This window comes from Dipteris shenzhenensis, chromosome 3 (assembly GCF_047967505.1).
Source record: "Dipteris shenzhenensis isolate YYH24624 ecotype China chromosome 3, Dip_SZ_1.0, whole genome shotgun sequence".
NCBI classification, from domain to species: Eukaryota; Viridiplantae; Streptophyta; class Polypodiopsida; order Gleicheniales; family Dipteridaceae; genus Dipteris; species Dipteris shenzhenensis.
Window position 1 is genome coordinate 15992975 of NC_141598.1, and position 144179 is coordinate 16137153.

At 44.4% G+C, this 144179-nt stretch overlaps 2 protein-coding genes and 1 pseudogene across 4 annotated transcripts in view; 2 read left to right on the forward strand and 1 right to left on the reverse strand.

Annotated features, from left to right (window-relative positions):
* The first annotated feature begins 7713 nt into the window (after positions 1 to 7713).
* On the forward strand, positions 7714 to 115284 carry VAD1 (GRAM domain family protein). 3 transcript variants are annotated; one of them, XM_087398907.1, is made up of 19 exons: positions 7714 to 7859; positions 7957 to 8438; positions 8834 to 8899; positions 27582 to 27632; positions 27742 to 27807; positions 52828 to 52923; positions 54329 to 54430; positions 54640 to 54734; positions 54969 to 55204; positions 68620 to 68660; positions 68831 to 68918; positions 69543 to 69629; positions 69800 to 69854; positions 69965 to 70031; positions 89903 to 90002; positions 98699 to 98760; positions 98940 to 99033; positions 99154 to 99449; positions 114901 to 115284. In XM_087398907.1, the coding sequence occupies exons 2-19, from the start codon at positions 8211 to 8213 to the stop codon at positions 115162 to 115164; spliced, it is 2094 nt and encodes a 697-aa protein (XP_087255033.1). In that variant the 5' UTR covers positions 7714 to 7859; positions 7957 to 8210; the 3' UTR covers positions 115165 to 115284. The 3 variants fall into 3 exon arrangements, with proteins under 3 accessions (XP_087255033.1, XP_087255040.1, XP_087255047.1); XM_087398914.1 differs by having other exon boundaries at positions 8007 to 8438; XM_087398921.1 differs by having other exon boundaries at positions 114905 to 115047.
* LOC147903429 (uncharacterized) lies at positions 106048 to 108103 on the reverse strand (annotated as a pseudogene).
* Positions 115285 to 143840: 28556 nt separating the features above from the next.
* Positions 143841 to 144179, forward strand: part of LOC147903430 (large ribosomal subunit protein eL24-like) — a 1413-nt gene continuing 1074 nt past the window's right edge. Inside the window, exons 1-2 of the mRNA XM_087398931.1 lie at positions 143841 to 143992; positions 144117 to 144179. The exon at positions 144117 to 144179 is cut by the window's right edge and continues 13 nt beyond it. Of these exons, the coding sequence (XP_087255057.1) occupies positions 143982 to 143992; positions 144117 to 144179 (74 nt within the window). The 5' untranslated portion in view covers positions 143841 to 143981. The remainder of the gene's footprint in view (positions 143993 to 144116) is intronic.

Genomic DNA, 144179 nt, shown 5'->3' on the forward strand with positions numbered 1-144179 from the left:
CTGCACCCCCTTCAGCTTAGCCTTTAGGGTGGAGGCAGTTATGCCAATGGAGTATGTAGTACCTAGCCTTCACATCACGATCAAGGAAAGGCTTACTAAAAATGCCTTGGTGGAGCGCTTAATTGACCTTGAATGATTAGATGAAACCAGATTATAATCAAACTATTGCCTTCGAGCGAAGAAAGCAAGGCTAAAAAAACGGTTCAACTGGAACCTCAAGAACAAAGACCTTGAGGATGGAGACATAGCACTCCTCTATAGAATCTGTAACACCAAGCACAAACTGAAATATAGGGGCGTGGGACCCTAACGCATAGTGGAGATTACTCCACAAGGCGCATGCAGAATAGCTACCCTAGATGGAGTGGCGACGGGTGGCTACCTTAATGGTAGAAAATTGAAAAGATACTATGGCCCCCTCACTCTACAAACCCTCCAGCCATACATAGGGAAAAGGAGCTCAAAGTTGAGGTAGCTCAGATGAAACGCCAGGTCATCAAAGAAGCCAAGGCTTGTAATTCCAAAATCAGACAATGAAAGTAAATGACCTTGTTTAAGGCAATAGTAGAACACCTAGGGCCAACCACGAGGAACTAACACTAGATCCGACTAGGTTGAGTGTCCAATTACAAGGTCCAAGTACACGCATTGAGGCCCTCGTGGATCCGAGAGCGACGAGCCATAATTTCATCTCTAGCAAAGTATGGGAAGTGCTACAAGTACCACTAACCCTTACTATTGCTTTAGTTCAGGCAATCAACAGTCAACTCTTAAGCATATTGGGGTATTAGACTTGAAACTAATTGTTGTCCTCCGCCAGGAGGTAGAGATTCATTTTTATGTTCTCCCCACAGAGGTACTCAATGAACAAATGATATTGGGAAGGACCTAGTGCTATGTTGTGGACTGCTAAATCGACTGGAGAGCTAAAACTACAACTCTTAGGAATGAGGGGAGAATTGTAGTAATTCTGCTATGTAAAGCTCATTGCACTTCCCCCACAATACAACCACCCACAAGGGACAAGGAAATTGTAAATGAAGGCAACCACAAAGCTCCAGAAGCCTCCATGCCCCCTAGTCCAATCATCAGAAGGAAATCCATACGAATGCATCTTGAAGTCCTAATCTCAATAACGGCAAACACTTGCTCTCCCACCCCTACTTTCCACACCCAAGACTAGGCCCTCAGCCCAGAAATCTCGTGAACATCAAGTGCACGAAGCCATCCTTTGTGCACAATGCCATAGCTATGGAAGGCTTTTCAACCCCTTCATGTCCTGCGCTAGCACGAGCAATCCGATTAAGGAGCAAAGCTTGACATCACCAATTGCCTTGCCAGCAAGGTCAAATTTCAACACCCCTTGAATAGAATTTTGACAAGCATTCGGTTGCGACAAAGCTCTTGGAAGCCTAGGGCTACTATCAAGGCGAGCGATATGTTTGGGTCCCAAAGCTTCCAACAACACCAAATATGCAACCTCAACTTGCTAAGATTCATAAGGTAGTAACACAAGAACCTACGTTAACTCCTAATGAAGTCCCACAAGAACCTACCCTCGAGCCCAGCACAATGAACAATTTTGTGAGCCCAAGGAGTGTCATGATTCCACATATAGAGCAACTCCATGAGAAGGCCACCAAGGTCCCCAAGGAAGCAATACAAGAACTGACTCCTAAAAGCGGGGTAGTTACACAAGAACCTTCCTCCAGTCCTGTGCGCATGCCATTAAAGGACACTTTACTCAATGGAGCACCCACAGCATTACTTGGGCATAACCCTCCTACCACATCAAGGGCCACGGTACAAGAACCTAATTTTGCTTCAATTATAGCCACACAAGAATCTACGTGCCTTACCCCAAGAGAGTTCTATCAAAGTGAATGTTGTAGTGCCGATACACACCTAGCAACTAGGAGGATGCACAAACTCAACATGTGCTCTACTTGGCTGATGATGCAGTATGCTACTATTTGGAATTCATATCCATTGCATTCCATATAATCATCAAGTCCAAGTCTAGGTGAGTTTGTACAGTAGGCATATCACGCACATGCATCAGCATCTCACAAGTCCTTGGTAATCCAATGCACCCACTCATATTCACGGTGAACATTAGGTGAATACGGCAATATAATTTTTTTGTTCATTTTCTTCATGATTTACATCTTGGCATGCTGACAGCACGAGTCTATGCATCACCAAGTCCGTCCACCCCATTTTCCCTCTGGGGAACACCCTCAGCATCAACAACCCCCCTTCCTTTCTTTTTTCCCCTTCCACCTCTCAGCAATTCTCACATCTGTCAACCCGACGACCAGTCACCTTATAGCTATCCCCATGGATCATCACCTTACAACTATCCCCACCACGGATCAACGCCTTACAGCTATCCCCACAGATTATCGCCTTATCGCTATTCTGATGGATCGTCGCCTTCCTCCCATCCCGCTGACTCGTCGCCTTCCTCCCAACCCACCAACCCATTGCCTTCATTCCATCCCACTGACCCGTTGAATTACGCTATCCCCCCGGCCATTGGGATGCCAAAAACTATAAAAAGGCACCCTATCCGCAAATTGTCGCCTTAGCAAAAACATAAAAACGCTACCAAAAATTTGCCAGACTTCCCACAACCCCCTACCTCTTCCATACTACCTTCCAGCCACCCTTTGGATGTCCTCAACATCATCCTCCTCCACTGACTATTTATCAACCACTTGCCTTCTTTCTTCCCCATGGATCCCCGATAACGAGATCTTTGAATTTGAATAGGACCTCGGCCTCCACCCCCCAAATCCACTTCCCACCCCGTTTGAATCCCAAGGCACACCCTCTTGGACTATCATAATGCCATCAAACATTTCGGTAGAGGAGCTCCAAACCGAGAGGAGATCTTTACCCAACAGGCCTCCCAAGCACAGCCAACAGCAACAGCTGCGACCCCCCCCCCCCCCAAAAACCATCTAGGAAATGCATGCTAGCTCCAACACAGGGGGAGTGAGGTGCATGATACTCACCACTAGGAGAAACATGGCTCCAACAACTCAACGGCTGTGCCATCCACTCAAAGTATATGTATGAGGGGCATGATTACACCCTCTAGTACCACAACACGGCCGTGTACCAATCTCTCAAGGAGCCAGAGGTACAAGCTTCCCTAGTTATGACTGGCTTCAAGCCCATTGCGAACTGTTTTCCATGTCATCTCGACATGAAGCTGCTCGGGGAATTCATCAACACCTACAACTCAAACTCCAATGTCGGCATTCTCCGCGACACCACAAGCATCCCCCACTTCTAACACCTCAATGTGGACATGGTGCATGAGTCATCCCGCTCAGCAACCACTTGACAGCCAACTGTGCGAACAATATGAAGACCGTCAAGTGTAAAAATTCATGAGGAGACAACGATGCCTTAAGGCCTCCACCCGACACCCTAAAGGCAAGGCTACCATTCCAGACCCCATTGAGGTGAAGGAGTTTCATGGAGATGACAATGTAAATATTGGTCTCCACCCTGAAACAACAAGCATTCCTCCCACCCCCTCTGCCCCCAAGATGACAACCCCTACCCTTGTGCAACCCCAAGAGCCCAATTCATTCATCACAGGCTCTTCCTCTTCTCCCTGGGCCAGGCTCACAGAAGCCCTACAATTTTGCAGTGCACCGCAATACCAAACCCCTGGAAGCTATAGTAGCATGTTGGCCCAACAGCTCTCATAAGCGAGCTCCAATTGCTGCTGGATGCAATGTCCCAACTCCATAGTCCAGCTCCCTCAAGTTGCACGAACGATTTTATAGTGGAGGCAAGAGCAAGCCTCCCAACTGTCCTCCTCCCTCCTCCACACACAACTTGGTGCATGCAATAGCCACACTTGCATGGTCGCTGCACAAGCTACCGAGCAAGCCACCCTCGACAGAGCAGAGGAGTATCGAGCAAGGGTTAAAGAGCTGGAAGTTATGTCATAAAGCTCAAATATCAGCTCTCTGCCACTGAATCCCTGGTTCAAACCATAATGGACCAGTTGGACAACAAGGCAGAATCCAGCCTTCGTACCATAAAAGAACGAAGGGCACAAGTCGAGGACAAAAACACTAGGCTCAAGGAGGGATCTGATCAACAAATCCAAACCCTTTAGGATCTCCTTGCAAGGAGCAGTGACCTCAAAATTTGAGAGGAAACTAAAGCCTTTGTTGATGCCTCGTTGTTAAGGACTTTCATAGAGCCTATAGGAAATAAATTATATCTTGAAATTTTGATATTCTCAACTCTCGTTAGTTGAGAATTATCTGCAACATAAATGGTTAAACATCTTCCAGTAAGCAAATGTAGTATAAGTTGCCAAGAGCTCAGCAAGGAGCTAAAGAAGGCCTAGTAACTTTAATTACATAGAATGAACTAAAGATGAGTCCATCATTGTATGCCTATCATGATCAGAGGGCACAAAATATTAGAGAAGCATGTGAATTGCAAATGCTGAAATTGCAATGAGACGCATTATCTTAACAAAAGCAAGTCCATTTGGACACATATTATGGCAATTGTGGCCATTTCTTAACACATCTTGTGTATTAATATATATAAATGACACATAACTTGTAATCTACCCATAGCATAACTCTAAAGTACACACAACTTATAGAAATGTCTTCATATCTCAACTTTAAGATGAGTTAAATGCTCTATGGCATGGATGTTGTGCACAAGGGTGGAAATCATATTGCATGAATTGTGTTGAAGACTCAAAAAATTGTATGGACTAAGAATATTGTCCTTGTCCAAAAGCTATACTTTAAGAAGATGGAATGCATTCAGCTAGACTGTGCCACCATAGTCTTCAACGGTATGAAGAGACTATGTTGGAGATCATTGCCTCACATGTGAGCCCCTAAACGAGGAGGACAAATTGGCGAGTGATGATTCATATTCGCTATGTAAAGAAAAGCCAAAGTATGAATGTGTAATTTGATCTTCAAATTGAAGATGGATTACAAAGCTCGGACTGGGATTTGAAAGGCAAGAGTCTTGGATTAGATTTGGGTGAATGACAAGTAAACCTATAGATATCCTAGGGACCATGATATGAAAGGCAAGATTCTCAAGCAAGACCTAGAAGAAAGGTGATCTTGCCAACAATCTATATGATGTAATTTGATTTGAGCATTAGATCAAACAACAAGAAATTAGTAGGAATCTCTAGGTGGTTGCCACTCAAGATTCGAGGCATTAGTCATGATTTTACACAAGTGACATTTGCAAGATGGCAGTGATGAAGGGAGCTTATCTCCATAAAAGTCCATTTACTCTTGTACACAATCAGTGATGATGCTAAAGCTAGTGAGGCTATTGCAAGCTCATGTTGTTACAAGTAACATAGTTGTTGTAGTTGGAGGCTAGTGCACATTGTTGTTTGGAGTAACATAATCCTTGGTGCTATGAGGAGCTACTATTTAGAGAGGAAGATTCATGTCATAACATAGCCATAAGTTTGGCATCCAGAAGCTTAGCAGCATTGCAATGTAAGGTCCAAAACAAAGTTTCATAACATAGCCACAATGCAAGGTTAGCATCCAAAGTGCTAAGCTAGGATTATTACATGCACAAGGAAGTTGGTACAACTCTAGAATTCGCAAAGTTTAGCAAGCACACAAGATGCCCTCCTAGGATGCATGTATGATCTATAGCACCCCTTCATCATTGCTAACAAAGAGTTTTTGTGAATTGTAATAAAGATCTTGATGGTTTTGTGTAGCCAAGATCATCTTGACAGCTATTTGTAATCAAGAAAGAAAGTGGTGTAATACAATGAATTTGGCATTTGTCTTGTTGAGCATCGTTCTATCATATTTGGTTATTATGGGTCAACTGTAGGACCAAAAAAAGGCTTTCGTTTTGGGTATCACTCCACAAGTTTTGTTGTGCTTGATTCGGGGATGTTGATTTAGCATTCATTTCTAAGAAAACATTAGGAGCAAGATGTGTGATGAATTGATTTCCCATTATCATATCAAAGAATTGGTTGTGCTTGAAAATTTCAGCACATCATTAGAGTTGCATATATCATGTCATTCTCCAACATGGTATCAAAGCATACACCTTTTTTGCACCTACATTCAATTTTCCCAACATGTTATCAGAGGCTTATTCTTGAAATCTCTTATAGTATACATTGATTCTAAATGAAGGAGTTCCTCCTGAATTGAGGAAGCTCAGTGATTTGGGTAAACACCAAATCCACATTGACTCAGAAGGTTCTTGCCAATCCCCAACTTCGGGGAAATAAAAAGTCTTGATGTGTCTCGCTATCCTCTTTGGAAGATGGTTGTTAGAGGAGTTTGGCAAATCATCACCAAAACAAAATTACATCAAGAACACCATTGGAGTGGTGATCATTGCAATAAATTTAGTTGCATTGTAAGATCAAGTCGTGCAAGGTGTAGAGGCCTTGGCAATCATCATCCATACTACTATGGACAATGTATTTCCTCACATTTAACTATCCCAAATGCCAATTGAATCATGGAATGTGCTCAATGAGATGTTTGAGGTGTACAATGAAGCATGAATACTTGACTTCAAGACCAATCTTTACAACATGAAGATGGACAAGAAATACTCAACTTCAAGACCAATCTTTACAACAAAGAAAAGCATTATGGCCAAAAGTCACCAACCCCAAACCTCCCTAATTTTAGGGGACCTCTAGACAATCAAATTTCAAGAAGTTCTCATGCTCATTAAATGAAGGCGCCCTCTGCATGATGAACAAGTACACAAACCTCCTTGCTAGTTTTTCCAACTCAGGCTAACTTTTTATTGTAGGAGCCTCGTAGGGAATGAAAGCTTCCATTGGGTTTCCCTCTAACCCTTTCGAGCAACTTCTTGAGCCCTACGCAAAATGTATGCATGCTACAAAATGTGAGCCTCTTCATTTGAGATTTCTGAAAAATCTCCACAAAAGCGAGGAACAACTGTATTAGTGTAGGAATGAAGGTGCACCTTATGTCTCATTCTCTTTAGACTCAATATCGAGTTTCAAGCTGCCTAACCCCTAACCTCCCCTCTCCTTCTCATCAACACCTCAAACATTGAACCTATCACTTGGCATCGGCTCAACCGTGGTGTCACCAAGCGTCTCACCCACTCCTCATGTCTTGTAACCAGTGTAATACTCTGAAGTAAAAACAACTCTCTCTCTCTTTCTCTCTCACGTGTGCACACACACACATTTTAGAGCGCGCACACACACACACACACACACACACACACACACATCTTTGATGAAATTATATTACAAAGAACAGTCTTGAAAAATGGGACAATGAGTTATAAACATGAGAAGATATCATTCTATGACTAGAAGGCAAGGTTGTTGCAGAGATGCTTGGAAGAACTGATATTTAGCGAGAGAGGGATCATCAGAGACCCGATGATTGCGGTCTTGTCATTGGGTCCATAGTGCCCAATAACGAAACCAATACAAAAGAAGATCAAATCCCTGCCTTATTGGATCAAAACCAAAGAGCCAAAAACAAGCACCAGGGAAACGAGTGTAAAGCTACCGAGCATGCGCACGCATGCACGCACACACATGCACGCGTGCACGCACGCACAAGAGGCCATCAACTTCACGAGTTTGTGCAAGTTTAAAATGGACAACATGCGCACACCCCACTCACACGCGTCTCTCCGCCCGGCCCTGTTGTGTGTGATGAGCTGGCTTAAGCCTGAAGACACTAACGCGTTTCATACGCTGTAATTGGAGCTGCTCGAATGACGAGTCCGCATTGGAGCTCCTTCATTACCCCTTGTTTGATCGCTGCACCTCAACATTTCCTGTCGGAAATTACAAGGTATTGCATTCTGCAGGTTTAGCATCGTAACCTCGGAAGAGATCCTGTCATCCTGCTCGGAAATTGAGCAGCTTTCGCTTTGATTTGCTCTTGGCAGGAATTCTGTAGTTAAATCAAAAGGGATGTTGTTTGCCTTGCCTTGAACAGAGGCGGACATTTTGTAGATTCGGTAGCTTTTGTGTGTCTTTGCACATGAGCAACTTGGAAATGTCTGTGGGAAATTATTGGAGTCGCTTCATGTCAACCGGGAGCGGTTCTTGCGCGTATCGATCCGCCTAAGGAGGAGCGAGGCACTCGTTATGAAGATTCTAGTCTCGAAACTGACGTAGATTTGTCTCATCGGTTTTGGCAATGGATCGCCCGGCCAATGGGAAGCCGGCACTAGCCTCTCAATTGGAACGATCGAGTAGCGGCAAAACCCCCCGATCTCCCCGAGCCTTGGGAACTCCCGAGGGCCAGGACCATGTCTCCCACGCAGCTAGTGCTGGATTGGACAATCATTCCGACGACGACGACGACGACGACGACGATTTTGATTTCAACTTCAACATGGAGCAGCAAAGAGGATCGGATTCTCCTGTATGTTTCAAAAATGTTGCTTGCAAGTCGGGTTGTTTTCAGAATGTATATGGTGTCGCATTGAAGAATGTCTTGACATGTAGTGGCTGACACTCTTCTATTGTCGAAACCTGGACTGGAAATTTATCTTTGATAAAAGCGATCATGGAAGCGAATCAGATAGTATTCTTAATGAGCTTGATCAGTCTTTCTTTGGCAGTCTGTGTTTGCTTTCCACCACGGAACGTGACACTTTACTGTCTGTAAAAAGCATCTAAGTTCCATTTTTCTGTGGCAGCTTTCTGAAAAGTGTACGCTAGGCTCTATCTCGACGAGGTTGCTGTGGAAGTCATATTTCATGCCCTTAGATATCACCTGAAAGTTATCGTTTGTCCTTTTTGTTTGTCTTCGTACAGGGACAGTCACGTCAGGTGTTTAGGAGCGAGGAGTACCGGCAGCTTTTCCATCTACCGCCTGAAGAGGTACACTATGGAATATTATAAGTCTGAATTCAAGTGTAATTACTGCACTGCTAATTCGAAAGCTCTACCAGATCAGCTCATGGAAGTGCTAATGAACCTGTGTCATCAGTTTGTAGGCATCAACATAACTGACAAACCGACTTTGCTTGACACAATCCTCTAGCTGCCGTTACCTTTCAGTATGCATGTCCCTCTGATTGGCAGAAGTACCTTCCAATCGTGAAATTTGCCTTCACATATTGCTAGTGGCTACAGTCCGTTCATGCTTATGTTTGGATATTAACCCAGATCTGCTGTGACAGTTGGATTGAAGGGTATTCAGCCAGATACAGCTAAGGATTTCTTGCTGGATATGCAAGAGATGTTAGTGATTGCACGAGAGTGCTCAGGATGGAGCATGGTTTTGTTGACCGAGGCATTCACCAATGCATGTGTATTTGCGAATACCAAAGGATTCAATTGGTAGAAAAAGATCATGTCAGTAGACTGAAGGAGGTGCTGGGAAGATAGTGTCGTTTCGTCCCAAGAACTTGTGATTTGGGCTATAAGTTATCGATTTCAGGGAAAGGAAACTTAGGAATAAGTTAATTTCGGAGTTCAAAGTTAAGAGGAAGACTCAACTTGATAGTCAATTGCTGTTTGCCTAAGAGACCCCGCGGGTCTTTAGAAACCTAGTATAGCTGCTTATGCTTGGGCTGATGACGACATAAGTGTTGCTTTGCTTGCTAAGTATGTCTTCCTTTTGTTTTTCATAAAAGTTTTTGTTTACCTCTTTTTTCTTCTCTTTCATTTTCTCTTTAATTTTCTGTGTAGATTTTTGATCTTTAGAACAACAAAAAATCTAAATTTGTATGATTGGACTTATTCTAGTCTTACAAAGGTGTATTAATTTCAGTAGGGAAAGAATGTTATGTACTTAGACGCTAATCCTTGGATTGTGAAGTTTTATCCAGCAGGTTAGAGGACTTTGGGATTAAGTGAAGTAGGCTTATGTGGGGCTAGATGAACACTAGCAAAGGGCCAATTGGCTAATTTTAGCCAGGATGCTTTCCATAAAGCAGGATGCTCTTGTATATAAGAGTGGCCAAGGCTATTGTGATGGCATTTCGCACACATCACTGGATGGTCTAGTCTGTACTGGAAGGGAGGTAGTCTATCCATGTGGAGCCCCAATCACTCAAACCATCTCTTTGTACGATACCAGCACCTCTGGTCTCCTCCTGCTGCAAGTGCCACAGAAGAGGATAGAGCTATCCATGGTAGCCTGCTACGCCCCGAGGTATAATCCCCATATTCCCTAACTCAGTACAGATACGTGATGACCTGAAATGCAGCATCTAGTTGTAAAGGGGGTGACCCAAACTCAGACTGAATGATCTGGTGAGGAACGGATGACTTACCACGAATATCCATGATAACATGAGAACCTGTAGCCGCTCCACAGGGGCCCACTCTGTATCCGACAAGTCTGGCTCCCAACAAGGGCTGCTGTACATCCCTGCTGGGCGAACCAAGGAGTCAAAAGCAACCCCTTGGTGCGTGGATCCTGAAAGTGCCAGCGGAAGCATTGCCTCTCTAGTTTGGCCCAAGAACCCTTCTAGTGTGACCCCTTCTCGACAGAGCGTTCCTTTGTTAGCTGTTGCACGTCCGACACCTGTTGCCCCTCGTTGGGTTGCGGTTAGAGTTTGCCTCCTCTCACTAGTATTTGCAGATTAGGAGGCCTCGTTAGAGTTTGCATCCTCTCACTAGTATTTGCATTAGGAGGCCCCTTCTCTTATTCCTAACCCTCTACCTCACTTTTTTTGTTTGTGGCCAGAGATGGTAACCCTTCAGCTCCTTCTCTCGCTGATCAGGAGGCCCCTCCCCTCAGATCTTGGCCTCCTCGTCCTTTCCAGAATCCCTCTGCCCCTTCAGCACTGCAAGTTGTTCTTGATCGAGGGCCTAGTGTGACCCTTGCGTCTGCAACATTCTTGCAGGTAGGGATCTTACGGACTCTGGTGCCCTTTTTAGTTTATAGGAACTCTTTTTTCCCCTTACAGACTTGCCAAGGTTTGTGCCCTCCATAAATATTGATGCTGTTCTTGTCCACTTCCATAGGTGTGGGGGTCCTTTCCCGTGTGGACCTCCTCTCCTCCACTACTCTAGGAGATCTACTTCATAGGAGGGCGGTGCTTTCGCCTCCAGTCTGGGTAAGGTTTTCTAGTTTACTGTGTCCTATCGATGAGGATGGCTAGCTTGAATATTCAGGGCCTTGACAGTGTTCCTCATTGTTACCGAAGGCAGCTGATTTGTCATCCAGGTGTCATTGGTGGTCTCATTGATACTCTTTTTATTAAAGAACACAAGCTAGATCGTAAACACTGTGCAAAGCCAGGTAAATTGCTTTCTGGTCACACTTTTGGTCTGCTTCCTTGGGCACCATGGGAGGAACATGCATTTCAGTTTTAGATTCATTTCGCCCCCTTGTGTTTGGACATGGCATCATCACACCCTCTAGAGCACAATGGGATTGTACTTCATATTGGTGGACGCAAGTGTTATGCTCTAGCCGAGATAGCATGACCTCGAAAAGATCGGTGGGCATTTTCTCTTAGATGACCGACTTTTGTAATATTTTATGTGCATAAATAAAATGGTCAAGGGAAGTAACTGCCAAGGTCCTAGGTGAGGGTGTATTGGCATCGACTAGGTGGTTCTGAGTGCTCAGGCCTAGGTGCACCTAAATGTGTAAGAATGCCAAGGGGCAAATGTTTTAATTGTGCCCCAAGAGAGGGGTAAATGGTGTACCAAGCTAAAGGTCTAAATTGTTGACATGTGGCAGGAGGGAACCATCTAGGGAATTGTGGGCTTGTGGATAAGCATGAAGGAATGAAATTACGTATGTTTGTTTCATGTGATCCATGAGAGAGGCTGGGAGGAAAAACGGATGTCATCGCCTGTGATTACCCGTGAATCGACGTGAAGAAGCTAGAGAATAGAATTTGAGTGTATCACTTGGTATCAGAGCGTTGGTTATCGGAAAGGAGGAATGAAGGTGGACGAATGTTGCGCAAAAGCCAGCGACGTTAAATTCTAATAGCGAGGCTGTCACTCGGCTTTTATTGTCTGACCTTGGAGAGCTATGACTGTGAGTCCGTTAAGGAAGCAGGTCGAGATTTATTACAGGCCTTTCAATTACGTGCCCGTCACCTGCCTACGGGAACCTTACGCTCCTGCGACAATTTATAAGCCACGCATTTTTGGTTCAGTTGACGAGATTAGAAGGGAACGTTTGTGGTCATGTAGATAGCCGTGGGCTCGGGCAGATTCCGAAACAGAGAGCAGGCTGGAGAAGACCAGACTGATTCCGAAAGAGTGGGACTACGTCTGAGAGAGAAGCGAATAGCTTGGATTTTCGAGACTTGCAAAGACTTAGGCAGAAGAAGGAAGTTCGGGACATCTGCGCTATGTGGAGCTTCCAGGGAGTAGTTCTTTTCCCTTCTATACAACTTTTCAGTTGCAATCTATTATTCCTGTACAGCAAAAGGGGAATTCGAAGTGTGATATACTTTTGGGGTTTTGACGTACAGAATGAAGTTTAAAAAATAAAAATAAAAATCTATTTTCGCTTTTGAAAGAATGGAGGTAGAGGGACAAGATTCCAGGGTAAATCCTGGTGAATCTAGAGCACAATCTACGCAACAAGTGTCCCATCACACCACACCTACTCTGGTGGGTAGGATTTCTGTATTAGAAGATGCCTTACAACAGATCATGAAGCAGTAGCTTCAAGTGAATGCTGGTCAAAATGAAATTAGAGAAATGGTGCAAGCCTTGTCGGCTAGACCATCTAGAAATGAAAAAGGCAAAGCTCTAGCAGAGCCAGAGCCCAGTATACACTCGTCGGAACGTGCGAAGGTCAAGGTACCTAATATTGCCAACTATAGACCGGAAAAGTACGCTGGTCGGATGACTGAGAGCAGTTCTAATGTGATCGAGGTTTGGTTACACAAGTGGGAAGAAGCCTTCGCCATTTGTGAAATCAGATCTGATCTAAAGAAAATCCGTGAGACCACTCACCTGTTTATTGAGGCAGTGGATAGGTGGTGGATAAAGCAATAGAAAGATCAGGTTGCCCCTACCACCTGGGAAGGGTTTAAGGCTGAATTTAAGAAACACTTTCTTCCACCTGACGAAGAGTCCCGAGCTTGGGATGCTTACAGAAACCTTCGCCAGAGGAATTTATCGGTGGCAGAGTACACTGACAAGTTCAGGGAATGTGTTATGAAAATAACAGACCCTCTCCCTATGTCGGTTCAGTTGAAAGACTATATCTATGGACTGAACGACAAGATTAAAATGGAAGTTCGGGCTAAATATGTGACTACATTAGATGAATCTATTGCAGTAGCCCTGAACTATGAGGATGCCAGAGGCAGACCTAGTGGGTTTGTGCAGGCAGGGACTCAGCATGAGTACCCGAGAAAAGGGGGATTTAAGAGGAAATAGACTTCAAAGACAAGTGTCTCGCATCCAAGTGGCCAAACCAAGCAGGTGAAGCCGGTTGAGGGACAAGCAAAGACAAGTACCACCGTTGGGGTGAAAAGAAAAGTAACTCCAATGGCAGCCCGGGCTTGGTCAAAGTCCTTGTTGACCCCTAAGCAAAAAGAAAAAGCTAGAAAAGAAGGATTGTGCTTCGGTTGCCTTCAGCGACATCAGTGGAAAGATTGTCCACTAAACAAAGACCATCGCACGGCCAATATGATAATATTTGAATGCGACGCGGGGTAGAATATGTTTTGCGAGGTGAAAAGGATTTACCTTGAGGGTCATTGATTTCAGCCATGGAAATTCAGAAGACTTCAAAAGAGTTTCTGTGTCTGTGTATAGCATCGGTAGAGTCGATTGATGATGCATTGGCTAGCACTGAGGCTACCCAAGGTGGGGAAATGGCCGAGTTGGCTAAAGAGATATCGGAGAAGTACTCTGATTGTTTTAGGGATGAGTTACCTTATGGGTTACCTCCAGAGCGGAATGTTCAGCATAAAATTGAGCTTATCCCGGGGACAGAACCTGTAAATAGACCTCCCTATAGATTAAGCTTTACAGAAGAAGCTGAGGTGCGAAGACAACTGGAAGAATACCTCAAGCTTGGGCAGATTCAACCCAATTTTTCACCTTTTGCTTCGCCAGTGATATTAAAGAAGAAGAAAGATGATACTTTCCGTCCCTGTATAGATTACAGAGCATTGAATAATAGCACGTATTAGAGCCGAGGATGTGCATAAAACCGCTTTTAGAAGCAGGTTTGGTCATTATGAGTTTTTGGTAATGCCCTTTGGACTTACCAATGCTCCAGCTACATTCATCATGCTTATGAACGATTTACTACGTCCGTATATCGAAAAGTTTGTAGTACATTTTATTGATGATATTTTGGTATTCAGTAAAAGTATTACTGAGCATCACGCGAGAACTGGCTCGTGACTGAATCTTTATTTGGCTCTAGAACATCTGAACACTAAAGAAAAGGAATTTCAAACAGAACAGCGAGAGAAGGCGAGAGTAGCGAGGGATTTTGTAACTTAAGAATAGTGTTCAGTACTTTGAGGAAAGCCAGTATTTATGTAAATAAGAAGAAAACTATACTGTGTATGGTTAGACTTGAATATTTCAGATTCATAATTACTCCTGAGGGGATAGAAATGGATCCAAAGAAAGTGGTTTTGATACTGACTTGGCCAATCCCTCAGAGTCTGACCGCTTTGCGATCATTCTTCGGATTTGTCCAATTTTATCGAAGGCATATCAAAGGATATTCCGAAATAGTATCGGCATTGACTGATCTGACCTCAGTTAAAGTACCTTTTATATGGGGACAGAATCAACAAGAAAATTTTAATACCATAAAATAAGCTGTGGTCATAGGACCGGTGTTAAAAATAGTTGATCCCCAGAAACCGTTGTTCCTTGAAACCGATGCAAGTGGCATTGCGGTAGGAGCGGTTCTCCTTCAAGAGGAAAGGCCAGTAGCCTTTGAAAGCAAGAAGCTTTCTCCCTCTCAACGAAATTGGCCAACTCATGAATTGGAGTTGTATGATGTTGTCCATGCTTTGAAAACATGGAGACATTATTTGTATGGATCAGAGTTTTGTGTGGATGTTGATCATGATACTCTGAAACATTTTTGTAAACAACCTGACTTGAGAGGCCGCCAAGCTAGGTGGGCAGAAGTCATGCAGGAGTTTAACTTGACGATTCGGTACCGAAGAGGAAAAGATAATAAAGTTGCTGATGCGTTCACGCATTATGCATAACATGAGTTTCATCGTATTAGAGAGTGCTCTAATGGCCGAGATTAGAGAAACTCAAAAGATGGACGAGTTTGTCCAGAGTCTATGGCCTAAGGCTCATGTGTTAATCGGGGGAAAAGAATGACCTGGCATCCAGAAAAGGCCAAACATATGCAAGATATGCCATAGAGATGGTATGCTGAAAAGAAATGGCAAGGTAGTAGTACCTAATCAGAATGATCTCAGGCAGAGAGTCATTCAACAATGCCATGATAGCCCATGTGCGGGACATCTAGGAGTCGAGAAGACATGTGATCTTGTGAAGCGAGATTTCTTTTTGCCAAAGATGAAAAAGCATATTCATGAATATGTGACACGACGTTTTTCGTGTCAGGTAAGCAAGGCAGAGCGGGTGAAGTCACCCGGACTTTTACAGCCCTTGGAGATACCACTAAGTAAGTGGGAGAGCATTTCCATGGACTTTATTGTAGGGCTGCCTACGACACAAAGTGGATATGATTCTATCCTTGTGGTGGTTGATCGTCTTACCAAGATGGCTCACTTCATTTCAGCTAGAGAATCTGTTAGTGTCCCGCAAGTGGCGGATTTGTTTATTAGACATATATTTCGTTTGCATGGATTACCCAAATCCATAGTGTCAGACAAAGATGTCAAATTTACCGGTCATTTTTGGACTGCGGTATTTGAAACACCAAGGACTGAGTTGGGAATGAGTAGTGGGGATCATCAAGAAACGGATGGTCAGACAGAAGGAATCAACCAAATTTTAGAGGATATGCTTAGAGCATATGTGTCATTGAGAAAACATACATGGGACAAGTGGTTGCCATTGTTAGAGTTTGCCTACAATGATAGAAAACATTCCTCTACGGGGTTCAGTCCGTTTGAGCTGAACTATGGTTATAGGCCAGCGAATCCAACTATAGTTGGACTACCTCAGAAAGTGCCTAGTGCCGCGAACTTTGTGGTTCAGATGCGGGAGATGCTAGCACTTGCGAGAGCTAACATTCGCCAAGCTATGGATAGAGCTAAGGCGTATGCGGATGAAAACCGATCCGCTAGAGAATTTAAGGAAGGAGAAAAAAGTTTTCCTTCGCACTCTAAGTCTTTGACTGCAGGAGAGTGTGCTAAGTTATCACCTCGATATTGTGGGTCTTGGTTAATTTTAAAAAGAATAGGCAAGGTAGCCTATAAATTAGAATTACCACCGGGGTGTAAGGTGCACCCAGTGTTTCATGTTTCTCACTCACTAGCCGAAGGTGTTGTTTTTTTCAGGAGATAGAGGATAATGCAAGACGCAAACCAACAAGAATCCTGGACCGAGGAACAATGCAAGTGCGCAATCGGAAGATACCCACGGTGTTGGTTGCATGGCATGGTCTACCTCTATCCGAAGCTACCTGGGAATCCGTATACCAGTTACGGAGAGTGTTCCCAGATTTCATCATCGAGGACGCTGATGCTTGAAGAGGGAAGGAATGTTATGCTCTAGCCGAGATAGCATGACCTCGGAAAGATCGGTGGGCATTTTCTCTTAGATGACCGACTTTTGTAATATTTTATGTGCGTAAATAAAATGGTCAAGGGAAGTAACTGCCAAGGTCCTAGGTGAGGGTGTATTGGCATCGACTAGGTGGTTCTGAGTGCTCAGGCCTAGGTGCACCTAAATATGTAAGAATGCCAAGGGGCAAATGTTTTAATTGTGCCCCAAGAGAGGGGTGAATGGTGTACCAAGCTAAAGGTCTAAATTGTTGACATGTGGCAGGAGGGAACCATCTAGGGAATTGTGGGCTTGTGGATAAGCATGAAGGAATGAAATTACGTATGTGTGTGTGCATGCGATCAATGAGACAGGCTGGGAGGAAAAACGGATGCCATCGCTTGTGATACCCGTGAATCGATTCGAGGAAAGTGAGAAAAGAAAAAGGAGCGTATCAGCAAGGTTGGTGTTCTCAACCTTTACGTCCCCAATAATAGAGGGAATATGTCGTTTGGTGGAAGGGACTGCTTTCGTGGGTCCCAATTGCAGATTCACGGATTATTAGAGGTGACTTCAACATGGTGGAGTTGCCTCTAGACAAAAAATGGGGAAGGGAAGGTGGCGCCCATTCTCTTTAGAGAGCAACTTGGGATGCTTTTCTTTTTCAGTTCTGCAGTAGAGATGCTTGGATAGAAGATGCCTTCACACTCTGCCTTACTTGCTCCTATTTTCATGGTCAAGTAGGAGACGTCACATGCCCATCCATGCGTGGACTGATAAATATTATGTGGATGATTGGGCATTAGATAGAGGTGGCTCTGTTTGCATTTCTCAGGTGTTTCCACCCAAGATCAGTTTCTTGTGGTTTTGATGGTCTTTGAGTCTGCTTGAGAGCCCATTCTGCCAGTATTATGATTTTGGATGCTTTGTATGCAAAGGAGGGCCATACAGAGGTAGTGTTACAGATTTGGGTTTCTCATATGCAGGACGGGTTGCCTTCTCCTTCACTTGTGGCAGCAGCCCTCTCTGGTATTAGTGATTCTTATACCTCTATTGCTACTACCAATAGACATGAGATTTTACCGATGGGAGGTTACTAGGGTGCATTGTGACACACACAGCTCATCATCAAGTGCATTATGTATGGTAATAGTTTCCTATTTAGGTGATTTTGTCGTTTGCCATGGCCCCATTGTGAGCCTTAGTCCACGGACAAGTCAGGCACGAGCTACGCCCCTAGGGTTAGTCCAAGTCACTGGTACCCATTGGAGAATTGTATAGGCTAGTTAGGTTCAGGTCTAGGCTAGATACGTCTAGGCAGGCAGGTCAAATAGCCAGCCTGGCTGACCCAACCAGGCTAGACCAGGTTGGCCCAGTTGGGCTGATCAGGTCGGTCTGTCGGCTGGTCGTTTGGCCAACCAGTTCGGCTGGTCTTTTGACTAGGTGAGCCAGTCATATGACCCATTCGGCTGACCAGGCCCTATAAAAGGGGCCTCAGCCCCCCCATTCTCGCACTCAGTTCCTGGCTTTGCCCTCCTGCTGTTCCAGCCCTACTCCTTGCCCCAAAATCAGCTCCAAACTTTCTCCAATCCAGACAGTCATCCACACAGTAGAGGCACATCTTGGACAGCGGCAAGTGGAGGCATTTTCCGGACTGTTTCAGCAGCCTTTTCTTAGTTCTCTCATTCTCTCTCAGTTCATTTACATTCTTGGCTCATCTCATTCTCATTCTCTCTCTCATGTAGACACCTGCATGCCCGTGGACAGCACAAGCCTGATGCTCAGCCTTGTAGAGTGGTCTACATTGATGGTGTGGTCAACATTGAGGCCTGGATCATTGGCTAAAGCTATTTTTCAGGTTTTTGGGCTTGGTCTAGTATTCCAAAGTCTCTCTTCCGGGCTGCAAATCCCTTTCTCCCTTGAAGAGTGTGTTTGAGCATTGTATTTTCACTTCTCCAAGTTAAGCAAATTCTCCTACACGTTGTAGGAGGGGGGCCGTCAATGGATACAGGGATCCAATCGGTTGTCGGCTCCTTTCTCTCTCTACTATTCTCTCTCTTCCCCCTACTGCACTCTCTGTTGTGTACATTGAAGATGACTCGCTAAAGGTTTAAAGAAGTTCTTGTTGTGTGTTTTCCACGATTCATGTTGCAGGCTGATTTCAGTTCACTCTTATTTAGAGAGGTGTCTTGGTCAGATATTTGAACTGGTAGGTTGGGGTGGGTATCTCTTCTTCGCCGCAGTTTACTCTTGTGTTGGAGAGTATCAGGAGAAAACTCCTTTTTAGGTAGGCAACATCGTGCGATGAATTGAAAATTCAAGCTCTCGTTGAGCTACATGTCGCTCCAATTTTATATCTCAATGCTAAAACCGTCGTGCTTGCTTTTCGATTGTCTATTACCAACATAAGATCTCTTGTGCTTTACTAAAGATTCTCATCTATCGCCAGCCTCATGTGCACTAGGATCTCTTATGCTTTGCTAGTACACGGCCAAAAATTTGCTCCCCCACAATTGTATGCTGCAGGCTGGAAACTACCTCTTACTGTGATTAGTTTTTCTTGTTCTGATGATTACATGAATCGTCTGCAAGGCAGGATGGTTTTTCTTGCTCCGTCATCCTCTTCCTCTGCTTTCCTCTTGCCTCCTCTCGATTTGCTTGCTTTGGAGTTCAGCTACACTTGGCCTAGCATCCAGAGTGGTAGTTGTTAACTAGGTACTACCGACCACAGCCTAGTTTATTCGCTCCTGTTGGTGCCACTTTAGGGAACGTATTATTCAGCTCAAAAGGCCGATAAGGAATTCCTTTTGGAGTGGACTTGATGGTTTTGCAGATACCAGAGCCAACATGGCTTGGGAGACCTCGATTCTCCTCACACAAGAAGGGTCCTCAATATCATTGATTGAGCTTTGCAGTGCAGGGCCCTGCTTTGCAAGGTTGTGGTCAAGTCTCCCTCTTAAATTGCACTTCATATCTTAAAGTGCAGGGCCTTGCTTTGCAAGGTTGTTGCATACAGTCCGAGTATTTGGACCGACAGTGTACACACTATGATGGCCATTTGGTTGAGCATGCGGGGGTCTTCCTGGGCGGCCTCTTTTAGGAGGTCTATCTTCCTCAGGGAGTGGAGTGGCTCCTCTTGGAGTCCATCACAAGTTTGAGGTGGCATCTAAGGTTCTTTCCGAATTGGTACATAGTCTACCAATCAATGAACTACCATCATCATGAGCAATCATACTCTTTGATCTAGGAAGATTTGCAACTTAGCCACACTACCACTCCTGCAGCCATTTGACTAAAGCTTGTACAAGCCAGCTGCCACATTTTATACAAGCCTTCCATACAAGATTTTTTAGAAAGGAGAAGATAAACATGTTGCCTCATGTGCCATCACCCCTACGTACCCGTTTGCAACTTAAGAGGGGGAAATCTTCAACATGTACAGAGAAGTTGTTCACAGACGATACATATTTCCCCCTCGGGCAGAAAATTGGATATCTTCCGAAGATACATCTTCTTACGGATGAAATTTTGCCAAATTTTCTTCCTTTTGCCAAATTCTACTCGTTTATAGAAAATAAAAAACAAAAATAATGTAGCTTCACCCTCTGCTTATGAAGTGCAATCTAAGAGGGGGTGTTGAGGTGGTAAATTGCACTATGTGCGTGTAGTGTACAAAGAGTGGTGAAAAGGGAATGTTCTAAAAGTATAGGTGGAGTGTAAATAGACTAAGAGATCATTAGGGTTTGTCTATATAACAATGTAACCTTCTTCATGTTCAATAAGAGAGTGTCCATATTATATAGAGATCTTGGTGTTGTGCAGGCTATACCTATTTCTCTCTTCCTCTCTCACCCCCTCCACCCTCTTGAACACGGTAGCTGTAGCAACCTGTCAAATCATTATGCAATTTTGCTTCATACACCAACTTTCTCAAAAAGTGCTGCTATTCTAAAGGATCATTATGCAATTTTGCTTTATACACCAACTTTCTCAAAAAGTGCTGCTATTCTAAAGGATCGCTGAGTTTAAAGCAAATTATTTCCCTCTATGTTCAACTCCTCTTCTTAATCAACATCCCACTCTTTTCCCTTCTTTGCACCTTGTTGCTTGTTAAACATCACCAAAATTGACATGACACTTGGATGATCATGCTACATGTCCTCCTCATAGCCAACGGATGTCATCACGCTAGAAATTGTGTTTCCCTATTGTGTCGACCTTCTTCCCCTATGTTGGAGAAAGTTTTTGGAACTTTGGTGGTAGGGGTCAGTTGGCATCTCCCATGTTCGATGAGGTGGCACACTGGACCCATCTTCTTTGCGTTATTGTGCTTTTGGGTCCGCTCTCATTACCTCTCAAGGCCCTCGAACCTAGGGTGGCGCCAATTGATCAATTCCTTAGCATAAGTCACGAATTTTCACCTCAGCTCTCCTGTTGCAAGTGTCTCTCTTGTGAGTTAACTTAAATTGGGTTAGGCTGCCGACATTTTCCATGTGTGGTGGATCTCAATTTGTAGTATCAGTACGAGTTTTGGCATTCGATTTGGTTTCGATGGTAGAGGATCAGTGGAGTGGATGTGTTGGTGAGATTTGGGCCATTAATACGTGAAGGAGGCTTTGTGGTTTGTGCATTCTCAATTCCTTTTGGGATCACCGTAAAGCTGCACTATTTGTTGTGTTTTTAGAGGATGAGTTTGGACACTTTCTTGGATTCACACACACACACACACACACACTTTTTTTTTTTAGTAAATCCAGTGCTATATATTTATAATATCAAAACTTTACAAGAGGGAAAGTCTCCAAGATGGAGAGTATTCCACAGATCAGAAGCATAAAAAGAAAAGCTCAATGCAAGATGCATGTATATCACCCTCATGGCAGGCATCATATAAAGATTGCCGCAATGAGGCTCTAAAGGATTCATATGACTTTTGAAACTGACGGCCCAAATATGCCAAATTATGTTCTTCCCAAATTGTCCAAAGAGCCCAATATCTCACCCATGAGAAAAAGAGTGAGTATTGAGATAAAGATGTCTTAAATCTGCCAAATAACCAAAAAAGTTTCCCAAATATGTGACTCGGGAAACGGAGGCGAAGATGATCTGAAATTTTCCCCAGGAGGTTCCGAGTAGACTGACATTGCCAAAGTAGATGAAGGACAGTCTCTGAAGGAGCATGACACCGTAGGCAAGTGGGTGAAGCAATGTGACGTTTAGCAAGTGTGATTCCCACCGACAATGTGCCAGTCAAACATCTCCAAAGAAAGAGTCTTTGTTTCAAAGGCATTTTACACCTCCATATTAGTCGGAGATTCTTCCGCCACCATGAAAGAGGCCGCCTGATATGCCACAGAGTATTAGCATATTGATGAATCCAAGGGGCAGGTTGAAGAAGCTTGTAGACTTTGATGGAGGTCAAAACAGACAGAGGAATGGGACGAGAGCATGTAGCAGTGGGGTACAATTTCCAATCCATAAGCCTGTCTATGTCAGCCACAGGGCGAATAGGAAAAGGAAAGGATGCAAGAGATCAGCAATTCTCTTCCAAACCTGTGGTGCATTCCCAATGCATAAATGGCAGAGGCCTGAGGAAAAGATAAAATATGGCCATTATCATCTACCACGTCATTGATGTATCTGATTCCCAATTTCATGAGATTATATGCCCTAACCGGTTCCTGTAAAGCAAGTGGAGTGTCAAAGATGGCACTCCAATGAATACTTTCTTTCCGCATTGAGTTTGTCCCCGAAAGATTATCAGGAGTCCATTTGACTTTTGAAAGCACTTGTTTCCAGTCCAGTATCAGAGCAGTAGAGAAAGGGCATCTAGGAATCTTCCCTACAAATCTCCCAATGACAACCTACCAATGATCAGTAGTCCAATGGCCATAAGCATTTGTCCTCATGTTGACACACATGGATGCTATCATACAAGTCCATGGCTGTTTTTGACAGAAAAAGGTATTGAGCATAGTCGCCTTCCTTGCAAGTACATGATATCTGATATTTAGAACATTAAGTCCTCCATGCATCTTAGGGGAGCACACCATTTCCATCTTCAGTAGTCTCAATGCTTTCACAGCAGTTTTTGTCTTCCATAACAGCTCCATCGCTTGAGACATAAAAGCTGAGATATCTGTAGAGGACCAATGTAGTAAAGGCAAGAAGAACTGAACATAAGACATTACAATAGACTGGACTATTCTGAGCCTAACATGAAGTGGCCAAGTAGAAATTTTCCAATAGTCCAATTTATTTTGAAGTCGTTGGAAGATCCATTTTAGCTGCTGCTTCCTGGTGATATGCCATCCTATAGGATATCCCAAATGCCTGACAATCTCTTTGGAATGCACTATCTGACCAGGCCAGAGAATAGAATGCCAGTCACATTGTTTCAGTGAAGCAATTTGGATTTGTCAAAATTGATATGCAATCCCGCTGCTAATCCATACAATGATAATGTGGCCATAAGCATGCGGACTTCCCGAGGAGAGTTCTGTGGCATAAAAAAGGAATCATCAGCATATGCTTGCGCCAAGAAGGATGCAGCCCCAGGGATTTTAAGACCAGTCATCTGTCCTGTGCTTGTAAGGTGATCAAGATACATCAGGAGGGGATGAGTCGCAATGGCATAGAAAAGAGCACTAAGGGGGCAGCCCTGTCTGACTGATCTACCCAATGTCCATGACCGGGATAGATGGCTTCCGAGAATGCACTGAGAAGTAGAGCCAGAATAAAGCCAATAAATTGCATTTGCTATCTTGGGACCAAATCCCAGCTTTGTCATGGTTTGAGAGATAAAATCCCATTGTACAGTATCAAATGCCTTAGAGATATCTACCTGCAATATGAGCACATCTTGATTCGAGTACTTAGCATATTCAATTGCAGTCAATGCATTGGAGATATTGTCATGAATTTGTCTTCGCGGCACAAATCCATACTGATGAGGATGAAGGCCCGCATTCAGAGTGCCTTGAAGCCTATATACAATCATTTTGGCAATGAGTTTGTAAACTACAGGCATCAAAGTAATAGGCCTCCAATCTGACATATGATCACAAAGATTTTTTTTTGGCACAAGTTTGATGATGCCATGCTTCCAGAAGTGCGGCAATTGATTTTGTTGCCAGGCAACATTGATCATTTGTAAGAGAACATCTTTCAAATCATCCCAAAAAGAAATATAAAATTCCACCGTAAGACCGTCCCAGCCAGGGGACTTGTATTTGCCGAGATGGGACAAAGCATTTTCAAGTTCCGTGTCAGTAAAAGGTCTGTCAAGTAATAGAGCATCATCCATTTTCACTATCCCAGAAACATATTGAAGAATTTCAGTCCTTGCATCAGTCATTTGATTTGATGGGGATCCAGGGGTAGAGAACAGTGTCTGGAAGTAATTCTGGCATTCATCTTGGAGATCAGAGAAAGAGTGCGTCCAAGATCCATCTAGTTTCCTGACCCTTAGACATGAGTTTTTCTTTCGAGTGGCATGCAGGCCCTTGAAGAAGGCTTTTGATGAGCAGCCCTTATCCATGAGGGGTTTCATTCGTGCTCTAATCTGCCATTTGTGCAATTTCCGCTGATCATTGTCAGTCAGTTTAATCCGGGCTTGTGAGAGGGAATCATTTTCTGATTCAGAAAGAGGCCTTAAATGTGAAAATTCAGTCAGCTGTTGTACTGTCCTTTTTGCCCATTTGACCTCATTCCTCCATGTAGCCATGTGCCATTTTCCATAGTCCCTAATAACATTCTGTATATGAGAGACAAAGCTGTCCCAGGCATAAATCATGTCCTCCTGAGCATGCAAAAGCAAGGGATGAATTGCAACTCTGATCATTTGCTGGAAATATTGATGTCGAAAATAAGCCTGATTAACATGCAGTAATCTGCTGGAGAGAATCGGCAAATCATCCAGTGGCATACCAAATTGCAGATTTAACCATAATGGGGCATGATCTGACAATCCCAATGAGAAATCAATGAGGAGATGAAGGCTGAAATCTGCATATTGTTGTGGAAAGAACAGATACCATCTGTCAAGCCTTGCCCAGTATGTGGTAAATGCATTATGATGGAAAGTATATCCGGGCACTGACCCTTGTAGAAGAAGCCATAAATCTTCAGCCTGCACGGAGAGAAGCATGCTATCCCATTTCTGTCTTTCCGATGAAAGCATATGAGATCGTGAAGTGGTATTATCTCTCAGCAGAGGAGAATTGTTAAAATCTCCACAGATAAATGCATTAGATCTCCATGGATATTTGCTTAAAGATTCCCATAGAGAGGCCCTCATGGCAGAAGTCTGGGAGGCATAGACTGATGCAAACTCAATAATGTCTCCATTGACATTACATTGTATGACTATCCATCGGCCATTGCTGTCATTGAATGCTAACTGAGGGTCCAGCTCATGTCTGGCCATTATGCATACCCCTGAGTAGGTTGTGGTACCGGCATAATATATATCATAGCCACCAAAGTGATCATGATGACCAGCCTTAGAGTGTTGATTATGCTCTTGCAAACAAACAATATCTGGCTGCATTTTATGTACATAATTCCAGAAAAGCCTCCACTTTGAGACATTGCAGAGGCTCTGTACATTGTATGTAAAACATTTGAGTGTTTGATGCATGAAAGAGATATATACAATGAAGTATAAGTATGAAACAAGATCTTCAAAGAGGCAATGCCTCTGCCTGCATGGGTTGCAGGCTTTCATGATCCATGAAAGATATGGCATTTTCCCCTTCTTCAGAATCACATATGGGGATACCCTTCTTCAAAACCCCCACCCAATTTTGAAGGACAGGAGCTGAAGTAGAAGCCTGTCCTGGTAAGGGAGAAGAAGCATCCCATTGCCGAGATTGAAGGGGGCGTGGCTTCAATACAATCACCTTCTTTGGCTGTTGAAAACCATCCCGATCTGTCCCCACAGATTCCTTCATCTTCTCCTTTTCTTTTTCTTTCCCTTTTCCAACAAGTGATTGCACCTGATTAACCGGTTTAGCATTCTTTGCTCCATTTCGGGTTGCTGGCTTGACTTGCAAATTCTCATTCTTTTCCCTTGTCTGAGGTGGCAAGGCATTAGGAGGGGGTTGATGCAAAACTATTGGGCATTCAGAGGCTAGATGCCCAAACTTATGGCAGGCAAAGCAAGCGCCTGCAAATACACCCCATTTCAAGTCAAAAAACTTTTTCCCCAATTGCACACCCTCAACTTCCACTGCAATGGAAGGAGGAGTGGGTATGTCAGTGTCCCAGAGGATGCAGAATCTGTTACGATTTCCCATGGGGTGTGGAGGGCAAATGACCTGTCCCAAAGAAGCAGCCAGACCAGGCAATTCTTCATGCATATAGTCCGGGAAGTTAACAACCTCCACCCATACAGGACAATGATGGCGTATAAGACTTTGGTAATCCTTATTTGGGGACCAAGGCATAGCATGTACCATCTGCTTCCCATAAAAGAGGGGAGAAAGCTCAAGGAGCTTTTGCTTGCACAAAGCATCAGATAAATGCACCTCATAAAAGCCTCTGGAGGCAAAATATACACCCTCTACAAAGCATCCTCCAAGAATAGACTTGATCCATTGCGCAACATCACTGGCAGCTGGAATTCTTCCTGGAAAGAAAATAATGACCGCAGTTTGAGATAGCTTCCTGAGAGGATTCACAAGGGAGGGCAATTTCAATTTGTAAGTGACCTCAGGAACTGGTTTGCCCCATTCTTGTCGTGACTGCTGAAAGTCATCCTTGAGTGTATCAAACACATATTGAGCTTGCAAAGTGAGCTCATCATCCTGAGATGCAGGTAGAGAAGGACGACGCTTTGCATCTGCAGGTCTATCTTTTCTAGCATATGTACAGACATCAGAACCTGAAGCCATGGTTGAGGGATGGCAAAGCAAACAAGAAATGGAGAAAAGACAAAGCACCAGGAGAAGGTGCAGAAAAGTACGGGGAAGCTGTACGGAAGGCCTATGCAGGTAGGCTGTACAAAAAACTGTACGGAGAACACTGTACGGAAAAACCCCACGAAGAGCAACGTACGGAAAGAAACTGTACGGAAAAGTTGTACGGGATTCTGTACGGAGGATCGTACAACTGCGAAAAGAAAGGCTGACAAAGATGTACAAGATTGTACGAAAGGAGGCGGGGAGGTACAGAAAAGCTGGAAACCCTGACGATGTCACGTCGTACGGAAAGGCGGATGGAGAAGGTAGCAACGTAACGGAGGGACGACGAGGCTTACAGTCCTGCACAGCAGGAGCGTCCGTACGGCGATCGTACGGACGTACGGACGGGAGGAGAAGACCTAAGGGGGTCGGGTGCCTGCACTCTCCGTCGCTCTCTCACCGTCGACCTGCCTGTCTCTCTCCGTCGACCTCACACCTCACACACACTCGATCCCACCTCACACACACACACTGGACACACACACACACACACACACACACACACACACACACACACACAGTAATTGCAACTTACACAAACACACCACACACACACACACACACACACACAAAACACACCCACACACACATAAATAACTCTGTAAATGTGCATCTCTGTCTTAAACTAGCAGAGAAACTGTGTCTTATTCACCTTGCTCTTGTTCATTATTGCTATACTAATCAATTGATATAATTATAAGACGGATTCTTGCCTGAAGCTTTGTGGCAAGCCCATGGCCACAAGGAGGTAATCATCTACCTGATGGATGATGAGACTGCCCCCCCCATGTTTTCACAGAACTTTCTTTTGATTGTCTTTTTTCTGCAGTTTTTAAAATGTACGTCTGTAGAGATGAAGTGTTTAAATGAAGCCAAGTCTTCATTGATCTTTAAAGCACAAGCCAGTAAGCCTAATTTTAAAAGTAATCAATGCCCATTGACAGGTACTTATTCAGGATTTCAATTGTGCACTACAAAAGAAAATCCTCCTCCAGGTATGGTTTGATATGTTAGAGCTTGTTCTGCTTATGTGGTATCAAAATCTGGAATTTGTGGAGTGGTGATAAAGATGAATGTTTTAATTTCAGTAGTTGCAACATGCAGGGTCACATGTATTTGTTTGAGCATTATGTATGTTTCTACTCGAACATCTTTGGCTACGAAAAGAAGGTTAGTACTAAACATGAAAAGCCTTAATTGGATTGATTGAGTATCAGTAGCTTGTGGACAACAATTTTTCCTGATGTGGTTATGGCATGAAGAGCATGGTGCATGTAGTTTTTATCTACTTTTAACTATAAGGAAGAGGCTGTCAAGCTCAACGTTTAATATCTCTTATTGTACAATAGGTAAAGTCTAGGTCCTATAACTTAGAGTTTCTTACACATGAATATCATGATTTTTAAAAATAGATGCAACAATGTATATGAATCGGTGAGAAGTGTTGTGAAAACCCTTCAGGTAACAATGAAGTTATACTACTGCTTTACCTGAACTATCGGAAAGCATTTTGCCTATGATTTAATAACCAGAGGTCTCTTGAGAATTGTAAATTTTATAAAATAGTTGCCAAAACCCGAGGTTAAGTAATTTTCACTATGACATCTGTAAAATCCGTTCTGATTTTGAGTGATACATTATCACTTTTATGACAGTACTGATAACAATAGACATAAAGGGGAGGGAACGATTACTCAGTTAGGTTTAGCCTTTCCCGAATCAGGGACACGTTTATAATATATGAATTCAGTGTAGTGCTTCATGGGCCCTACTGTTGTTGAGCTTACAGCCTAATTAGGTAGGTATACTGAGAATAATTTAGGAGCCTATTAGTACTGTGTAGTAGCCCCACTGCATGCTCTAAATACTTGAATGCGAAGAACAATATGAACTTCCAAAGCCTGATTTATGGTAGTTTTGGGGCTGTGGCTAGATTTGTACAGCTCTTATTTCTTACATCATGGGCCCTACTGTTGTTGAGCTTACAGCCTAATTAGGTAGGTATACTGAGAATAATTTAGGAGCCTATTAGTACTGTGTAGTAGCCCCACTGCATGCTCTAAATACTTGAATGCGAAGAACAATATGAACTTCCAAAGCCTGATTTGATGGTAGTTTTGGGGCTGTGGCTAGATTTGTACAGCTCTTATTTCTTACATCTTGCCCTTTTCTTCTGAAAAATTTTAAATCAGAAAATGTTGATCCCAAAATTGCAACAATTTGGAGTGCATGCCTTTCTTGGAATATGTTTAGGCTGGAAAAAGCATGTTTAGTCAAAAGGAAAGAGAGGAGAATACCTTTTTTTGTCAATGATAAGACTTCTATTAAGTATGAAATATACCCCAAGAGCAAAGCTTATGCCGAAAATACATCATGGAGGCATGAGAACAAAACACCCTAAGTGGGCAAATATGAGAACAATACACCCTAAGTGGACAAATAATATGCTTATTTGAGACAGATAGAAAAGCACGAAAGTTGAGTCTGAAAGTGTCACCTCAACCTTGCTGTGGACTCCGAGAAAAACATGGAGCTACTGCACTCCTTGAGAAAAATAGTCCTCTTGGCGGAAGCTGCCTGGGAAGACTGCTGCATGCTCACCCAAATGGCCATGAAAGCGTGTACGATACCTGTCCAAATACTAGCCGATGTGTGTGAAGGGTGGATCTGAGAGCCATACAAAGCCTCTGTCCATGTGGATGTTCAAATATGCCATGCTGAAATGCTTGCCAGAATCTCCCAAAAAGTATCCATCGAGGCATGTGTGGCCCTGTAATGAAAGTGGGGAACGACTCAACTACATGTCATCGAACCGAAAGACCCCAAGAAGAGTCATGCCTCTCATAAAAGACCTGCAGCCCCAAAAGAGAGAGCCAAGCCATTGAACCCCAGGTCATGAAGAAGGGTTTCGAAAGGAACAAAAGTGCTTAAAAGACTAGCAATCCCCTTCCAGATAAATCTCGTCTGTCTACAATCTTGCAGACAATGCTGAATGGACTCCTTAGTACAAAGGCAACGAGGGCAAGTACAAACTTGGACCTCCACTGGTTCATCGCAATCGCTCTGTGAATAGAAAGCCAAAAGAAAAGAGTGAATTTTTATTCCAAAGGGATTTCGAGAGTCTCATCCAAAAGGTTTTCTGCAAGTGAGTAGAAATCTGAAAATTCTCCCAGTGAGGAGCTTTGGTGGGCTTCTAGCTCTTGAGACTGATTGGAAATCTCCGAGCATTACTAATTGTGTAGCAGACGGAGAGGCTCTTCTCTTGGTTCCCTGCATCAGTCCACTCCTACTCCCGTGGGTTTCATTGCAAATACTTTGTGGACACACCTCCATAGAGCCAAATGTGATTCGTGTTAGGATCTAGATACCAACCTGAAGTCAAGAAACACTGCTCTACATGACCTAGAACCTTGATAGGATCAAAAGCAATGTCCATAAGGATATCCTCATCCCTAGACTTGGACAACCTGCCCTCAGAGTGAGTTTCAAAACCAAGGCATCTTCGTCTGAACCTTGTTGCAATCCTATGACCAGACATGAAATACAGGATCTCGTAAAAGGCCCAAGCTTTTACGAGGGATTTCAAGAGTCTCATCCAAAAGGTTTTTGCAAGTGAGTAGAAATCTGAAAAATCTCCCAGTGAGGAGCTTTGGTGGGCTTCCAGCTCTTGAGACTGAGTGGAAATCTCCGACCATTACTAATTGTGTTGCAAATGGAGAGGCTCTTCTCTCGGTTCCCTACGTTTGTCCACTCCCACTCTCGTGGGTTCCACTGCAAATACTTTATGGGGACACTCCATAGAGCCAAATGTGATTCGTGTTAGGATCTAGATACCAACGTGAGGTGAAGAAACATTGCGCTACATGACCCAGAACCTTGATAGGATCAAAAGCAATGTCCATAAGGATATCCTCATCCCTAGACTTGGACAACCTGCTCTGAGAGTGATTTCAAAACGAAGGTATCTCCATCCGAACCTTGTTTCAATCCTATGACCTGATGTGGAATACTGGACCTCGTAAAAGCCCCAAGCTAGGTAGAGCAATGGTGAGGCCTGTCATTTGCAACAACCCAATTCAAGGGTATGGTGTATCAATCTGCTGACTTCTCCTTTCACTTTCTCTGAGGTGACTCAGTAGTTGAAATTTGCGAGCCTTCGAAAGGTTTTTGAAATCATTCTAAGAACCCACAGAGGAAGTGGGACCCTTCTTTTGTTTAGACCACTGCATATAAAAAGAAGTACCAAGAGGTCTGCCATGCTCATCAACTATGCTGTCTTTGCACATGATAGGCTGCCTATCAATTTCTTCCATAGAAGAGGGGGGGACTCTTTGAAGAGGACTAGCTGTCCCAAGCTTTTAGGATGGCAGCCATAAGAGGGGAGGAAGGAACCCTAAGATGAGCTGAAGTAAAAATCCATGTGCTACTATCCATCCAATTCCCACTCGTGGAAGGAGAGCAGGACTATATGCAATGAATGAAGATATGTTTCCAAGGTTCCTATCCTAGCAAAAGCCCCCTGAGCCCCCTGACCACAACCTTGCAAAGCAAGCCTGCATTGCAAGTCTGGATCAATGATATCGAGGCCCCCCTCCCGTGTGGTGAGAACCAAAGTTCCCAAGCCACCTTGGCTGTGGTGCCTAACAAACCATCTAGCCCACTCCATAAGAAGGTCCTTATAGGCCTTTTGAGCCGAGTGATGCTTTCCCTAGAGCGGCACCAATAAGAGCAAATAAACCAAGCCATGGCTAGCAGTAGGTGGTTAACAACAACCACTCTAAAAGCGAGGTCAAGTATGGCACAACTCCAAAAGAAGAGTTTCTCCTAGTACTCTTCAACACAGGAGCAAACTGCTACGACGGAGATATACCCATGCCAATTGGGAGCCTAAGTATGTAACAAAGACACCCCTCTGAATCCAAGTAAAACTGAAATCAGACCCTCAATCTGGAGTTCCTCATCGCGATTCAAAAGCTGTTGGATATAATCCAATTGATATGTGCACTTGCTGCAGAACAAAATAAATCCAAGGCTGCTCTGAAAGAAGTGGCATCCAAAAGAACAGCATTGTCATTGGCAAGCTCTCTCCTCATCATATCTCAAGGGAAGTCTCAGCCAATAATGTCTCAAGGGAAGTCTCAGCCCAATAATGTCAGTGTGGGATCTCAAAAAGATGCTTATTGCTTCAACCACAAACAAATATAGGAAAGGGGCAAGAGGGCATCGCTGTCGGATTGATCTAGAAATCCAAAATCTCTCTCTCCTGTCCCCTTTGATAAGCACCTCGCTGTGGGCCAATCTGTGCAAAGAAGAGACCACTCTGATCCAAGTATCTGAAAATCCAAAACGTGGAAGAGTACCCTCCAAGAAACCCCAATCTGCTCTATTAGAAGCTTTGTCGAAATCCAAGTTCTGAATGGTTAACCTCGGGCCACTCTGCATAGCCCAATCTTGAAGCCTCCCAAAATGAAAAGATATATAAAAAAATGCTTTGGCCATGCTCAAAGCCCGCTTGCGTATCATAAATAAGATTTAGAAGAATGGAATTCCAACACAAATTGATAGCTTTGGCCAAGATGTTATAAAAGGTGCCCAAAAATAGTGACTAGCCTCATTGGGAAACCAAATTTTTGCAACTTCCCTTTGGGGTACGATGAATGAGACCCCTTGTAAGCATAGCACAAGAGTCCAAATGTCCTGCAAGGCTGAGGTAGCAGGGTCCCCAATCATGTCTCCAAAAGCAATGATAAAGGAGGCTGTTAACTCATCTGAGCTCAGTTGTGAAGGGCAAGAAATGCAGTCCTAAATTTGAGATTGGCATCATCTCTGAAAGATTGCGAAAACAAGGGAGGCTTAAAATCAGTAGCTATGCGTAGGACGGCATTAGTATCTGTTTGTAAAACCCCGTCAGAGTCAATAAGCTGAGAAACACTCTCTCTACCATGGGCCAAGAGTAGAGAAGAAGTCTTTATTTACTCTTCCTCCCATTGGAGTCCAAAATGACTCTTGTGCATGAAAGGCTTACTCTGCTGTCTGATCCAAAAGAACCTCCTAATGAGCCCTTGCTCTGCAAGGTGCTTTTGAATCCAAGCATCTGTGGCCCCTTCTACTCTTCCATCTGTAGGGCTGTTAACTATTGTCGGAGGCCAACCTCATGTCTGATGTAGAAAAGGGGTAGGGGCAGATTAGAGAAAGGAGTACAGAAGAGTGGAAGGGAGAGGGAATGAGGGCGAAGAAGGAAGCAGAAGGGGTCGGAGAGAGAGAGGAACAGGTGGAAAGGGAAGAGAGAGAGAGAGAGAGAGAGAGAGAGAGAGAGAGTAGGCTGCAAGTAGGAGGAAGGAGGAGGGAGAGTAGATAGGATTAGATATCACATCAAAAGTGTACAATGAGTGGTGGATGGGGACTTATATAGTTCCTCCACATTTGCCACTAGCTGTAGCTAGAGCACTACTAAAGTAGCAGTTTCCCCTCCTTCATTACAGCCATCCCTTGTCATAGAATTTTGCGCTAAAAAATTACATGTTCCGGCTGTCACACCAATGAGACGACAAAGTGATGCTGATCAGCCTGGCAAAAGATAGAGGGGACTTATATAGTCCCTCCACATTTGCCATTAGCTCTAGCTAGAGGACTACTAAAGTAGCACTTTCCCCTCCTTCATTACAGCCATCCCTTCCCATAGAAAATTTCCCTCAAGATTACATGTTCCTGCTGTCACACCAAGGTGCTGAGACAACAAAGTGATGCTGATCAGCCTGGCAACAGATAAGGTTACTCTTGGACATGCTCTTTGGCTGCCATGATTGTTTGTCCTCTGGAAGTCCTTTCCAGGCTGATGAGGTACTCAATGTATACCCTGTTGCGGAGTACTCTATCTATGAAACCCACAATGCACTTGGGGACATAAAGGATATGACCCTTCTCATCCATAGGCAGCTCTTGGAGTATGTGGACATGCTGGCCTACATGTGGTTTCAGCAAGGATACATGAAACACATTGTGAATCTTGGAGGTGCTTGGTAGCTCTAGTTGATATGCTACCTCCCCAATCTTGCGGATGATCCTGTAAGGGCCATAATACCGATGAGCCAGCTTTGTGTTGATATTAACCTTCAATGAAGCATAACGATTTTTGTGGAGATGTAAATGCACATAATCCCCTTTCTTGAAAACCATCTCCTACATTCATCCACATATTTTTTCTGCTTGGCTTGGGCATCTTGCATATTCTTTTTAGCCAACTATAGAAGAGCTTCCATCCTCTCCAAGTCATTTTGTGCTTGTTGATTTCTTACAACCAAGTCTACAACTGAGGAATTCGTTTCCACTGTGCACTCATACATTGCCTCAAATGGGCTCATGCCAATAAAGAGATGCTTAGTGTTATTGTAGCAAAATTCAGCAAATGCACGCCACTTATATCCCTGACTTGCAGTAGAATGTCTTGCATTTCTTGAACCAGTTGATCAGCTAGGGCCACTCGATGTTGAAGTACAAAATTCGTTGGTACAAGCGGAGTGTGTCCATAAGCTGCTGGGAATGGAGTCATGCTGATGGCGCTATGGAAAGAGTTATTATAAGCAAATTCAAGGAGTGGTAGATACTCTTCCCAAGCTGCTAGGCGTGACTGAACATAATGTCGAAGCATTTCTTCCAGAACTTGGTTGACTCTTTCAGTCTGGTCATCTGATTCTGGGTGGTAAGATGAACTGAACAATAGAGTTGTACCCAAAGATTCGAATAGTGAAATCCAAAAGTGACTGGTAAACTTAGGATCTCTGTCGGATATGATATTCTTGGGCAATCCATGGTGTCGGAAGATGTGTTGTATGAAGAGTTTGGCTATGTCCGAAGCCTGTGCACTGCTTTTGCAAGCAACAAAGTGTGCCATTTTGGACAAGCGATCAACAATTACCATAATCTGAGTGTTACCATGCGAAAAGCGCAAGAGCGGTATCAATAGTCTGCCAACAATTATAGACGTCACCTGGAATTTAACACTGGTGACATGGTGCTCTTATTTGTAGCCCCACATCGCTATAAGACGGTTAAGTCTGTGTTTCCTAAGTTGCGACCCAGATACTATGGACCTTTCCGGATCGTCAAGAAAAATTCACCTTTAAGTTACAAATTGGAATTACCACCATCATGGGGTAAAATCCATCCAACATTTCATATTTCTTGGCTAAAGACATACATTCCAGGCGATGAAGCAGTTCCTCCTGTAGGTGATTATGTTCCAGAAATCGAAGACGATTATGTTCTCCTTATTCCTGAGCGTATTCTGGACCATCGACATCGTGAGACTCGACATCGACTTATCACAGAATTCCTTGTTCTATGGCGAGATCTGGACGACTCCGACGCTACTTGGTAGTCTGATGAAGACTTACAGCAGTACCCTGACCTTTTACAGCAGTATTTTCAGAATCGGGGACGAGCATTTTCTGAGCGAAATCTTCCGAGCGTCCGAGCGAAGGAAAAAAAAAGCTTCCAACTATGCATAAATATGGCAAAAATCGATCAGAAGAAAACATAGTTTCACTTAGAAATATGCAAAGTATTATAGCAATGCCTATTTTATACAAAAATCTTTAGGTGAATCTGTAGGAATGGTGAGAGCATAATGGGATGGCTTTTGAAGAAACCCACATGTAGAGTAGACTTCTCTATGAAAATTCCCTTATGATCCTTCTTACAACTTTTACTTAATAGGGGGTGACATTGAAAACCCTCTCTCAACCTATCTTCATGAAAGAGTTTCTTCAAAGAAAACTCATTGAAGCAAGCCATCCAGGTAGTTTCGCCAGCGAAACCCCTTTGAAGCAAGTCTCCCAAGGTAGTTTCGCTGGCGAAACTACCTTGGACAGCACTTTTAAAAGTGACATAACTTTCATATCCAATGTCCAAATATAGTCATTCAACCACTCAAATTGATCGGAACACCCCATTTGAGCACATCTATGAAGTTATATTTTGGAAAATCTTTCATATATAGTATTAAATATTACATGTATTTTATGAGAGTGATATATAAGCCTAAGTTAATACTTATTTATAGTAATTTAAACTTCTTTAGAAACATGTCCATAAATATGCTATAAAAACACTAAAAAGATATTGCCATATGATATAAATGTGTTAATAAGTAATTATATATGCATAGTATTATTACATTGAGAGTGATTATGAGGAATGTTTCTTAAAGGAATCAACACTTTTTTAAGGTAATAACAGGGGTACAAAGGGATGTCTCTAAATAAGAAAATTATGTTGTGTAAAAATGAATGAGTGACTAGTCTGTATATTTTTATGATAAAGGGATCTAGTTCTAGTGAAAATAAAAGTGTAAAAACCATGTTTCCTAAAGAAAAACATTTTTAAAAATCTCTTGAAAAACACGCTCGGATAAACCTGCTCATAGGTTTTTGCTCGTAAAATTGACGCATCCTTCAGAATCTACCATGATATTTTCTACATCAGTTCATTATCTCCACCAGGGTCTTCTTTTGAGTGGGAGGGGATGTCACGATCTGTGACGTATTCCTTTCTCTATTTCTAGACTTATGGATGGTTTGATGAATGGACACTTGTGGAAGGGTATGCCCTTTCGATGGGACACTTGCCCTTTCGACGAGACACTTCCTAATGAGGCACAACCCTTCACAAGAGACATCCTATTGAAGAGACATTCCTATTGTAATGTACCCTCTCATCAAGGGTTACACCCTTCACAAGGGGTACACACCTCTTCATGCACATACCCTTTGGAGTACACACCTTTTCATGTGTGACTCTTCACTTTCTATATAAGAGAGGCCCAATTGTATGGATGACACAACATCTACCCTACAGATATTCAAGCAATACAATTATTCCTTGTTCTCTGGTATCTCAGTCTCCTTTCTGTTCCTTAGCACATTTCTAAATATAGTAAATCTAGGATTTCTTACATCCAGGCCCACCTGGAATCCCAGGTAACGTGTCGTCTGTCCTCTAGGAATCCAGCGAAACCCTAGGAAAATACCCCACTGTGAGCTGGCTCCCGGATCCATAAGAAAACCAACTGACTTATGCCAGTTGATTTTCGCCCCAGCGGCTAGTCAGAAAACCTCTAAGGACAGTCGCACTTGCTCCAGTGACTCGATATCATCCTGCACATACAGGGCTGTGTCGTCTGCATACTCGGAGTCCAGAAGTTCTGCATCGTCCGGAATAGGGAGGCGCATCCCTCGAAGACCAGTGGTACGGGCTCGTAGGAAGTGAGTCATGGCCTCCACAAAAAATAGAAAGAGGTAGGACGCAAGCGGGCAGCCCTGACGCACCGAGCGCTCGAGGGTGAATCTCTCCCCCATCCTGCTGCTGGTGATAACACGGCTGGAGGCCGACCTGTAGAGGCTAGCAATACCTCTGATCCACTCGTTCGGGAAACCGAACCGAGAGAGTGTACCTTCCAAGAAGGACGAGTCTACCCTGTCGTACGCCTTCTCAAAGTCAAGGAGGAGTATGACAAGGTGCTGGCCACTGTGCTGGGCCCACTCTGTCGCCTCTGAGAATGTGAAAATGTTTTGGACAAAACCAGTCCGGGTGTCATGGATCAAGTCATGTAGCAGGGGGCGGATGCGGCTACTGATCATCTTGGCGAGGATTTTGTAGGCAGTCGGGAGGAGGGTGATAGGGCGCCACTGCTTGATCTCCTGACGGTCCCCCCCTTTGGGGATGAGGCAAATCAAGCGTGTCGCAAGGCTCTCTGGCATGTGTCCGCTGGAGAAGATATGTTGGAAGGCTACGAGCAAGGGCTGGTGGACCTGCTCCCAGAAGGTGGTGAAGAAAGCTCTAGAGAGCCCATCCTCACCTGGACATTTCTGCCCATCAATAGCGCTCACCGCATCCTGCATCTCTGCCACGGTTAAAGGGGCGGGAAGGGAATCACTCATGCTAGGCTGCACGAGCGACGGTGTATACCTCCACACCTCCTCCCTGCAACGGCGGGCACGAGGGTTTGGGGGCTCCTGCTGGAACAGGGATCTGTAGAAATCTGTCGCCAAGTCTCGGACCTCGTCTGGATCTGTCCTGACACTACCATCCTGCGCTCTAAGAGATCGAAGCTGTCCCTTGCTGACCTCTGGCCATGAGTCCTGAAGAACTCTCTGCACATCCTGTCGCCTTTCCTAGCCCAGAAGGACTTGGAAGCATGAAACAAGAACTCTGAGCATCGCTGGGTGATCTCCTCTAGCATGGCTCGGGCTCTAACCTCCTGCCGTTTGAGCTCCTAAGAGCCTGGAGAAGACTGCTGCATCCGCTGTATCAAGGCGAGATCTCGTATGAGACCCCTCTCCTTCACCCACCACTGCTGCCTGACCTGAATCGCCTCCTGTTGACAGATGAGACTAGACTCGGCAAGAGCCTGAGCTACCTGTGTTGCAATATCCCCCATGGGGTCCCAATCTTGCTCCCACAGGTCCACTATCCTGCTGCGAACCGCTGCTCTGGAGTAGATGGAGTTTGGGATCCGGCATGAGTGTGGAGGTAAGGAGTGAGAGGCTGAGTCCAGGACTAGGATGACTGGGGCATGGTCAGAGAGGGTCGTCCTTGGAACCACTCCTGACTCTCCACCTCTGCCTAGCGCCCAATCGCTGACATAGAAACGGTCCAACCGCTCCAGAAGTCTGCCTCCCTCCCTCCTGTAACCCCAAGAGAAGTCCAGACCCGCTGTCCATCTGCAAAAGGAAGGCTCCCTCCAGCTGTCCTGACCTCCCACAGCGAACAAGAAGGAGTCCCAATCTGCCTGCTCCGCCTGAGCTATACCGAGGAACTCTGGGCCCTGTCCTTGCTGATCCTCTAAGGTCTCAAGGTTATTGAAGTCCCCTCCTACAATCCAAGAATCCATCTCTGGCAATAAGTCTGTCAAAGAGCTCCAAAAAGCGGCTCTCTGTTTGAGGTCGGTCGGGGCATAGATATTGAGGATGCCGATGCGGGATCCCTCAATATTCAAGCCCACCCAAAGCGCTTGTCCTGGGATCAGGGTGCCAAAACCACACACATGCTGAACTAGAGAAGTGTCGATGGAGGTACAGACACCCCTGCTCCTCCCCTGCTCGCTAATCGAAGGTTCCCAGTAGGTGTGGGAGCGTCCTGTGAGGACCTTCCCACAATTACTGGTCTGAGGAGCCGAAAGCTTGTGTTCCTGCAATAGGAGCACATCTACCCTTCCCACCAAGGTTGGCTGGAGCTCCTGTCTGAGCACCATTTTCCTGGGGCCATGGGTTCCTGATGAGTGGAACCCATTGACGTTCCAAGAGATAATGCGTATACTCATGAAGAGGGGAGATGGGCCACAAACAGCTGTCTGCTTGCGGTCGATGTCGAGGTGGTCGGAGGGTGTCCAGTGTGCAGACGAAGGCGCTTCTGTGAGGGTTTCGAAGGAGAGGCCGGATCATCGGAGCCATCCTCTAAAGCCTTCAACAGAGGGGAGAAGCTGCCCTTCGTCCCATGGTGGTAAGCTCTCTCTAACCAACTCGACGCCTCTGCCCGGGAAATACTGTAGAAGCCCGCTACCTCTGAGGTCCTCCACGGGCGGAGCCCTTCCGCGTAGACCCACTCCAGAGGCGGTCGAATAATGACCAAAAGGCGGAACCGTTTGGCTCTGTGGCGCCAGCGCAGACGAATGTCACCCTCCTTCCACTACTGCTGAAGAAGCTCCGCTGCTTTGCTACCGATCCAGTCCTGCACCTGCTCCTGGGACTGATCTCGAATCGTCTCCCAAACATTTTCATTCGTCCATTGCTCATTCCCGTCACTGGTGATAGTGAAGGAATAGCTAGGACCATCGTGGGGGGCAAGGACGGGCACCTTACCCTCCGCCCCCTTTCGGAGGAAGAAGATGCTGATGTCAAGGCATGCAGGGAAGGAGCCAATACCCGCTGCATCCAAATAATCCCAAGGTCCTGCTCGGTAAAACTCCAAAGGTAGAGCTCTAGGAGCAGCCCTTGGGTGAGGGGACGAGGATGAGGAGTCTGAACCAGAGAGAGGGGTGCTGGCTGTGGAACAAGCTGGAGTGGTGCTGGCCATCTGCGGGGAAGGGCCTCTCCCCTCCGTCGAGCCAGGAGGGATAGAGGCGGGGGAGGTCTGTGCTGGCTTCGGGGCCGCAGGTGGCGCAGGCGGAGGGGGGGTTCCCTCGGGATCATGCTCAAGGGAGAGAGGGGGGCTGAAACCAACGGTGCTGGGGGGGATCCTGGAGGGGGGGGAGGTGGGGGGACCGAGGAGGAGGGGGGAGGGGAGGGGGGGCGGGATGAAGGATGAGGGGGAGGCTGGCTGATCTTCTCCTTCCCCTTCTCCTTCCCCTTACCGGGCTGCTGCTGCTGATTGGTGACCACAGGGGGCTCTTGCTGTAGATGGGAAGGCTTTTTTGGTCCTGTTTTGTTTCCTTTCCGTTTTCTTTTGACCTCAGTCCAGCCTTCCCCTTCGGGAGGGGGTGTTGATGCTTGGCGGGGGGGATCCTGAGTTGCCTGAATGGGGGCTTTTTGAGGTTCTGTCCTCGTGAAGCGAGGGCAGGAGCGTGCCTGGTGCCCGAAGCCGTGGCATCTCAGACATTGATCTGGGCGTCCAGTGACCATAATGCGCTGCGTCACCACACCTGAGTCCGTCTCAATCTCGAACTCCGAGGGGATACTCTACGGATCTAGGACTGTCACTTTGACACGTGGCACCCCTTGGGCTGCCGCCACATCAACGAAGGTGTCCTGCATGAGTCAGCCAAAGTGCGCCCCCAAGTCCTTGATGATCAGGCGAAGCTCGGTTGCGAGGCCTGGGAAAATGAGGGTAACTGGATGGCGAGGAATGCGGAAGCGGGCATCGAAGTCCGCTCACTGAAACCCCTATACCATGGGACCATAAGGATGATCTTCCCACCCACAGAAGTAGGGGATCGTCTGACCATATCGCTCGCAGCCTGTGCTGAGGAGAGCTTGAGCCAGAAGATACCACGTCCCATGAGTGCAACCTCCTCAATGTGGCTGTCCTCAAGGTAGAGGGTGGACTGCAACCAGTCCCTGATGTCTGCTCGTGAAGGGGCGTAGCCAATGACTCTCCCATAAACGGATGTCTGGGAGAAGTCCGTGGCGGCCTGCTTCACCAAGGAGACCTGATGCTCTGTTAGTGTTATGCGGTAGGCTGATGGAAGGGGGGGGTCCGTCTGGGCCACCGGTTCCGGGCTCATGGCCGCCATACCGCACCGACAAACTACGAACGCTCCAAAAGGCGGGGGAATGAAAAGGAAAAGGCAGAGACGAAGGAGGGGGAAGTGGTACGGAGGCGGGGGAGGAAAGAGGGAGGGATGGAGAGGTACGGGGAAGCGGGGGGGGGGGAGAGGTGGTGGAGAGGGAGTGAGTGGCGGAGGGGGAAGGAAGGAGGAGGGAGGGGGGGGGGCAGCACAGCGCAGGGCGGGGAAGAAGAGGAGGGAAAGGGAGGGGGTGTGGCAGCGCAGCCCGAGAGGGGGCGGGGAGGAGATGCGAGGAAGGAGGGGAAGGGGGAGGGGGCAGCATTGCGCAGCAGCGGGGAGGGGGAGGAGGGGGCGGGGGGTGGTAGCGCAATGCGAGGGGGGGGAGGCGGGGAGAGGACGGAGGGGCAGAGAAGGGAGGAGAGGGGGGGGGGATGGCGGGCGGAGAGGGAAGAGAGGGGGACGGAGGGGCACGGCGGGAGGCGACAGAGAAAGAGGAGGGGGAGGGGATAGGGGGCCGCGCAGCGCGAGGGGGGGGTAGACGGGAGCGGGAGGGGAGGGGGCATTCGCAGGAGCTGCTGCACTGCGTTGCATTAGGTGTCATGACTTACATTCCTCAGGTAGTCCTCTACCCATTTGTTCACCCTTTCAGACTGACGATCTGTCTCAGGATGGTATGCAGAGCTATGTGTGAGTTAAGCTCCCATTGTTGTAAATTATTATTGCCCAAAAGCGATAATGAATGTTGCATCCCTTTCACTGACAATTTCTTGGGGAAAGCCATGGTGCTTATACACATGATCAATGAATTGTCAAGAAACCTGTGATGCTGAATACAGGGTCTTAGTAGGGGTATGAAATGGGCCTATTTTGTTAATCTGTCCACCACGACATCAATGCTGTCCCATCCCCTCTTTGTAGAAGGCAAGCTTGTGATGAAATCCATTGCTATGTGGAATGGATAATTGTTGCAATAGATCAGCTGGTAGTTTGTTGTCCACTTTATTTTGTTGGCAAGACAAACATTCAGGAACGTATTTGACTACATCTTGCTTCATGCCGTCCCAAAAGTCTGACTCTCTCATAAGTCTTGGTGACACCTGTATGTCCAGCCATAGGATAGGAATGCATTTGTTGCAAGACCAGCTGCTTATATTGTGAGTCTAGCACTAGGTGAATTCAGTCCTTGCACCACAATAACCCATTATGCAATTTACAGTCAGGGTGACTTTGGCATGAGGGATCTTGCAAATCTGAAAATATGGCTAGCAACACAGGTGCATGAGTCAAGGCAAATTTTTGGTATTAAAAACTGAATTGTGCTTCCTTTGATCACAAAAAGGCATCCTTCTTCAAAAGGTCAGTAAGAGGATCTGGCTTTGCACCCGGGTGCCTATAGGGATTGGCATACGACAATTTGCTGCCCAATGTTGTGGGAAACCTTGGAAATGGTGCTGTTGCAGCTTTCTTGTGATGCCAGTCAAGCATCTTGGGTTTCTTCTCACTCAGTAGGCTGCTTGTAGCACTCTTGTACCTATTGGAATACTTGGGCCCGAAGACTTCCGCAAGATGGGCAGCTTGAATCAATGGTTTGAGGGTTGTGAGCCCTCACATTGGAGGCCAGAGCCGGGTCCAAACCATGAACGAAACACAGCAACTTTCCCCTCTCGGAAATGTCATGCACAAAAAGGAAAAGTCTCTAGAATTTCTGCAAATACTCATGAACAGTGCTCGTTAGCTGAGATAGTTTATAAAATTTGGCCAAGTACTGCTCTAGTATCAGCGGGGATACAAATGTAGCGGCCATCAGTTTTTTGAATTGCTCCCATGTGGTCGGCTTTTGAGGTGTTCCCCTCATGTACAACCACCAAGTGTGAGCATAATCCTACAAATGCATCTATGCAAAAATCATGTGGTCGTCATACTGCTTAGGGTAGAAGATAATCTTCCAGCTTCGTGAGCCACTCTTCAAGCTCATTGAGGGTGCATGGATCACCCTTAAACTTATGCACCGTGAGCTTATCTTTGATATACTTGGTTGCATAATTCCTGTTTGGTTAGCCTTCAAAAGATCGAGGATCATCACACTTAACGTTCACATGCTAGTGGAAAGGCATCTCATCACGGATGTCTTCAGGTAGGGCCCGGTATGAAAGCAAAGCATCTGAAATCATCTCATCGATAGCGGCTTGCTGCCCACCACTAACACCCTGCTGAAATGTTGAAGCACCTGTCTGATTCGCCGGATGCTTGTGGCTGTATGTGCTCACTGGTGGAGCAAAGGGAGCATGTGTGTCTGCCAAATGCAACTCTCTGCAAGGACTGCATACTAAGATGTTAGAGGTTAAGAGGAAGATTGACGTCCCTCCCATTGCTATGGACTGCCACGTAAACCCAAACCAACTCCAAGCATGTTGGCTGGTGCGGTGAAAGGAGCACTTAACAAATGCATACAGTGGGTCGGCCCAAATAGATAGCTCCATCTGCAAAGGTGCGAATTGTAGGGTGGCCTCACATGTGGCAAAAAGAATGCCTCATCAATGCCAACATAATCCCCATGCTGGGGTGTGAGCTGCTCAAAATGAAATGGCCTAGAAGGCTAAAAACCTGCTGTACGGCGAGCATCTGACATGAAGCCTCCGTGCGGGGCTGAGAATGCATCTTGGTTGTCTGAGTGATCCCCATGCTGGCATAGGCTGCTTTCCCTTGTCTGGTAATGCATGTGGCAACTTGACCGAGCTGCTAGCTAACTTGCTGAGAGATCTGCTCACTAATTTGCAGCCACAACTGTAGAAGTGTATCGTGGAGCTTGGAGGTTAATGCCTCAAAGAAATGTGCTTGCGCTGCCTGTGCATCCCGAGCTGCAGGAGAGAGGGGCTGAGTGGTAGGAACTTCTAGACCAGCAGTGGGTGCACCCATTGTGGTAGGCACATGCTTGTGCTGAGCAGCCTCATGACTGTCATATAGTGACTCACGATGGATACGCTTGGGTGCCATGGTGATTGTCACTGGGAGAGTGGAAGCCTGAATCTAGCTGGCTTTCTGCAAGGAAACCCCAAGCTGAACAGACATGGCTGCCCCGACAAGTGAGTACGAATGTAGGCAAAGAAAAGAAGCAGACTTAGAGAAGCAGGTAGCAAAAACCTACCGTAATGAGCACCTAATACAGTGTGTAGAACCACTGAAAATGTTGATGGAGAAGCTTGAGAGGAAGGTTGACGAAGAGGCTTCGAAACGGAGCCCGAATGAGCCCAAATGGGGATGTGGAAGGCTTCGAAAAGAGGCTGGAAAAAAAGGCCCTCTTTAATCGTATCCCTCTTTTTTGTTTTGGGGTTTTTTTTTTCAAGAAAAGTACTTCATTAAGTATGAATAAAAACTGCAGAGCAAGCTCAAGTGCGGGAGTACATCATGCCAAGCATGAGAAAAACCAGCTTAGAATGAGCAAACAAAAATCCCAGGTGGCGGCTGAAAGTGCCACCTCATCCCTGAAGGAGAGTCAGAGAAGAAAGGACAATCCTTCTAGACTTTGAGAAAAGCAACCCTCCTAGCAGTAGCAGTCCTGGAGGTTCCCTGTATGTTCGCCCAAATGGCCATCAAAGTGTGTATAGTATCTGCCCAGATACTGGCGATAGTCTGAAAAGGGTGAACCTGGGAGTCCTCCAAAGCCTTTGTACATCTGGCTTTCCAAATATGCCATGCTGTAATACTAGCCAGAATCTCCCAAGATGTGTCTACAGAAGCGTGGGGAGCTCTGAAAGGAGTAAACGGAACATCTCGGAGGAAGCATGACTCCACAAGGTGTCGTCGAACAAAGAAAGCTGTGTCCGTGTCATGTCCCTCGAAGAAAGACTGTGGACCAGTGAGTGACAACCAAGCAATTGATCCCTAGGTCATGAAGGGGCAAGGGGGTCCTAAGTCATCTAAGACACTTGGGGCTCCTAATCTAGGACACCTAAGACAGTTAGGATGCCTAAGTCACCCTTGATTAATTTTAAATTAACCCAATCCATAACTTAATCTATGGGTTACGTAACCAACTAACCTAATCAAATCCAACTAACTAAACCTAACCTTAGCTAGCCTAACCCAACTCAAGTTGTTACTAATATTAAACCTAGCCAAACTAACCCTTGGTTAATTTGAACTTGAAATTAATAGGTGCTACTCGGCAGACGGTGGAAATGTGTGACACGAGACGGAGTTGGGTGCATTTGGCGGCGCGACCACCGACACCTGTTCGTGAGCGTTGGAGCGTGGGAATTGGGTGGAGATTCCTTTGATGTTCGTTTGATCGTTGGCTGTTTGTTTGACTCGGACCAAATGGTTCGTCATAGATCGGTCGTTCGAGCAATTGTAGTGTATAGGTGGGTCAATCGAGCAGCCGCTAGTTCGGGTTGGTCTCGTTCGCCTGTTGGTTTGAGTGGAGTAGAACATTCGACACTGGTTCAATTAGATGCGGGGGGCTTGGTTCGTGTTGGCATTTGTGTGCGTTGGTCATCTGCCCATGCTAATGATGAATTGGTCACCAACGCTTGATGTTGTGTTGGCGAGGGTGCTATGGCTCGTCGTGGTTGGCTGAGTGTAGGATTGGTAGCAGCAATACTGAAGAGATAGAGCAACACTTTGATACCAATGTAGACAAGGGATAGGGGGCTTATTGCTCTATGGTATGTTGTAGTAGCGTCTCTCTGTATCGTCACAACTCCATCAGGTAGAGCCCAAAACAGACCTGGTCCTGTAGGTTGGGAAGACACATAGAAAATGCTCCTCTGTCTTGACGGCCCCCATTTGTCTGATGGCAATCCTCAGCGCGTGTGAGACTCCTCTATCCTCGAGATACTGAGGTCGGATGATGAGCCCATCCTCGAATACTCTAGAGAAATGGTCATGGTAGAGCTGGGTCTTGGTGGGGAACTCTTGGTCCCCCCCCCCCCCCAAGTGCGAGATGTGTGGAGCTGAAGGAGATCTAACTGTATGATGTGGTTAATCTCATCCTGTGGGATCAACTCGGGCGGTGCATCTAGGCTATACTGAAACGGGGGAAGTCGGTCCATCTGAATGCCATGACTGGCAAACCATGCAGTGATGCGTGCATACCATGCTGTACCGACCCACTCTCTACTAGTCGTATGGAAGACTCTAGTGCCAGTCTCTGAAGTCTCTCGCGAGGTAGGTCCCAAACTCACTGGAGAAATGTGATGGCATCAACCTGGAGAGGGGTTATGGCAAACTCTGCCTGTACTATCTGATGGGGGACTGAGGGCTTACTCCGAATCATTCTAGAGGCCATAATCACTTGGAGCCACTCAAATCTCCTCCATTCTGCTGCTGAAAGATCATACCCCCAAAAAGGTGTCGCATACATGGCAGTCAGCCTCACTAGAGTGTCGAAAAGCCAACACTTCGTCGGCGGATCTTGGAAGTGCGCCTGGAAGCACTATCGCTCTAGTTGGGCCAAAGCACCATGCCCTCGCATAAGTGGTGCTCTGGCTGCATGGGTCATTGTGAAAACTGGCCCTGTGATGAAAACTTCACCGAAGTATGTGTAGGACTGCATAATCTCCACTGGTTGACTCTTGTATGTAAAGCTATAGCGGTGAAGCACTATGTAAGAGGTGTTGAAGATCATGACCTTGGTCTTTCCAAGGTTAACCATCAAGGCTCTCTCTTTGCAGAACACCTCTAGGGCATCTAGATGTCTCTGTAGTTCCAGTGCCGAAGATGACAGGAGGACTATGTCATCTGCGTATAGTAGAATTTGTGTCATCAAGTTAGCTAGTGGTGCTCCCTCGTCTCCTAGGCGGTCTATGAAAGATGTGATCTCATCAGTGTAGAGCCCGAAGAGAGTCGGTGAGAGAGGGCATCCCTGCTTTACCCCGATCGTGCTCTCAACCCAGTCTGATAGACCTCCTAGGGCACGAACTCTCCCTCTGACGGACTCATATAGGCTTGCCACTCCCGAGATTAGAACCTCTGAAACTTGCATACCCTGTAGTCTCCTGATCATGCAGGATCGCGGGACAGTGTCGAAGGCCTTCCGAAAGTCTACAAAACAAGCATAGACTTTCTGGCGTCTCGACCTCGCCTCCTCAATGTTAGTCCTCAGGGTGAAGATGTGGTCTATTGTGGAGTGCTGTCTCCGGAAACCTTCTTGCCCTAGGGCACGCTGCCCATGTGCCTCTTTATGGCTGCTGATCGCCCTCTTCAGTACCGATCCATAGATCTTGGCCAGCGTATGGCCAATCATGAGAGTGCTATAGTTCCCAGTATCCATGGGATCACCTGCCTTGTGTATCACTACAGTGGTGGTGGTTCTCCAGGAGGGTGGGAAGCTGTGACATATGGCGTGGTTGAACATCTGCGCTAGGACGAGAGCCAAAATCTCCTATCCATGATCGAAATGCTCAGTTTGTAGCCCCTCATGGTCCTGTGCTCTCTGGTTATGAAGCCGGCTTAGTGCAGCCCGCACATTCTGTGCAGTGAACAAGTGGCAAGTGGTGGGCCTGGACATAGTGGACATATCAGATGGTGCCTGCATTGGAACACCATAAAGAGAGCATGCACAAGTGTGCCAAACATCTGGGCCTGTGATGGGGATAGGCGGCTTTCCCTCCGATAGAAGCCCAGCCAATGGTGGGATCCCCCCCTCGAAATGAAGTGATCACCTCGTCCATTCTATGGGTGAGGAAGGCCCGTCGCTTACGGCATGTCAGTCATCGTGAGATCCGCTGTGCCTCGGGTGATGTCAAGTGGCCAAGGGCTCGCTCACGTGTGAGGTGAGCTCTCATCTCTCTGCACTCATCATCATACCAAGGGTTTTGTGGCATTTCCCTGGTGAGGCACGTGCAGATCGAGTCGTGGGGAAATACGATGGCTGCATCCATGACCGCTGTGGCAAGGGTGTTTGATGCATGGGCGAGGTCTATATCATCTCCAAGTAGTAGGGCTGGAAGCCCTTGCACCAAGTTGCTCACATAGATGGGGTCCAGGGCACAATCAAAGTGAACCTATACATGAGTGGGCGTGGGGGGACCCTCCCTGTGACTGGCATAGTGGCAGAGATACAAAAGGCCAAGTACAAGTGATCAGCATCAAGTGGGGGAGGGGGCACAATAAAGTCGTATATCCGTGAGGTAAAAGCCAAGGGACCCAATAGGTAGTCCACTCTGCTTGTCCCTCCGCCATGCGGGAAACAAGTGAGCCCACTAGATAATGGCCATCTTTGTAGACCATTGTAAATGATCAAATCGTGGGCAGCCCCTAGCTTAGTAGATGTCGTCCATACTCTTTCACCTATGGTGCATCTACGGAGTGTCTCACTATCCCGAGCTCAGCTGCATCTAGCTCTTGTACTATAAGTCTAGTACGCCCACCTACCTATCCCTTGTGCGTGCATTGAAGTCACTAAGAAGGAGGATGTTCCCTTGCCTGGAGAACTCAATGATATCATCTTGAATTGACTCATACAAGCTGTGCCCCTTTGTGGTGACCTGACGTGCATAGGATGAAGTATCTGGGGGGAAATAGCACACCGTTATGAGTATCAGTCGTGCGTCTGGTAGCTGGACTCGTATCCACGTGTCGTTTATGCTCCTCTCTGTGTGCCACTAATATGAGAGGTCTCATGTGTGATCTAAAGAGGATAGCCACTCCCCTCGAGCCCCGCACACCAGTGACTCTCCTTGTCTCCTTCCTATGAGATGACTTCCATGACTCGTATCCACGTGTCGTTTATGCTCCTCTCTGTGTGCCACTAATATGAGAGGTCTCATGTGTGATCTAAAGAGGATAGCCACTCCCCTCGAGCCCCGCACACCAGTGACTCTCCTTGTCTCCTTCCTATGAGATGACTTCCATGTATATCCTGTCACAATGGGCAGTCCTCTCTCGAGGCTCTCATGTGTCTCAATATAGAAGACCATGTCTCTGTTAGTGTATGTCTTCGAGAAACCGCCCGGACAGACTAGAGTGTGCCATTGCAATTCCACACTGCCATTCTCAGTCCACTTTGTGCCCCATTGGCCCGACACTGTCATAATTCACCCTCTTCTTTCTCTTTCTTTTCTTCCTTCTCCCCCTGGTCCTGATCTTCTCTCTCTCGGATGATCACCCTACCATCCCTGTATGCACCCCATTTCCCTGCTTCTCGTGCTGCCATGACGCGTACCACACCTTCCCTCCGGTGTTCCTGCTGTAGGAGGGTGAGGTCATCGTCTAGGTAGATCCGGGTTCCTTTCAAAGTCACCCTCATGCTCAACCCTCGTGCTCATGAGGGTTTTCCTATCCATGGCTGTTCGGAGCTTCATCACAAGTGGCCTTGTGGGTGCATCGGGCTTGCCATCTCTCCAAGCTGTCTCACATGTCAGGTTCACACCCATTTTGGTGAACAATGCTTTTGCATCTGCCATAGCAGTGTCTCCCACTGTGAGACCTGAAACCAAAACATTTAGGGCTTTACTGTTTCTCCTTTTTTCTTCCTCCAGAGCATCTGAAATGAACTCTTTCTTGGGGGCAGCAGTGCCTTTCTTGACTACATCTCTCCATTCCAAGATTACAGCCTCTCCTTTCTGGATCTTCTGTGTGAATTCAGCATGTTTACCCTGCATAGTGTCTCGCAAAAATGCCAAGTCTTTTCTGAGTTTTTCATTCTCAGATTTCAGTTCACCTATAATCTTGTATCCTTCTTCTGAAGTTCCCTTTGCCCCCTTGAGCTGCTTCATTTGTTCCCTGATGATATTCAGCTCCTCGTGTAGGGATGGCTGAAGCTCCCCTTCATCTCCGTGTGTATTTGCCTTCAGTTTTACATTCTCATCTTGGAGACTAATCACCTGAGCTTCCAAGCTGTCAATCTTGGATGAAAGAAGATTGTTTTTCTCGTCCATATCTCGCATCACATCCATCTGCATTTTACCAATTTGTTTTGCCCATTTTGCATGCATTTCTTCTTGCCATCCCTTCACGTTGTCATTCATTTGAGCACATAGGTTTGAAATCTCATCTTTTTTGTATTCTTCCAATTTCTTTTGTAAGCATTCAATTTAAGCATCTTGTAGCTTACATACCTCTTTGATAGTGGATAAACATGCTTTGGCATTCCCATCCTCTACTTTCTGTCCTTTGGTCCAAATTATGCTGTATTTCTTGTCTTTTTCCCCTCTGGTTTTCTGATCGGGTGAGCTTTCCATGGCCCCCTTCTATGAAAATTCAAAATATTTTGTAGCTCTCTTGGTACGAGTGGGGCTGGCCACTAAGGTCAGCCTAGGGCCTACTAGGCGACATCCAGGCAGCCCAAGGGCTGCCTCATAAGCAGCTCATGGAGGGGGTATGGAGCCCTTGACGTAGCTCACGGGGGGACCTGGAGCCCGTGGTGGAGACTAGCAGCCCACGGAAGGGGGCCTGGGAGCCTTGGTGTAGGCGCTTGTAGGCTAGGCGTCTGGCCTAGCGGAGACCCGGTGGCAGAGAGAGAGAGAGAGAGAGAGAGAGAGAGAGAGAGAGAGAAGAAGAAGAAGAAGAAGAAGAAGAATATATTATCGTCCTCTGAAGACCAAAAATCGGCCTATGGGACCTAAGCAATACAAAATCCTCGTACACAAAGACTCCTCCCTTGGAGGGGAGGGTATTAAGAGAAACTACCTTTATGTCTTAGGTGAGTTCCTGTGCTTGAAAAGCTTATAGACAAACGTTCCTAAAGCTGGGGGTGACCCGCTATGTAGCATATCAGCTAGTCTGTTATGTCCCTCGAGAAGAGAGCTAAGAGAGAGAGAGAGAGAGAGAGAGAGAGAGAGTTGCAAGTGGGAGGAAGGAGGAGGGAGAGTAGATAGGATTAGATGTCGAATCAAAAGTGTACAATGAGTGGTGGGAGGGGACTCCTATAGTTTTTCCACATTTCCCACTAACTCTAGCAAGAGGGCTACTAAAAGTAGTCCTTTTTCCTCCATTATATATGAGAATCTCTTGTCTCTTGTACTGGCGATGGAATGGTAGAAATCACTAATACGTGAAAGAGACGACACTCTGCCTTGCATTTGAGACACCCAAATCTGTAACACTACCTTTGTGAAGCATCTCTGCATACAAAGCATCTGGATCTTGATATTGGCATAGTGGCCTCTCAAGTGAGGCTCATAAACCATCAAAATCACCGGAAAGTGATCCGAGGTGGAAAACTTTGTTGAAATGCATACCGAGCCACCTCTATCTAATGCCCAATTATCAACATAAATTTGTTAATTCCATGCAAGGATGGGCATTTGATGTCTCCTCTTTGACCACGAGAACAGGAGCGAATGGGGCAAAGTGTGAAGGCATCTTCTGTCCAAGCATCTCTGCCACTGAACTAGAAAAGGAAGGCATCCCAAGCTGCTCTCTCGATAGAGTGATGCCACCTTGTCTTCCTCGATTTTTTGAAGGTAACTCTACCACATTGAAGTCACCTCCAAGAATCCATGATTCTGCAATTGGGGCCCAAGAGAGAAGTTCCTTCCAAAAAAGTTGATTGGAATCAAGGATTGTGAATAGGGTTGTAGTTGATAATAAAGAATATTGAGTACGTGTGGTGCTAGGAAAGTATGAGTCGGCTACGGGAGTAGGGGATTTCCAGCTAAGGGCCCAATTGGAGACCTCCATGTGCCACCGTCCAAAAGAAGTAGGAGATCTTCCTCAGTCGGAGGCTGGTCCACAGTCAGGACCAAAACCTGCTAAGAATCTCATGGGGCACTTGCAAGCTAAGCAAATGGGTCCATTGATAATTAAGGGCAAGATTAGCTGCTAAATAATACTCCTAGGAAGGTGGGGTAGACTTCACTCAAACTGTTGACAGCAAACTTTAAACAAAGTTTGAAAGTCATTGTCTAGTCTCAAGTAAGCACACAGGTCATGATATAGAAAGATTGATGCCTTTTTCAAGACATCTGACATGCAAAAGGTGACATGAGAACCCAATATTTATATTGTAGAAGAATGATAGTATCATTCTTGTCACTCTATATGTAGATGATCTTATCATCTCATTAAGCAGCTCAAAGGCATGCAGTTTGAGATGACAGATTTGGAGCACTTGCACTATTTTCGGGATAGACGTAATCTTAATTAGGGTGTAGGGTTTTTTACAAAACTGTCTCTTTCTTATTATTCTTTTGTGCATGTTCAGCTTTTACCTTCGACTGTATGGTGCTTTCTAGTCTCCATATCTGAGTTCTCTAGGCATATGCTCATCATTATTTGTGAAAATGTTATGGTGTCTTGCATCTCTTGCATCTTCAAGTGCTATGGGCTCAATCTTATTTTTTATGACCAACCTGCCATACATCTAATGACTAAAGAAATATTATAAAGGAGTCGAACCTTTTGTTTTGATTGAATTTATGCCAAAATCTTGGCCCTTGAGTGATAACCTGAAGTTGAGGTGACTTCTAAGAGTGAGGTTTGGATGTGCGGGGCAGTATGTTGTTTGAAAGAGTTTCAATTACTATGGGTGCCAAATTTTTTTTCTTATGGAGATAAAAACTCAATACTGATTTGAAATGCATTGGATGATGAAATCAGAAAGATACAATTACCAATCAAAAACATAAGCAAAAGTAGAGGGCGAGAATAACTTACTTATGGATGTATTTTGTTGATGAACACTTCTTGAAATTCTCAATACCAGCTCATCTACACTTGTGCTTTATGAAAATTCTAATCTAAACAAACTACAACTCTATCTCACACTCAAGCACTGACTTGACTCTGTTCTATGTGCTGATAGCATTTTCAAGTGTGCCTAATCGTCTACAAACATAGTAGGAAACTGGATTGACAGAGTTATTATTATTGGTATCTGATTATTGAGGTGAATTCTTAATATTATCTAATCTTGTCCCAAATATAAATCAGACAGCTTTTGTCATATTTATGTATGAAATACCTTTTGTAAGAGAATGTTTATCTGCTTTACAATGAGAATGACAGTTGAATGTTGTATTATGCAGAAAGTGATCATCCTCAAAGATGTGACTTGTGTCCGCAAAGCAAGGACTGCCGGATTGTTTCCGAATGCTATCGAAATTGTTGCTTGGGGGAAGAAGGTGCTTTTGATAGGAGTTTCCTTTCTTAGTGTAGTTTATAGAATCCCCTCATAAAGAAATGTGAAATCCAGCATAAAGCCACTGCTACGATTCCTATTCACTTGTCTTTATATTTAAGAATGTCGTAATATTTACAATCAAGGATGCATATCCTTCTACACTGTCCTATTCGACTTTTGAGAATGTGTAAGCCTTTGGGATTTTTAAAACTGTTCTATGTGGGCAAAAAGCTAATATTCTAGATTTTAAAATACGATCATGTGGTCACAGCAGGGGCAGTCCCTAGAAATATCAGTATCATGAGGAATATCCATTTACAGCCATGTCACTTTCTTATAGTTGCACTTCATGCATTTCTGAAAATTATACAACCACAATGCCACCTTGGTATTTCTTGTGAAGACATAATGGAATTGGTTCAAAAATACCTCTACTGTTGTTAAGAGTCAATTAGCATCAATGTTGGCTCTCATGTGTTTTGGGAAAATAGCATCCATTTAAAGTATGAGGTGACAAGGGGGTTCAGTTGGTTGAAAATTTTGTATATGCTTGATGAGAAAGGATGGTGGGTATATTTGAAGCTGTTTTTTTTCGTCCCTGTTGTTGCCAAAAGACACTTCAAATCATGAAGGCACAAGCCCTGGAGGTGGGTACTTTTTTCATTTATACTTTGTAGCTTTTCAGAAACAATATAATTTCAGAAACTAAAGATAAAAGGTGTGAAGAAATTGAGACAAGCCTTTTGCCATTAGATCTGCAAGTGACTTCCAATGCGGAATGTGATCTTGTGTAAAATGACTGATGAAAAAACATGAGTGTATTATGAGTTGCAACAAGAATGAAAGCTGAACTGGAAACAAAAGGAGCACTTGGAAATATCGAAATGGGAAGTAACTCGTTGTTTGTCACTTTTCCATTTATCAGACATTCCGTGCCTTAGGTTTGTTTCCGTAACACAATATTCTATGCTTTAATTATCTAAGCATTCTCTTGTTTGTTTTATCATGCATGGATAGAAATAGGTCGTAGGTGTACTCAGTCAACACCCTCCCTCAACAAGCCACCCCTTCTCATTCCATCTGTGAAATAAAAAACTGAGAGGTAAAAGCATGTTGTCCACTACACACTGTCCACTACACTTTGATGTTGTCCACTCAGAATATCTCTAATCGTTTAAGGAAACCTAGTGGAGACTAGTTGGAAGCTGAAGATGTAGATTTCTTTCTATTTGGTCTGCCACAATGCAGTTTTTTTATTATAGTTGCGAATCCTGCTGGCAGTAGTAGGCTGTATCTATAGATGTAGAGAGCTGTCTTTTGTTTTTACATTTCTTGCTAGAATTAAGCTGTTCTTGCTCTTGCTATTGGGTTAGTTTTGAGACTGTTTTCTGTTGCACTGGATGTAGAACTTTTTTGCCTCTTTCCTATCTAGGGATGAGGCTTACCGTTTGGTGGTAGAAGGATGGGCTCGCCACAGCAGATATGCAAGATTGGTGCCCGAGTCTCAGGTAAATTGATTTGCAAAATCATTGTCGATGATCATATATATCCATTTTCAAGTTTTTCAGAGGGCTTGCAGCTGTAGATTGATTCAAGGGCATGGCTTGGGAAAGAGATGCTTAGGGACTTGTGGGCTAGAAAATATCCTAAATATAGGCTGCACTTCTTCCTGAAGAGGACGACTCCAATCATGACAGGTGCTTGCCATTTAATGCAGGGTAATCTATCTCCAGCTCTACTTACGGCCAATCGTGTGGAGGCAACTCGAGATCAACTTGATTCCAGCTTTTCTGAATCAAGTTTTGGGAGCCGGTACATTTGTTCTTTCTTGGGCCAGCTTGAGATATTTTACCTTAAACAAATGGATTTCTTAAATTGACACTGGGAGGCCGGGATACAGATATCTGTACATATGCTTGCTTCTATGTTTGGCTATTTGGATTCTGTGTGAAGCTTGAAGATAGGATATGTTATCTTATTTTTTGCATCGTGTGGAAGCTCTAGGTTCATTAGGAAGGCCTGATGCCTTTGTTTGCATTGAGGCAGGGATATCATAGAGGTGCCTGCTGAGCATAGTGGTGAAGTCAATGATTTAGAAGCTTCAGAAGTCTTGCAGCTCACGGATCCAAATACCACCACAGAAAATAAGAGCATAGATGTTACAAATACGGCCACAGAAAATAAGAGCATAGATATTACAGAAGGCTTTGCTAGCATCACAGAAGGGTCTGCTAGCATTGAGGTTCCCTTATGGGATGTTGAAGCTGAAGATGCACCTGAAGGTATGATGTTTGTGCTTCGTGATTATATGTGAATAGGGGGAATATGTGCCTTTGCTTTAAACAGTAAAACTTTGCAGTTGATAACCATTGTCTGGGATGAGAAGGAAGAACAGATTGCTACGGTCTGTTTACGTGCTGGTAACTAACAAATTGTCATTCAAATTCTTCATGTCAAGTATTTGTGCTTTTTGCCTTACCAAGAATTTCCTTTTCATGCGCATATTTCTTGATAGGATTTGAGTAGTCATGGTTCAAAAATTATATCCATAAAGTCTCTATTTAAGACTTTGATTTGAACTGTTTTCCCTCTGAGAGGCAAGATAGAGTGTCTCTCTTATCTTAGTTACAGCCGCAATGCCTATACAGAGGAGCGGAGCCTTTGGCTGAGGTGGGGGCTTGAAATACCAGTGGCATAGAGGCCACATGGTCCAAGGAGAATTTGCTTTCTATGTGCGCTTCCCTATTTCGTCAGTTACTGTATGTGTTTTTGGTGCAAGTAAGGTGTCAAGTGTATAAGAGGTAGTGTGGTACAAGTGTACAGGGGGAACTATGGTACAAGTGAATGGGCAGTACTAGGGTGCAGTGTGTAAAAGGAACAAGAAATCCTTAATGAGTGCTAACAAGCGATTGGAACACGCACATTGCAAGTAATGCATGAAACCAAGGTGCAAATGCTTTGCTGGCGAGCTTATAGCTCTAGCCTCTTCTCCTCTCACTCTCTCCTTCCTCTCTCTCCAAATGCAGTCCCATCATACATGTGGCGCTCTGACAGCTCCCTCCCTTTGTCTTCACCTCTGCAACACAGGAGCAAACTGTTGCGAACAAGAGATATCAGTGTCATCAGTCAGCTCCAAGATCTCCTCATCTTGTCTCAAGGGAAGTCTCAGCCAATAATCTCATCTTGAGATCTCAAAAAGATGCTATTGCTTAAGCCACAAACAAATACAGGAAAGAGGCCAAAGGGCATCCCGATTGGATTGATGTTGAAATTTGAAATCTCTCTACCCTATCCCCTTTGATGCACACTTGGCTATGAGTGGATGTGTACTTTGATCCAAAAGCATATGAAAATCCAAAGCATGAAAGAGTACCCTCCAAGAAACCCCAATCTACTCTCTAATAAGCTTTCTCAAAATTCAAGAATAGAATGCTGACCCTCTGGCCACTTTGTATAGCCGATTCCAAATCCTTCCAAAATATCAAAAGATGCTTCGGTCATGCATAAAGCCCGTCTGCTTATCACGAATAACATCTGGAAGAAGTGCTGCAAATGCAAACTGGTAGCTTTGGCCACATTCTTATAAAAAGTGCCCAAAGGAGCGATTCTCACATTGGGAAATCAAATTTCTGCAACACCCCTTTGGGATAAGATGAATGAGACCCTTTGTAAGTTAATTAGGAATAGCAAGGGCTGAGGTAACATCCCAAAAAGCAATGCAAAAGGAGGGTGTCAACCCATCTGATCCCGAGGGCTTGTCCTTGTGAGGGGAAGAAATGCAGTCCTAAAATTCTAGATTGATGAAAGGTGCATCAAGTAAGACTCATATTTGGTTTCACCACTGTTGGAAATAGCCTGTTGAACTCTATGTCTGGCATATCATCTCTGGTAGGCATTTTTATTTTAAATGAAAGTGATATATTCCATTCAAAACGAATCATACAACAGGTGGGAGAGAAAGTACTCTATCCCTAGCCTCAACAATGTGGCAAAAAAGCCATGGTGGTGGTCTAAAATGCCACGACATCCCAAAAGGGGTCAAATGAAAAAATAATGAGCAGTCCCATGTCCTCATGAAGGATAAAAGTCTCCCACGAGCTGCCAAAGAGGTGCCTGTACACCGCTCCCACAGACTCCTGAGAGTGAAGATATTCTCCGCCCAAATGGAAGCAAGAGTGTCAGCCTCTGTGCATAAATGGCCCCCAAGGACAAAAGAACAACGCGAACACCATATCCGCCATAGGGTAATACTAGAAATCACCTCCCAGGCTGACCCTGCAGGTGAAGTAGGCCTGGAATCCTGAGCTGGTACTGGTACCAAAAGTAAGTCCTGCGGCTCCATGATGCTAACATCTGTGGGACCTCGTCTCTGGCGACACTGCATGAAGAAACCGTGGTCTCCTGGCTTTGACTCATAGAGGGCAAAGGCTCCAAATCCTCTCCCCCAAAGGGCAGCGCCCCATGTCATCAGAAAAGGACTCAGATGTAACATATGAGAACATCCTGAAGATACCTGTCCAAACCACTCTAGAACTGGGGCAGCTCCATAAACAATGCTTACTAGATTCCTTTGCAAGCTGACAACGCATACACAAGGAGAGTCTACCCATCTGCTGAAGCCAAGCACCCACAGGTATACCCCTATGAATAGTGAGCAAAAGAAAGTAGGAGACTTTCTTGGCTCTACTGATGCCCCAAAAGTGAGTCGAGTAGCTCAGCAAGAGCTCTGCAGTAAGTCCCTGTGCGTGCCAATGCTGTGAGGCAGATGGTAGGTGATGAGAGTCTCTTTGCTGAATCCTGTAACCTGCCCTTGTTGAGTACTGGAAAAAAGAAAGAGGACGAGCACCTGCCACCGGAGCAGGCCACGCCCACTCACCTGGGTCCCAGTCGAGCTCCGCAAGAGGTCGACCCTGAAAGATCCAAAGTCTCCATCTAGGATCCTCTGCAATGGTCAACCTGGAAGGATCTGTGGCCCATTCCTTACCAAGGCAACCAATGACCCTGACTCTCTGCCAAAGGAGCTCCTGTCGATCCAGGGGCTGAGTGGGATACAATCTGTGAGAGGAGTCCGTCTCAAAATAAGTAAACGGTGCCGGTCCTAAACGAACTCCAATGCATAGCCCAGCCTCACTAAAACAACCTGACCAAGTAGAGATGGGATGAACATAGGCTGGATCTGTAAGCATATCCCTCCACCCCTGAGGAATAGCTCTCATGATCAGTAATCTGGTGGCAGCAATCTGTCCAAGTAGCCCATGTTTATCTCTGATCTCCTCCTCTGACATCTCCACACCTCCTCTGAACCAATCTCCGACTGTCACAACCCCCTGAGCATGCCATCTGGCCAAGGGAGTCCTAAGTTCTGTACCAGGGGAAGATCCCTGATACCAAACCAGGGGGTTATGATATAGTGGATGTCGGGCAATTTCCTTTCTGGAGGAGGGAACTGCTCTGATGAGGTGTTGTCGAAAAAGATCCCATATCTGAATAAGCCTTTTCACAAGTGGTGAGGAAGGCTGAGAATGCTGGTCCATCAGGAAGATCCACTTGACTCTATATGCCCACTGGCCTACTGCTCTGGGGGTGCACTGGTGAATCCCATGTCCCTCCAAACATCCAGTAATGAGGGGCCAACAGTGTCCCAAAAGAACTTGTAGAATTCTGCAGGTAGCCCATCTTCCCCAGGTGTTTTGCCATCAGCCATTGCAAAAGCAGCCTCTTTAAGTTCTTGAAGGGAGAGGTCTATTTCCAACTGATTTCTATCTAAGTTGGATACAGAGGTTTGTCTGGCTTCATGGCACCTATTTCTAGCCTCTAGGACCTTGTTGTCTGTTAAGTCCACTGTGCTTAAAAGGTTTTTGAAGAGACTGACTATGATCTCCATATTTTCTACTTCTGATTTAACCAATTCCCCATCATCCTTCTGGAACAAAGGGATTTCCTCATGATTTCTCTTTTTTTTTAATCCTTTTGAAGTTCTCCTTAGTCGGTCTGTCTATCTTACCTTCCCACCAATCCCTAAAGTAGACCTTGCAGTAGGAACTGCTTCCACGGCTGATCTCCTAGAGTCAAACCTCTAACAAGAAGTTTGACTAAAAGGGCCCTGCTCTGCATCTCAGGATCAAGAACTCCAAGTCCTCCCTGCGAGGCGGGTAAAGTGATAGTATCCCATGAAACCCTGGCCCTAGTGTCCTCAGAACCATCACCACCACTCCACAGGAAGTTCTGGAGCAATCTCCTCACCTGACGCATCGAGTCAGCATGAAAGTACCAACATGACGCAACGTACCACATAGCTTCCTCCGGATGCTCTCAAGAACTGGGGCAAGCTGTTGTGTCGGGGACACCTCAATGCCAACCTGAAAGCCTAGATATCTCGTGGAGGTGCCTCTGGGAATCCAAACAAAGCCTCTGTCTCCTCCCCATGCTAGTGTATCCTGCTGAGCTCTTGTCCAGATGCCTTTTGATTTGTTCCAATTGACAAGTCCCCCTGAGGCTAGGCAGAACTTGTCAATTGAATCCGCAGCAGTAGCAAGACTATATGCATCTCCTTTGACTGTCAGTGCCGTATCATCAGTAAACTCAGTGTCCAAAAGCTCCTGCTCTTGCTGGATAGGCAGATGGAGGCCCAAAGTGCCATGACTGGTAGCCTGCATAAAGTATCCCATAGCCTCCGCTACGAAAAGGAAAAGGTAAGGTGCAAGCGGGCATCCCTGACGTACCGATCTGGATAGCTGAAAAGCCGGTCCTCTGCCTCCACAAACCATCATCTTGCTAGAAGAGTGGGAGTAAAGCGAGGAGACCCAAGAAATCCATCTATCACTGAAGCCTAGCCTCCTCATAGTGCCCTCCAAGAAACCCTAGTCCACCCTATCATAAGCCTTCTCAAAATCGAGGAGAAGAACTGCAATCTCTTGCTGACTCTCCTTCGCCCAGTGAGTGGCCTCCCAAAAAGTGAAGATGTTATCCAAGATACTCCGATCTTGGACAAATCCTGTCTGAGTAGCTCTAATGATATCTGGCAACATAGGCTTTAGGTGAAGAGCCAAGGTCTTCGCTAGGATCTTGTAGGCTGTCCCTAGAAGTGTAATGGGTCTCCAATTACGTAGGACTGTCTTGTCTCCCCCTTTCGGGATGAGACAAATCATACCTGTGCATAATGTCTCGCCCAAAGATCCTGTATCAAGAGCCTCTGAAAAGGCAGAGAGTAGATGAGGCCCAATCGTATCCCAAAGAGCTCAAAAAGAAGTGGCGACAAACCGTCCTTCCCCGGGCATCTGTCTTTGGGCAGCTCATGTAACGCATCCGTGATCTCCAGGAGTGATAGTGGGCTATCCAAAACATGACTCATCCTGTCTGTGACCATCAGGGGGACATGGCTCCAAATCTCCTCTCTGGCTCTGATCATCTCCACGGAGACTGGATCGGCAGTGTAAAGAGTGGAATAGAAGTCAGAAATGATCTCAACAAGACGGTGAGGGTCTGTCTAAAGAGACCTGGCCTCATCCACAAGTCTACGAAGACTGTCCGAAGAGTATCTCTGACCCACTGCCCTGAAAAACTCTCTAGAGCATCTATCCCCTTTCTGAATCCAGAAAGTCTGCTGAGAGTAAAACCTGAACTGGGCCCTCCTGCCTTGAATCTCCTCTAGTCTCTCCTGAGCCTCCGAAAGCTGCCCTCTGATGAAACTCCTTCCCTCGTGCCATCCGCTTGGCTCCAATAAGTCCGGCTCTGGCCTCTGAGTAAGGATCTGCATTTGTCAATCCTGTCCTGGGAGAGCTTATGCTCCTGGATAAGCACAATGTCTGGAGGGGACCCTGAGGAAATAAACCGAAGGGAGTCCCTAAGCAACTACAATCTAGGAACTCCCAATCTACGACCATCTGCATCTGAGGTAAATCTGCGGCCGTTCAGTCCTCTCACATTCCAAGAAATGATGGACAACCTAGACATCGGATGGAAGTGAGGGTGTGCCAGTGGCAACGGCACAAAACTCTCTCTCTGACGGCGCAATCCAAAGTCGGTCTCTGATCAAACTCCAAATCTGCCCCAACTCATGTAAAATGGCTCCATCCAAGGGAATAGTACTCTGGCGCGAACCAAGGAGCTGAAAGTCAAATCAACCAGCACTCCTGGGCAAATCAAAGTCTCCCTGAATCTCAAAGAACAGAAACAGAAAGGCCCTGCGACCGAAGCCAGATCAAAGAGTCCTAGGGCAAGAATGAATTTGCGAGCCGACAAAATAGTGAACCGATGAAAACTGAGTCATGCTCATAAGCTGTCTAGCAATCTCGCTGTCAAGTAACTCAGCTGACCAGCTTTCGCTCCCCCGAGATCGAAAGCTACCTGCGGAGAAACGAAGAACATGCCCCTCTCTGGAGAGAGTAGCTGATCCCAAGTACTCCTCTACCTCCTCTGACCGTTTGCAAAACACCGGTAGAAGCTCCAATCGAGTGAGGGAGTCTGTGATAACCCCTCGAGCCAAAAAGGGCCAAAACTCAATGGGCAGATCTCTGTCAACCATCTTGGGGTCAGGTCTAGGGGTCAGAAGAGCTGAAAAGGGCTGAGCCGTCCTGACTCTGCTCCTGGAATAGGTGAGAGGGAGAGGCAGAATCTGCGACGAGGTGCCTGTCCGCATGGGTGACTGAAACTCTCGCTCTATCTCATTTGCTAGGATCTCCCAATCCTCACGCCTGTCTGGGTACTGAGCAAAATCTGTGACCGCACTCGCAAAAGATCTGGATACACCAGGAGTGAAAAGCTGCGAGGACGAGGCTGTGCTGGGAGGGCTGTCCAAACGGACACTCCGCATAGTAACAAAGGAAGGTACTGTGCGACGGGGCTGTGAAAGGGGTCTCGAGGGAACCTCGTACAGGCGCATGAGATCCTGGGACGGGCTTTGACTCTGACCCGTGTCGTAAAAAACCACTCTCTCAACGGGCTGCTGGGGAGAGGCGTCCATCACCATAACTGCAGCCTGAGCAGTCTCCTGCTGAATAACTGTCTCCGTAACCAATATCTGAACCTTCGAGGTAGTGGTGTCTAGAGTCATCAAATCCTGAACTACTGTCTCCTGCTCAGTGAGAAGACCTGCCTGTGGATGGTCCTCTGCATCTCCCCTTTTCGGGGTCTCCTGCACATGTATCTCGACTCCCTGATCTACCGTCTCCTGCACAGTGTCAAGACCTGCCTGCGGGTGGTTCTGTACAACTCCCCTTTCCAGGGTCTCCTGCACATGTGACTTGACTCCCTGAGCGACCGTCTCCTGCACCATGTCAAGACCTGCCTGCGGATGGTCCTCTGCATCTCCCCTTTCTGGGGTCTCCTCTAGCCGAGATAGCATGACCTCGGAAAGATCGGTGGGCATTTTCCCTTAGATGACCGACTTTTGTAATATTTTATATGCGTAAATAAATTGGTCAAGGGAAGTAACTGCCAAGGTCCTAGATGAGGGTGTATTGGCATCGACTAGGTGGTTCTGAGTGCTCAGGCCTAGGTGCACCTAAATGCGTAAGAATGCCAAGTGGCAAATGTTTTAATTGTGCCCCAAGAGAGGGGTAAATGGAAGGATTCTTGGGCCTTGTCTTCTTCTTTGGGTAGCCTCTAGCGAAATGCGCAAAGGACCTACATATCCGACAATGATTGTGCTTGCCAGCAGCCTCGACTCTTCGCCAAAACATGGGTCAGACATGATGACCCCAACTTTGGAACGCCATCATACTCGATGACGGATAAATCATGGATAAATCATACTCGATGACGGATATCCTCTGCTATGGATGACGGATAAATCATGGAGGGGGGGATCTATGTGACTAGCCCAAAAGAGGCTCCAATTTGTGGCGAGGAGTCGATGATAAACTTGAGGCAAACCGGGGAATATTGACTGTTCACCTGGCAGAAAACAAGGGGAGAAAAAGAGAGAAAGTATAGTGCCATTTGGCAAGTGCACATAAGATATAAAACATGCGTAAATACCATGAGGGACATCTCCAAAATGCGGGATGGTGATATTGAAAACTTACAGAAAATGCTTGGGGGCAGCAAAGAGGTAGATATTGATGCCATCAAAACAGGAAGTGGGTGCTTCGTTGGAAGAAGAAATGAATAAATGGAGATCAGAAATGCACTTACAAATGGTGATCCGAATTGGTAAGATGTTAGAGGAAATGATCCGTATGGTCGAAGCCAAAACCAGCCACCATACATTGATGATCAAGGAACTAGAAATGCAGATTGCCAAGCTCAAGGATGAAAATGAACTACTAAAAGCTCGCACTCCACTTGAAGAATGAGGAGCTGAATATGCTGAAAATAGAAAATGAAATGCTAAAGAAAGAGATGGCTGCCTTACGTATGACAATCCAAGGGAAACATGAGGAGTTTTCTAAACAGATAGATAGAGGGAAGGCTGAGATGAAGAATGGAGAGAAGTGGTCAGTAATGGCAAAGCAGCCCCAACAAAGAAAGAGTTTATTTCCGATGCCCTAGAGGAAGAGAAGAGAAGAAATAGTAAAGCGCTAAATGTTCTCGTTAGAGACCTCACAGTTGGGAACTCTGCAATGGCGGATGCTGAAGCTTTGATCACTAAGATGGGGGTCAATCTTACCTTCGAGGCAGCTTCGAGGGTAGGAAAGGATGATGCACCAAGGAGACCTTGATTTGAGATTTCGGACACTAGCAGACTGGTCTACCTTCATGAGTGTGAGGGCAGCTCTGAAGGAGACTAGAACATACTTGGAGGATGATCTGAAGCTCTTACAACAAGAATACAGATGGAGGGGATGACTTGAGTGTTGGCTGCGAGGCAAGAAGGAAAATGGGCTGTATATAGAGAAAGGGCAGAAGAGGTGGTGGGCACACTTATGCATATGATGTTCCGATGCAGGCACCACCGAACATGTCATCTATGCCCAGGCCCACTACCTGTCACTTGTTCAATACACAGAATGTACGGGCTGCACTCCGTTGGCTACACAACCGGAAAGCACAAGATCATGAGGGCCTATGGCCTGAGCATTTCGCACATGGGCAGGAGGTCTTAGCATCGGTTCCAGGCTCCAGCACAAATATTCAACCATGCTGTATGCCATGGCTTCCCACTGGCTTGAAGCACCATCACTATTGTATTGATATACAAGGTAGGAGACCCCATTGATACTGGGAACTACTGCACCCTCATGGCTGGCCACACATCGGCCAAGATTTATGGATCGGTACTAGAGAGGGAGATCAACAGTCATAAGAGGCACGGGGGCAGCGGGCACTAGGGCTGGCAGGTTTCCAGAGGCAGCATTCCACTCTAGATCACGTCTTCATTTTGAGGGCTATCATTGAGGAGGCGAAGTCCAAACACCAGAAATTCTACTCTTGCTTCGTAGACTTTCGGAAGGCTTTCGACACCGTCCCACAATCCCGCATGATTAGGAGACTATAGGAGATGCAGATCTGAGAGATTTGGGGTGTGATGAGTCTATATGAGTTTGTCAGAGGGAGAGTTCGTGTGTCAGGTGGTTTGTTGGATTGGGTTGAGAGCACGATAGGGGTGAAGCAGGGCTGCCCCCTCTCACTGACTCCTTCCGGACTCTACATTGATGAGATCACATCTTTCATGGACCGCCTAGGGAGCATAGGATCACTTCAGGCTGACCTCATGAGATATAGTGCAGTCCTACACATACTTGGGAGCAGTTTTCACAGGACCCACCTCACGATGTCTGAAACCCAAACCAGACCTCAAGAACAACTTTTTGCCCTGGTTAACAGCAAGTCAACACCTTCCATATAAATTTGCAATTCACTATTGGCACCCTGGGACAAATTGCAATCAATGTAGGACTCCTTTGAAATCGCAGTACCTGGGTTTGGATGGCTTGTGCTGGAAATTCCGTACACTCCTTGGGAAACGTGCTGAAGCTGTGGGAATCAAATTGTCATCAAGATACAGTGCTGGGAGAGAAGGGTAAGGAGCAATATACAACACTAGGGCCCATAAATAAGGGCTGAATCCCCCCAAAGGTCTTTATTTCCTTAGAATAAGGCTTTGTACAACTGGGTCTCACAAGAGCATGGACTGAGTACAATTTGTGTGATCTAGAGCCCTGAGGCTCTTATTTTATAGACTTAGCCTCCAACCCGAAAGCAAGAGCTTTCTAATAAGCTGGGGCGAGCTTTTAGCTTTTCTTAACCCTAAACTCAGAAAGCTGAGCTTTTCCCTAAAAAGCAAAATCATAGTCAATCGAATACAAACTGAAACTGAAACTGAATGAAATCAATCTCGGAGCTGAGACTCAGAAACCAAAGCCCGGCACAGCGGTGGCTCTCTAGGGAGCTGTGAAGATATCTCAAATCTGCCTCTGTCGAGCTGTCTCACACTATGGCAGGGAACGCGGCTCCTTGATCTCTAAACCCTCTAGGCTATGTCCAAAGTGACCCCTCATCTCTGTCGGTACCCTTTCAGGAAACCTGTGATAGGTCAGACCACAATAGAGTGTGCTCTGGGCGCTCTCTATCTCGTGCGTGGTCTCTGCGTCCCTCTCACTATGACACCGTGTCGGCTCTCTCTGCTGAGCCAGGCTGCCCTCATATCAGCTAACAACTCCTCCTCTACTCCGCTATGTCCTGAAGCTGAATCAGATGTATTAAAGTCTGTAACGCATCATTGTGCCCAGTCAGCCTCTGTATCATGTGGCCTAGCCGCCTCCTGCTGCTCTCTGATCAATCATAGTAGTGTATCCCTGTGCCGGCGCATTTCCATCAGATAGAGCCCAATGCAAACCTGGTCATGGAAATGGATCAGTAGTGAGAGTGGACCGCAGCCACTTCCCTCCAAGTAGAGACAGTGGTAGCGCCCCCGGATCTCATACTAGGCTAGGCAAGGACAAAGAAAATGCGCCTCTGTCTCAACCATCCTCAATGTACATAGCATGCAATCCTGAGCTCAGTAGAGCAACATAGATTAGATTAGCCCTTTGCTCCAGCCCATTGAGGCTTGCATGAGTCATCTTTTTGTGCACTTTGTCCCATAGGCCTGCGAGGCCTGCCGTGGACATTAATACATCTTTCTTTCTTATGTATGGATGCCATTTATGAGCATGATTATGGGTTTTTCTTTTGTATTCGTCATGGGTGTTGATGCTTGCTTAGGGGCTCCACCCCTCAGCTCATTGTATTAGTATAGACCATTTGGTCTTCCAAAAACTTTTAATAAACTTTCTTTCATTCATTCTTTCTTTCTCCTATCCTCCTTCCTCCTCCTAAGAGTCTACTCTCTCTCTCTCTCTCTCTCTCTCTCTCTCTCTCTCTCTCTTTCTCTCTCTCTCTTCCCTACCCCATCTCCTTCCTTCTCCCCTTCCTCTCTCTCCCTTCGGTGCATTCTACCCCCTTTCTCTCATCTGCCCCGACCCCTTTTCTACATTTTCCATATTTAAGTTTGTGAACTTAGAGATGCGATCAAACTCATCTTCTGGTCGAAGATGTCTTCTTTGAATACTTGTTTGAAGTCAGCCCACATTTTAGATTTCTCCTTTAACTTACATCACCATGCTAATGCATTACCTTTTGACATCCCTTGTGCCATTTGAATCTTAAGTGCATTAAAAAAAGGGATGGAAGAAGGAGTGTACGTGCGGTCAGTTCAGCCATGCATCAATGTGTTCAGGAATACACTCCTCCTTCTCACCTGTGAAGGTCTCATGTGCTTAGGATGATGCATGGGTACACTCCCACCGGCTCCTGTTGCCAAGCCCGTAACTGTGGCTTGCAGCACTGCATTTGTCTGTGTTTGTGTGTTGAGGCGTGCTTCTTGGGTTGGGAACAGATCCTTCCGTTCCTTCACTTGTGTTTCGCTTGTTGCTCCTTTATCTTGAGATAGTTTTCACTGAAATCAATCTCATCACCCCCTCTCCGCGAGGCTCTTCAAGTGGAGGCATGTGGCTGCAGCTTCCTCGTACATGGGGCTTCCTTTAGCAATGGGTAGGAGAGTAGGAGAGGGGTGTGAAGGCAGAAAGAGAGGAAATAAATCTGCAAATAGGTGAGAGAATAGAGAAGAGAGAGCAGGCTGGGATTTGCACAGAATTGTGATCCAATTAACAATTGAAATGATAATCAGCATGCGACTCCTCCCAGCCACCCTCGAGCACTTGGGCTCGAGATCAGACTCCAAAACAAGTCCATGCCTATAGCTCTGGCGTCCCATACCACCCAAATGCCTTTCCAAGAAACCATCGGCACAACATGTCGTGATCCACCATGTAGAAGGCAGGAGTCTAGGCTCAAGATGCATACTAGACCATTGAGTGGTGTGTGTACACTAAATGCCATCACAATACAGTTGGCCATTTTCATACAGAAGAGCATTCCGCTTTATGGAGAGCTTCTTGGCTAAAATTAGCCAACTGGCCCTTTGCTAGTGTTCATGTCCTCTAGTCCCACGTTAGCCTGCTCTTCTTAATCCCAGGACCCCCCTAACCCTGCTGGATTAGGTCCACTAATCTGAGGATGAGCGTCTAGGTACATAACACCTTCCCAGCCACTGAAGCTTGTTGAGGAGCACGCTGCAAGGAAGACAACTTCCTTTGTATCTTGACGAGATGTTGCAGCCGTCCACCTTTGTTGCATTGTGTATTTGGAGGCTATTTGAGCATCCCTTTGAAATCTCTATTTGTACATGGATAGTTTTTGTGTTGATTTGTTCTTGTCCAGCCACATGTCTTTTATGCTTCTGCATCTAGAGCATACAGCTCTCATGGTCATTTTTGACACCTTTATTGTACGATATCAACTGACTAGTCATGCCTATAAAGTGGATCATGATAGACCTCAGAGTAGGCTGAGCAGGCATCGGCACTACCACCGGTGGTATGATTATTTCTTTCTAGCTGATCAGAACAGAATGTTTCAATTAGCACATGTTATAGAGGATGGGTGGAGCCCTCTGCTTTGGCATTGTTTTTGGCTTGGATTTAGCTTATAGCCATGTGGCAGGGATTGTTATAATGATATTAGCAGCCTCTCAATGATCGATACACGATACAGGTATATGAGGCGGAACCACAGGGTTGAACCTTAAATTCCCTTAGACTACATTTGACAGTGTTGGTATGCTGATCGTGCTCTGTCCAGGAGGGTTTGCCACAGATTTGGTTGGAATGTTTCACACTCTGCGCAGCTGGGAGGATAGATGTTTGGGTGTTTCCTAGGTGGCAAAGGTGGAGGAAAGAGATATCTCAGGGTATAGGACTGTGACTTGTTTTTCCATAATTAGAGTATGATATGTGAAGGCATTGGTCACCTCCATGATGGTTTCAATCAGTTTTGTTTGGTTTTAAGATCTATTGTCGACTTTTCTGCATTTTGTGTTTTCTAGACCTTTATAGATCTTGTATTCGGGTGAGGCATTTTGCACTCCTCTTCATGCCGTTTGAAATTGCTTTGTATGCTCTACCTTTTCTATGAAGTAATACATTGCTTAGTATGATTAAGCGACAGCAATCTCATGGTCTATGGCTCTACATTCCCACCTTTAGGGGTCAATTTTCGACCATGTATATCCTTTTTAGTCGTTATCTCCCTTCAGATCTTCCTCTACAAGGCTTGTTGATATATCTAATAATTGTAAAAATAGTTTCAGTACAATCCACCTTTTGAATTTGTAAATAAACTAACTTGCAGTCTATCTTCAATTTTGACTTCGCAGTGCCGGAGCATTTCAAGACAGTATTAGAATTGGAGCTCCCGGTACATCCAACTTTAGTCTTTGATGTAGAGGAATGAAACATACCTTGACTTGATTATAAATTTTAGTTACTTTTCCATTTGTCGCTCAAATGTGTGCCATAATGGTATAACAACCACAGAAGTGCTTAACTTTCTCTGCAGGCAATAATTTGACTTGCTATGTCATGTAGGTTGATGTGAAGGACTTTTTCCAGTTGTTCTTTTCAAACGAGTCTGCTAAGTTTTGTGAGACTTTCCATAAGAAATGTGGAGATGAAGGCAAGGATTCCTATGTCATCTGACCTCAGATCTCTAGTTGAAAGAATTGTTTGTATCTGGTTAAAAGGTGAAAGGTTTGATATGTTTTCAAGCTAACTCTGTGTTTGATGGAGAGTAGTAAATTCAAAGTCTTTATTTTGCAGTCCAGCATAGAGAAGTTTCTTGTTTATCTTCACTTTCCTTTACTATCTTTGCTTGTCCGTGATGCCTTTTCAATCTATCTCAAATTTTCTTTGCCTTTCCCACTGTAAGTCTCATCCCACTTATTTCAATTTGTCTCAAACTTTATTTTTCTTCCCCACCACAACTCTCTTTCTATTCTTTTTTTGTTTTCTTTCTCAGCTCTCACTGCAATCGCCTCAGTTTGTCTCTGTGTTATATGAAATCTACTTCTGAGTTATTCTGCAGTCTAAAATTGCTACCATTGCTACCTGTGAGGTCTTCCTTCTTTTGTCTCCTTGTTGTATGAAGTCTACTTCTTAGTTATTCTGCAGTCTAAAGGTGTGTTATGTTACCACTGCTACCTGTGAGGTCTTCCTTTCTGGTTTATTTTCTTTCCAGGCCATTCATTGTGAGGTGTAGGATGCTTGTTTCATCCTCATTCTTTATCCTGTGGCTCTATAGATTTCCAATGCACAGGGTGGGCAAAACATCGCCACTTTGGCCACGTGCGGGATGTGTCCTTTCGGCACCCAATCAAGTTCTACTTTGGTGAGTCTGGTTTTTGAAAAGTACTATGGTAGAAAGGAAAGCTTCACAGGAGAAATGAATTGAAGGGTGGATGTTAGCATTACAAGGGTTTGTTGCTGCATATCACAATGGATTATGTTCACTTTAAAATTTCAAGATTCCTCACTTGCTTTTAATTGCTCATGATGAAGGTCCAAAAGCAACGTACTGTCAAGAGGTGCAACGATACCGTGTTTATCGGAATAGGTAGATGCTATGAAAGGGAATTTTATTTTATCATTCTCATGTCATTTTGAAAACTTAGAAAGAAGTCCCCTTTCATTGTCCTTAATTAAGTTGTCATTGGCATATTACAGCCATTTGATCATAGAAACATCACAGCAGATGAATGATATACCATATGGAGATTACTTCCGAGTTGAGGCAAGGATTTCCCTGAACCTTTTTTGCAGCTGCATTTGTATTTTTGCATGCTCATCCATCTTTCAAGATTTCCGACAGACTTCATCTCATAAATTTACATTGTTGTGAGGAAAACTCTGTGGGATTATTAAGATGTACTCTTTTAATCGTGACATAAAAAGATACACAAGGGGAGCTAAAGTGTCCTTTGAGTCGGAAGATTAGAATGAATGGTGAGTAGGGGATTTGTGGTACATGCACTGTTCTCATTTGGATGCCTAAAATGATCCTGAATTTGGTTGTGAAAATGTGGATTCAGTTAATAGAATCTGTTAAATGAAATGCAGCTATCTGTTTTGCAATATTAACACAGAGGTGAAAGCTTCACAAACTGCTTTAGCAATAATAACTTGCCAGATGCTCACATATAATGCAGCTCCCTTATTGTACTACTGATGGAGTTTTTTGCAACCGCACTTAGCTCTTGCAGGTGTTTTGTGTAAACGTACATCATTTTAAGACTGAGACTCTTTTGGTCTTGATTCGAAGTCCTTAATCAGTGCTATTCCTCCGCGGTACACTGCCCACTGTCCATCCTTCCTGGCAGCCTTAACTTTGGCCAACTCCATTGCTTTATCCATCAATTGAGCTCTTGTAAGTTCCTGAGCTATCCATAGCTTAGTTCCTTTCAGGTTGTAGGATTGTCGTAGGATCTTGAGTCTTAAATCTCGCGAGTTAAATGCAATAACAGCATGGCCTGTACAATATGGACTGCTGAAGCTTCACCATCATCCTCCTGAATGAATCTTCCTCATTGTACCATCCATCTGAGAGTCCCCCTATTCTGATTTTTAATGCATTATCCCGTCTGATTTTATGTTCCGTAATCTCTTCTTGGATATCAGCTTTATTCACCTTTGCTCCAAACTCCACAATTACCTCTTGCTTCGTTGTCTGCATTTCAGTTTGAACAAGATCCTTGACTGTGGAGACTGGCTGGGGGTAGGTGGGGAATCCTTGCAAGACTTTATAGCCTCATTAATTACCTTCTGCTTACCAGGTCCTTCAAGAACCCTTGGATTCTAGCTACAACATTTGGCAGTTGTGTCCTCAGCTGTCTCACCTGATCTTGTAAGAACAAAATATGCAAAAGCCTTTTGGCAGAGACTCTTGAAATCCCATAGGAATACTTTTGGCTTTCTATTCATGGTGGGATTTCAATGTGTCGTCGTTGCCACTTTGTGGTGGAATCACTTCAGTATATGTTTATGGGACTGCAGATAGGTGAGGATTATTTGGAAAGAAATTGCCAAGACTTTCAGCACCTTTGCCCATCACCCTTTCTTCATGACCTGGTGTTCAGTTGCTTGGCTTTTTCTTTCAGGACCTCAGGTATTTTACGCAAGGCATGACTCTTCTTTTGCTATCTCGATTCGGTGTCACTTGAGTCATGCCCCCTGGACGTTGTACGAGCCTTACCTTTCAGAGCCGTATGCACTTCGGTGGATTCCTCTTGGGAGATTCTAGCTAGCATTTTTGCATGGCATATATGGAGAGCCAGATTCACAAAGGCCCTAGACCATTCTCAGGTCCACCCCCCTCATACTTTGGCCACTATTTGGACAGATACTATACATACTTTGATGGCCACTTGGATGAGCATGTAGGGATCTTCTAGAGCAGCCTCTGCTAGGAGGGCTACATTCCTTAGGAAATGGAAAGGCTCCCCTTTCTTTTCGGAGTCCTCTACAGGGTCGCAATGGCATTTCAGCCTCAGCATTGGATTTTTCCTTCCTCATTTTGAGGAGTTGTTTTTTGGTCACTTTTTGAGGCATTTCTTGCTTTGCATGTTGTATTTCCGCTTTGAGCTTGCTCTCTCTGGTTTTTTTCATACTTAATAGAAGTCTCTTTCAAGATTAAAAAAGGGCAAAGAAGATAGAGCATTAATTATCAAAGGCAAAAAGTAGGTACAATCCCGAAAGGGTGATTCTAATAGAAGAAAAGGGCATGTTTGTACTGTGGTAAGCTAGGACACTGGGATTTTGAATGCTACAAAAAAAAGGGTGAGGAAAATCTCTAGATATCGGTAGAGGCTAGGGTAGAGCCAGAGGCTATGAATGCATGTACTTAGAGGCAAAGCCAGGGATATGTAGGTGTTGGGTCTCATGGACTTACAGGAACATAGATCTTAGGCTCGAAGATCCATATGGAGATGGTTTGACGTTGGTGATTAAAGAGATTGGTCATATTCCAATCAGCTTGCCTAATAGCGGCACACATACATAGTGGAACTCATTGAGGTCAGATCTCTGAAAGGTGCCCAATACTTTCACATTCATCGACTCCGGGAAGACTTGGGTGTGCATGATGGCATACAAGTCTGATGCCTTATAATTTTTCAAAATGTTCGAGAATTGGTAGAGAATCAAACAGGTGCAAAGATGAAGATTATTATGTTTGGCAGTGGTGGAGAATATAAATTGACAACCTTCATTGAATATCACAGATATAGAGACAATGTACAGCAACGTATTACCCCTCAACAAAATGGGGTGGCTGAAAGGAGGAACAAGACTATATCAGATGTTGAAGAAGAAGATGGATGGTAGGAGGAGGTTGAGCCTCCCCTTGTTACTGAAGAAAAGAAGCTTGTGAAATGGTATATGGAATTATTAAAGATTCTGAAGTACAAGATACTCTTGAAACACCATCAGAGGGACCTAGGAGTTCTCAGAGAGTGAATCAGCTCATTGAGATGTAGTCCAATTCTCCTAATACAACTATTACAAATGAAATGCAGCATGCATCATTTGTGGCAGAGATGCAGATGAACAGGCAGGAGCTTGTGTCTTTTACAAAAGCTGTCGAAAGCTAGCAATAGCAGTATGCCATGGAGTTTGAGTATAACTCCATCACAACGAATCAAAGTTAATGAGTTACCACACAGGAAGTGAAACCTTACTCGTAAAAGACAGGAGAGACATTATCATTTCTCTCCCTCTCTCCCTCTCTCAATAGAGACACTAGGGCCCAGGACAACAGTCGGGCTGGACCCCCCCGAAGGATTTTATTACTTGAGCGAAGAAGGAATACATGAGTTCAGCGTGGAAGCTGCTCATACCAATCCAAAACGTGAGTGAATCATTACATGAGCTCTAAGGCTCCCCTTCTTGGCAGCAAGCCACTTGTCAATTTCTACATTACTTTCCTAATTACGTGCACTAAGGGCAACTCTAGAGTATTCGAAGCACCTAGTCACGCGAACCGCCTCCTAGACTCTTGGTAGGCTCCATTGCGCTTAGGAAAATCACTCTTCCTAGTACCTGCAACAATTAATTAAAGCGCACCACCATGGCGCCCATTAATTGTTAGCGCTTTGCATGCAAATAACACACTGTGGACTAATTCTAGCCACGGTGGGCATCCCCACTGAACACATGTGCACACATAACAAATATAAAAATATATATTTATATTTATTCTATGGTTGACCGGAGTCAACACTCTTGATTATAATTAAGAGGCTTTGACCAAGGGTCGAGGCGCTTTAATTATAGTCAAGTCTCTCCAACCGAAGTTGGCACAACTCTCCAACCGAAGTTGGTACATCTTGGTTAACCGTAGTTAACCCTCTTGGCAATAAACCAAGTCTCGTTGACCGAGGTCAACACTCTCTGACCGTAGTCAGCTCTGTGGTTCTCTAGTTAACCGTAGTTAACCCTCTTGGTAATAAACCAAGTCTCCCTGACCGAGTGAGGTTTACTTGACCAGAGTCAAGTATCTTTGACTGTAGTCAATTTTCTGACCATTAAAAGAACTCTTTGACCATAATTAACACATATGAAAACTCTTTAATTATGATCAAATAAATGATCAACTTGGATATTTACATGATGGTGACATCCCCTTGGCTTCTATTCAGTTGACCTCAACTGAAAAGCTTCCTTGTAAACATCCAAAAGCCGTGGATGATCGGACAACAAGTCTTCATCCATCCACTTGGCATCTAATGCCGTATAATTCTTGAATTTTACAAGATACTTGTAAAAGTCCTTGCCCTGAGGGCCTTTGCGTACAGTATGGTACACAATCTGTTCTGGTTGAAGGACCTCCAGCTCATCCACTTCTGGTGGATCCTCTAATACGGGCTTTGTAGGCTCTGGCCCCTGTAATTTCTTTAGAAGACTCACATGGAATGCATTGTGAATCCTCCAATGCTCTGGCAATGTTAGTCTGTATGCAACCTCATTTATTCTTTCTATAACCCTGAAAGGGCCATAGTACTTGGGAGATAACTTTGCGTACACTTTCTGTTTGCCTTTAAACTTACAGAGCCTAGCTTTCTCGAACTTTAAAAGTACCCAATCCCCTTCCTTAAGATCTAATTGTCTCCTATGCTTATCTGTAGCTCTTTTATGCTTCTGTTGAGACCTTTCAATTGCTGTCCGGACTTGGCTATAAGCTGTTTGGAGGTCTCTCACAAACTGATCAGCTGCAAATATTTCATCCTTGGTCCTCAGGATAGATGGCAGAATCACCTTCCCATAAATGATTTCAAAGGGGGCTTTCCTTGTAGAGCTGTGTGTTGTATTATTGTAAGCAAACTCTACCAATGGTAGGTACTTTTCCCAGTCTGAACCTTGGTCACCCACGTAGCATTTCAGCATATCCAATGCTGTAGAATTTGCTACTTCATTTTGACCATCTGTCTGGGGATGGAAAGAAGAAGAAAAATTCAGATTCATCCCCATGTTGTGAAATAAAGCTCTCCAGAATAGATCGGTCATTCTGGGATCTCGATCACTGACAATGGACTTAGGCATACCATGGTGCTTAAAGATCTGTGCCATGAAAAGCTTAGCCATATGATCTGCCTTTATGGTTTTGCGAACCGGAATGAAATGAGCTTGCTTGCTGAATCTATCAATGATAGTCCAAATCCCATCATTCCCTAACTTTGATCTTGGCAAATCAAAAATGAAGTCCATTGTAATACTTTCCCACGGTGCGTGAGGCACAGGAAGAGGCATAAGTAGGCCAGGTGCTTTCCGTCTATCATACTTCACTTTCTGGCACGTAAGACATTCAGTAACAAACTGATGTATATCTTTCCGCATCCCTGGCCAAAAGAAATACCTCTTTAGTGCTAGAGTTGTTGCTGTGATTCCTCTATGTCCAGCATAGGGATGTGCATGGCATTCCTCCAAAATCTTTTTCCTCATCTCCTGGGTGATGCATAGGCAATCATCTTTCATTAGATACCCATCTTTCAGGGAATAGTGACTGGTGGATTGCCCCTCTTGCATTTGCTATAAAATCTCACCAAAATCTGCATCATTAGCATATTGCTCCCTCATGCCTTACAGGTCCTGATGATAAGCAATAGTCACATTATTGACTTGGGGTCTTCGGGACAAGGCATCTGCCACTCTGTTCCGAATTCCTGGGGTATGGACAATCTGAAAATGATACATTGACAGCATATTTGCCCATTTCATATGCTTCTTGGAAAATTTTGTTTGAGTTAGGAAGTATTTCAGACTTTGGTGATCTGTTTTAACAGTAAAATCTGCACCCAAAAGATAATGCTTCCATGTATGGATGGCATGGATTACAACCAATAACTCTTTCTCATAGATTCCCAGATATCTCTTTGCATCTCGGAGTCTCCTGCTCTCATAAGCCACTACATGACCATTCTGATGCAATGCATGCCCAACACATTCCCCACAAGCATCACAATCCACATCAAATGGTTGATACAAATTTGGAACGATTAAGATTGGCTCTGTAGTCAGCCTCTCCTTGAGTGTGGTGAAAGCTGTCTTTTGAGGAATTCCCCATTTGAAAGCTGCATCTTTCTTAGTAAGATCGTGGAGTGGAGCAGCTATATCCGCAAAATGCCTGATAAACCTTCTGTAGTAAGAACACAGGCCCAGGAAACTTCGAACTTCATGCACAGTTTTCAGCTCTAGCCATTCCTGAATGGCACGGATCTTTGCTGGATCCCCATTCTTGGATATTACATGCCCCAGATAATGGATTTCTTCCAAGAAGAATTCACTTTTCTTGCTGTTTGCATAGAGTTGATGATTTCTCAGCTCTTGAAACACTATAACAAGATGTTCCTTGTGCTCTTCTTCAAACTTAGAAAAGACAATTATGTCATCGAAGAAGGTACCAGTGAATTGTCTGTAGGGTCGGAAGATACGATCCATCATCCTATTGAAGGTAGCTGGGGCATTTGTTAATTTATATACAACCCAAAAGTAGTGCGGAACGCTGTCTTGTGCACGTCCTGAGGCTATATCCTCACTTGGTGATAGCCACTCTTTAAGTCTATCCTGTTGAAAACTGAAGCTCCATTTAACTGATCCAACACATCATCAATGCGCGGAATAGGGAATCTGTTCTTGATGGTCATTTTGTTCAGTGCGCGGTAATCAACGCACATACGGAATGAACCATCTTTCTTCTGTAGCAGTAGTACAGGGGAACAAAAAGGAGAAGAACTAGGCTGAATCAACCCCTTGGACAACAAGTCCTGCACCCGAGTCATGATCTCTTCTCGCTGAGTTGTACTAACTCTATATGGGGGCCTATTGGGTGGCTTGCTTCCAGGAATGAGTTCTATGCCATGATCCTCAGGTCTCTCAGGGGGTAGCTCCCCTGGCAAAGCGTCAGAAAAGCAATCTTTAAAATGTTCAATAAACTGAAATTTATTCTGATCTGCCTCACTTGTTTATGCATGCATTTCCACATCTCTCTCTTTTACAAAAATCATGTAAGCTGAAAGTGCAGACTTTATTTCTTTTCCAACAGAACTATTTGATACAATGGGAATAGTTTCCCCTCTATTCCTAGCAACCACACGATATACTCTGCCCCTATGTACACAACACTCTTTCAGGAAGAGTCAACTTCATTGCCTTGCGATGAAACCAAGGCATACCCAAGACTCATCATGATGTTTCAGTGGAGAAATAAAGAAGTCTTCTTGATCCACATAACTTTGTACATGAAGACGGAGCTTCCCTATCAAGGGAGTGACTAGCATAGGGTTCCCACAGACCCCTCCGAAGCAATCCCGAAGTTTCTCGAGAAGATTCTTAGTCCACTCCGCAAGTTGCGTATTTGCTCGTTTCCGATTTACTCCCCCTCCAGTTAGTTCATAATACTTATCCCTTTCTTTCCCTTGGGGTATGAAAAGAAAATTCTTTCTCTTCCCTCGTCGCAACTTCGCGATTGACCCATATTTACTTAGCACTGCTCGCAGTCCCGGCCGCTTCTATTTCCGTGTGGTCAGTAGTTGTGGCCCAGTAATAGCGTTTCGTCACCCAAGATTCGAGTCAGCACACTGGTTGCAGAGAACAATCCGAACTGAGGCAATCTTTCTGGATTCGCAACCCCCGATATAGTAACAGAATCTAAACGTGTAGGTGGATCGACGTATCGAGTTCCCGTTGAAATATTACCTTCAGAAGGAAAAGCTTCGGCTATCCGATGGTTATTGGTTGCGTGCCAAAAACGTTCAGGTCGAAGTATGGCTTCAAAGACTGAGTGACGAATCAATGGATGCCGCTAGAAATCACGGCAGTGCTGTGCGTAAGGAGGAGGAGACTCATAAGATGGCTGAAGCTAATAAGGCTTTCGCCCATCTACGGTAGTCTCAGTTTTTCCTTTCAATCCACAATCTTCTATTCTATTTGTGTGTTGAAACCCTCAATGTAGTATCCTTGCATGACTCATATTGAGACATGGCAGGGACATCTAGATAGGTGGTGATCGGCATCCAAAGCCCTGCCCAACTCCTCCGTCTTTATTCCCAGCCTCAAGGCTAGGTCCTCTGATATGAAATTATCAGTAGCCCCTGGATCAAATAAAATCAGCGCTTGCTGGTCTTTGACTTTGCCCCATGATAGCAGCAATTCTCGTTCTTCTGGGTTTGAAACATGACCCAGTATGTCAGGAATTCCTCCTGCCATTGGCTTTTGCGGTCCTCGTGGCTTCTCTGCCTCTTTTCCCTTCGAAGTTGAAGGCTTTTCTGGGCACTGGGCAGCCACATGCCCCTCTTTGCCACACTTACAGCATTTCCCATCTCTGCGAAACTCAGCTATCTGTTCAGGAGTGAATGGGGATTTGCCTTTATAAGTCTTTGAAAATTGAGTACCCCTCAGCTTCTGAGGCTGAAACCCTTTCTTTTCAACCTTGGGGTACTCTTTCTTTTCTGATTTTGAAAAATCAGTTTTCTTTCTTTCAGCACGTCTTGCATGCAAGGATAGTATTGTAGATGGATCTTGTAACGGCACAAGACTAGCTACTGAAGCTGAATGCATAAGGTCTTGAATGTTCTTTGCCCCCAAAGCATTTACTACTGCCTGAATTCTTGGACTGAGGCCTGCTCTGTACTTTCTCATTTGGGTTCCTTTGGAGATCTTTTTGAAAGGTGCAACCTACAAATAAGCATCCCAAAACTTTTGGTTGTACACATCCATCATATCTCCTGCATCCATATGCAAACTGTCCCAATCTTGAAGAACATGGTCTTTGAACTGTTTAGGCATAAACTGTTGGTAGAAGGCTTTCTTGAAGTCCTTCCACCTCTTTGGGGCTGACCCATTTGTGGTCTGTGCACTCCACCATGCACTAGCTGTCGCTGTCAAGTGTAAACTGACCATTGTTAATTTGGAGGATTCTGAAAACTTTTCTGTACCAAATGCAGCATCAAACTGCGTGATGAACTGCAATGCTTTGTTTGTATGACCATATTGTCCATTATAGGTCATAAACTTGATAGATTTGCCTCCCTCTTTGAATTCTTTGGTCTCTCTGGAAGACTACTCTTCCTAGACTTCTTGTGTTTCCTTCTTTTCCTGGATGGTTTATCTGATAAAGAAGAAGATACAGAAGTAAAGCTCGAGGTAGATGGCAAAGAACTTGGAGATCGGTGATGATGCCTCGATCTCGTCCTGCTATGAGACCGTCCCCTATGAGACCTCTCTTTCTTTGGCTGTACACGAGAGTGTGCCTCTGGCATTGGCACATCATACGCTGTGTTAGGCATAGTTTCTGCTTGAAACAAATGCTGAGCTCTTGGATCCCTTCTGAGATTTTCCATCTCCTGTAGACGAGTGCGTACCATCTGCTCAAATTCTTGCTGATTTTGCTGCACACTTCTTTGTCTTAGAGGTGCATCCCTATCTTGTGAATCCCATTGGATAGGTGATTGAGCCATTTTCTTACAACTTGTATGAGATCTGCAAGTTTCTCACACACACTATGTATGCAACTGATGCACGTTGCCTTTGCTTTTCAGAAAGAAAGTACCTCAACAAGAGGTGTCTTGCATTCACAACTTGTGCTAGTAATGGGTTGCCAGTTCAAAGCATAAACTCACAAAATTGCCAAGGCATCAACAACTATATTGCCCCTTTTCTGGCTGTTGCAAAAAGCATTCAGAATGCATCTGACTCATCTTTTCCTGAGCACGAAGGCATGCATATTCTTTTTCTGCAAATCTCTGATTTTACTGTGTTTCTGCTGCTTTTCTGACAGTAAATACTCAGATAGGTGAAGACTGCTGGCAGAAACAGTCTCTGCAACTCTTTTTTTTTTTTGGGGACAGTAACTAGATGGGTAACCGGCTAGTTACACTAACCAAACTGACTGGTTCTGGTTTGGTTAGTTTGCAACTAGACTAACTGGACTGGTCACAGTCTAGTTACACCAACCAAACTGGTCTGGTTAGGCCAGATTAATTGTGCCAAGGTTGAACTGACTGGGTACTGGTTCAACTAACCAGAGTTAACTAGCTGTAGTTAACTTGACCAGGGTTTCACTAACCACGGGTGAACCAACCAAGATTAACTGTACCAGGGTTAGCTGTCAGGCCAGCACCAGGTCACATGTGTGCCACGTCAGCATCCACTCAGGCCTGCAATTGTCTGCCATATCAGCAAGCTCTAGCTAAATGCCACGTGTCTTTGTGCCACTTCAGCATATGGCACGTCACTGCCACGTGTCAGGTGGCCAGGTCAGGGCCACGTCAGCCACTTGCATGCACCATATTGCCACATCATCCTGCCCGTGTGGACGTGTAGCCACGTCATCATCTATGTGTCACTTCCACATCAGCGCATGTCAAGACCTCTGCCACGTGTGCACCACATCAGCAAATGACATCAGCGTCAGCGTCAGCATCCCTGCCTGGCTGGCCAGCGTCGTCCATTGCGGGAGGTTCTCTGCTTGCGCCTTTTTCACGGGACCTTGAAAGCGAAAGGGATTTCATCAACAGTCTTTGCTGCTTGGTTGGGCGTCGCTCCGTTCTCAATCCTCTTGATTATTAGAGTAATAGTCCGCTCCCTGCATGGGTTCTCCGTCAGACACCTTTGCAATCCATGACACCCTACGTGGGTTCTCAACGTTTCAAGCCTTTATAAGAGTTCGACAGCAATCTTTGCCAGCATCTCTGGAAGGCAACGCAAATACCCACCATTCTCCCACTGTTTGTCACTTCACAAAAATACCCGGAAGAGCATGACGCCGTTCTGCTTTTTTTTGCATAACGGACTGTTGATGACGGCCTTCCCTTAAGGCTTACTTTCCGTCAGGCATGCTATGCCAAAGCCTGCGTTCTTCAATCTTGGATCGTCACTTCCTAGGAGGAAAATGAGACCTTACGCTCTAATACCAATGAAACCTTACTCGTAAAAGACAGAAGATGCATTATCATTTCTCTCCCTCTCTCCCTCTCTCAACAGAGACACTAGGGCCTAGGACAACAGTCGGGCTGGACCCCCCCGAAGGATTTTATTACTTGAGAGAAGAAGGAATACATGAGTTCAGCGTGGAAGCTGCTCATACCAGTCCAAAACGTGAGTGAATCATTACATGAGCTCTAAGGCTCCCCTTCTTGGCAACAAGCCACTTGTCAATTTCTACATTACTTTCCTAATTACGTGCCACTAAGGGCAACTCCGGAGTATTCGAAGCACTTGGTCATGCGAACCGCCTCCTAGACTCTTGGTAGGCTCCATTGCGCTGAGGAAAATCACTCTTTTTAGTACCTGCAACAATTAATTAAAGCGCACCACCATGGCACCCATTAATTGTTAGCGCTTTGCATGCAAATAACACACTGTGGACTAATTCTAGCCACGATGGGCGTCCCCACTGAACACATGTGCACACATAACAAATGTAAAAAAATATATTTATATTTATTCTCTGGTTGACCGGAGTCAACACTCTTGATTATAATTAAGAGGCTTTGACCAAGGGTCGAGGCGCTTTAATTATAGTCAAGTCTCTCCAACCGAAGTTGTCACATCTTGGTTAACCGTAGTTAACCCTCTTGGCAATAAACCAAGTCTCGTTGACCGAGGTCAACACTCTTTGACCGTAGTCAGCTCTGTGGTTCTCTAGTTAACCGTAGTTAACCCTCTTGGTAATAAACCAAGTCTCACCGACCGAAGTCAGGTTTACTTGACTAGAGTCAAGTATCTTTGATTGTAGTCAATTTTCTGACCATTAAAAGAACTCTTTGACCATAACTAACACATATGAAAACTCTTTAATTATGATCAAATAAATGGTCAACTAGGATATTTACATGATGGTGACAAGAAGCTTGGCACAGTCAAAGAAAGTTTAAGCTACATGAAGCTCCCGAGACTCCTGAGCACCTGGCTGCTCCCACTGCCCCCCTCCCGCCATCTCGTCCTTCCCGCAGCCCCTTCCGCCTCCTTCGCCTCGCTCCCCCTCGTCGCCTCCCCCCTCGACCTCCTCCTCCTTCCGCCGCCTCTACCACCTCCCCCCTTTGCCTTCTCCGCCTACTGTCGCCCCCACCTCTGCCTCGTACCGCCCCCACCTCCTCCCCCTTCCGCCTTCTCCGCCTCCTTCTCTCTCCCTCCCTGCCGGTTTTCTTCTCCCGCCTCCTCTTCGCCTCGCTTTCTCTCCCTCCTCGCCTTCTCATCCCCCCCCTTCCTCCTTCTCCACCTTTCTTTCTCCCTGCCTTCCTCTTTCCTCTTCCGTCCTTACCCCCCCTCACCTTGCCTCTCCGCCTTCCCCTCTGACACTTTTTTCCCTTTCTCTTCTTCCTCCGTGCAGCGGGAGCATTTGCGCTTGTTAAGGCGAAAGAAAACCTTGGTGGTGACCCTTGGTCTGGCCAGAGGGGCTCTATGGCAGCACCCTCGAATCTGACAGCCGTTAAGGTTTTTTCCCCAGCTGACAAGCAACAGGTACAGCAGGCAGTTCAGTCCCTCCAAGACAAGGCGCTTGTGGGCAGAATTATGGGCCTCACGCCTACACAGAGACAAGTGTGAGAGGGGATCCAGATGAGCTTGACATTAGAGGGCGACCACATCCAGGAGGTCACCATCTATGGACGAGGCATTTTCCTCATCTAGCTGAGCTCCCTTGACACCGCCTGGACATCTGTGGAGCAGAGCCCCATACTCCTTGGCCCGCACCTTGTCTACCTCTTTCCTTGGTATCATGGGTTCACAGTAGAGGACATGGATACAGCACACTATGTTCCACAGTTTCCGGTTACACTCCGTTTCCGAGGGCTTCCCAAGGAGTATCGAGCCATCCTCCCTTCCATTGGCTAGGCATTTGGCACGGTGCTAGAGTCCCCACCAGAGACGACCGCCTCCGTTCTAGCATATGATGGAGTCCCCAAGATCAGACTGGTGGTGGAGAGCCCGGAGTCCCTCCCAGAGTTGATCCTTCTCGAGACCCTGGAAGGAGGCACACTTCGCCAGAGCATGGAGATCTCCGAGCTACCAAGCCAGTGTCTTCGATGTAGACAGATGGGCCACCTCGCCAGAGATTGCCCCCGTGGCCTCCCTCGTGCGCCTCCTCCCCCTCCTCCACAGAGTAGGCAGAGTCAGCAGGCCCGAGTTCAGCGTCCTCTCAGGCAGGAGTAACAGGAGTCTTAGACCCCATGGGTTACCCCCTCGGAAGGGAACTGGACACAGGTTAAAAAGAAAACGAAAACAAGCAAGGAGGCCCGCAAACGACGTAGACAGAGGACCAACTGCAGGGAGAGGGACAAGGTTGACCGAGAGGCCTCGAAAGAGGAACAACAGGAGCCCCCCCAGAAGCGGGAGCCTCTGCCCATCTAGCCGATCGTCCAGCTTCGGAAGTCCAGCCTCCGCACCCACCCTCGTAGCATAGCAAAGAGCTCCAGGAGCTCTAGATGCGACGATGGCGGAAGCCGTAGTCGCTAGCTCAATGAGGGTCGTGGAGGAGCCGATTCAGAGCCCTGGCGAGCCTGATTAGCAGGGGGGCCTGAGGCCCCCCTTTTCCCTCCTCCTCCCCCTTCCCCTCCTCCTCTTCACTTTCCCCTCCCCCTCTAGGGTTCCCCTCGCCCCCTCCCCCCCCCAGTCCCCCCTCTGATGGTCACTCTCATCACCCGTCCCCCGCCCTCTATCCCCCGTGTCCCGACCTCTCCCTCTCCCGCCGCTCCCCTCTCCACTTCAGTAGCAGCTTCTTCCGCTTCAACACTCCTGCTATCAGGCAAGCGAACGACTGCCTCCTCATCGCAGCAACAAGTTTGCTCAGAGAGGGATCTTGAGTGACGAGGCTCGTCCTCCCGGCCAACAGCTCCCAACCTCGAGCCTGGGCGTTCCTTACCGCGGGACTTCTGGAGGTTAGGACCGTGGAACTATCTGGAGATTTTGGACTCATATCCTCTACCATTGCAGATCACGCTCATGGTCCTTCAGCCCGGCAAGGGGGGTTTGATCAGTGCAGTGGGATCTTAGACACACCCCGTTTGGAGATTTTCGTTTGCCTCCATAGGGTTGGAGAAGTGGTCCTCGGAGGTGTCTGATGCTATTTTGGGTAATTAGCTTATGCTCATGATGGACGAGTGGATGGGACCACAGGGACTAGATCTTTGGTACGCCCATGGCGCGGAGGCGAACTTTCAACTGAGCTTCACGCGCGAGGAGCCGGTGTGTGGTTTAGTGACAGGAGTTATCAGATTGCCAATGGAGGCAAAAGTGGACCAAGCACACTTTTGGGCCCTCCAGAGGTGTGCGGATTTGTTCGGGGTGGAAGCATCCTTCATGATGAAGTGGGCACGGAAGATCGGTATTGAGCCGATATCCACCCTAGTATGACGTCGCACAGACACTGACTACTCGCCCTCCAAATCTCCAGCAAAATCACACAAGTCAGTCTTTCTAGGACAGGCACCCACCCATGGGAGAGCCCTGTTCCTGACTCCTCCGTCCTCATGAGTTGGACCATAGTGAGTTGGAACGTACACGGGCTCCACGATCGTATTCGTAGCGAGCTGTAGTACCTGATGCTCTAGCAGGAGTTGCAGAGGGTAGTGGTAGGGCGAGCAGTGGACATCCTTATGATTCAGGAGCACATGTTTTCAGGAGCAGACATCAGATGGCGCCATCACCTTCTTTCAAGGAGAGGTCCAGAGGAGTGGTCTCCCATAGTAAGGACGGAGCGGAGTGCATCTCAATCTCACAGACCTTGGCTCTAGAGGTCTACGATTAGGGCGGGCTCATTCCAGGACGGGCAGTTTGGATGGGAGTTCGGATGCGAGAGTCTAGGATTGGAATCTTGAACGTGTATGCCCCAGCGTGTAGATAGCATCGTCCGGCCTTTTGGAGGAGGCTGTCAGAGTGTCTTCCGGATGTTGACTCCTGTATTATTGGAGGGGACTTCCCCAACCTGAAGTTTAGGGAAGACAAGCAGGGCGGCGCCTCGTTCTCTGAGATGCCAGCAGCAGAGCGTAGTATCTGAAAGCAGTTCATTTTCATGATCAGTGGCAGAGACCCATGGAGAGAGCCAGAGTTCAGCAGGACTCCTAGCAGCCTTCTCTTCTCCTTTGGACAGAGCAGACACGATGGATTGCTCGAGAGATTAGATCACTTCTATGTTGGGGACTGGGCATTGGGCATTACACAAAGGCGGCGCTATCAGGCTTCTGGCAAGTACCACGATGTCCGACCACTCTCCAGTGGTACTTCACTTGGATCAGCCCAGCTGAGGTCTCCCCCAGAAGGGGGTCCGCATCCTAGAGGACCTCTTGCAGGACGAGGAGATTTAGCAGGTTATGGCAGAGATCTGGGAGCACTCAGAGATGGCACCGAGTGAGGGCTGGGCTGCGTGGGTTGCCGATGCGATTCAGAGGAGCAATGTGGAGCTGCAGGCTCACGCCCTTAGGTGGAGGAGGACCCTTCAGGAGCGCGAGCGGGCTTTGAGGAGAGACCTCGCCTCCATCGAGAGGCTCAGGGAGTAGGACCTAGTGTCTCAGTGGCTTAGTGATAGATTGGAGAGCGCTCATCTCGAGCTTCAGGACACGGAGCTGCGGCGAGCTGAGTTCTCTTATCTTTCCTCCCGGGCCTGATGGGTACAGCAAGGGGATAGGATGATGAAGCAGTTCTTTCAAACCACTGGGCCCCGATTGACAGGCACACAGCTACAGCGTCTCCGGGACTCGCAGGGCATCATGCACATTGATCCGTAGGAGATTCTTGACATGACCACCGGTTTTTATAGCCAGCTCTTTCAGACAGAGAGGATGACCCCAGCCGGTCTTGTGGCTCGAGAGTTGGTTTGAGATCATGTTCCGATAGTAGTCTCGCGGGACCTATGCAACGCGTTAGTGGCAAACCAGGTCCTTGCCACTGCCTGGTATATTGCCTCCTGTTGGTGCTTTCACAGAGGATGCATTGGGCAGCTTCGACGGTTGGTACGGAAGTTCCTTTGAGCAGGTTCAGACGGCACGAGGAACACTAGGGCCCGAGTAGCTTGGCAGATGGTGATCATGCCGCAAGCACTGGGAGGCTTGGGTATCATTGATCCAGAGATGCAGAGCAGGGCTCTTCTAGGCAAGTTGGTGGTTCGTTGCCTTACCCTAGGTACTGAGCCTTGGAAGCTCCTCTTACAGAGAGGGCTTCTGAGGAACACCCCATGCACTGGGGGATAGTGGCAACCTTCACATAGATGGATCTTCTCAGAGGCCCCCCTTGCGGGGAAGGGCTCCCCCCTGATGAGGAGCCTCCACAGGGTTTGGCGACTAGCAGGGGGCCTCATCCGTTCTCCACTCAAATGCAGAGAGGAGTTTGAGCGCCAACCCCTTATGTGGCACCCAGAGGTCAGAGATCAGGAGGGACGTATGCTTGGACAGCGGACTCACATTGGCTGGGCACAGTGGAACAGTGGTCCAGCAGGGTCTTTTGGTCGCTGGAGCAGACTACCTATGGAGGCAGAGGTGAGGCTTGACGCCCTAGCGCATCTGAGTGGGGCAGGGCAACGGATGGTCGAGATCGACTTAGCCATTCCTGAGTCCTGGTGGGAAGGACCTCACATTTGGAGAGACAGCAGATGGTTGGGGTAGTTTTCCCGTACTGGTGTTCCTTTGAGGATTTTGATGCAGCGTGGCAGCATGCACCCCGACTTCTTCCGTGTAGGACTTGAAGGCCTGCTTCAGCCCCTCACTGGGAGTGACCCTGAGATGGATGGGAGTCTTGATGGGATACACTGACAGATGATCAGAGTGGTAGGACGCTTGGGGAAGGAGTGGCACATTGATCCCAGTATCTCAGAGCAAGACGCCTTCCGATGGCGCCTCTGGCTATGGGAGGGTAGACCCTTAAGGGAGGTCTAGTGGGACCCAGGGGAGTAGTTTTGGCTCTCCACGGGCGGCCTAGCTGAGACGATAGATGAGGTGCCTTTCTTTTCCTACACCACACGGATTGGTAGGATACTTCAGATGGACTCGTCAAGATGGGACTCCCTCGAGGGAAAGACACTGGGTGACCCAGAGAGTGCCCCGGGATGTTCACTCCAGGTTTTGGACGCGGTTGTGGTCCAGCTTGTGGCCGAGGAAGATCTCATACTTCTTCTGGCTGGCAGCCCACGGAGGCTTGCCCATCGGCCCGTGGTTGGAGCAGATGCGAGTGGAGGGGTAGTGCCACTGCTGCTCAGATGGTGTCCTGGAGACTATCCCGCACTACTTATGGAGCTGTCGTAGCGTAGCGAGGATCTGGATGAGAGCCCTCAGAATCATGACACGCATGCAGAGCATACACAGAGATTACACCTGGGGGATGGTGGCTTGGTTGACAGAGGGAGGACACGCGTTTCAGATTGATGAGATCTCCCCAGCCTACCAGATACAGGGTCAGAGCATTCAGAGGATTGCACTTCACGAGGCAGTCCCCCTTGACACCCTAGCTTCTCCTTCTCCTAGGGAGGATAGTGTTTGGGAGATGGTAGCCAGCATCATGGCTTGGAACATCTGGGTGGCTCGGTGCAGTCTTGTGATGGGAGAGCGCCCGGTTCCACCCTCAGCTACCTTGGTTGCCATCTGGCAGGATATCATTTACACTCTACGGTCCACCTGGGAGCGCGGGACTCCAGGCTCCAGGGTGACTATTGAGAGGCGTGCTCGTTTCTGCAAGGCTTGGCCTGCAGGTGTTTTCTATATCCTCACTCCGCGAGGGATTCACTGGCTGTATAGTCCCCCCACTTGGCTGTTAGCCCCAGTTCGAGAGATCCCCTAGGCAATGAGCTGGGCTTCTTTGGAACAGCAGGCCGGTTTTTCTTTCAGCCTTTTCCGGTTTTTTCATACTTAGCACCTTCGGGGCTGTTGTCTTGTATGAAATCTTTCAAGCATTAATAGAAGGTTCCTTTCTTTGAAAAAAAAAAAAGAGTTACCACAAGGTAAAACAGCCATAGGCTCTAGAGAGTTTACAGAATCAATAAGTGCTCTGATGGAAATTCAGAAATACAATGCAAGGCTTGTTGCAAGGGGACACAGCTAGGTTGAAGGTAGATTATTCAAAGACTTTTGCACATGTGGCAAAACTCAGCAGCATAAGAATAGTATATTCTATTGCAGCACAAAGGAGCTGGCCAATCTTCTTGTTCGGTGTGAAATCAGCATTGTTGAATGATTAGGTATATGTGCAGCAACCTGAGGGCTTTGTACAGAAGGAGAGAACCTCTTGTGTGTGAATTGAAAAAGGCTCTTAATGGCTTGAAATAGGCTGGGTACCCAGGGTGTGGTTGAAGAGATCTAGTAGCTAGCTAGGAACGGAATGGAAATGTGAAAAGCATAATGAAAAGCAAAATGGAAAGGAAAATGAAAGAACAAGTGCTAGGCAATAATAACCAAAATACTCACATGATATAAAGCTTGATCTTGACTGATCTCATAGACAATAGACAAGTACAATGCTATATAGTGTGACACTAGACTCTAGAAAGCCATAGTGTATATGGGATAACTCCCAATATGACATGTGGCATGTCTAGGACTCACTAGACTATAAAACACACCTAGAACACTCATTTTAGACTCACTTTGACTTCATATTCCAACACCCCCCCATGAAGGCAAGGTGAGAGACTACTGGAATGGAACCAAGAGCAGAACATGACAATAACAGTCTAAGGTGAGGGACTATTGGAATGGAACCAAGAACAGAACATGACAATGACGGTCATCAAACTGTGCACCCTATGTAACTCAGAGGCTGAAGTCTGGAGTGTGTTCAGAGGTTGATTCAAGCACTCTTACGGCTTTAGACTCAACATGCTCAGAGGCTCATGTTATAGCATGGCTACATGACCAGCTCATAGGTCTAGGAATACACTAACATCTTGGAACTCGGCCAAGCCTGATAACGAGACCTATCAAAGCCAAGACATGGCTCCCACAATACATCCCCCTCTAAACCTATCAAAGCCAATACATGGCTCCCACAGTATATCCTCCCTTGGCTTTATAACATGACATGTTAGGAAGCCACACACCAAAATAGGAAAACCAATACATCTTTTTAGGAGGACTATCCAAGGCAGAGGACCTTTAGACTCAATGAAAACCAAACACTCAATACATATCATTTTAGGGGGACTACACAGGGTAGTTGCATCATGCTTAGGCTGTCAAATCATTGAGCTCCAGAACAAAATTCGGGCGCAGAAACAAATTTCGTCACTTCTTGCGAGGGCTGTAACTTTTCATAGAAAACTTGGATTGCAATGATGTAAAAGCGAAATTTGTAGTGCTCAAGGTTCTCTACAACTTTGCTGAAGACACAAAGCCGTGATTCTGCTTCTAGATCCGGATAGAAGTGTCACATCGTCCGTAGGTCACAGAAAGATGTAGCTGAAGGAAGGAGAAGAGAGGTGGCAGATCATGGCGTGGAGAAGAGAGCTCAAGGAAGGAGAGAAGAGGGCAACATGCCAAGGAGGAGGAGGTAGAGTAGCTTCATCGGCCTCCCTCACCTCAAGCTCTTGGAAGGGAAAGGGAAAGAGAGAGCTTGTGACTCTCATATAGAGACACGACTGTTTAGGTGACATCATGCACAAGCCCGTGGTACAGATAAAAGGCCTTTTGGGAATCCACAAAGCAGCAATATACTCTCTCTTTCTGCCGGTATTAGACCTTCCCTATGAGAGATTTTACGGTGAATATGCGATCCAATGTGGAGAGAGATAGAGCTATCATTTCGTGAAGAAGTGAATAAACATGAAAACAAGAGGCTAGATAAATGTCAAGGGAAATATGGAAAACGAGGGAAAGTGATTGAATGAACAGAGAGTAAAGGAAGAAGTAAATAAAAGAAATTGATGAAGATCAACCAAACAAAGAACAGCCAAAAAAGCAGTAAAATAGAAGGATTAACCTTATTAAATTTTGGTTTTATTAAGCATTTTGTACGATCTTTCTGCTTTTATGGAAGGTAGTGCAGATGTGTGCAAGGCACTTTTTCTTGCAGGTAAATATTTATATATTTAGGATGGATTGGTTTTCTGAAATGGATGAAGTAGGAGTCTGATGGATAGCAAAAAAAAAGAACCCTGATCAGTGGATAAAAACAAATTTGTCATTTTCCCTAGTGCAGGGACGATGGGATGTGGTAATGTTATCAGGGAGAGAGATTCCTCACTGTTCCGTTCGCATTTCCGTCGATGTTTCATTTTCAAAGAAAACTGTTTGGAAAGGTGAGGTTTTTGTTTTATCTTCCCTGCGAGTCATTTATGGACAATGATTGTGGAGAGATTTGCATGAACTTTAGTTGGGAGTATACAAAATTCAAAAGCATCATTTGCATTATAGCTTTATACTTGTTGCTGATGAATTGTACTGGCTTTGTGTAACTTGAGGTGCATTCCTAGGGTAAGGATAATTGCTTCACAAGTGTGAACTGAGCAAAATGAAATAATTGTAAAATCAATGCAAGAAAGGACAACTTATTGTTATTTTGGAGCCAAAAGGCTGAATACAACTGTAGCCCATAGGCGGAGAACAACCTGAACGAAGGGGAGACTGTTCCTGCTAGGATGGAGATGGAGAGAGGCAGAATGCTTGTCTGCTCCTTCTCCTGTCTGCTGTCGAGGCAGAGGCTGACCTGCTTCTGCTGGCTGAAGTCTGGTCTAAAAATGGGGGATATCTGACCCCCTATATAGGTTTTCAGGCTGGAAATAAGTCAACTGGTTTGTGCACCAACCAGCTCACACAAACCCCACCGACCTGCTGATGAGACTTGTGCTGATGCCAGCAGATGATGTCAGCTGTACCTGCACTGCTCTGCCTGCTGTACTTGCCTGCCTGTGGGTGTTGTCAGTGCTGCACGGCTGCTGTCAGGACCCAAATCAAGTAGAGTCTTCGTTTCAGAGCCTCCGATTCTCCCAGGTTATGGTCAAGGGCCATTCTAAGTGCCGAAATCTTGGTTTCAATCAGGAGAATGCATTCTGTTCCATACCTTTCTTGTACACCAGATTGTAGACCCACACGGTTTAAGGGACAACAAGATAGATTAGAACTGTGAAAGAACACTGTCTCTGGAGAAGGTGGATTCTTGGTACTTCTTATTGAGTGCCAACGTGGCTCCTTGTTGACCCTTGCTCATGAGCTTGAAATTCTGTGTGAGCTCACAGGGCGATGTCATACCCTTAGGGATGGTTAGGTAACTAATTGTGTACTAGTCCACTTAGGACAATTAGTACTCTTATAGCGTAGGACTAGTACTAACTATCCTAGCTGTCCTGACTAGGCACTACTAGGCCTTACGGTCAATTTAACTAGTGTCTAACTCCCTTACATCATACTATTATTGATGTAACATTTCTCTCTCTTAAGAAGAGTTGGCATCCTCGGCAACGATGTAGGAAATTGCTTTTTGCATTTGCTTGCACATTCCTAGGGAGCATTTGCTTTTTGCATTTCTAGGGCACCATCTTTTCACTTTACTAAATATTTTTGTGTGTATGCCATTCGTTAATATCAAGAATTCTCTTTGAAATTTGTGCACGTGCCATTGATTGTTTGTCCTTAGCCCATGATGGAGTTTCATGGTTTTGTCCCGCTTTTGTGTTTTTAATTGAATGGCCACATGTGTGAAACAGTTGGCATAATGATTGACTGGTTCTGAAGGCCCTTGGGAAAGCTTGAAAATTTGGGTCTCCAAATGATCCAGGTACTGTGGTGGTCATTTCGTTTACATATAGTGGGTGTCTCCATCATTGCATCATAATGATCTATCTACCACTTGCGTAACCTTGTCATGGCTTCACCTATCAGATGCATGGAGATACACTTCTCGTTTCCACTGTGAGGACTACGGAGAAGTAACTTTCGAACTGATTTAGCCATGAAACCAATACGTCAGGTTTTTTCTTATTATGAAAAAACCCCAAAGAGCAAGTGCTCAAGGCAAGAGTGCATAGCATGAGAAAAACTCAAGGGGGTAACGCCCTACTGATCAATAAAGGATAGTATAGATCCAGGGCTGAGGCTGAAGTGTCACCTCAAACCTGTGGTGTACTCCAAGAGGAAGGGATAGCCTCTCCACTCTTTGAGGAAGATATTCCTTCTGGTTCAGGCAGCCTTGGAGGACCCCTGTATATGTTTCCAAGATGCCCTAGGTAGTGAGCTTGGTTCTCTGGAAACGGGCTGGTTGGACCACCACTTTTTCTTGTTTTCTTCCTCAATCAGCAACCCCAAGAGCAAGTGCTCAAGGCAAGAGTATACCACGCATAGCATGGGAAAAACTCTAAGAGGGTAAAGCCCTACTCATAACAAAAGGATGGTAAAGATCCAGGGTTGAGGCTGAAGTGTCGCTTCAAACCTGTAGTTTACTCCAAGAAGAAGTGATAGCCTCTCAACTCCTTGAGAAAGATAGTCGTTCTGGTAGAGGCAGCCCTGGAAGACCCCTGCATATGTTTCTGAGATGCCCTAGGTAGTGACCTTGGTTCTCTGGAAATGGGCTGGTTCGACAACCAGTTTTTCTTTTTTTCTTGTTTTATCACCAACCTTCTTGGGTTGACTAGTTTGTATGGTTGGGTTTTCAAAGCATAAGTAGAAAGCTCTTTTCTCTAGGGAAAAAAAGACCCGTGCATACTCAACCAAATGACCATCGAAGTGTGTACAATGTCTGTCCAAACACCGGCCAAGGTGTGAGATGGGTGATGCCAGGCTGAAATGCTCTTTTTGATCTCCCAATATGTGTCCACAGAGGCATGGGAGAAGGGGAACAACATCCAGAGAGCATGGCTCGACCAATGACATTGAACAGAAAAAACTCCAAGAGGAGCTATGCATCTCATAAAGCATAGGCGTACTATCATCGGACTTCTTGTCCATGTTGCATCAAAAAAGTCATCCTAAAACTCAGTACAAGTATCAAAGAACATCTCAGATGTGTCATCCATCAAATCTAGAATTTCTGTTTGTAAAACCACCTCCATCAGTGATTCTTCCAGAACATTGTCCGCATCAGTTTCTTCACCCAATAACTGAGCTGAATTCATTTGCATTTTGCCATTTGAAATGTGAATTTTTGTCAACACTATGGGTTGCATTTCATTTGACTTAGATGGACCTTTGAATCCCTCAACACTTTCAAGAAGCTTATCAATAATCTAGTTACCCTTTAAGCCCTCAACACTTTCTAGAAGCTGATCAATAATCTGGTTATGCTCAAAAGAAAGAGAAAACTCAATACTTTAGTATCGTCATCGTCAAAGAATTGGTCTTGATCCTTATTTGGATCTGAGTTCTTTTCTTTATTGTTCTCTTCTTCATTGTTTTGAATCAGTTGGACCATCTTTGTAGCCCTTTCATCATTGCTTGTATCCTCATCATCATTTTCAGCCTTCATGCATTTCCAAACATCATAAATATATGCTTGATCATCTAGAATTTCAGATGGTGGGAGAGAGAAGAAGATGATAGAGAAGAAGATGTGAGGCAAGCTGAAATTGTATTCATGCATGGTGAATGATTACAACCGCCTCATTTTATAGGCTGATGGCAACCTTTTCTTATGTCTACTGACCAATCACATATAACCTAATGACATACCACTAACCAATCACAGGCAAGCTAGTGACACCCTATGACACCTCATCTCCTATAATCCTCAAGGTCAATTGACTCTTCTGCATCTACATCATGGCCTGCATGGCAACCATGGCTGATGGGAACACCGGTGCGGAGTGTGTAGGTACCATAAATTAGACTCTTCCATGATTTTTGCCCCACCCTATTAGGGAAGAGAAAACTGAATCTTTGATACTAATTAATGGGTGAGATAGACTCTCTCTCTCTCTCTCTCTCTCTCTCCCCCCCTTTTTATTCCCCCAAAGAAAAGAACCTTCTATTAGTGATTGAGAGAAAACCAACCATACAAATCAGCTATCTATGTGGCGCTGGTCTTGGAAGAAAGCAAAAGATAGGTACTAGCTGTTGTCCAGCCTGCATATGGAGAGCCCAACTCATTGACTAGGGGATCTCATAAAGAGGGCCCAACAACGTCATCATCTCGACTTGAAAACATGCATCAAAGAATTGGGTAATGGTAGGAAACGTTATTTGGTTCGAGGATGAAGAATTCATGGATCGTGTCAAAGCAAGAATTCTTTGGGCTAGGCATGTCTGACTAGGAAAAGCTAGGCGAGCACCTGAATAAGATGTGCTCTATCACGAAGCAACTGATAGATGTAGGAATAAGTGTGGAGGAAGATGATTCTAAGGAGGTTCTACTATCAAGCTTGACATCACAATATGGCGATATTGTTAAGATATTGCGTGTGAGGCAGGATGTCAACCTAAATGAGACGGTCTCTACTTTGCTTGATGGAGAAAGGCGTCACTTGCACACTAGTCGAAGAGCAAGATCATGCATTCTTTAGCAAGATGACTATTGGGAAACACATACGCCACATCGCTCTTTGATGTCTCATCCCATGCAGCACTTGATGTCCTCCCTGACGAGACACACCATATCCCACTTGTTTACCACATGGAATGTGTAGGTTGTGTCGACAGAAAAGCCCAAGACCACGTTGACTATGGACCGAACAGTTTGCACATGGATAGGAGGTCTTGGGCCCGATTCTAGTGCAGAAGCTCCACCATGTGTATGCAATGGCTTCCCCTCTACTTGAAGTACCGCCACCATTCTGTGATACAGAAAGCAATGGATCCCATGGATACTGGAAACAACCTCACTCTCATGACTGGCCACACACTCGCCAATACTTACGAGTCTGTACGAGAGAGAGGGAGAGAGATCAATACCCACACAGGGGCATAAGGATAGGCTGGATTGTGGAGATGGGTGAAAGCATGGTAAGATGCCCAAAATAGTAGTGTCCTGGACATGTGCTACAAAAGCACAAAAGAAAATATGAAAAATGTGGTTTATAGAATTTCAAAACATTCAAATTTGCAAAAAGACTTCAAAGGTAACTATTATGTGTAATAAGATCCACCTAGTACTTCTTATATGAGAAATTTCTTTTGTCATGTGTTGTTTTTTGTGCTAAATTGTCATGCTTTTTCATGCTATGTAAGTTAAAAAGCATTCCACAATACCATTATGTTGGAATTATCACCATAATTCATGGCAGTGACCAATGTGTAGTTAATAAGTGGGTTAGGGGCACTTTTCCCTCATTAGAGGTTTTTCCCCCTAACCACAGTAAGGATCCCTAACTACGGTTAGTGGATAGGATAAGGTTTTGCCACTTGGACAAAACCTTCTCCTCTTGTTGTTTTTCTTTTATCTCTTCTATTCAGACGTTCTGCAGTTCTCTTGCTCTCTCTTGTTTTCTCACATTTGGTATTAGAGCCTGCTTCTACTCCCGGACCTAGAGCCCATCTTCAGCTCGCACTCTTGGCCTAGCCATCACTACGAATTGCCTCTTCGTCAAGCCTAACTATTCGTCTGTACAGTCCATACGATTGTACGAAATTCCATACGCTACCCCGCCATTCTGTACACTCGTCAATTCCGTACCCTGTCGTATACTTGCGCAAGTATTCGTATACCGTACAACGCCTATATAGTCAACGCCGATCAGTCCATACTGCGTATGAATTTTCGTACTCTAGCCATACGTCGTACGGTATCTCGGTACGGGACGTCAGCGTCGTCCTGTCCGCCTGTCCATATGTAGATTTGCAGGTCGCCCGTACATCCGTGCACTGTTGCCATTCCGTACAGCCAACCTGTGCTCTTTTTCTCGGTGGGAGGTTCACTCCAGCCCGTGCACTTCCTGTGCACTTTCGTGTGGCAATTCTTTGGCATAGAGGTGCTTGTTGAGGCCAAGTGTTGGCTGAAGGCGTATACACACTTTGGATGCCAGTTTAGCAAGACACTGCTACAGTTTTGTGAGCGAGTTCTTGGCTGATTTTTTGGGGCAGAAATATTTTGCATTTAAGCCATTGTTTGGCTGTGTAGAAATTTGGAGGCCTTGCAAATAAATCTGCAAATTTGGGGCATTTGCAGGCAGATTGCAAATTTGGGGGTTTTAGTTAGTTTGCCCTCTTTTGGATGCAATTTCCCTGAAGAAATTGGGGCTTTTGGCATTCGGATGCTATTTGGCAGTGTACTAGCAGTTTGGGACTGTTGCAGGCAGTTTTGGAATCAGTTTGAGTGTGCAGGCAGATTGCAAATTTGGGGGTTTCAGTTAATTTGCCCTCTTTTGCATGCAATTTCCCTGAAGAAATTGAGGATTTTGGCATTCGGATGCAATTTGGCAGTTTACTAGCAGTTTGGGACTATTGCAGGCAGTTTTGGACTGAGTTTGAGTGACATTGCAGACATTTGCGATTTTTGCAGTGCTATTTTGGCATTTTGGGGCATTTGCAAGACATTTTGGGTGCATTTTAAGCCTTTGATTGGCTTTGACAGTAAGTTGTCATTGTGGACAGATTTTTTGGCAATTTTGGGTTGTGCATATACTGTCAAAAGGTTTATTATTCCGCACATTCGGTCATGCAAGACCTCAAAGGCAGCTTGGGATATTTTGAAGAGTATGTTTTCAGCCCGCAATGATGCTAGGGTCTCTTTCCTAAATAGAGAGTTGACTCAAACTCATATGGATGAGGGTGACTCTATGTCTAAGCACCTCACTAGACTTCGGGATTTGAGAAAGCAATTGTTGAATATTGATGAGATCATTCCAGATTCGGAAATGGTCACTACCACTTTGAATTCTCTTCTTGAGTCTTATCTTGGTTTTCACACCTCATTGAACTTGTCTCAAAGTAGGTGACATACGTTTATGACCTGCAAATGAATGTTTATGATATCATGACACTCTTGCAAATTCTTAGTCATTCAAATTTGATTCCAATTTAAAAATGCAAGATATGCGTTGTATTTTTAGAGGATGAGTTTGGGCATGTTCGTGGATTCGTCTAGATATATGCTTCTGCCGTATTAGGGGACATGCAAATTTCACCTTGTGAAGTTTTCGCCCATGTTGCGGCCTGCTGATATTGTGATAAATTCTTTCTATCTCAAGTGGTGCGTTGCCCTATCAGCTAGATGGCCTAAGCATTTTTTTGGATGCTCGTTTGGGAGAGACTAAAGTGAAATCGTAGTCTTCACACAAGCAGTTGTAGCTTGAATGAAGAGAATTTGGACTATTTTTTTATTAGCCTTCTCCTTTAGTGCTAGCCTTTGTCACGGCTGAGTTTGCCCTTCACCACTGGAGTGTCGACAAAAACTCAATACGAAGACCTTTGTATAAGATGCTCAAGTATGTGTGGGTGTTTATACTATTGTTTGCACCCACTGTTGGGCGTTGATAATGTCAATGGGGGTGTCATAGTAGCTCGTCCCTGCTATGCTTGATGGAGTTTATGGTTTTCAACTTATGAGTAATTATCATGAAATTGAAACTGTTCTATGTGTTGTATTTTTAGAGGATGATTTTGGGCATGTTCCTACATTCATCTAGATATATGCTTTTGTTGTATTAGCAGACATGCAAATTTTACCTTGTGAATTTTTCGTTAATGTTGTGGCTTGCTAATATTGTGATAAATTCTTTCTATCGTAGGTGGTGCGTTGCCCTATCACCTAGATGGTCTAAGCATTTTTTTTGGATGCTTGTTTGGGAGAGACTAAAATGAAATCGTATAGCCTTCACAAGTAGTTGTAGGTTGAATGAAGAAAATGTGGACTACTTTTTGATTAGCCTTCTCCTTTAGTGCTGGCCTTTGTCACTGCTGAGTCTTCCCTTCACTTCTGGAGTGACAGTAGAAACTTAGTACGAAGACCTTTGTATAAATGGATGCTCAAGTATGTGTGGGTGTGTGGATTTGTATGTGTGAGAGCATATGTTTATACTATGGCCTACACCCACTGTTGGGCGGTGATGACGCCAGTGGGGATGTCATAGTAGCTAGTCCCTGCTATGCGTGATGCAGTTTATGGTTTTCAACCTTATGAGTGACTATCATGAGATTGAAACTGCACTATGTGTTGGATTCATCTAGATATATAACTCTTTCTCCTAAACTCATAATTAATCTCAGCATGCTAGAGTCTCTTACATCAATTTGTGATTCCTTTTGTGCAAAGTGATGAATAAATCTCAGATAGAAGGAACGTAATCCTAGAGATTATGTGACCCCATGAACATTCTTTAAATCTGACCATTGTAGGATATTTTTCAGTTTATTTGGTTCCATTTTAATTTTTTATTTAGATATATCATGACCTAAGAAATGGATCATGAAGGAAAAACTCGCTCTTGTTTGTCTTTATGAATAATTGATGTTCATTCAACAAATGAAACACAATCTTTACATGCGAGCAATTGATGTTCATTCAACAAATCAAACACAATCTTTAGATGCACAACCACCAAATATTTATATAGACCTTGGCTGTCTTGTGATATTCTTGGTGTTATCCCTAAGGAAAATGATTCGTAATTGTCATCTAAGTCGATTCTCAGTTTGCCAGCCATTAGTAACATCCTTGACTACAAGTCACCAAGAAATTTTTTTGTCATCTAAAATTTGTATGGCTTTTTCTAAGTGTTGATTGAGAGCATGCACACCTGGTATCTGATAAATTCTGAATTGAACACCTGTTTGTATGAGCTGTCAGTCTCTTAGCCAGCTTTGGATAGATGTGTGTCCTGAGGTTTATTCAGGTATTTTTCTGTGCACAATGTCATTTTTCTTTTTATGTTCTAGCTCACATTGCAATGAAGTCCAAATCGGCTTTGGCAAATGAGACAAGATTGCTTAAACTGGGTCTTCATGTTTTAAAATGTAACTCTAATTCTTATCTGGTGGATTTTCCATTTCTAGCTTCCCGAACATGAAAAGTCTACCATGTGATTTTTGTTCAACTGGGAAATTGAAATGCTATTTCTGTCATTGAAAACAGGAAAGATAGAGCAAGGCACTTTTGATGAGTGCAAGGAAGTCTTTTCAACCTGGATAGCAGAGGTTTTGAGATCTTTCTGATGTTTAAATTTTCTCATTATCTGTTGATAAGTGCTGTTCACTTTGCTCTTACATTTGATGGCCTCTTTTGAAACGATGTTTGAATTCCTGCATGCCACCCTTTATATCTGTGTAACTGTGTAAGATGGTGTAAGAGCAGATGTACAATGTCATTTGTCCAGGCTCAGAGAACTTTACAGGAAAGAGGAGCCATTGGTGAAAAATCTGGAAAGGGTGCAGATACAAGCCAAACATTTTCACCATATGTATATTCAGGTCTGCATCTTTATAAGTAAAAGTAGTAGGAAAACCATGTGAATTAAATCCTACCCCAAAGCAAGTTATGTATTATCGTGCTGGTGAGCATGTGCTCTCTTGACATGTTTTGAAAATCAGGGACGGCCAAAGCAATTTCATACCCATCAAGTTTGAAGAGGAAGCTGGATGCCGGATACCGTCAAATTCAGGGCCAGGGCAAGACTTCCAAGAACTTTAGAACTGCGCCGACAGGCGGACCAGTAATGGTGGATGAGCTGAGACAAAATGAAAAACCCTTGCAAACTGTGTCGTTGGATCCTGTGAAAGTATCACAGCACCTGCAGCAAGACTGCACTGTAACTACTTTCAGGTCTTTTGGTCAAATGAAGCTGGTCATTGCCATATGTGTCGCAGTTGTAATCCTTCTCATACAGGTGAATCTCCAAGACTTTTTTCCAAGCCATAACGTTTACATATTACATTCTTGAAATGAAGCTGCTGTCTTTCACATTGGGCTGTCTTATGTCAGTCATCCAGGCACCTTCCCAACTGGGCTGCTTCTTCCTCTCTCCCCAACATTACAGGGCATGCCTCTTGAATCTATGAGGATTTTTGTTTTTTTAAAAGAGCTGGCTTTCTGTCTAGGATTTAGCTGTCCAGGTTTTATTCGAGGCCCCAATTACACCAGTGATACCCACATTTTTTGTTCCCATGCTTAAGTGGGGACAACACCTCAAAATGCTATCTGTGAGCACATTGTGGTCGTCTTCATGCACTCCCTCCTTCAAGGTATTTCTGTGGATATTCAACCTATCCTCTTAGCATGCATGAGATTTTAGTGAGAGAGAGAGAGAGAGAGATGATATGATATGGTTGTATTAGCTTCCACGTGAGACCCTTCACGATCTATGGGACTGGTGATCACTATCAACTAATAGTGACCCCTTACAGGTAGTGAGAAAAAACATTTACAAAGTGGTTACGTAGTGAGTACTTGTTGGGCTAGGCAGTGAGCTGGTCAAGCACATCATCTATGCGTGGTATCGGAAATCATTTTTTGATGGTCATCTTATTCAATGCATGATAATCAATGCACGTTCGAAAAGAACCATCTTTCTTCTGTACTAGAAGTACTGGTGAGCAAAAAAGAGACGAGCTGGGCTGAATCAACCCTTTGGACAGCAAGTCTTGCACCTGAGCCATAATCTTCTCTCTCTGAGTCGCACTGACTCTATAAGGTGGTCTATTTGGTGGCTCACTACCAGGCATTAACTCTATCTGATGGTCCTCTGGGCTCTCTGGGGGTAACTCCCCTGGCAAAGCATCGGAAAAGCAATCTTTAAAGTTTACAAGAAACTGAAATTTATCTTTGTCTGCATCATTCATTTCAGCATGCATATCATTCTCTTTTTCTTTTACAAAAGCCATGTACGCGGAAATTGCAGACTTTATTGCTTTACCACATGTAACATCAGATACAATGGGGATAGTCTCCCCTTTATTCCTGGCAACTATACGCTGGTTTTTCCCCCTATGGATAAAACTCAGCACCCTCTTAGGTTACTTCCTTTTGATGGAACTACGGTGTACCGAGTACAACATCATGCTGCTTGAGAGGAGAGATGAAGAAGTCCTCCTGATCTACATAGCTCTGCACATGGACACGAAGCTTTCCAATCAAAGGAGTAACTTGCACTGGATTCCCTTGGAACATTTGATCAGCATCAAGAGCTATGCCTAGCTCTTCAGTTTTTATCCCTAATCTCAGGGCTAAATCTTCAGATATGAAATTGTTTGTAGACCTTGGATCAAATAGGATTAATGCTTGCTGATCTCTTATCTTTCCCCATGATAGCAAAAGCTCTTTTTCCTTTGGGTCTGAGGTACTCCTCAAAACATCTGGGACTGCTCCCACCATTGGCCTCGGTGGTACTTGTGGCTTTTTCTACTCCTTAGAACCTGAAGGCTTCTCAGGGCATTGGGCAGCTAGCTATATGCCCCTCTTTCCCACATTTAAAGCATTTCCCATCTCTGCGAAATTCAGCTATCTGTTCAGGAGTGAATGGGGATTTGCCTTTATATGACTTTGAAAACTGAGTACCCCTCGGCTTCTGAGGCTGAAACCCTTTCTTTTCAACCTTGGGATACTCTTTCTTTTCTGATTTTGAAAAATCAGTTTTCTTCCTTTCGGCACCTCCTGCATGCAAGGATAGTACCGTGGATGGATCTTGTAATGGCACAAGACTAGCTACTGAAGCTGAATGCATAAGGTCTTGAATGTTCTTTGCTCCCAAAGCATTCACTACTGCCTGAATTCTTGCACTGAGGCCTGCTCTGTACTTTCTCATTTGGGTTCCTTTGGAGATCTTTTTGAAAGGTGCAACTTGCAAATAAGCATCCCAAAACTTTTGGTTGTACACATCCACTGTATCTCCTGCATCCATATGCAAACTGTCCCAATCTTGAAGAACATGATCTCTAAACTGTTTAGGCATAAACTGCTGGTAGAAGGCTTTCTTGAAGTCCTTCCACCTCTTTGGGGCTGACCCATCTCTGGTCTGTGCACTCCACCATGCACTAGCTGTCGATGTCAAGTGCAAACTGACCATTCTTAACTTGGAGGATTCTAAAAACTTTTATGTACCGAATGCAGCATCAAACTGCCTGATGAACTGCAATGCTTTGTTTGTATGACCATATTGTCCATTATAGGTCATAAACTTGACAGATTTACCTCCCTCTTTGAATTCCTTGGTCTCTCTGGAAGACTTACTCTTCCTAGACTTCTTGTGTTTCCTTCTTTTCCTGGATGGTTTATCTGATAAAGAAGAAGATACAGAAGTCGAGCTCAAGGTAGACGGTGAAGGACTGGGAGATCGGTGATGTTGCCTCGATCTCTTCCTGCTACGAGACTGTCCCCTATGAGATCTCTCTCTCTGGCTGCACACGAGAGTGTGCCTTTGGCATTGACACATCATAAGCTGCATTAGGCATATTTTTAACTTGAAACAAATGCTGAGCTCTTGGATCCCTTCTGAGATTTTCCATCTCTTGCATACGAGTGCGTACCATCTGCTCAAATTCTTGCTGATTTGCTGCACACTTCTCTATCTTGGATGTGCATCCCTATCTTGTGAATCCCACTAGATAGGTGATTGAGCCATTTTTTTACAACTTGTCTGAGATCTGCAAGTTTCTCACACACACTGTGTATGCAACTGATGCACGCAACCTTTGCTTTTCAAAGAGAAAAAATTACGTCAACAAGAGGTGTCTTGCATTCACAATCTATGCCAGTACCGGGCTGTCAACTCAAGGCATATACTCACAAAGTTGCCAAGGCATCAACAACTATATTGACCCTTTTCTGGCTGCTGCAAAAAGCACTGATTATGCATCTGATTCCCTTTTTCTGAGCACAAAGGCATGCATATTCTTTTTCTGCAAATCTCTAATTTTCTCTGATTTCTTCTTTTTCTGACAGTAAATACTCTCAGGTAGGTGAGAACTGATGGCCAGAACTGTCTCTGCAACTGTTTTTTTTTTGTGTGGACAGTAACTGGATGTGTAACCGGCTGGTTACACTAACCAGACTAACTGGCTCTGGTCTGGTTAGTCTGTGACTGGATGTTTACTGTCTGGTCAAACTGACCAGACTGGTTCTGTTCTGGTCTGGTTTGGTTGGGCCAACTAACTGGACCTCTAACCAGTCCACTAACCAAGGTTAGGTTAGCTTAACCTCAAGTCTGCCACATCAGCCACCTGTCTGCCATGCGTCAGGTCTGCCACGTCATCAAAAGCATAAGGTTCCAGACCTTGGCTGCTGGTCAGCGTCGCGTGTCGTGCCGGCGCCCTTTTCCCTTCTGCAACACCTAGTGCCCGTGCAAAGAATCGTCAGTGGAAAAATCCTTTATTGTTCACGTCTGTCGTCGCGCCATCGCCAAACATCCGCGTGAAGGTGTCGCCAGCGTGATCAACCTTTGCAGTGAGGTTCCATCAATTACACTTGCAGATGATGGAACACCAGTTCTGCGTAGGCGCCTCAAGAGCCTTGCGTTAAACGTCGATTGGTGATCCAAAACCTTCACCACTCACGGCACATTGATTCACACGCGATTTTTGGGTTTCGCCCGTGTGCCGGCTATCACCCTTTAAGCTGTCAATGCTTATACTAGCGGCTTCAAGGTTGCATATCTTTCCCCTTTTCAATCGTTGGCACGACTTGTCAACTACTCGGTTGTCATCTCCCACCATGGAAGGCAGGGAGATCCTAAGGCTTTGATACTAATGTAATCTACGACAGACGCCAGCATCAATTTCATGTGCTCACTCTGATCTCTCAAACTCTCTCATTCCCTCACTCTGCAAACAGCTAGGGCCCAGGACAACATGTCGGGCTGGACCCCCCCCAAGGTACTTTATTACTTGAGAGAAAACTGAGTACAAGAGTTCAGCGTGGAAGCTATTCATACATAATCCAAACGTGAATTCCAGTTACATGAGCTCTCAGGCTCCCCTTCTTGGCAACAAGCCACTTGTCAATTTCTACATTACTTTCCTAATTACATGACACTAAGGGCAACTCTAGAGTCTTCGAAGGACTTGGTCACGCGAACCGCCTCCTAGACTATTGTTAGGCTCCATTGCGCTTAGGAAAATCACTCTTCCTAGTACCTGCAATAATTAATTAAAGCGCACCACCATGGTACCCATTAATTGTTAGCGCTTTGCAAGCAAATAACACACTGTCACAACTAATTCTAGTCACGGTGGGCGTCCCCAGTGAACACATGTGCACACATAACAAATATAAATATATATATTTATTCTCTGGTTGACTAGAGTCAACACTCTTGATTATAATTAAGAGGCTTTGACCAAGGGTCGAGGTGCCTTAATTATAGTCAAGTCTCTCCAACCGAAGTTGGCACATCTTGGTTAACTGTAGTTAACCCTCTTGGCGCATACCAAGTCTTGTTGACCGAAGTCAACACTCTTTGACCGTAGTCAGCTCTGTGGTTCCTTGATTAACCGTGGTTAACCCTCTTGGTAATAAACGAAGTCTCCCCGACCGAAGTCAGGCTTACTTGACCAGAGTCAAGTATCTTTGACCGTAGTCAATTCTTTGACCATTAAAAGAACTGTTTGACCATAATTAACACATATGAAAACTCTTTAATTATGATCAGATAAATGGTCAACTGTACTTTGACTTAAGATATTTACATTGTGGTGACATAGAGGAGAGACGCGCTCTTTTGCAGCTACGTGATGTGGCTCGCAAAGAGGGGAAGTTGACAGTAGTGCTAGATGGACGCCTCATCATCGGACCCCACCGACCACTTGGCAGCTCCTCCACGTAGGGGGGCGGAGTCTATGAGACTCAGGATACTGAGACCCTTGCTTGCACCATTTGGAACTGTAATGGTAGCCTTTGGTCCCCGAGCCTGGGAATTTCTTGGAGTCATACACAGGAAAAGGCAGTCTTCTACACAAAAATGTATCAGAGCCCAAAGTGGCCCTTACCGGTGGTCAGTGGATACACTTGGGAGTTAGCCTACAGGGAGGAGACGAGGGAGACATATGGGATACGGGGATCAGGAGGAGTAGCAGTCTTATATAGATCATCACTTATTGGGGCGATATCAGTGGAGAAGAGAGATCCACTTTCTAGGTTTCTTTGGATCCGACTACGACGCATCACCAGTCGTAATCTCTTCATAGCAATCTGCTACTTCCCACCAGAGACCTCACACTTTGCCAGGGCAGTACAAGAGCATGCTGAGACATCACCATATACATCCCTCTATCATGATATCATGAATTTCTCGAGCTGTGGAGATGTTCTCCTAGTGGGGGACTTTCAACGCGAGGACAGGAGCATGCCAGGTGCCACTATTGAATTTTCGAGAGGATGTTGTTTACTTCTTGACTTAGATCTTACCGACGCTGACATGTCACGAGTGTCTGCTGATAGACGAGCTCCTATCACTTCTTACGGACATGCACTACTGGATGTAGATACGGCATAGGATCTCGTTATCTATAATTGTCTTGAGCGATGTTCCTCCTCCAGCGGCTTCACGTGCTTTCGGCATGGAGGGGGGTCTAGCGTAGCTGATTATATATCGGGCCTGTCTTCACATCACACATCACAGACTTCTCCAATTTTACCACCGCCACTTGGGGCTGATCACACATATCTCTTCTTCAATATCACCACTCCCTACCTTGCTCTACCACTCACCATACCACCCACCTACACTACCTATCACGACATACACTTTGACCACAGCCTCTCACCCATATATTTTGCATGGCTCTACACTCTACTCACCTATATTGACCATATGCCCCTTCTAGAGGACCAGGCCGCGTTGATTAGCCGATCATTGCACAAAGATGCCCTTCATACCTTCCCGCACACCACACGTTCTAAGTGTCCACCACGTTTAGGGTTCGTGCCATGCATAGTAGGTGAGGAGTTTCGAAACACATTTCAGAGTTTTGGAAATGTTTCAGGGTAAACCGGAAACGTCTGTAAAAACGTTTCGTGCATAACAGGGTATTTAAATATATATTTTTTTCAAAAAAATAAAATATTTAGATTATTACCACCGGATGTCCAATACTTGAAATAAACTCATGAAACATAGTGCACAGACATATGATATGTCATTTAGAACTTGAAATTGGATGCTTGAAACATATAATTTAGTATCTGCTACTTTCAGATTTCAATGTATCGAGTACCCCAAGTGCCTATTAGGCTTTAGCATCATTTCAGCTGTGAATATCTTGTCATGATTCATGATTCCATGTATCTTTTTCAATTCTGATTCCTGAAATATGTTATATGACCATTTGGCATTGATGCTTGAATCTACAATGATGTGTTGTTTATTTTCTGATTTAGAAAATATAGTAAATACTTATGATCAATCCAAAAAGCTGAATAGAATCAAGTCAAGACTGAACAATGAAAACAAAGATATGTGCTCATGATTCGAGTCTTCGGTCAATGGTCATGACTTATGACTCATGAGTGAATGAGTCTCCCTCGACATCCTCGTCATCCTCCTCATCGTCGCTCTCACTAGCAACAGATGACTCCTCAAATGTGTTAGACTCATCATCTGCTGCAGGTGGTCCAACACTCGTACTAGCATTTGATGCAAGTGGTGCAGCACTGGTACTAGCCCTCTGAGAAGATCGTGTCGCATGAGATGGAGCTGTAATCTCCTCATAGAGCATGGAATAAAAATGCCTGTCTCCTCCTGAGGAATGTCTGGAACGTCCTTAGTTTTGTTGATGTCAATTTTATCCAGATTGACTTGCTGTGACTCGATGAATTTCCCTTCTGCTCTAGCAGCCGCAAATTGCAATGACAAAAAACAAGTCTCTCCGACTGTGCAGTGGAGAGCCTGTTTCTCTTCTTGGTGTGAAAGAGAGCCCAAGTACTCCAGTTTCTCTCACATGGACCGGAACTACAATCCTGGGACAAAAGTTTCATGGGAATGTCTCTGCAATTTGCAAAGCAGTGCAAATATTCAATGAGAGAGACACAAAAAGAGTACAATAGAAACAATGAAACATCTTACCATAAACTTAAAAGAGATAAGAACCCTACCAATTCTGGGGTAGAAATACCATACTTCTCCCACCAAGAAACTGGCTGCAATTGCGTGTCACGAAGCAAAGCAGTTGGTTTCCCAAACATGGAGATACTATTGCGGAACATTAGACGCTGATCCTCGAGCTTCCTCAATGTGGTAATATACTTTGTCCAACCCTCCTCAAGGTCCTCACACAATGCTTGGCTCTCACTCCTCCACAAAGGATGCAATATATGTGTGACCGCATGGATTGGCCTATGAAACCAATCCCAACGCTTGTTCCATATCTGCTTGATGTCTTGAACTCTACATAAGAGTTCAAAAGTTGAGGATGCAACATGAGCTTAGCAAGCATTGCAATTTGCCTAATGGAGAATATATAAATATTATGTAGGAAACAAGGTAAAATATGCTTGGTTACTAGTTAAAGAAGAACCTCTCGGGCTGTAAAACAGTGCAAGCATCCAAGGATTCCCCTATCTTGTCCATGAACTCATATAGAAGCCCAATGGTGCTACCCTCCATATCTGTGAGTCGCAAGACACTAAGAGGGTTTAGGGCCGCCTTCACAAGGGCATGCACATCTCGCCACCAACCGTCTCACAAAATTTCCCGAGCAAATGCATTAGACTTGGGTTCATCCCTATCATCCCATGTACACCACTCATGACACACCACAGTGCGTGATAGGCCTAGTTGCACTCTGAGTAACCTCTCTAACACAATAAACAATGAGAAGCGTGTGGTAGCGGGCTTTAGGAGCTCTAAATCACTGTTTGGCCTGAACATGCTCAAAACCTTGGGCCTCTTAGTGACAAATTTCACCATGCTTGATGCTGTAGAGAAAAGTTTGGTCACCCAATCAAGCTTCCCTATATCTTCCATCAAGAGATCAAGGATGTGGGCTGCACAAGGTGACCAAACAATCTTAGGAAACTCTTCTTCAAGCATGACTCCCATAGACACGAGCCATTATCTGTAATGACTTGTACAATGTTTTGAGGTCCGATTTCAAGGATCCCATTATCTGTAATGACTTGTACAATGCTTTGAGGTTTGATTTCAAGGATAGCTCGGTGGATATGGGACCAAATAAATTCACCTGTAACGACGGTCGCTGCAATGGATGCATCAATGGCACGAAGGAACATAGTGCCTTTGCATGAGGAGACAAGAATATTGTATACACTTCTCCTCCTCACATCCGACCAAACACCACATAGCAATGTGCACCCATACTTCAAAGTAGCCTTTAGTGGCTGCAACTCCCTCTCCAAAGACTCCTGTTCCTTGCGAAGGTGTGATGTGTGCAAGGTGTGATAAGAGGGGCCATCCCACGCACAACCTATGCGTGATATGGATCTTATGGCCTTTTTCCAAGCAGGTGTGCGCACAATGTTAAAAGACATCCCACACAGAATGAACAACTTTGTTAACTCACTAGTTGCCTCATTCATGGCAGCTTTTTGCATCCTTGTCTTCAAATGCCCTTGCTTATAAACATGCATAGTCGTCCTTTTGGCTCGAGGTGCTGAGCTTGATCTATCACCAATACCAACAACATTATTGGCCTCTTCTCCCTCCAAGTCCTCTGTATTTGTGTGAGATCTCTTGGATACTGCATTACCTGAATCTCCTTGAATGGATTCCCAATTCGGGAGTTCATGAATGGGAATTCCTGTTACCTTGGACTTCAACCCTTTTAGTTGGTTGAAAATCTCTTCAGTAACCTGCTTACATGGACCAGCACCAAAGCCTGAGGTGTGAGAGAAATGTCAAACTTAAAACTCAAAACTGAAAAGTAAATAGATATTATACTGTAGTACCATGAATCATACATGCAACATGATTCATAATAAAGAGTAAAGTTAAAAGTATCAATATGAATCATGACTTAGAACTCAAAAGACATGTGTCAAAGACTCGGGTCCTAGCAATGAAAAGAGAAGTCTCAAGCTGAAAAATAAATATTGCCAAGTAATACACACTATTAGTAACTACTCATGACTCAAGGCTCATCCTCATTAGATGAGTCACTGGATCTAAAATCCCCGTCTGTGATAGTATTGCCCTCACTATCATATTGTGGCTCCACTACAGCCACATCAATGTCATCTTGCTCTGAGTCTGACTCATCATCACCAACACAACACCTCATCATCTGCCAAGGAGGCCTCCCCATCTGTCAAGGACTGTGAAGTACTGGCTCTCTGCTCGTTGCCTCGACGAGAATAAGTCCTCACTCCTCCTTGAGATCCTCCTGAACCACGTTGAATAGTACATCCACGACCTCTACCTAGGCCTTTGCCTCTCAATGTTGTAACTACAGCTCTATGACGTATGACGTACGGCCGTCGACCTTACCCAAAATGCAATTTTTGGGCAAAAGCAGGTAGGTTTCTAACGTTTCGAAAGATTATAAAGTATCTAAACGTTTCTAATGTTTCTAACCTTAAGAAACGTGTATCTATTCAACCATGTCATGTACTACAGGGCAACACAGGCTACCTTGGTTGGCACTAGCATCTTCTATGGCACTAGCAGCTCAGGGTGATCAGAGATGTTCGTATGCGTGCACATGCGGATGGTTTAAGAGATTGGGTTTTCATATAGACAGACTGCTTGCCTTCCAGTACAGCATTCATGCTCCGTTTGTCCCGTTCCGAGGCAATGAATTCAACCCAATCATCCGGGAGGATCTTCTACAGCTACATACATTCAGGCGTGGCTAGCACAGGCAAAGCTCCCGGTCAAGCTCAGTTTCTATCGTGACCACTGCTTGCACATCTCTGCAGAGGGTTTCATCATCCCACCAAGGTACATCCAGATCCACCTACCACATTCACTCAGGGTTGCCCTTGGAGAGTAACGTGTATCATTGCACTGACTGCGTATCGAGAGCGGGATTCTCAGAAAGATTCGTATCTGCACATTGTGTGTGAGCACCATGAGGTGGAGTCAGAGGAGCACTTTCTCTTTTGTCGCCTAGTCTACTATGAGATTCGTGGACAATACCATTGCCTTTTCAGAGACGGATTCAAGGGCCTCTCCAAACTCCTCCTATACCGAGATTAGAGATGCCTGGCATATTTTATTTACAAGGCAGTCCGACAAGAGATCGCCTCATCAGATCAAGGAGACAGGAGCAGGGGACCGTGCCCGATCCATCTTAGAGTACGATCACAGATTTCTTCCAGACAGAGCAGGTTGCTATCCCATCCATTGTCGGTAGGAGAGGGAGAGACCTTGAGACTAAGACACAGCACACCCGGCAGAGGACAGACACACAGATCACACTCACTGTGACATCTCCTCCATTTTCAGACCTGGGATGCAGCTGATCGGGGTTATAGTGGCGCTCGTCAGACGTTGGGTAGCAGCCACGAGAGCATGACAAGTTACTCATCCAGATAGCAGATATCGATCCATTATGGGCTTCTTGCCTACACAGCCCAATCCGCTGTTGGGTACAGCTTGATGTTCTATATGCCATTGTATTCTGTTGGATCAGAATGTGTTTCCACATGAGGAGGAGGATTCCAAGATGGCTGTATATGATTTTGATGGACATGTTCTAGTTTGAGAACCTCTAAGCTTATGCTACGGTAAGTGTTTGGTAGGAATATATTTTATGTATAAGGAAGCACCAAATCAGTGAATAGAATTGTAATTCTCCAATGCACAGTTCTTTCCGAAGGAACTTCCAAGTTAAGCTTTAAAATACTTGGAAGAGTATCTGTATGGAGTTTATCACTTCATTCAGAAAGATTTGAGAGGATTCTCAAAGAAAGAGGATATGGAAAGATTCCAAGAAACAGCTTTATTAAGACTAAGTATCTCTTTTATGTTGATAAAGTTTGCCTTATGAAGATCTAACCCTTGTATGGCAACGCAAGGAGAATAGTGGATTGAATTTGTTTCATGGAAACACTACTCATAAATAGAGCCTGATGTGCTCAAGTATCGGTACAAGTGATCATTGGCCAAGTGTTTCTTTCCTTTATTTGGGAATCAAAGGTGGAGTTGCAGCCAAAGAAGCCGAGGGGAAAACAAAGCCTTTGGAAGAAGCAGCCCATCTTATTACGGAACTGTTGAGTTTATTTGCAAGGAAGATGATAAGCAAAGTATGGAAAAACTGATGGATTTCTATTATTAGAGTCTTATGACTGTTTTGGAACACTTTCCTTCCACCACCAGCATAAATGGCAGGAGTCAAGGCCTACGAAAGGAAAATTCATCAACTCCACAGGAAACAAGGGCATGGATTTCTAAGAAAAAGAAGGGCCTATGGCTGCCCAATGCTCTGAAAGAGCAGGAAATGACAAGAAAAAGAAGGGCCTATGGCTACCTAGTGCTCTTAAAGAGCAGGAAATGCCAAAGAAAAGCAAGAATCTCCGTGCGGAAAGAAAGTGTTTTAGATACAGAAAGATGGGCGTGTGGCTACCTAGTGCCCTGGAAGACCAGTCGGCCAAAAGGAGCAGAGAATGCCACAAGACCCATCTAAATCAACGATCGGAAGTTACTAGATTCCAAGGTCCACTTTAGATGGAAGAGATGGAGGAGATCCTCTAGCAAACAAACTGTGTACCGTACAACAAAGAAAAACATCAAAAGGCAAGTTTATTTGTAGGTACCTATCTTGCCAAGTATCAGAACTATTAGGCAATTGACACCAAGATAGATTGTATCCTCAAGTTTTACAGCTGTGTCAAGAATCTTTTCAGTTGAGGACAGCTGATTAGAAACAGAGGGGATGCCACCAAATTGGTACTCCTCCCAATAGATAAGGAGGAATCTTTAATTGTATTGATGATGGTCAAGAAAGTTGACATTGGTTAACTAGAACAAGCCTTGTTTTACTTTTGCTTTGCATAGGTAAAAGAGAACTGTGGGAACGCCCACCAGGGGCTAAAATTAGTCCCTGAACATGCATTTTGCTAACCTCTATTGGGTGTGTTGGAACTTGTTTGTGCAATGTGTAGGAGCTAAGAGAGTGCAAAAGGGACCCAAGGGGGGGGAGAAAAGCACAAAAGGCAAGTCCCGCGAGGCCTAAAAGAATGGACAAGGGGGCGTTTCCTTAAAAGGAGGGCCCACAAGATAAAAGAGGCTCCAAAAGCACCGTATTTATAAATAAAGCCTAAAAAGTTTGGCTTTTATGTAAAAGTAGCTTTTAGAAAGTAGGTCCTAGCTTTTTGCTAGGCCTAGTCTATTAAAGAAAGGCCCCCATGCCTCCCAGATGGATTGGAAAAGTTGTACTCAGCTTCATGCTCTTTTCAAAGTCAGTTGTACAAAGTATTTTCTATTGCAATAAAGACCCTCGGGCCGGGTCCAGTCCTTATTTCTGGGCCCTAGTGTAGTGTTCTCTCTCTCTTGCCCTCCCAGTCACTCTCTCTCTCTTCATGGAGATTCATGTATCAGCTTCAACATTGCTGATTGGAGTTTCCAGCTTGTATTTGAAATCGTTTTTGAAGTGCTACGACTCAGATTTGCTGCGAATTGAATATTGAAGCTATGCCCTAGCTCCAGAACGGTTACAGAAAAGATTTCGAGGAACAGTCCAAAATTATAGCACAAGGATGGAGAGCATCTGTTGTGCAGTTTTTAATGCCAGAATGTTTGCAAAAAGCCTCAAAAACTGCGGAAAAGCAGCACAGCAGCAACACCCGAACAGCTTGAAATCTGCAAAAAGTCTGCAGAGAACCGTCTGAAATCTTTAGAGGCGGCCTGTTCAGAAAAGGTTTCAATAGTTCCATAACAGAAAAAATGCCTCAAACTAGTCAACTAGCTCTCCAAAAACACACCAAACAGAGGCGAACTGATTCAAAAGTGAGCTGCCTGCTCTAGAGTAGTTCTAGTACCTGCCCTGGTGCAACAAATGCAGGCTGCTGCTAGGAACTAAGGTTCTTCATGATGAAATCGAAGATTCTTGTGACAGAAGTTGTCCTAGATGCTTGGGAAGCACGGGGAGGTGCGGGGAAGTAATGGGAACCTGCTTTGGTACCAAATGTGAGAAGTGGAGAGGGAGGGGAGAGCAAAACCATGAAGCAATCCTGAATTGAAGTTTCAAAAATGAAATACAAGAGGGTTGTCAACATGGCAAAACCTAAAGCCCTTGGTAAACCCTAGGGTGAGTTAAAACTCACTCAACCACTAACTGTGGCTAGGGGAAAACTTTATAAGAAGCTTGTAGCTTCCCATCATTTGGGACCCATACGTTTAACAAGGGACCTTCATGTATAGCAAGAGCCAATATGCATCATACTCGGGTGACACCTTCTTAGGACTTGGCTTCTCCATGAAGACGAGTGTCTTGGATAGACTCATGAAGGGATTTGTTATTAAGAATTCAAAGTGCCAATGCTTCCAAGCACATTGATTAGTTGAACCAACAACTATGTTTTGGAGCCAAATCTCAACGAGCCCCAAGGTTTGGCCAAGACAAAGTGATTACGTGTCATGATGGTCTCCTGTATCATCTACAATAAGCCAATGGTTCCACAGCAAATTGTGCAGGCAAATTTTGCAGCAGCACCTCTGCAATTGTATGCAACTTTCAAACTATCGATAATCATGCACGTACAAATGTTAAAGGGGATGGACGACAATAGTGGTGCATTGCCTATTAGCTATATGTTCTTAAGTATTTTGTTTAGAAGTGCTCGTTCCTAAGATTTTTTACCCTAAGTTTTTTTGTTTACATATGCTCTTTTGGGAGAGACTAAAATAAAATATTGTTATCATCACAGCCTACAGGCAATTGTAGCTCGGGTGAAGAGAACATTTACTATGTTTTGATTAGTGTTCTCCTTGAGTGCTGGCCTTTGTCATCTGAAACTGCAGTCTGCCCCTTACCTCCAAAATGGTAACACAAACTCAGTATGAAGACCATTGAGCACCTCCCAGAATTGGATTGAGCACCCTATTCTCTAGAGACCATTGTCTTTAGACCAGAGAGGAGAATTTCACTCAGGTATCTAGACCTATTTGAATACATTTGTCTCATGCATTGGCTTTAGGACAACTTACAATTTCATTCCAAGCTTGAGGATCAAGACAGGACAAGGGAATAACCCTCAGGCTAATGGCTATACTTAAGGCTATGACTCATAGGGTGAAGGCTGAGGAGCATTGGCTTTAGGTGCTCTACTATGAGACCAGAGGACAATTTCATTGCCACCTGCCAAGAGGTCACAACATGACAGGATTGGTCTAACATCCCAGAGAAGCTAGTACATACCTAGGAATGAGTACAATGTTACATCAGCTATCATGTGGGTAGCCAAGATTATGCTCCTTTCTTACAGCTTGTCCAGGTTCACATTGGCACTTTCAAGAGGTGGGTAGCAGCTAGAAATCCCCCAGGACTTGCCATATTCAAGACGTGACTACTAGGCACTGGCAGCAAATCACAAGCATGCTCTGGAGATGCTGACAAGTCACACCTCTCCTACTTGACTAAGCACTTTACATTTTATGATCCTTGGCATACATAGAGAGATGCATCCAATTGCAGATCAATTGGGTAAATGTATCTGCAGTGTATCTGCAGACAATGGCACACTCAGCCCACCTTGAAAGGCTGTACCTTCACTTTGTTGTTTTTCTTTAGTGAAGGGCAGAAGCATGTAGTGCCTCGTAAGATTTGTTGTGCGGTATGTTGTCTCAGAACATTCTTACCTATTGAAGACTCTAATAAACTTTTTGTTTCTTTCTATCTTTTTATTTTCTTTCTTTGTTTTCCATCAATAATTACAAATTAAATATCACAGGATTGGATGTATTCTGATGAAGATGCATATACACTTTGGATGTATTAGTGCGGTATGTTGTCTTGTGTTTGGTGGAGATGCTTTTCTATTGTGATTTAGGTGAGAAACTTATTTTTTCATAGACTGGATGCTAATTCGGTTCAACAATTATGCATCCTAAATGCAGTCTCAACAATACAAGGTCTTTAAGAAGGAAAAGATGGTCTCAACGTCTTGATGCACTTCATTAAAGTGTATCCCTGTTTTTTTCAAAACAGCTCACTGAAGCTAGCAATTGCGTGTAGATACAGATACAGTCAATCTGCGGCTTGACAAAGAAAATAAATTGTTTGAGGTCATTGAGTAAGTAAGATGGAGTTGTAATGGTTATTTTCAACAGAGAAGTGATTCTCAGTTCAATGATCCTTTAATATGCTCTGTAGCATATGCCTCAGTCATTGTCCCTAATTTTCCGTAAGATTTTGTTCTAGCCAATACTGACATGCTATTTTTTCTTTCAGACAGGTGCCATCATAGCTTTGGCAAGATCATCAAGAGTGCAATATGTACCATTTAGCCTTTCAAGAGGAGAAGAGCATTATGGAAGCCACGTGCTGCATTCTGGAAGGCAAGATGGAATAGCCTGGTTGGAGCAGCGTGCTCAATTTCTGAAGGAAGAGATCACCATTGCAGAAGCTCGGCTGCAAAACATGCAGGACAACTTGAATCTTTTAAAGGTCAACGTAAAACTACTTGAGGAAATGCCCAAAAATTCAGCATCTTGAGCTTGAAAGTTTGGTTGTTGCAATTCAAGTTGAATCGGAAATTGATGGCTGATGATGGCCTTTTCATTCGTCATTTGTAATGATAACTTTCTTTATGTAAATAAGTAAATCATTATTTTGTGCCTCTAAATTTTGCATGCAAGGCACTTTCTTTTGAACTTTTAGTTTAATACTTCATGATGACCAATAAATCCCCACTTTGGAAATGGAATGGGGGTTGTACATTCTGATTGAGCATTGTTTTCCACATCATCCTGATGCTCTTCCCCTGCTCTGATAGCGTAGGCAGGTGTGTAGGGTATGGCAAGGGTGTGCAGTTGGCACAGGTTTGGTTGACCTTGAAAATGCATCTGAGCAGCTGGGTGACTGCTGAAGTTGAGGACTAATGGCATGGATGCGGCAATTCAGAAGACTTTCAAAGGATACAGCAATGAATGGTGTAACCATGGCCTGATGGGGAGAGGAAAAGATCATTATTGCAAGCTCTGAAATGGCGGGGAAGGTGCATTCTTACTGTTGTGAGGTGCCTTATGAGGAGGTTAAGCCAAGACTTGAGTGTGTGGTGGGGTTTATTTGTTCTTTACTAGGAGGGTGCCTTCATTTGAGGAGATTAGGAGGTTGCTTGAGTGTGAGTTACCGAGAAATAGCTATGAGACGAGGTTCTTGGGGAAGGTGTTCTCTTTATTTCGGTGTGCTTCTAAAATGGTTTGTAAAGTTCTTGTTGGCTGTTCCTTCACTTTTGCGAGAGCGGCAGTTCTAGTCATTCCTCGGCATCCTTCTTTCTCGGCGGTGGATGAACTCCTTTCAATGAGTGCCTTGTGTGGGTGGTGTTCCCAAATCTGTCGTTATGATTGAGAGACAATGTGGAATATCTTGCATGTGCATTGGGAAGGTTGTTGTCGGCACCTCCATTGCATGGGATCGAGCTCAAGAAATCCATGGAAAGCTGTTGGTGGCACCTCGAGACAATGTGGAGTACCTTGCATGTGCGTTGGGAAAGCTGTTGTTGGCACCTCCTGTGCGTTTAGTACTCTTCTCTGGGATGTGGGCTCAAGAAATCCATGATCGCTTGGATGTCAAATTGTTGGATGGATTGGTTTATATCCAACAGATAACGCTTTGGTTCGTTTCCCATTACTTCTTTTATTTGCAAAGGGAGCGGGTATTTTGCTTGACGAGAGTTTGAAAAGAGTTGGTTGAGGTTAATGATCAACTCAAGGTTGTTGAGAAGGGGTCTCAAGAGGTCCAAATAGGCGGTCTTTGGATGTTGGTGGGGGAGGTGATAAGGTGGCGGAGGAGTGGTGGTTGGAGTGTCTACTCCGAACGAATTGGTCAAGGGAGAGTGAAGGATCGTGTGGAAGACGGGGAAACTAACGGTTTTGAAGGGGGGTTTATATTCGAATGTTTGTATGCTTGAGGGTGGTGTCCATGAAGAGTTGCCTAAAGCTTACCATAGGAAGAGCGCCACAACGGAAGAAGCCTCTTGGGAGTATTCAGAATGGGTTGCATGCTGCAAGGACTAAGCCTAAACATACAGGAAGGAGAATAGGTTCTAATTTTTGCGAGATGCATGTAAGGTCCTCTCACAATAGGAATGCAGTTTGTAGGGTGGAGATAGTAGGTCGCTGGATTCATCGGTGATTGCAACATACAAGGTCCTCTCTCAATAGGGATGCAATTTGTAGGGATGGAGATAGTAGGCTATAGGATTCATCAATGTCATGGGATTTAAGGAGTGTTTGTAGCAAAGAGAATTAGAGAGGATGTACTAAGGTGATATGTGAAGCTAATGTGAAGGTGGTGGTGTTGCAGGAGATTAAATGTGGAGAGGATGAGTTTTTTGGTTGGTGGTGCGAAATTTGGACTTCATGAATTATCTTGGCAAAGGTAAAGGTGATGCGCTTATTTTTGTGAAGCAGTAGCTCTCGTGCGAGAGTTGTGAAGGGATATGGAGGGACTTGTGATGGCAGTGGATGTGTCTTGTTTGAATGTGTTGTTCAATGTGGTGTGTGTGTGTGTGTCTCAACTGGCAGTAATGGGAGGGCAAGTTGCTGTCATGCATAATTCAATGACAAGGGCAAACCATGCATGCAAATTTACAAGGAGGGTCGCACTCTGTCTTAGAAATATCGACAGAGTCATATTCACATAAATAGCACATACCCAAACAATCAATCTTTGTACTTTCCAAGCTACCAATTCATATCGAGTCTGGATGAGCCATTAAATTTAATTGAGGAAATTAAATATGCCTAATTCATACCATTATTACAAAGTTATAGGTAGTGCTTTGAAAAATCTTTACTCCATATATTTTGCCTATCGTTGAGATGAACGCAAAAGAAGAAGTTTGTAACAAGGGCTTTGCAAAAATTAACCTATGAGAGTTGATCTCATGAGAAATGGTGGTATATTCTCACAAGAGTAGCTAACAAGAAGAAGTGTTGACTAAGCAATTTAGTAATTCATACAAAATCAATAGAATGTCAGCTACTTTTGAAATACACGAGCCTCTTCCTAATACATCAAACACTCACCCTAGCGTTGTATTAGATAATTCAGGAAAATCCCAATTTCCAGCTTGGCAATATTTGGAGAAATTATAGCCTTTCTCCATGAAAAAACAATAGAAATAGGAAAGAAAACTACATTCTCATTCACAAAAGTATGAAACATCAATTGCATTCACTTGATAAATAGAACCATAAATTTAGAAAAGACATTATCGTTCATGTAAGTATGAGACTCGCTAGCTCGTGACACCACTTCCAAAAATATGTTGCCAATGGGGTTGCTTGCAATTGTCCCCATTTCTGGTGGCATGTTTTCTTGTATAGTAGTTGTCTCCCTCCCCTCCATGCATCATTAATTCCAAAATCCAGATTGACCTTAAAAGTTGCTAGCTCCTGGCAGCACTTCCAATATTGTGCCCATTTTTGGTGTTATGTTTTCCTGTGTAGTATTTGTCTCCCTCTCCTTCCATGCATTAATGATTCTTGTGGAGTGTAATTCCAACAAGTACATTTATTATATTTACAATGTAGTAGTGGCATTCTCCCTCTAATGTTATGTAGAGTGGCACTAGTGCTATTCTCCCTATGTGGTTGTGGAGAATGGCACTAGTGCCATCCTCCCATGAGGTAGTGAAGAATAACACTTGTGCCATAAAGAACTGCACAAAGTGCTATTCTCTATCACCTCATGGAGAGAACTACACTTGTGCAGTTCTCCATGGCATTGGTGCCATTCTCAACATCATGAGGGTTCTCAATAAGCGTTTCAAATACAATAAAAATCCATTGCAAATATTCTAAAACTTGTGGGAAATGGACATGAATTACAAAGCCAAAAAAGGTTAATAAAATAGATAGAAGAAATACAAATGGGGAGAATGGCACTAGATCCCTCATACGAATTGGTGGGGAATGGCACTAGTACCATTCTTCTTTTAGGGAACGGCAATAACAACATCCCTCTTATGATGTTATGGAGAATTTCTCTCTAACCTCATTGGGAGAATGGAACTACTGCCATTCTCCATAACCTCATCAAGAGAATGGCATTAGTGCCAATCTTCAAAATCCAACTGATCTTAAGAAAGCACTTTAATGCATGCTTTAAAGGAACCAATACTACGATACATTTTAAATCAAAACACACAAAACTAGGAATGCATCATAAAAGCGGCAATTGAAATGGTTGCTTCATGTATAAAACAAGTATTGACATGCTATGAATCCATTTACAAATTTGCAAGTGATGTAAGAAGCGAAATACTAGCAAGTTCATGGGCAGCTATAGGAGACAAAGGTCCCATAGGCTCACCACTATCATCATCATTAGGTAGTGGCGATTGAACTTTTTTTTGAAGTGGCTTCTTGATGCTGGACCAGAAGTTTATGATAGGATCACTTGTTGCTAGATCAAAACAAAGGGTCTCAACATCTATGGCTTGTGCATTTGTCAACACCAAAGAGACCACTCTTATTTGAGAGGATAACGCATGCATTGTAGGAATTACTTTGGTGAAGAAGTCAACAATATATTGATCTTGCCTGCAAAAGCTCTTGATTCTTTCTTTGATGATGTGACCTTTAGTAGCCTCCTGTGGATCCTTTGGTGTCTCTTCATCCTCACTATTAAGAAAAATGTTATCCTCCAGTATCTTGGCGACTTCCATGATGTGATTAAATCCAACAAAACTACCATTTGAGCTCAAGAATGTCAAAATATCAAATGTTTCTTTGAAACCCATTAGCACATTATCATCCGTGTGAATAACATATACAAACCTTTGACTCCAACATAAATACTCATCAATGGCATTCTTGAGATTATCATCTTTGTCATATTGAGGAATGATTTAAAAAACAAACTGTGATGGAGATAGTGTGGTTTGCATCACACCTTTAATCAACTTTCAAAATGTATCTTTATTCCATCGAAGTCTTTGGCAACCCCTTATGTAGTATTAAGCACACACAAGCTAATAGGAAGGCCATCCTTAAAGTGCTGGGTTAACCTTCCATTTTCATATTCATTAGAGAGACAGCCCATGGAAAACAAGATTTTGACCCGAGGCTGCCATCTTTTTAAGATCTATGATCCATTCAACATACTTGATTGCAGTTAGTGGAAAGTCAAGTGTTGCTATGCTAACTTGGAGATTTTCCTTCAGCCATGTCTCACAACATCCGTGCAAGCTCTGATAAGCAACTAGACAAATGTTGAATAGTTTTCAAGGTTGTCCCAAGTCCCAAACGAGGGATTTGGGATAGGGCAGTGACTTCCTTATCTTGTTTAGACTTGATGAGTACAATATTACCCGACTCCATCTCCTCTTGGATCATTCTGGCACTATTGTCATCCAACCCCAATAAGTGCCTCATATATGTTATTGTTGTTTGATGACCTCCCTCCTGCTCTAATGTCAAAATTTTGATCCACCTTTTGTATATATCATCCTCATAGGCTACCATATTGGTGTCCTTGGTGGAAATTTGGCACCCATGGACACATTGACAATTGAAACTAAAATTTGAAAAAAGTTAAGGGAAAATCATAATCAATTCATGTAAAAGCTAAGTTCAAATCCAACCTCTATAGACAAACTAGGGCTAATGAAGAATGGTAGTAGTGCCACTCTTATCCTCCACTCTATAGAGAGTGGCAACATCATAGAGAGTGGCACTGATGGCATTCTTCCGTAAGGGATGATACTTTGATCATCCTCCCTAAGGAGAGAGTGGCACTAGTGCCATTCTTACTCTACACTCTATGAAGAATGGCACTAGTGCCAATCTTTTGAGAGAGGAGAGTATGAATCGCACTAGTGCCAGTCTCTCTTTTGCAGAAGAATAACACTAGCTCCATTCTCCAAAAGAAGTTGGAAAAACAAACTGCAAATAAAAAATGAAAAGTATAGTTAAAACCTTTAGCAAAAAATAAAGCAAATAAAAAGTAGGGAACCTTAGACCCTAGTTTTGGAGATCCTTATGACCTTTCACAAGGCTTGGGCCTAGCTTATTTGGTTGACCAAAGGCAATCCATTGGGATCTAAGATGCTACAAGATATCAATGTATGGTTGGTTCTTTAGAACAGTTTTGAGTGTCCATATTGGCCATTGATGATTCTTAGTAGCTCACACTTTCTGGGGCATTGACCAACTTGCGTGCCTTTCTCCTTGTAAAAAAACTCTTCCTTGCTGCTACAAATGCTTCTCCCTGTGGTGTGTCTCTTATGAAAAATTTTGTTGCAACCATTGAGTGTTGGGCCAGTAAGAATCTAGTTATTATACTGTCATAACTTTTCTTTTTGTACCTCGTCCTTCCACATTGGATTATCTATGCCTCTGTGAAACGGCATCAAGTAGGTACATGTCATTGGATATTTTGACATAGTGTCAAATTTTCTAACCAATTCATTAATGTAGCTAAGTTTCGAGGCTCTATACACATATTTACTAGGTGCTAGGTGCTAGATGACAGTTCACAATAGGAATGGACACCTCAAACTCAATTCCGAATGGAAAGTACTCCATATAATCCATCAATCTTGCCAAGCCAGTGTCCTTTTTCTCAAGTATTTTGTAGACTACCTTGTAGTCAATAACCTACCATGATTTCTTGTATGACACAATTTTATCTCTCGTTCTAGATACACCACTGCCCATGCCAGATTCATTCACCTTGCCCCCACTAATGCTTATATCCTCGCCTACTTCTTTGTCCCCTCTACTTGTGTGTGACTCCTTTTCTCCATCTTTTTTTAGCCCCCAGACCTTCTTGAACCAGTGTGTGACAAAGAACTTGACTCTTTCCCCACCCTAGTGGTCCATGTATCCTTCTCTTTCCTTTTGTCTGGTGATACCCTTGAACTTGCCCCTTTGTCTTTTGTTGCCTTGTCTTTCTTAGGTCTCTTTCTACTCTTGGCACTGTCTTCCTTTAAATTATTTTCACTATGGAAAAGGCATCGAAAATCTTAGAGCTATTAAAATTTTCAAGCTCAATGTTCTAGCCCTTAGATTCCATGGAGGCACATAATTGCATGGTCATAACATGTGGGATCCAACAAATACACAATGTTGCCATTTTTATGAACCTTGAGGCAAGGGAGGGCATCCGTTCTTTGAACTTCAAGTTCCACCATTTCTTAAATTTCACCGAAATCTTCAAATGATGTTCCTCAAAAAGTTTACAAAGCAATGTATCTTATGGAGCCACTTCATTTAACTAATGTATTAAGTCCATCTCTTTTCAAAAGAGACCCAATCAACATACAACGCTTTTGAGAGCTTTCTCTTTCCCTTTACCCTAGCCTTATCTACAAAATAATCAACAAGAATTACAACATAATGCATGAAAATACTGATAACATCACCAATCTGAGATGTACCATTTAAATTATAAAATAATCAAATGAAATCTCACAACAAAAAATTAGTGATCAATTAGAATTTTAGCAAATGAGCTAAACCAACAAGTAGACAAGGACAAAATGGCATTAGTTCCATTCTCCCATTGCAATGGGGGGAATGGCAAAAGTGCCATTCTCCACAAACTCACAAGGAGGTTGGCACTAGTGCCAACAATCTTTGTCCCAATATGGGGTTATGGAGATCTATGAGAAGAATGGCATTGGTGCCAATCTCCACAACCCATGAGAGGAATGGCATTGTTGCCAATCTCTACAATTCATGAGAGGAATGGCATTAAACAAATTTCCATGAAAGCATGGAGATTGGCACTAGTGCCATTCTCCTTTTTTGCAGGGGTAGAATTCAACAAGGGAGAGTGGCAGTATTGCCATACTTAGAAGAATGGTAGTAGAGCCATTGTCCCCATTGCAGTGCCATTATCCCTAGAGGAAGGACACTTGACACTACTACAATTCCTCCCTTGCCCATGCCATGAGGAGAATGGCACTATTCCCACTCTCCCCTTGGAATAGGTGGAGTGGCACTAGTGCCCTTCTCCACAAACTCATAGGGAGATTGGCACATGTGCGAATCTCCACAAACCTCCTTATGGATTAGCAATAATATCAATCTCCATGTGACTATGTGGAGAATGGCACCAATGCTAATCCTAGTATGGGGTTGTGGAGATTAATGAGAGGAATGGCACTGGTGCCAAGCACCACAATCCATGAGAGGAATGGCACTGATGCCGATCTCCACAATCGATGGGAGGAATGGCACTAAAACAATTTCCATGAAAGCATGGACATTGGCACTAGCGCCATTCTCCACAATCCATGGGAGGAATGGCAATAAAACAATTTCCATGAAAGCATGGACATTGGCACCAGTGCCATTCTCCATGGATTGTGGAGATTGGCACCAATGCAATTCTCCATCATTCCTTGGATATTGGAACTAACTCCATTTTCTTTGAAGCAAAATTTGATTTCACCGATGATGTTCTTTCGGTCACTCCTCTGCCCTCCTCGGGTCTCACCCATGGCATGACATCACCACTTACCTTCCCCGCAGTCATGACCATCCTCGTCCCAATCATCACATCGGTGTCAGTAGGTTGCACAGCTACACACACATTGCCCCCATAGCACCAGATGGTCAATTGTCAGCAATTATGGCCGTAGGGACCTCTGCCTTGGGATCTAATGCTGGAGAGGCATCGGAGTGACATAGGTTAGTCAACTTAAATCTTACTCTGGGAACCACTGATGATGCAAAGACACCATCCCGGGTGTCTCGACAATGACTGACACCTGATCAGACTATGGAGGCTACTGAACAAGAACCGTTTGAAACTCGACTGGGTGAAGTTATTTTTGCTTGGGGTAAGTTACCATTTCAAGTTGATTGTCCTCCACTGCCTTAGAATGATATGTTAGATATATACTTCAAATCCTCCTTAGGAGAGCTCTTCACCCATGAGGCACAGGTAGAGGAACAGAGCCAGGATCACACATGGCTTTTGTATGCACTAAAGTAGAAGTGGTCTCCTGTTTGCATGGAGGAGGACTTGGAACAAATTTTCACACTTCCCTTGCAAGAGACACTCGCTTCCAACAAGAAAGCATCCCGAGCTCCGAGTTGTTATCTAGACATCAATGCACTCGCTCTGGTGGAAGCTCTCGAGGACCCAGAGAGGAAGGAATGAAAGCAGCTTTCAAGGAATATGGCGAACTCATCGACATGACTGACCGCATGACCTATCGGGACAGGTACATGGGCTAAAAGATCGCTTCATATGTCTCAGTGCATCATAGATGACAGCTTCATTCAGATGGGTGCCTCCCTCTTTAATACTATGGGTCAGGTTTGTAAACTACTATCACATAAGCAACACCTCTGCTTGGAACATGAAAAGAAGGTAGCAAACATGCATAAAGAATGGGATACAACATTACAGGTTGAAAGAAGCAGAGTGGGGAACAACTCTACAAGCAAGGGAGGCTGAGTGGAAAGCTCAACACGATGAGCTTCAATAGTGTCTTGGAGCGAAGGAGGCAGAGTGGGCAACCAGCAAGAAGGCCTTGGAGGACAGTCATTCAACCCAACAAGCTGAGATCCAGAGGGAGCTTGCAGCCTTAGAGGATAGATACACCTCATTAGCAAAGGACAAGCATACTGTTAATCAATAGATGGAGGTGTTGCAGAGTCAAATGAAGCAGATTCTCGAGGAGGACTGTCTCCAAGTTTCAAATTCCAAGTTGCAAGACAACTTCCATGGGTTGCAAACTAAAAATTCAGCACTCAAATCTAAATATGATCATTATAGCTCTGGGCACCATCGATATAAATCCAAGTACAAAGACATTCGCAACCTCACAGACACAGTTGAGGAGGAGGCGAAGACCAAACCTCGGGACATCCACACACCCACCACACCCTCCCCCTCTGTGACCTTCATCCAGCAAGCAATAGCTCCTGGATCTCACTCCGCCATTTCTTTTTCCCAACTCTGTGCATTTGGATTCTGTAGTTCTCATGTAAATAAAGGAATTTTGGAGTTGTATGGCCATGAGCCAGTTTGATTTTAGTTTTGGATTTGTATGGCCATGAGCTAGTTTTATTTCAGTTTTGGAGTTGTAAGGCCATGAGAATTTTCTTTTTCAGTTTTGGGAATGTCAGACTCTAGGTCACTTTCTTATTAACAATTTATACTTAAAGCTTTCTCACACAGAACCTCGGTCATTCACTGGGACGGCGAATGATAGTGGCGGGGATTTGTTATACTCTAATTCTTCGGTCATGGACTCCCACCAAGAGTCACACCTGGGTCACATCATGGTCACCTGAGCAACATGCCAAGGTTGTTAGAACTTGGTCACACCTAGCCACATCGTGTTCACATCTTGGTCATTGTGGAGCGAACAGTACATGACTTGATAGTACATGACTTGACAGTACATGACTTGGACATGACTTGCCAGTACATGACTTGTACAAGACCTGGACATGACTTCCATATGACGGGAGCAGTACATGACTGAAGAGTACCAAACCTCAACCTCAACCGACCATGGTCAAAGTTGATTAGAGTGAAATACTGGCACACTGGACTATAGCAGTTAAGAGAGTGCACAGGTGCACAGGCGGTACACCTGTTGGTGCACATGGGATGCTGGATGGGAAGCAGTCCAGCAGTTAAGAGGTATAGGTGGTGCACTAACCCTCGCAAGCAACTAGTGTCAGGAGCACATGATGGAACTATACTTACTTCCACTTAGTCAATTGGCTAGGTGCGAGAGAAGTTTGCACTACTGTAGGGTATGTTATACTATCAAGCTATTGCCTAGTAGAGTCAGCTTGTGATGATGTAGTAGAGACTTCATTGCCATGATACCTCATGCTCAACGTCTCGTGAGGAGAAGGTCCTCCATGGGCTCCTTATCCTTTCTATAGACATGTGTGTCCTTAGATTGTCGATAATTGGGTTTGTTGAATTGTTATAGGGGCGTTTAGAGCTCTCATTAGAGCACTAGTCTAAGAAGCAATTAGTGAACTAATAATGTTAATAGTTGTCCTCTAGCAAGGCATGCTAAAGACTACAAGGATGCCTCCACATAAGGTGCATGCAACCTTGTATTTCCCTTGGTAAAGCTCTAAGGATAATTAAAAGATCAAAATTATCCATGAGAACAAGAGGGCAAGAGGCAAGAATGGAGGCAATAGGGTAGCTTGACGATATTTTTTAAATACCCTCACCATCCTAACTACTACACTACTCTATAAGCAATTTATTAAACAATATATTGTTTCTTGAAAGTTGTCACATGCAAATAGCAATATTATATTGCATTGTTAAAAAAAGCAACAACAAACACAAGTTTCTTAGAAAACTAACATGATATTTCATCTCAATACAAAGAGAAACCTAGTAGAGTAAGTTGATTTAGATTTTCTACATTGTGTGTTTATGCAAGAATTCTCAACTAGGAAAAAACAAGGAACAACTTGATTAAACCACAAACAAAAGGAAAAAAAGGGCTGAACAATTAATAATATGTTATACAAAGCTCTATTGAGTAGCATTACTTGAAAAATATTATTGAGTAGCATTACTTGAAAAACATGGAAAGTCTTACCACCTCTCCAAATCCTATGTAGGTGGTGGGAGTTGAAATCAATCATGTTTCACTCTCAAGGCTCTTATTGAGGAGTTCAGATATTGAGATTGGAGGGTCTATCCACATTGCCAATCACCAACCATGATGATGGTGATGAATCCAAAGTAGTCAAAGTGAGGGCTCTACATTAGAAGAACATCAATGACAAAAATGGGACAAGAAGAAAGCCAAGAACTCACTTGAAAGCTAAAAAAGCCATCAAGACAAAGAGAAGAGAGACTTGACATTCGAGTATGCTCTTAAACCATGACAACTTCAAGAATCAACCTTGAAAAGGTATTTGAATGTAATAGGCATCCCCAAACATTTAAAACATCAAACCCAGCAAAAGTTGAAGACCTTCAATAGGCTATAGGGGAGTGGAGTCAAAGATGTACAATGATAGAACCCTCAATTTGAGCACAATTGAAAATTTTCATTTCCTACGTTTTTGTTGCACAACACATCCATTTAAAGGATGTGTTGATAGGAGTTGCATAAGGATCTCAATGATTATGAGAGAGAAGCTATCTTTCTTTCTTCTTTTTTGGCGGGGAAAAAGTAGAGCAAAATTGTATTAACGAGGAAAAAAGGAAGATTTACAAAAAAAAAGATTTTCAGCTGTAAACGACTGATGCTAATACACTATTGAAAGTCCTTCTAGTGTCTGCGATGATCTTGTCAATATCCACTTGATCAGCTCTTATCTTGCAGAAAACCACATTGTTCCTGAACTTCCAAACATGCCATATGGCTCTTATAACTACCAGGCATCATAAGAACCATCATTGAAGCAACCTCTATTACCAAAGATATCCATTCTCTAGGAAGGCCAAAGAACCACTTAAGACTTTTCCTCCAAACATTCCGACACACCACACAGCCCCATAGAATGTGAGGGTGTGTTTCAATGTTGCCATTGCATAGCGGGCAAAAAGGTGACAACTTGGGATGCCAATTGGACAATCTCTCCCTCATAGCTAGCTTGCATTCAAATACTCTCCAAAGAATTAGGTTCAGCTTGAAGGATGGTATAACTTTAAGACTTCTTTGCAATCTGCAATACCATACTTCACATTTATAAAATGGAGCAAAATACTTCCATTGGGCTGCAAACCAAATCTGCAACTGAAAAGGAGGGAGGCACATTGAAATCTTTTAAAGAACATCTATGCATCATTTTTCGAGAGCTTAATGCAAAATCTTTAAAGTCACTGCTGAATATGTACATGTGACTTGATGGCCAATCATCTCGAATGTTCTCTATAGGATTCTAAACCAACCCCTTTTCTGATTTTGAAAGTTGGAACTTGCATGCCACTACTGAGTCAATGAAGCACCAATTTCCAATCCCCGGGTGCCATATTACTCTTAAGGTCTTTAAATCCTTCCTAAAAAGTCTGGCAACCACTCTTGGGTGACTTCTGAACACGATAATATCCTCCCTAAAGGCCCAACCTAGCAACTAGAATGACTTGCCTAAAGACGTATCACTATATATGGATTTGAGACAAGCCCAATAGCATCCCTTTACTTTAGTTTCCAAATTTGCGTTAGCCTAGACAAGACTTTCGAGGTGGAATATGGATAGATGCATCTGGCAGAATCACATCTTTCCATGGCTCACTAATACCCCTAGGAGCGATCCTGCAAATCAATAATCTTGAGATTTTCACCCAAGGCAATCTCGCCTCAATAGCATTTGAGAACAATGCATCATTTTTATCCCTCATTCTTTCCAGTCCAAGATCTTCTACCTGCTTAGGACTTACCAGCAAATCCAATGCAAATGCATGCCAACATTTGTACCATATGAAATTGCATACCATCTTGTCAATCTTTTTTAGGCATGAACTAGAAAAGGGCATAACTGACAACACATGAACGAAGAATGGTGCCATGATATGCTTTGCAATGGTTGTTCTACTGGCTAAAGATATTTTTTTGCAACTCCATCTATCAAACTTATCTTGTATCTTTTGGAAAGACGATTCAAATATACTTTTCATTGATATTCCCATTCCAGTAGGGCAGCCTAAGTACCTAAAAATTTGCCCATGAGCAACCCATTGAAACTCAGACCAATCAAGCCTTTCATTCTATCCCAACCATAAAGCTATGATTTTCATCTTTTTGATTCTTGAGTCTGAATAAACTGCAAATTCATCAACAACATTCAATAAATTGCTAACATTATATTTTCTCTGTGACTATGAAGTTGGTGTTGTCACTGGTAAAAAACTAAGAGTAGAAAGAGGACCCCCTTGGCAAAGTTAACCCTCTGATGTTGCCTTGATTGATACAATAATCTAATTGGCACAATAAACGTTTAGTCACGATAACAAAGAGTAGAGGCACTAACGGACAACCCTACCTAATAGATCTCTGAAGCTAAAATTGTGATAGTGATAGTGATAGCCATTAATTGACACCTTGGCCCAAGCATTTGATAAAAGCAACCAAGTTAAACTACAAAACCCTTTCTTAAATCCCAATGCATCCATTTTCCTTATGACAAATTCCTAGTTGACCCTACCGTAGGCCTTTTCTAGGTCAAGATTAAGCATCGAGTACCTCTCATTCTGAAGAATAGCATAATCAACAGCCAATAAAGCATTAAGAACAATGCCATAAATGTCCTATCCATGTACAAATTCAAATTGCATTGGGAAAATAATTTCGACGAGGATTACCAAAAAGCGAGCAATAAAAAACAATAAAAGATATATAAATCCCCCATTTCAATAGCAAAAAATAATAACACATTCAAAATTCCATATGTTTCCTCAATGCTAGAAGGTTAAATATGCATGTAACTTTAAAGCCACTAACACTAATTTCACATCATCCATGAGACAGTTTGTATGTTTAATGTCCAAGTCATTGTTTGTATCAAAGACAAACCCTACTACAATCAAGTTCTCTCTTTCCCCACTAGAGTAATTGAGATCATCAATGCACCTTCCACACAAGTGGGGTGTTTCCAAGGACTCCTTGCATGGATTAGTCTAAATTCCATGCATATGTAAATGCTTAGCTTTTTTAACTTTGCTCACTCTTGGAACAAAACCCATGATTCTTTGTTACTGCAAAAATATCCTTCCCTAATGATTTATTCTTACCTCCCACTAATCTTATCAATGCAACAAATGATTTATTCGGCATATGAGCCAGCCATCCTTGACATCTCCTTGTCTAAACCATTGCTTACACAAGTTTTTTTTGCACCTTACGGGCTCCATCAAGATTAGGGTGCTATGTATGCTCAGGATCAAGCTGCCAACACCTGTCGAGACAGGCATAGGGGCCAGGGTGTTGAAGGGGGGGAGACGGACCAAAAAGGAGGAGTTGGGAGTTGGTTTCAATAGATCGATGATAGTTGCTGATAGAGTGTGAGGGAGATAGAGTAGGGAGTAGAGAGACTCACTGCACACACAATAGTGGGGATAATCACAATGAGTGAGTGGTACCTCCCCAAGTACACACATATATATATTATGGATAAGGTAGTAACCCTTAAGTACATCTAAGTACAAATGTGTACTTAGTGTACTTAAGTGTCCTACATTAAAGTACAACATAAAGTACTATTTACATAGGGTGGCCAATGCCTTTACCCCAACAACCTCCCACTTAAAGGCAGTGTGCCCTCAAGGAGAGAAAGAATATTGGCCTCAACCAATACCCATAAGAGATCTGCAGTGTGCAAACCTCTCTGCAGCTAACCCTTTGGTTAACAGATCTGCCGGATTGTCATCTGTATGCACCTTAACAAGCTTAATTTGCTTGTTTTCAAGCACCTCCCTGATAAAGTGATATTTCACATCTATGTGCTTCGTCTTTGCATGAAAGACAGGATTACGTGCCAACTGTATGGCACTCTGACTGTCACAATGCAACAATGGAATCTCCAATGGATAACCCAAATCTGCCACTAACCGAGATAGCCATATAGCCTCCTTGCATGCCTCAGTGGCTGCAATGTATTCTGCTTCTGTGGTAGACAATGCAACGCATTGCTGCATTCTAGATACCCACGACACTGCACCTCCAGTGAAAGTGAAAACATAGCCGGTAGTAGACTTCCGGGTATCAGGGTGACCGGCATAATCAGAGTCTGTATAACCCTGCACTTTGGCATCTTGACTGCCGAAACATATACACAAGTCCTGTGTACCCTTTAGGTATCTCATGACACCTTTCACTGCATTCCAATGCTTCTTGCCAGGTTTAGCCATGTATCTGCTAACTACTCCCACTGCAAACGCAATATCGGGCCTGGTTGCAACCATAGCATACATGAGACTGCCACACGCTGATGCATACGGAATCTTTGACATCTCAGCTCTCTCAGCATCTGTCTGAGGGCTGTCCAAAGCACTGATTTTCACATAAGGAGGTAATGGAGTACCAATGCTCTTCCCCCCCTCCATGTGAAATCTCTGCAAGACCTTGCCAATGTATTCCTTCTGAGACAAGTATAGCAACTGCTTTTCCCTATCCCGAAGTATGCGCATACCCAATATATGGTTGGCATCACCAAGATCCTTCATATCAAAGGTCTGGTGCAATCTCTTTTTCAAGGCATTCATCTCCTTATGAGATTTTCCAGCAATTAACATGTCATCCACATACAAAATGAGGATAAGTAAACTACCATCTGAAGCTTTCTTGGTATATAAGCAGTGATCAATGTCACTTCTCCTGTAACCCTGGGTTCGCATGAATGTATCAAACTTATGATACCATTCCCTGGGTGCCTGTTTTAGACCATAAAGACTTTTCTTCAGTCTGCATACAAGCTTCTCTTTGCCCTTCACTGTAAAACCCTCTGGCTGCTGCATAAAAATTTCTTCATGTAAATCACCATGAAGAAATGCTGTTTTGACATCCATTTGGACCAAATCCATATCTGCATGTGCAACCAATGCTAATACAGTTCTGAGTGTTGTCATCTTGACAACGGGAGAGAATATCTCCTCAAAGTCAACACCATATTCCTGCTTGAACCCTTTGGCAACCAGTCTGGCTTTATGCCTTGGCTTTTCACCAGGTGTGACTTTAAGTCTATAAACTCATTTGCATGGCAGTACCTTCTTACCAGTAGGCAAGGGTACCAATTCCCAAGTGCCATTCTTGTGAAGACTGTCCATTTCAGACTTCATAGCAAGATCCCATTGAACCTTGTCTGCCCTCTGCCTAGCCTCTCTGTAGCATGAAGGCTCTCCACAATCAGTGAGCATCAAATAATCAATGCCTGGAACAAATCTTTCTGGCTGCCGCGTCTGTCTGGTTGACCTTCTAACCCAAAGACCATCATCTTGAGCTGGCTGTCCAGCCTGTTCATCACCCAGATAAGGTGGCTGTTCCATGATTCCTGGCTGCATTTGCATGTCAGGAAGATCACCTAACTGTGCCTCATTTATTGGGATGTTTTCTGCCATAACTAGCTGTCCATTAGGATCTGCTGCAGCATCATTTAATGGCTGATTATGCTGCTGTTGTGGCTGATTTACAGCCTGTCTGTGTTGCCCATGATGCCTGTCATCATCAATGGTTACTTTTAAAGGTCCCTGCTGTACAACAGGTTCCTTGAACATGATGGTTTCATCAAACACGACATCATTGCTGCGTATAAGTTTTCTGTTTTTGGGATCCCAAATCCTGTAGCCCATCTCACCTTTGTCACCGTAACCTAGGAATATGCATTTAAGAGACTTTGGATCCAGTTTAGTTCTGTCCTCCCTGCGTACATGCACAAACGCGACACAACCAAAGACCCGTAGGTGTTTGTAAGACGGAGGCTTGCCCGTCCATGCTTGTTCAGGCACACCACCACATAGTCTCTTGTTTGGTGACCTGTTAATAAGGTGCACAACTGTCTTTACAGCTTCAGCCCAAAATGTGTGGGGCAATGCAGCATGTGACAACATGGATCTGACTTTCTCTTGAATGGTCCTGAACATTTTTTCAGCTGTACCATTCTGTGGAGGATCATATGGTGCAGACAACACCCTTTGGATACCCTTTGCCTCACAGAATTCTTGAAATTCTTTGGACAAGTACTCTCCACCATTGTCAGATCGTAAGGCTTTCAGTTTTTTGCCTGTCTCATTTTCAACTAGTGCAACAAACTTAGTGAAAGCCTTGAACTTATCACTCTTCTTTCTGAGAGTGTAAACCCACACTTTGCGGGTGGCGTCATCTATGAATGACAGTATGTACTTTGAACCTCCTAAAGAGAGTGTAGGCATCTCACACACATCAGTATGCACTAGCTCCAAGAGCTGTAATTTCTGATTTGACCTTCTCTTATGAGGTATTTGTACTTGACGACCGTAGAGACAAAATTCACATTTCTGCAAATCTGAATATTTTAGACTCGGCAAGTAACCAAAGTGAGCCAATTGCTCCATTCCCTTAATACTCATATGGCCAAGCCGGCTATGCCACAATGAAATCTTTGGCAGCTCGGTGGCATTTACATCAGAATGCGGACAATGTCCAGCATGAAGTGAGTACAAAGTATCAACCTTAGGACCCCTGGCAATAGCCATTGCCCCTTTGCTGATTTTCCATTTCTGATTACCAAAGGTGGTATGATAACCATCATCATCCAACAACCCTGTGGAAATCAAGTTCTTCTTCACCTCAGGAACATGCCTGACCCCTTTGAGCATTAACTGCTGGCCATTTTCAAGCACAAGCCTGACATCACCTATGCCAATGATAGAACATGCATGGTTATCACCAAGAAAGACCACTCCCTTTTGCCCTCCTGCATATCTGACAAACAGATTTCTGTAGGATGTCACATGAAAGGAAGCACCTGAATCTATAATCCAGGAAAACATATCTGATCCATCACCAGCATGAGGTGTATGAGCCTCCAGTGAAGAGGTGAAACATATCTCATGTCCACTGTCACTGTCACTAACATAAGTAACATTCAGCTCCTCTTTTTCTTTGCCCTTAGACTTGCCTTGAGCCTTGCCTTCTTTGGCTCTCTGGTCATTCTTCTTTTGAAAACACTTTTTCTCAATATGTCCCTTCTTGCCACAATAGTTGCATACAAGATCACTCTTAGAGCGGGACTTGCTCCTCTCTCTTTCTTTGTCTTTTCCACGTGTTTTGGATCTGCTGCGTGCATTCAAAGCATTTGACTTCCCAATAGCATTGTTCTTTCTGTTCATCTCTTCCTGTAGAAGAGCACTCTCCACATCTGCAAATACCAGAATGGTTTTTGAGTTGCTGGTAGAAGTCCTGAATGTGTCCCATGACTCAGGTAGAGAACATAGGATGAGTGTAGCTTTCAGCTCATCATCGAGCTTCAACCCCTGGTTGATCACCTGGCTGAATATGCTGTTAAACTCAATAATATGAGTGGACATAGCTGTCCCCTCCTTCATTTGAAGACCAACAAGCTTTTTTAGCCAGTAAGCTTTTCCCGTGGCACTTTTCTTGGCATAAGTATCCTCAAGACGTTGCCACATCTCCCACGCAGTAGGTTCATCCCTGATGCCTACAACCAGTGAATCAACAACTGTAAGCATAATGGTCGACCTGGCCAAGCCGTCCATCTTCTCCCACTGCTCATCAGTAATGTTGGAGGGCTTAACACCCTTCTCCTTTATAGGTTTGTACTGGTCCTTCTGCATCAACACATTGTAGCATTGTGTCCTCCATATGTCGTAATTTTTAGCTCCTTCGAGCTTCTTTATCTGAAACAAGGACGACACGTCGCTGCTGGAACTCATGGTAAAGAAAATAGAGTTTGACTCCCTGTAGTCGTGCAGTTAAGCACTAGTTACTCCAAGAAAATTCCCCCGCAGCGGAAGTACAATCAGAAAATGAACTTGGTACTGTTTCAGTGGCATAAAACCAACTGAAAGTCTTTCTCCCACTTGCTGCAGAAACAGTACAGCAAGCTGTTATTGTCTGGTCTGCTGGCGAAAGTGCGGTACAGCTGCTTCAGAGTGCTCCAGAAAAATCCCAGAACTGTTTTCTTAAAAGATAGCAGTACTTTTTGACTCTTTTTGACAGTCAAATCTGGTCAAACTTGCTGTGTGACAGTCCCGGACTGTCAAAAAACAGTGAATCTCTGATTGTGGATGAAGATCCCTGATTTTAGGCCTCCATATGCTTTAGAAACTTCCCCCCCAACTGAATTCACAGTTTGGAAGTGAGATTGCTCAAAAGCCCTTTGAATGCATGAAGAAAATCAGAGATTTGACCTCCAATTAAAAGATTGACCTTTGACCAAAAAAAATTGTAAGTCAAATTTGCACTTTCAAAGCATAGTAGTGCTCCACGAGATAGTTTGATGCATGTAGAGTGCTTCCACTTGACAGATTGCCGGTCAGGCTACAAAAGCCCCAAATTTGACTAAAGTCAAACTTGGTCAAAATCGACCAAATCTGTACCAAAAGTGATTGTACTTTTAGCAACAAGCTAAAGCATTTGTCCCAAGCATAATAGCATCAAAAGCCCCTTGAATTGACAGCACATTCCGTGCATTAACACAGTAAATGGCATCAACTGCTACTGCTCACAAGGCATCTGACTGCAAATCCATTGAGGTGCATCCAACAAGGCATACACTGCAAGTATCAAGTACAGATCTGTCCAATGTATACAATCAGTGCCACCACTGACATACAATCACTGGCTAAGTGATAGACCTGTCTCGACACTGTTTGCGGCATAAGCTAAGCCTCAGTGCGAGTGAAAGCCCTGCCCCAAATAGAACACAATGCGTACCTTTGCACGGTACCCTGCCTGCTGGCTGTATTTGTAAGGTGTACTTGCTGCTGTACTATGCACTCGATTTTAGTGCAAAACAGTACCTTCGAAATGTTGACAGAGAACTTGTTCCTGCTTTGATTGGAGTGCACGCAGCTGTTGCAAGATATCTACAGCACTTTGGATTTCGATGCTAGATTCCACGTAGAGGAGAAGCCCTACATTTCGATGCTGGATTCCACCTAGAGGATTCCACCTAGAGGAGGAGCGCTACAGCCCTGGCCACGCCGATGCAGCCACGCCTTGCAGCCCTGGCCACGCAGATGCAGCCGCGTCAGCAGCCCTGGCCACGCCGATACAGCTGCGCTTTGCAGCCCTGGCCACGCAGATGCAGCTGCGTCAGCAGCCGTGGCCTGCGCTGATGCAACCGCGTCAGTGCTCTTTGCTACTCCTTGCAGCTACGCCGCCCGCGCCCTCGCCGTTGCAGCCTGCGCCCTTGCAGCCTCGCTATCGCGACTCGTCCGTACAAACCCGCGCTTGCAGACACCCTTCGCGATCCGTCCGTACGGCTGTACGGACGACGTACGGCCGTACGGACTTGTCCGTACGGTAGGGGTAGGCTAGGGAGAGATGGGAGTGGAGGCGGAGGGAGAGAGCCCGTTGGCTCTGATACCAGTTGATAGAGTGTGAGGGAGATAGAGTAGGGAGTAGAGAGACTCACTGCACACACAATAGTGGGGATAATCACAATGAGTGAGTGGTACCTCCCCAAGTACACACATATATATATTATGGATAAGGTAGTAACCCTTAAGTACATCTAAGTACAAATGTGTACTTAGTGTACTTAAGTGTCCTACATTAAAGTACAACATAAAGTACTATTTACATAGGGTGGCCAATGCCTTTACCCCAACAGTTGCAAGCCTTTTAATGGGATCTTTCAATAAATTTTTTCTTTAAAAAACTTTCAATAAGTTGCAAATAAGGCATTAAGTGTGCTCATGATCCTTGAATACAATTTTTAGTGTCAAGTAGTTTGTTTTATCGTCTTGAGTAATGCTAGTTTCTTTGCCTCCAAACAAAGATGTGATTTTTGGATTCACCTTTTTCCTTTTGTGAACAATGGATTTATATTGATTAATTTTTTATGTAAGAGCTAAATATAGCAAATGCTTCATATGCCTAGCAAGGCCAGTGAGAGCGTAGAACTAGGGTTGACTCTCAAGATTTCTCTTAAGTGTTTATCTAGCAAGGCAAATGAAAGGCTAAAACTAGGGTTGGTTGACATAATATGAAGAGGGGAGAGGAGAAGAGTGGAGATGAGGAGAGAGGGCACAGCTAGAGAGCACACCACAAATGACTAAATGTACACTAGATTTAGTTAAAAATGTAGAATATATACAAACCCATTTAGGGTTAGGGTTAGGGCATTTAACCATTTCCTTTATAGCACTGTATTGGGTTAGTGCTATGCACATATGATCACATGATGTTGAGCGTGATCTCTCAACACCTTCCCTCATGATCAACATCATGAATTAGGCCTTCCCTCAAGATGATTATTTTAGGGAATCGAAGAAAGACTAAGCATTACATTCCAGTGAGACTATTTTGGATTTGCCATAAACTATGCAAGTGAGCTTACTGCATAAAAAATATATGGCTGTGTGATAGTCAAATATATAAGAGATCCAATGAGCTGCCTGTAGTACCTGTCATTGACTGTAGGCTTTTTAGAATCTTTTGTTAGTTTCAAACTCTGTTCCATGGGAGTGGCTGCAATCTTGCAATCTGCCATATGAAACTTCTTCAGGAGATTGTTAACATATTTGAGCTCACTCACAAAGGTGATGTCTGAATCTCTATAGAACTCAATAGTGCATAAGTCTAAGATCTTTCATGTTAAACTCTACAAATAAGTCTTGTTTTAGCTTTCCAATGAAGCTATCCTTGCTTCTTGTCACAATTAGATCATCTATGTACAAAAGTGCAATAGTAATGTCTTCCCCTTGAACTTTGTAGTAGAGAGTATGATTTGCATTGGACTTCATGTATCTTAGATCAGCAAAATACTTGTCGATTCTGCTATACCAACTTCTGGGTGCTTGCTTTAATCCGTAGAGACTTTTCTTGAGATGGCAAACCTTATTCTCCTTTCCTAGTTCAGCATAACTTGCTGGTTGTTGCATGTAGACTTCCTCGTCTAGGTAACCATCGAGAAATGCATTCTTGACATCGAGCTGATACACATTCCATTTACTGAGTGTTGCTAGTGATATTAAGAACCATATGGAATCCATCTTTGCTATTGGAGCATAAGTCTCATCATAATCCTGACCATATTGCTGTGCAAATCCCTTTGCATTTAGTCTCGCTTTGTATCTTTAAATGCTTCCATCTAGATTGTACTTCACTTTGTATACCCATTTGTTTGCTATGGCCTTCTTTCCTAGTGGAAGGTCGCATAATTCCCAAGTATTATTCTTGTACAAAGCATCCATTTCTTCATTCATAGGCAGTTTGCCATTTTGGCTTGTTTACTGCATCTTCAAAGTACACTGGCTCTTCTGCAACCATGATGGTAGTCATAAGACAATAGTTGGTGGTTTCAACCTGAATTGCTTTGTCTTTCTGAGCATAGAGGTCTACTTTCCCTAGTAGACCATTTGAGCTGCTGTGGCTTTGCTTGGGGTGTTAATGGCAATTCTAGCTCTTCTTCATCATCCTTTTCTATAGATGATTGTGAAATCGGTGAGTCTATCTCTTGTGTATTTAACGTTTTCCATTTTGATTCCTCATCAAAGATCACATCTCTGCAGATAATGACCTTATGGTTGATGGGATACAACTTGTATGCTTTGCTTTCATCATTGTAGCCAACCATGATGCATTTGCATGACTTCGCATCCAATTTCTTGCAAGATGATCATCATGTATGTGGGCATATGCTGTGCAACCAAATATGCAGAGATGCCCAATGTGTGGCTTGTGTCCAATGAATGCTTCATAAGGTGTCATACCCTGAATTGGTTCTCTAGGAAGCCGATTAAGCAAGTAGTTTGCATTGTCTATTGCTTTTGCTGGCTCTTGCCCAATACTGGTTCGAAAGATGCTTCTCACTAAGCATTGCTCTAGCACTTCTTGCTAAGTACCATTCTTCCTTTCAGCTCTTGCATTTTGCTGAGGAGTATCTACACAAGTGAATTGTCTTTGAATGCCATGACCTCTGCAAAAGTCCATGAATGTTAAAGACATGTATTCACCTCCTCTATCTGATCTCATGACTTTGATCTTTATGCCTATTTGGTTTTCTACCATGGCTTTGAATTCTTGAAATCTAGAAAACACTTCAGATTTCTCTTTCAGAAAGTAGACCCAACATTATCTGCTATAGTTGTCAATGAAAGTCAAGTAGTAAAGTGAACCATTGATGCTGCGGGTTTGGTCATAACCCCATACATCTACATGTATCAAGTCAAGAATATCTCTTGCTTAAGAGGTGCTTCTGCCAAAGTTGGTTTGCTTTTGTTTGCCGAAGCAGCATGCTTCGCAAACTTTTTCAAGAAACTGTAGCTTTGGAATCCCGATTACCATATTCTGATTCTTGAGATCTAACAAGCTCTTGAAATTGACATGACCATATCTCTTGTGCCATTTTGCAGATAGTGGCATCTATTGCAGTTGAGATGACATGGCATGCATATCTGGTACTATAGCTAGCATTCTGTACAAGCATCCTTCCTTGACACCTTTTCCTACTAGCTAAAATCTTTTGGACTTGTCTCTGATAGTGCATTCATCTCCGTCAAAGATGACTCGATAGTTGTGTTCCATCATTTGACCTACTGATAAGAGGTTCTTGCTGAGCTTCGGAACATAGAGTACATCTTTCACCAATCCTTTTGTACCAATGAAATTGTTCATAGGGATAATGCCTGGCCCTTGAACTGGATTTGGTATATTATCTGCTGTGTAGATGACATTCTTTTGAGCTTCTAATGGTTTCAACTCTATGAACCATTCCTGATGGTTTGTCATGTGAAATGATGCAACACTGTTGATGTACCAAGGATCCTGGTTTGGATTGCAATTAGTGTCTAGGTACACGTCTAGGTACACTATATTAGTATTCTACATTTCCTCATTGGCAAGAAACATATTCTTATGTTCATTTGCAAAATGAATGTGACTAGAATGTCCACCACAATGATTTTCTCTTCCATGGAAATTCCCTCGATTGTTGTTGGATTGACCGCATTGGTCGTACTTCTTCTTGCTGCAATCTCTTTCATAGTGCCCAAACTTATGACACTAGTTGCACTGAATGTTTGACACATTGGTGGATGCATTCCCTCATCCTTGGAATCTTCCTCGATTGGAATGATTTCCTCTTTGCTGATGCTGATGTTGTTGAGGATCTTGCTGATGCTGATGTTGATTCCGACTTTGATGATGATTTTGTTGCTGATGATGACCACTTCTGTGGAATGATCTACCTCTGCCTCTGCCTCTGCTTCTGTGCTAGATGAGGTGGCAGCTGATCTGGTAGGATGACGTGGAAGGTGACGTGGCCCTGATGACGTGGTATGTGCCACGTGGATGTTGATGTGGCATGATGACATGGCATGGTGATGTGCATGGTGACATGGTGTGGTGATGTTGGATGATGATGTGGCATGTGGGGTGCTAGATGCTGACATGGCATGATAAGGTGCCACATGGCCAATTCTAAACCAACCACCTAACCCAAGGTCACTTGAGCCTAAGCTTGGTTAAAACCTATCTGCCACGTGTCGGATGTTAGGGAGAGTGAACTCTGCAATGTCACACAGGTTAGGATGCACCGTTTGGAGTAGTGACAGAGGCTTAGATACGTCGGCTTGCATGGAGGTGTGGAGGTGCGTTGGAGAAGCTCCTTCTGCTTCATGCAACAACAGGCAACTATAGCCCGTGAGCTATTGCTAGGGTTTAGAGTCATGGGAGCTCGTGAGCTATCAGAATGCAGTGCTATTGGCCGTGCGAGTCAGTTGAGGCACTACTCCACAGGAGCTTATGGTGCAAAGGCATTGCATGCGGAGCACTGGCTCACTGAAGGAGCGGGGCGAGGAGCTGTAGAAGCCTTGGTCGTCAGCTATTGGACGTGTAGGCATCGTTGTTGAAGGCTTGTTGAAGAGTTTGTTGAAGAGGCCTGATAGGTGGCTATTGCTTTGGATCTAGCTGAGGCACCTTTGCAATCATGAGGTGCTTCGCAAAAAAGAGTTGATGGTGTGAGTCACGGGTTATTGGAAAACCCGTCGGCGAAGTTGTGCCACCTGCGTATAGCTTTGGGTCCTTGGTGCCTTACTGGAGTTGTTGGTTCTAGCTAGAGTTGTGGGAGCCGAGAGTTACAAATGGTCATGGCTATAGTGCCGCTCGTGTTGTTAAGAGCTGGGTCGTCAGGAGTCAGAATACTAGAGCCAGCTATGAGGCTGTTAGAGGAGCCAAGAGCCAGGAGCCCTTACCACTAGTTTGGTAGAAGGACATAAAAGGAGCCAGGAGCCCTTAGCACTAGTTTGGTAGAAGGAGCCAGGAGCCCTTAGCACTAGTTTGGTAGAGCCCTTAGCACTGGGACACTTTTATGTCCTGTCAATTTAGCAACTTCCTAGAATTATTCAAAAGCATCGATAAGGTATTTTGGGGTTTTGATTATTTTCCATAATAGCTTATATGCTGAAAAAAACTTGGAATTATTATGGATTAGAACTTGCACCTGCTACTTTGAGTTCTACCTAAAGTTTTAAGGTCAACCTAACACCAAAATTTCAAGCTGTTTTCTCAAGTTTTAGATAAAATGGCCATACTTCTTACTTAGAATGAGTTTTCTTAGAGTTTTTAAGTCCTAGAGTCTAAGGATAACTATAACACATATGTTTATATTTCCTCGGAGCTAGATAATCATATTCATTATGATCTATGGCCTTAAATGTAATCTTAGTGAATGCTGATGGCAAGGGAAAAGTCAATCTTTTACAAATTCTTTGACATGTCTAACAAGTTTCACACTCAACCATACTTAGTACATGTCTTCAATAGGATATTATGGAGTAGCGTGAGTTTTTAGGGGACCTAATGTCATGTAGAACACCAAATTCAAATCGTATATTGATTGTTCCTTATGCTGTAATTCATGCTAAATTCAAGATAGAAGGGTTAAAGGATATCATAAGAACCTTAATACGCTTAAAATTATACTTATAGAGTGCCTCTAATCATGAAATATGCATAACACTTATATACATGATAATTCAAAACTATAAAAGTGAGATTTAACATGAAACCTATTTTGGTAGTTGATATTAGGAGCACTTAATGTCTTTTAGTTTTAGACTTCATTGTGATGTGGTAACTTTACCTTATGATATAATATTGTTATAGTTAAGATATGATGCTTTGTGGCTATTATGTGTAGTATAAAAAGATGTTTATTTATGAAATGGGACTTATAATGCAACTTGCTAGGCTGACCACTCTTGTTAATTGATAAATTAATCTTGCCAAAATGATTTTTAAACAAAGTTTTGTCACTCTTAGGTGTTTGATATACTTTATAAACACTTTGTAAAAAATGCTAGCTCTTTGAAATCAAATTTATTTTTAGGCATACTAGCTAAAGTTTTAAATCTAAGTACTGTTTGGGTGAACAACCGTGTTACCATACATTTGTGAGCATTTTGTAATCACATGTAATAGTTTTTTGTGCTCCTTATATTTTAAGATAATAGTCCTATGAGTCTACCTTAAGCTCAAGAGAGGAAATCACAAAAAAACACATCTACAACAAGTTGTGATTTTTTTGCCAAAACCTCAAAAGGACACTTTTATGCCTTGTTATGCTACTAAATGAGTGTTAGAGGAGGTTGATGGCACAAAGGGAGTCACGGCTAGAGGCATTGAAAGCAATAGAGGTGGCCAGTTGGAGTAGGCATTGTGAGCCTCTTGAAGCTTGATGGTTTGTAGATAGGTAAGTGTAGTAGACTTGTACCAGAAGACTGAGTGCAGAAATCTCTCAAAGATGGAATGACTAGAATTTGACGGAAATTCTCTTAAGACAAATACAAGAAGATCTCTTTCTCTCAAATGAAGATCACACTCAAAGAACTCTCTCTTTCTTTCTCTCAAAGACGGAAATCACTATAAAAAATCTCTCACAAACTCTTGAAGGAGATGAACAGAAATATCTCACCAAATGGACGGAAATTTTCTCACTCTACGGAAGTGAAAGGATGCTCACTCAATCGGTCTCAATCTCTTGATCGATCTCTATCTCACTCTCACAAAGATGGATGGTGCCTCAGGGGAAGGTAGAACCATGCTCTGATCCCATGACATAATATGAAGAGGGGAGAGGAGAAGAGTGGAGATGAGGAGAGAGGGCACAACTAGAGAGCACACCACAAATGACTTGATTTAGTTGAAAATGTAGAATATATACAAACCCATTTAGGGTTAGGGTTAGGGCATCTAACCCTTTCCTTTATAGCACTCTATTGGGTTAGTGTTATGCACATATGATCACATGATGTTGAGTGTGATCTCTCAACATTGGTTATGTTCAAGTCTCAAGCCTTACTACTAGGGTGAGAAGGGGTAGCTTTGCTTTATTGGGTTGACTAGATCTAGCATCTCTTATGTCTCCTCTGTTGGGAATGCATCCCTTAAGTCTTTATTGAGCAAGACCAATGAGAAGCTAGAACTAGGGCTCAAGTTTTGCAAATAGGGTTGCCAGCATTGTGTAACCAACAAAAAAAAAGCAAGCAATGGTAGCCAGAACCTTTTTTGTGGGGGATTTTTAATTGCGAGCATCGAGGGCTAGTAGAAGGCTTGGTAGGTTTAGTTTTGTCTTGTAAGATTGTTCTAGTTTAGCTTTTCCTCACCAAAAGCCCGCCTGAACTAACTTAACATTTTAAAGTCATTTAACACACTAATGGCCTCCTTAACAAAGTCAGCTTGACCAAATTCAAACCAACAAGGTGTCAAAACCCTGAAAGAAAGAGTAGATGAATAGCAAGAAGGCCAGTGTAACTTATTTTAAGCACTGATGACCTCCTTAACAAAGTCAGCTCAACCAAATACAAACGGAAACATGGAAGGCCGTTGAAACAAAAAAACTAACCATCTCCTCATAGTGGACCAAAAACATGGAAGGTCATGTGGGCCAAAGAACTAACCATTTCTCCATAGTCCCTTAGGAGGCGTATCACGTTGAATCAAGAGCTAAATACAACAATTATTTCGGAGGAATCTTGACAATTTGTTGGAAGAGTACTCCGTATGTGTTGTTAGGCAAGCACTAAGGGTGTTTACACATCGGTGCTTGCCCAAAGGAAAGAAGGGGCGTTTGTTGAGGTGGCTGTTGTTGTGTGTGAGTACTATTGGATTCTTGAAATGGGGGGCGCTCATGAGCGTGGGTAGCCAAGACCCGTTGCCCAATTCCTACCCATCCTTGATGACTAGTCTCCCTGCCAATAGGAATTCGTCTTCCCTCAACTTATCATTGCAGAGTTTGGGTGTTCGGTGTCTGTGTAAACACACACCGCCCACCTTATTCTCATGGGGTGTGTTTCCATGATGGGCAATTGCGACACTAGTGTGAGCACCGGTGGGAGTGACGCGATGGGCGTCTAGCGTTTCAGGCCTGATGGCAAGGAGGCGGGCAGAATCACGACCGAGTAGGGGATGCAGAGCGGCGGAGGCCAAACGAATGCATGCAGACCGCCACTGCCATCACTACGACGGAGGACAGGGGCGAACGGGGTGAAAACTAGGGTTAAACTAACTAGGGTGAGGCAAAGGCTGTGCCCTAATTGGGAGTGAAGGGATCGGACGGCTAAGATCTCATGAAGGAGCACTTTGTTGAATTGGAGAGGGAAACAGGGCTTCTTTTCTTTTGAGCTCTGCGCTTGTTCATCTTCGCGCTTCTACCAAGCGCAAATCGAAGCTTGCACAGCAAGCCATGGTTCTCAAGTAAGTAAATCTTTCTCCCTCTCCTCATTTCCTCTTCTCCTCTCCCTCCTAGCTTCTGCTCCATCTCTTCCTTTAGGGTTTGACTTCATCTTGCTTCGAATCTCCCCCTTTTCCCTTCCCTCAGGACCGAGCTCTGCCGCTTCAGCGGCGCAAAGATTTATCCCGGCAGGGGAATCCGTTTTGTGAG

Coding starts and splice junctions, on each gene's coding strand:
- VAD1 (XM_087398907.1), top strand. CDS start 8,211: ATGGATCGCCCGGCCAATGGGAAGCCGGCACTAGCCTCTCAATTGGAA. Junction 54,431..54,639: donor GATTGGTGCCCGAGTCTCAG/GTAAATTGATTT, acceptor CATTTAATGCAG/GGTAATCTATCTCCAGCTCT. Junction 68,661..68,830: donor TATTAGAATTGGAGCTCCCG/GTACATCCAACT, acceptor TATGTCATGTAG/GTTGATGTGAAGGACTTTTT.